Source organism: Boleophthalmus pectinirostris, unplaced genomic scaffold (genome assembly GCF_026225935.1).
Source record: "Boleophthalmus pectinirostris isolate CB_2022bp ecotype Guang Dong unplaced genomic scaffold, ASM2622593v1 HiC_scaffold_9, whole genome shotgun sequence".
In the NCBI taxonomy this organism is placed as follows: Eukaryota; Metazoa; Chordata; class Actinopteri; order Gobiiformes; family Gobiidae; genus Boleophthalmus; species Boleophthalmus pectinirostris.
The window spans coordinates 16,560,354-16,704,532 of NW_026571541.1; the positions used below are offsets into that span (position 1 = coordinate 16,560,354).

Below are 144,179 nucleotides of genomic sequence, written 5' to 3' on the forward strand. Positions count from 1 at the left end.
GTTGTTGTTGTTTTTGTTTGTTTTTTTCTTTTTAAGGTTACCTAACTAAGGTTATAAAAATCAAAATACACAAGCAGCATTTTCTGACTGATGAGTATGGAGTGAAAATTAAAAATTCCCTCTGTTTAACCCATTTGGCTCTGTACTTTTAGCAGACCACGTGAGATTATTTAATTTTTTTTTTGAAGTAGGACTTTTTAAAAGTGTATCAATGACCAATTTTGAAGACTTTTTTTTTAGAGCTAGGGACAATAATATTCATTTGATGTCAGTTATTAGAAGTAAATTTAGCAGCTTAAATCTGGTAATGTACACATGACATTACATGAGGCTGGTCATCAGTGGCCTAGTTTCATGTGTTTGACCACTTGCCTTGTACAAGCTCAATTCTCTCTATTCATATCTTTAGCAAACTGAGTATATGACCTGATGAATGGAACCACATGAGCAGCCTGAGCTCCACATGCATCAGTACTCTTCTGTTCTTGGACTTTTCTTTTCTCTTGGTGACTGAGATTGGTCCAAGAGCTGCACTTTTGGAGATGCTCCGACCCAGCTGTTTAGTCAGCACAAAATGTCCTTTGTCATAGCAGCTTAATCTCATGCACCTGCCCATTTTCCAGCAATTTGGAGAGAAAATGTTTACTTGCTGCCTAATATATTCCACCCACTAACAGGTGTCAACATGAAGAAAGAATCTGTTATTTGTAGCACAAATCAATCGTCCGTACTTAGAGTAATGTATTGTTATAGTGTGAATTCAGATTTTTCCAAATCTATACATTTCCAATATCTCTCATCTATTCTGAGAAACCCAGTTAGGTGAGGGCTTCATCATTAATACATGGTGATGCTCAAACAACCCTGCTCCAGAGGCACAGATGCAGCCTCGGGCATTTGTTCTCAAAGACAACTCTATGAACTTTTGACAGACAGTGGTTCAAACCAGGATATTATGAAGCAAAGCATTTATCCTGTGCTCATATATTGGCAGTATTCAGTATGTGTTTCCTCACTGTGTCTGCTCCACTCATAAGTATGACATGTTTTGGAAATCACCCAGAGGAGACAAATCCATAGAGTATCTAGACTAGAGCTTGCCTCTGGTTCTCAGTTTGAAACATATAAGTTGGCTCTGTGCTGTGTGAGTTGGCCTATTTCTTTCATTAAACAATAATAATAAACGCATACTGCAAAACACTACCACAGTATTTTAGGACCAAAGAGAATTTTGTTAAAATCAAATTATGACATTCAATTAAAGTATTGAAGATTAAGCACTCTTTTGGTCTACTTTGTACTTTGCAATACAAACTTACCTTTATTCAAATGGTATGGATAACAAAACAATCAAATAACCACTGCCTAAACAGCAGTGCCTATCACAATGATCAAACTGAAGAACCCTGTCCTGTGATCCATTTTAAATGATCAAATTGTAAAAAATTAAGTAATTAGACAGAAAAGGTAAAATCACCATAGTTTTACACTGGCCCAGTTGTCCAATTTTAATTATGAAGAAAAGTAATTTTTACTCCATCAGAAAAATCATCCAGTCCTCATCAGTTACAACACTGGCACAAAATGCAAAACATAAAATGGGGGAAAAGTGAAGACACACTGGGTTGTAGCTCCAACAGTTAGTCAATTAGTGAGACACAGCACAGTGCCCACAGAGCAGCAGATGAAAGCCGAGCTGAAATATTCTCTTTTCCTTTGCTGTGTTTTGTTCCTTGTTAGTGAGCTAGATGTCATTACCCAGCACCCCCTGCTCCCTGTCAGGCCTTCTGGCCTTCAGCGTCCATGGGGAGAGCTGAAATTAGAGCTTAAAGACATCTTTACCCTGTCTTTGACTTCACTGTCAGCAGATGTAGACCTCAGGATCGTACAGTGCAGTCCTCACTGGGGAATCAGAGTCATATAAATATGACTACCAGAATAACATTTTATATTCTACATTGCATACATTACAGATACAAGAATATTAGTAAAAAAAAAAAAAAAAGGTACAAGAACAAAAATGCAAAACAAATAACAAATCAAGAGCAAGACAGTAGTTCTATGTCTTCGTCACAAAGTTGACTATCATGAAACAAATGATTGCCATGATCTAAAAAGTGACCAGGAGCCTTTTCATATAGTTACATATGCATTTTTCTGCTCTGAAAATGATGGGAATTCATGTACCATCTGATCTGGGGTATCAGAAACAAAGCATAGAACAAAACATCTTGTGAGAATGTATAGATTTTATATATGTGCAAGGACACAGTAATCCACCAGTGTCCCCTGCTCTAATTGCTCATGAGCAGTGCTTGATTATCTTGACTTTGTTCTTGCCTTTGTGTCTCCATTCACACAGTCACAGCTGGCAGGGCATTGAGATTGACATTGTTCTTGTGTATAGAGCATCATGTTCATAATTATATCATTAGATTGCAGTAAGATAAATAATTTAGCGGGAATAATGAGTATCTCCACACAGCTCCTACTGGGCCACCACAGGAGGCATTTCCTGCTACTGGCATCATTACCCAGAATGCATCTTGTTCATAATTTAATATACTCTGATGTAAATCTTGTGACTAATCAACAGATAGTGAGATCATGCTGATATTGCTTAATATTTGACAAGCAAAACGAACAGCTTTGTATTGTGCAGAATGTTGAATGAGGATATGAATGATATGCATGATGCCATTCTCTGCAACTTATTCCCATACAGCGGTCGTCAGGTGGACTCTCAATCCCCCTGTGTGCTTTTCAAGGCACAGTTTCTCTACAAGCCCCCACAGGAAAAACTCTCTCTCTGTCCACGTATGAAGTCAGCAGCGATGGGCTCCGAATCTCCCCCAACAATGGCAAGAAGGTACTAATTTTTTTTCTCCCCTAATGTGGTACTATAGAGCATTCATTTATGTTTTATTATTAATAGTAATGGTATTTTATACAATAAATCTGAGCTGTAGGTGCATTTGTTCATATTAAATACAATGTTGCTATACCAAAACAGTGCATTTTTTATTATTGGAATATAACTGGTAATAATCTTCCATTGCTTATTTATAATCCTCTGTATCATTTTAAATTCTTTTATTCTTTGACTTTGTAGGTTGAAGTTTACCGCTCTAAGTCAGTAGGCCATGAACCGAGCGCAGATGACCCATCCTCGGGTGGACAAACAGTAGATGTGAATGTGAGCAATGTGGGCATGGCTCTGGACATTGGCATGGGCATTGGGGCAGCAGTAGGTGATACCAATGTGAAGATCCACCTGGAAGTTCTGGAGATCTGTGACAACGAAGAAGCTTTGGACAGTGTCTCCATCATCTCCAACATTAGCCAGTCCTCCACACACGCCCGTTCTCCTTCACTGCGTTATTCGAGGAGAGAAAACCGCTTTGTGTCATGTGACCTGGGAGAAACAGCGTCCTATTCGTTGCTCATCCCCAGCGCGGTGAACACAGAGGCGGATGGCATCAACATCACCATTCCAGACACTGTGGAGGCACATCGGCAAAACAGCAGGCGCCAAATACAAGAAAATACAGGCTATCATGAAGAGATACAGCTGCTGAATGAGGCCTATAGAAAGCAAACTGGGGAAGATGACCAGTGATATATGGAAGAGAAGAAAAAACAAGCTACATTCCAATATTAACAGTATTGTATAAGCTGTTTCTTAAGTTAAGACTGTTACCTATGTTGGTCTACCATTTTTCTTCCCCGAATAATCCCCTGGGGTTAGATATAGTTTTGTAAATGCAGATTAAAGTAATTCAAAAAAATATTTTAAGGTTATTAAGGAATTAGGTTGTGATGTACTGTAAATCTGTCTTAGTGAGAGAAGCCAGACAGAAACTGAATATAGAATTGGTGAAATGGTTCGGCTTCAAATCAACAGCAAATTTCAATTTTTTGTTCTTTTGCCTTTGTCTTCATAAATTGATACAATAGGTATGTACAAAATTGCTAAAAAAAAAAATCTGTCCTTTCATAAGCACTAAAATAACTGAAGAATGTAAAGCAAAGAAAAAATAATATGGAAGAACAGTATTATTGTGAAGCATCTGTATTCTGACTAGGCTTGTGCTTGTCTGTCAATGTATAATAGATAGAGGGTTAGGGGAGGGGCTGAGGTGGTCACATGTCTGATATGATAGTGTCGACGTCATCAGTGACTCAGAAGTAGAGGGAGGGGTCAGCTGACCTGCGCATCTGACTCATCTCTGCTGTGTGTGTGTGTGTGTGTGTGTGTGTGTGCATGTTGTGTGCAATGCATTTTACTCCCTAAAGTAGAGGAGAGGTGTGTTGGCTGTATAAGTGCACTGAATAATAATGTCCCGTTTGTTAGACTGTGCTGTTTACTTCTTTTAAATGAGAGTATTATGTTTCTCCCTCCTGCTGTGTTCACTTTGTTACAAATGTAATGTGGCTGCTTTAAAATAACAGACAGCTCCCTATCAGGACTCATGATAATGCTGCTAAGTGCATAGGAGAGGGTGCCAGCTATTATGAAAATGCTTCATGCTTAAATGAAAACAATTTGCATATATTTTACTCCAGCAGGTAGAAATGAATGTACTTTTTTAGCCACTTTGAGGATCAATTCTGCTCAATTCACTGAGCCACCTGGGTCATCGCCTGGTCTGCTGCATACATTAAACAGGAATAAACCTGTCCATTAGTTGTATTGTATATTTTAGTGCCATGGGCTTTCAATGGACAATGAATGTCCAGTGTTTCTTCTACATGGATGACTAGTATGACATCATTATTTACAGTATTTGCACTATTTCACAAATGTGTGCTTTGCAAATCAGCAATAACAAGATATGTGCTTCTAACCAATTTGTGTATCTTTCCAGCTTCTTCCACGATGACATTTTAACTTGTTTGCTTTTCAACGCCATCCGTATTATGTGAAATGTGTTTGTAGAGCATATGATTGAGCTTTAGACAGCATTTAATCAGCTGTAACATGCTCAGTAAGACTGTGATCATTAAATTTTTGTATCAGAAAAATGTTTCTTAATGAGTCTGCGCATTTAGTATCCAGCACACCTGCAAATGTAAGGTGATTCATGTGGGATTTGACTCTCAATGAGCACAAATCATTTTAGCCTCCAACAGAGCCAACAGTCTAGTGTTACACAAAGATTCCTCAGACCAGCCTAACACAGTGGAAGTAATCAAATCATTCTGCCTCTTCCGTCTTATAAATTATAGGGCATGTATGCTGCTGAAGATAAATATGTTTTGCTTGCCTATGTTGGCAAGGGAAACACACTGACTGATAAAGCTTTACTATACCTATACTAAAATGTTTAGTTTTGTTTTAGGCCTATTGTTATTTATTTATTGTGTTTTGTTTATGCTCCTTGCACTTTGGCAAGCAGAGAACCTGAGGTGTAGGGGAGGGGAGTTAAACACAGTTGGATGTTTTAAGCTAGTGCAGACTACATTCATTTTTAATGAACTTCAACTTATTTTCTGTTTTTTAGAAGTATTTCTGTTAGAGATTATTATTATTATTTTGGTGTGATTCCAGCTCCCACAGATGAATGCTGTCCTTGGGCAAGACACTTAACCCACCTTGCCCCCAGTGTCTGCGTACACTGGTGTGCGAATGTGTGAATGGGTGAATGGGTGAATGGTTCCTTGAAGGTGGAAAAGCGCTATAGAAAAATGTGACCATTTACCATTTATTTATTTATTTATTTATTTATTTATTTATTTATTTATTTATTTATTGCAACAGCAGAATGTATTCTACAAATCTAATTCAAATCTAATTTTAAGACAAATGACAGACTTGTAACACAGGCCAACCAATAAAGCCTGAAGGTACCTCGTCGTGCCGTGTAGTCAGCCAATCACAACATGAATCACAGAACTACAGTTGTCACAGAGATATGACGTCAGAAATTGTGCGACATGCCGGTGGACGTTAAATTAACCAAGCTAAGAGCTTTCCTTCTGTAGTTGCCTTGTATTTTATAAATTTAACACTCACCTAGGAGACATAATCAGATATTGGTTGTGTTATTGGTAAGTACATTTAGGAGGGTGAAACGATAGTGCTTATTTTCGGACGGATTTGCTAATAAACGAGATTGTGAACGCTCATGATGAACAGTTAGCCACAGCGTATTGTCAACATAGCAGACAGAGCCAAATTGACACGCCGGTATGAGTTATGGGTATGGTGGAGGTGGGAGAAGAGGCAGGAGAGGTGGAGGACGCGGCTACAGAGACGGCAGCAGAGAAAGATGGGACCGTGGAGGTGGGAGCGCAGCCAGAGGACACAGCTCCGACCAGGACCAGGAGCGAGGGGGCAGAGGAGGTGGTCAACGGGACCGTCCACCCCCTCACCTGAAGGGCAGGGAGATCGGCCTGTGGTACGCCAGATACGGAGCTGTGAGGAGGAAACAGGCTGACCGCAGATCGGTATGTTCAAGACACACGTGTAATGTTCAAGACTCATTACACTTTTATGTGTAATGAGTGACTGTGTGTGTGTGTCTGCAGCGGGCAGTGGTCCAGATGGATGAGGCCAGGGAGCAGCACATCACTAGACTGCTTGACTCTGTCCAAAGTGATCAGCCTGAACCAGAAAGACTCAACAGAGCTTCTACCTCAGACAGCAGCCACTTCTCTGGTCAGTCTGGACACTGGTAAGTTGTGGAGTATCCTACTTTTACAATAGGGCTGAGCCATATCATATCTCTTATCAAATATTTGTTTGTTTTTGGGGCAATATGAAATACTAATATTAGCATACACACTGCAACTACCACCAGAGCCTAGAGCAGCCTGCACACTGCAGATGCTGTAAACATTTGATAGAGAATGGATTTGTGGATTAGAAGCAGAACTTTTAACTTATGAAGATAACTTTAAAAGGAACAAGTTAACCCTAATAGGGTAAAAGGTACGATTCTGAAGCACATACATTTTTCCCATATCACCCTGTTCTTTTTAGGTATAACGTAATTGTTGCAACTGACTTAAAGCAAATTAATCAGTTTGCTTTTATGACTGAGTACAGTGAACAACTTAAACATTCCTTGTGATAGAACTTCTTGGATTTGCTTTCCATGATTGTTGTTTTTCTAGTGAATTTACAAAGTTTGGAGTTAGCATCCTTTTTAGATTTTGAGATTAGATTTATATGAAGTATTTAGATTGATTAGATTATTACTAGATCACTTTTTGCTGAATGTTGTCAGGTAACAGGATTGATGTATCTGTTTTTCAGCTACTTTGATGGTGAAATGCCTGAGGAAAAGAAACACTCTTTTTTAAAACACAGAAAATCCGATGAAGATGATGAGTGTCTTGAAGATCAAAAAACACAAGCGCAGTCTCAGTGGTAACTACAAAAATAAAATAATAATAAATACTCAGATAACTTTAGTTGTCATATTCATTTATTTTTTTTAGTTCCTTTAAGGTTAAGGATGAGCCTCCCGATGCTTGGGATGAAGAGGAAGTGCAGAAAACAGATACTGAGAGATGGACTGACAAAGATGCAGAGTTTTTACTTCAGGAAATAGCCAAAGACAGCTCTTTGGACATTTTTTTAAAACAAGATCTTCAAACCAAGCGATCAGATCCAAAGTACAAAGAAATGCTGGTAAATAATACATACTATGTAACAACGTGTACAATTAGTTGAATATTTATGAATACCCATATCTTTTTTAATTTAGAATTTTAGAGAAAAGCTCCCAGCATTCAGTAAAAAAGAGGTAAGGTTAATTTATAAAAGTATTTACAGTCAAACCAACACCAGTGTGCATGACCTGTCAAAGATGTGTTTAATCGTTCCCTTTATTCATAAAATGTATCAATTCTTACGTTTCCTTTTACCTGCTCCTGTTTTATACTTTTTAATTAATCCTTTCCAGGAGCTTGTAGATCTAATCAACTCTCACCATGTTCTGGTGGTGAGTGGTGAGACTGGCTGTGGAAAGACCACTCAGGTCACACAGTTCATCCTGGATGATCTTATTGACCAAGGCGTGGGCTCAACCTGCAGAGTGGTGTGCACTCAGCCTAGGCGAATCAGTGCCATTTCTGTAAGGATTCTGAACACAGTTTCAGACATAAAAAGTCCACACACTGTACAGCTGACCCACTTTTCTCTTGTTGCTTGTTTGGCTCAGGTGGCTGAACGTGTAGCAGCTGAGAGGGCAGAAAGTGTTGGAAATGGGAATTCTTGTGGCTATCAAATCCGTCTTCAGAGGTGAGCCTTTTTTTTTTTTTTTTTTTTTTTTTTAATATTGCCATATACTTAGAACAAGCCTAGTCTGAGAAATTGGAGAGGGTTGTCTCAGAAAGAACATTTAGCTTGAAGTGGTGGTCTGAAGTATTAGCATCAGTCCATATAAATTACAATCCTTCGTACTAAATTAAAATTCACAGACTGAACTGCACAGTAATAAAGGTTGTAAAAACATATAAATCACATACAAAATGGTAACTTACTTTATATTCTAGTTTTAATTGTTCGCTGTTATGGCTTACTGAAACAACTGTTTTATCTTTCTGTACCTCTTCTCCAGCCGGTTGCCACGGAGACAAGGCTCTATCCTGTACTGTACAACAGGCATTATTCTTCAGTGGCTCCGCTCAGACCCGTGAGTTCTCTGTTATATCCTTATTTCCTCAAGCTTATCACATTCCCTCTTGGCAATTCTCCCTGTGTCTTAGTTCCAGCTGCCCCGCCCCTTAGCCCCCATGTGTCTGGCCCAGGTCTACCGTCAGGGGGAGAAGCTTCGTAATAGCTTTTCTGTCTTGCACAGAGAAGCGCAAAGACACACAAGCTTTTGTTGATTCACTGAGGGCTTTCTTTTTGCAAACCATTGAGACTTATGGTGCCAGCTTGTCCATGTCTATCGTGCCTTATCTGAATTGGGTTCCCTTTAGACAATCACTCAAAGACCAGTAGCAGACTGTCAAATCTGGTTCACCTCTTTCAATAAAAGCATGTTTGCATAGCTGCAATGTCCAAAGTAAGTTACTTTGGACTGCGTAATTTTCTGTTGAAGTACAGTACAGTTCTGTTGATTTTCATGTTCAGTAATTGAAATTGAGAGGGAGAAATAAATTATATAAGGCCATGTAAGTAATGCAGGATAATTTTCAATTAGGGCATTGGACAAGGCATAAAATATGGATCTTGTTCCTCTTTTTAATTTCTGTCCTTTTCTTTCTCTTCTTTCAGCTTATTGTCAACTATAAGTCACCTTGTATTGGACGAGATTCATGAAAGAAACCTTCAGTCGGATGTTTTATTAGTCATTGTCAAGAACCTTCTCACAATCAGACATGATCTAAAAGTAATTCTCATGAGCGCAACTTTAAATGCTGAAAAGTTCTCAAAATATTTTGGTACAAACTGATTCTTTTTGTAAAAGGTTTATCAAGCTTTTTATAGCTTTTTATTTTATTGTTTGCTTTTTTTTCCTAGGTAATTGCCCAATGATACATATTCCTGGTTTGACTTTCCCTGTTGAAGAATTTTTACTTGAAGACGTTTTGGAGATGACTCGGTAAATTGTCATTTGCTGAGTATTCACTTCTTCTTTTTAGATGTATTGTCAATAACGTATCTTGAATTTGTCAGATATCAACCACGTAATCAGGATCGTCGTTCCTCTTGGAAGCGGGGCTTTTGGCAAGGACGTAACTGTCCACCAGAGAAAAAGGAGAAAGAGGCTGAATATAGAGAGAGCTGGCCTTGTTACGCACGTACCTTACAGGGCAGGTGAGTTGGGGGAGCAGCTGTAATGGGGCTGGTTTTGTGAAGGCAATGTTATAAACAAAATGTATGCTCTCCAATTTGTCCTGAAGAGAGCTTACCTTTGAGTTTATTTCAGTGAAAAATATATCAAGGTTTTGTATGCCCAACTCTGCACATCCATTATTTATTAGGTTAAAGCTTCATGAATTTTGATTACAAAGAATAACAGCACATTTAGTATAAGGAGAAATACTAGCTCCATTTGTCGTAAAGATCAAAGAATAAAAGCATCACACAACCTTCTATCAAATTATGTTGACTTTATATTTTTATAATGTTGCTATAAATTAGAGATATCGGTTGGCTGATATATATTGGGCTGATATTTGGACTTTTTAACATATCTGCCTTAAATCTCTAGCATAGGTCTGCTATTTCATTTTGGTCAATCTCCTACCAAAAAAAAAAAACACACGAGGTTTTATATGGACACTTTAATATGAAGAGACAACTGCACAAAACATGACTACATCTCTCTCTCTGTCTGGGGGAGTTTGGTGTAAATTTAAATTACATCATGGCAGAGCTTATCGGATATTGTGTGCTTTGTATTCGTATCAAAGTCAAAGCCGATTGTTTAGAACAAACCCATATCAATCACTCTCTAGTATAAATCATACGGAATACTCTCAACTTTCTTTTTGAAGGCACCTGAAGCTCTTCTTATAGCACATCATTCTCTTGCCTGAAATTTGACTAATAATCTGTTTATCTGTAGTGTGTAATTAAAAAGTTGAAAACATCTCCTTAAATACCCATGAAACAAGTATTTTACCTCTTTTCTTCTCCTTTGTTGTCTTTCCTGTCAAACAGAGATTTACATTTGTCTTTTTTTGTCTGACAAATAAGATGAAGGATTCAGACTTCTTTTCTTGTACCTTCTTTAACTTAAACCCTTATTGTGCGCAGATACGCTGACAGCACCATTGAATCTCTAGAGAAACTGGACAATGATGACAAGATTGACTTGGAGCTGATCCTGGCCTTGATACGTCACATTGTAAACAAAGATGAAGTAAGTTTTAGGTTCCTTTTTAATATGAAAAACTAATTATATGTAGCACATCTACATATTGTGCATTGTGCATTGTTCATTAACATGTTTTATCATAAAAATGAAAAGATGTTAAACATGACTTTGCGAATGTATGATACTTTTCTCACTGGAGCAGAGGGAACAGAAACGGCCTCCACAAACAGAGCTAGTTCACAGAAAATGACACTGATCTTTTATACTAATGACTGCATTTATGGTTGACTTAACATCTAACTTGAAGGTAAAGTTTCTGATACATTGGTCACTCACAGTTTGTTTGTTTGAGAGTTTGTGAAAAGAGGGAGACAAAATGGATTATAAGAAGGGCATTGAATGAGGAATGACTAACAGAGAAAGACAGAATAATTATCCCAGCTCTTAAAATGTGGTTTCTCCATCAGTCACAGCAGCGTGAGCGGGCCACGCGGCTGATTCGCGGTGGCATGGTCAAACAGGCGCGAAGGAGCTGTCTGATGTGGCGCGGCAGGGTTGTGAACTGAGGACGCACAGCGTCTGCTCGGGCTTCCACTGTCATGATTGGTTAATTATGTTGCTAAGTCTGTGATTAGACACCTAGGGGGCTGACATGCAGGCTTTAATGAACGCCTGCTGGGCCCTTTGCGTGTGTGTGGGCATGTGTGTGCTAAACACTGTCATTATCCTGCATGCACGCTGTAACTGTTTTGTGTGAAGTAATCAGTGTTTTTCAGTATTTTGATGTTCTGTCATTTCTCTTTAAAATCCTATGTACTTGGCAGTCTATGTGGTGTGTCTTATCACCACAGTTACAGCGTACAGTAACTCATGTATTGCACTGCAGCCCATTGTGTCTTGAAAGCTGTTAATATAATTACCTTTAATTAAAAGGCAAGGGGATTCTGAGGGCCCACAACTTCACTTTCTGTTCTACAGCTCTCCTCCTTCCACTCAGGAAACTGCTCTATTCTCAGTGTAATGTTTAAATATAAATTAAATCTTAATTAAAGATGCTAATTTGTGATTTGGGAACTAAAAAGTGTCTGCTACCAAATGAATAAATTCCATTTAGTTACTGATGTCAATGATATGATAATATGAAATGAAAATATATTATTACACTATTGACTAAATAATTGTTTATCTCCATGTTAATGCAATCTTGTATTGTTTCAAAGATTTTTAAGGGCTTGGAAAAAAGAAGTCAAAAAACCTGAACTGCAAAGCCATTAGTGCACTTTCTTGCTCATGATGAAAGATAAAATGTAAAAAACCCACCTCTGATTTTATATACAGTGCAGTGTGGCTTCATATAAATGTTTGCTGGACAGACAGTTACATTAAAAAATGCTGTTTATGTGTATAATTCCAAAGCTCTGTTTTTCACCAACTGTAAAATGTGACTAATTGGTTTCTAGATTGATCACGCATTGTGTGTTATGTATTGTCCTTGGGTTAATTCAGTTTTTAATGTGTTAATGTGTTAAATCTGTGTGTTGAGACAATGTCAGAATGATCCTGGCTCTGAATATAGAGGTTATATGGGCTCAGGCTGTGCTCCTGAGAGAACAAGGCCACCTCCATTCATTTGCAGCTGTGGCTGTGCTTAATGGCTTTTTACTGCCTGGGGATTTGTTTGTTGTTTCATCTATGCTGCCTTAGCGCCTGTCTCTTTCTTAATGATCTCTCTCTTTTCTAGGAAGGAGCGATTTTAGTTTTTCTTCCTGGGTGGGATAATATCAGCACTCTACATGACCTGCTGATGGCCCAGCAGATGTTTCGATCAGGTAAGACTAAGAGGAGCACAGAATTTGAAGAAGTTTTTTGGCGTGACAGTTGTTATTACTGCTTTGTAGTATCAAAAAATGTGTTTGGGTTTTTTGGGGTTTTTTTTTTTCTTTTCATTTTTATTCAAAATTAAGATTGTTATTTTAGTCACATCTTAATTCTTTAATGATTTTTATTCTTCTGATATAATGAACAACCCAGACATACTGGCTTATAAAATACTAAACACAAATGTAACCAAATATGTTCCCTCTGTTTTAAGATTGTTTCATTATCATCCCTCTACACTCCCTTATGCCCACCGTCAATCAGACGCAGGTGAATATTCTTCTCTCTCTGCTTTTGTGTGACCAGGTCTGTCTGTCCTATTGTGAGTCTGTGCTCATCTCTTCCTCTGCACAGGTCTTTAAGAAGCCTCCTCCTGGTGTCAGAAAGATTGTCATAGCCACCAATATTGCTGAAACAAGGTATGATCTTGGCTGTTCTTTTTTATTTTCTTAGTTTTCATTTCTTTTTACATTGGGAAAATATGTTTTATTCACAGTGTGGCAAAAGGCTTTAGTCATTTTCTAAACAGAATATATTCAATGTCATTAGCATATTTTTGTTCGATTGCTTATGAGTGCCATCTTGGCAGTTGGATGAGGCCTTCTTTTGACAGCCAATTTGTTAAGCTTATACAGACCGAGCCAATCAAGAAAGCACTTGCACTTAAATCTCAGAAATATTGACAAAAATGTCATGAGGGCAATTCTCAAAGTAACTATGTGTGTCTTCTTTGATCTTTTTCATCACATTTTACTCACTCTTTCCCAGCATCACCATAGATGATGTTGTCTATGTGATAGATGGAGGCAAAATTAAGGAGACCAACTTTGACACTGAAAACAACATTAGCACAATGGCCGCCGAGTGGGTCAGTCTGGCAAATGCCAAACAACGAAAAGGTCGTGCTGGAAGGTGCGTTTCTTCAACATTTTTAGCTTTCTGTGCTAGAAATAGTTGATGTTTGTGGAATTAAATATTCATTCAGAACTACAGTATATTATAAATAATGTATATGCTAACATTTATTTGACCTGCAGATTTTTCTAACTTCATTCTTCCAACATATTTCTTATTTTAAAATAAACTGCAGCATTACATTTATGCAGAAGTGTACATTTTGTCAGTTTTTTTATATTTATTCAACAAATGCAAATAATTGTGACATATTATTTTGACACTGACAGACTCATCACTGCAATGTTTGTTTGTGCCTCTGGGGATGCCTTTTCTAATCTGGAGGAAGTATTTCATCTTTGCATCTCTGTCTCCTTCGGTCGCTCACACCTACTCATCTCTAAACGCTTAGAAAGTGTCACAGGTCGTTACCGCTCTGACACCACATGTCTGCTCTGTCAGGGACTTCTGACGTCAAAGCAAAGACAGTTAGCAAGCCTGCCTTACTAAGTGCTGTTTCATCTTTAGTTTGTTAAAGCATACTTTTAAACACAACCCAAATGCCAGATGACGGTTCTGTAACTTTCTATACAGAGTGCAACCAGGAAAGTGCTATCATCTGTACAATGGTCTCCGGGCCAGCCTTCTGGATGCCTATCAGCTACCTGAAATCATGAGGACGCCTCTTGAGGAGCTCTGCCTGCAGATCAAGGTTTGAAACAAATGTGGAAAACGGCTAGCAGGGGGAGACAAATGGCAGTGAGTTGCAGGGAGCTGAGCTGAGGACGAGATCACAGAATGAGCTTGTTGAGTGCAGAGGTAGAAAATGAAGGACTATGGGGAATGCATTTTTTGTCCTCTTCTTGAATATTTTATTTCATGCCCTCAGCCCGCCACTTGAGCTCTTCCTACATAATCAATCCTCTGCTACATTTGACTTTCCATTTGAATATACAGTATATTGTTTATTATTTAAAATCCCCCCTAGCCATTCAGGCCTATTTCTTAGGCTCTTGTGCTAATGGAACATAAGTTCAGGCCTCTGGGATTAGTGTTTGCTCTCTCTGGTCTCATAGGATTTTACTGTACATGCTTTCTTATGTAGTGCTGAATTTAGTGAATAGAAAAGATTTGATGTGGATAGAGCATAGCATGGCCAGTTCAAGATACCGATATGTGCTCTACCCAAATGCGGGCGACAATCAGTGATAACACACTGGCTAGTACACGGGCTAACATTTTTTTTGATTTTCTAGATATTGAAGCTTGGTTCCATTGCCAGATTTCTACAGAAATCCCTAGACCCTCCATCTGAAAAAGCTGTGACTCTTGCTATCAAGAACCTTACGGACCTGGTAAGAAAATTATGTTGTCCACATACTGGAATAACTAACTAACATTATTCTTTTTTATTAGAAAATAATTAGAGATACAGTTATAATAGAGATTATTTTTATAAGAGCCTTTACATTTTTGATACAATACCTTTTTATCTTAGAATGCCCTGGACCATTCTGAAAACCTGACAGCACTGGGCATCCATCTGGCTCGTCTTCCTGTTGAGCCACACATTGGCAAACTCATTCTGTTTGGAGCTTTGCTGGGCTGCCTCGACCCCATACTCACCATCGCTGCATCCCTTAGTTTCAAAGACCCTTTCTTTATCCCTTTGGTGAGCTCACACACACAACAATGACACCAGACAGTGCTTTAATCTACCAGCTTTTTCTGATTTTTTTTTTTTTTTTACTGGCACATGTCAGGGCAAAGAGAAAATGGCAGACATGAGAAGAAAGACCCTGTCCAGAAACTCTAAAAGTGATCATCTCACTATTGTCAATGCCTTTAAGGTGAGAAAACGACTGCCAATGCTCCCCTGACAAACTAAATCGTCTGTAATAACCATTCATTGATTTTCCTTTTTTCCAGGGCTGGGAAGAAGCCAAGCGGCGAGGTGCAAGGTATGAGCGGGAGTTCTGCTGGGATAATTTTCTCTCTGCCAATACGCTTCAGGTGAGACGAGCCTATTTGCACCTAAATTCACAAAATCTTTTCCAACTCTTATTCAAAACTTATTTTAGACTTTTGAAAGTGTAAAATTTTATGCAGTTGTATGCTATTTTTCAGATGCTTCACAATATGAAGGGTCAGTTTGCAGAGCACCTAATGCATGCTGGGTTTGTAAGCAGCAAAGATCCTAAAGATCCCAAATCCAATGTCAATTCAGGTGGATAACTTTATATTTTTTACTGATGGTGCATTTTACAACAGAGAAAAAATGTTTTATTTATAATTCTACTTTTGTACTGACCTTTTCAGGCAATGATAAGTTAATCAAAGCAGTGATTGTTGCTGGTCTCTACCCAAAAGTGGCAAAGATTAGACCTTGTCACAGCAAGAAAAGACCGTAAGTGCAGTGATCCATACACAAAAATGTGGTCCAATGGATTGTAAAATGAGCTCCAAAAGTTCATGTTTGTAGACTTAAAATGTGAGCCTTTCTTTCGATTAGTGCAGGCATCACAGAAGCACCTTGAGGCGGTTGCACAGACTAGGAACAGTCTAAAAAATTTATAGCTGCAACCTGGAGACCGTCTCAGATAACTGGCACTTTTAATTCTTCATCTGCATTTCATCCTTTGATTTCTTTTGAATTTTAAACGTTAAGAATTTTCTTCTCTCTTTTTATTCAGTGGTAAGAGTTACGTATTCTAATGATACTTGTGAATGCCCTTGGTTAAAATTGTTTACCTGGAAAGATGAGATTTATATGAAATATAAATGAGCTTATGAAATGTAATTAAACTTCTGTCTATTGTTTATGTGATAAGAAGTAAGAAAGACATAAAACTGATTCTGTAGACTGATTTTTATGTTTGCAGTATGTAATGTATTGGTGGTTTTCAGATTCTAGAAAGTGATTGTGTCATTCTTCCAGATGGGGGCAAGAACCAGTTTTTCCTATTAATTACACTATACTTTGCCACAAAATATCGCAAATGTACTTTCCCAGATATGGAACCTGATCATTTCTATTACTGACTAGACCCAAGACCATATATATAAACAATATTAATTTTATCCGCCCCCCATCTGTATTAAATAATATTGGCCTAAAGAATGCTTTGATGTCAACTCATCAGTTCTTGAGTAACAATGGTTTTGAAATTGATTTGCTAGGTAAATATCCAGTAAAGTGAATATTAAGAAATAATAAATAAAAATCTGCTTATATTCCACAGGGTTAAAGTGTACACGCATGCAGATGGGAAAGTTTGCATCCACCCAAAGTCTGTGAATGCTGAGGAGACAGAATTCAACTACCACTGGCTCATTTATCACCTGAAGATGAGGACCAGCAGTGTGAGTAGACAGATAGTACCTGTATGTTTCAGTTTCTGGAGTTTCATGGGTCTAGTCCATGTGGCTCTGTGTGTCTGTTTAAAAGTCTCTGAAAGCGCCTCATTGTTATTGAGAAGAACGGTCAGCGAGTAAAGGTTGGCCTGCACACCAGCTTTACACTGAATGAATATTAGATTAAAACAGCCTTTCAAGTCCATCTCAAAGGCTCTTATGCATCAAAGTGTGCAGACACATTGTGTGGGGGGTCACTGCAGGCCCATCCTCTTCCTCTTTTAGCTCTCCTTCCACACATGCACCTGTCTGTGTGTGCACTGTGCTTCTTTGTAAATGTTACCATTCCACACAAAAACACTCCTTTAATGTCCTGCCTGATGCCTCACTGTGCTTTGTTTCCATCTGTAACTACAGGAAATGTAACTTGTTTTTAACAGTATTTATAGATTAACCTCATACATGTGGAGTAATTGGTAAAGTAAACACAGCTTATATTTCGATAATGGTTAAGACCATACATCATTGTACAGTATATATTTTGGTGAGATTAGATTCATTTAAAAAGGAAAAGGAAATGCTTGCATATGAAATGAAAATAGGCATCTGAAAGACCATTCTGTCTCAATAAACTATGGCTCTTAATGAAAAGGGTTTTGAGGAAGTTTGATTTTGAATCAAGGTTTTACTAATTAACTTAAGCTTAAAAGTATAAATTTGTCAAGAGTGATTCTTGTACAGATAACATGACAAACTGGTGAGTGCCACCATCAGGGCACCATGACATTTGTGAGTGAAGCCCAAACCCACCCCATTACTGCAGACTCTAATGGAACACTTAGGCCCAAACCACATTGGAGCTGTCGCCACATCCTGTCATAATGATGCTGTCTGTGTTTGCCCTCTGGTGGGGTTGTTGATGGTGGGAGAAACTTGTTTTTACCTATCTTTAGATTTTCCTGTATGACTGTACCGAGGTGTCTCCCTTCTCACTCCTGTTTTTTGGAGGTGACATTACAATACAAAAGGATGGAGACCAAGAAACCATTGCTGTTGATGAGTGGATTATTTTTAGATCACCAGCACGCATCGCTCATCTTGTCAAGGTAATTTTACGGCATTATTTTTCAAATATATGATAAAATAAGATAAGTATTAGATCTATATATTATAAGAAAGTAAAGGCCTTTTAAAGTTTGAATAACCTTGTGTTAGATGGACTCACAATTTAGCTCGGGTGTATTTGTCTCTTTCAGAGTCTGAAGAAAGAACTGGACTCACTATTGGAGGAGAAAATCCGTAATCCTGCTCCAGTAGACTGGCAAAATCGTCAGTCTAAAGACTGTGCTGTCATCACTGCCATTATAGACCTGATCACGACCCAGGACAATCCCACAGGAGGCACGGGGTTTTACAGCAGAGCGGAGGAGTCTGGCCCCAGAGGACAACACCTTTACTTCAATGATGATGACGACGATGATGACTAGAAGTGATAACACTGTCTTTATGTTTTAGAGTTGAAAATGACAGATCTCGGCTTCTGGCTGGAAATTACACAAACTGTTTCTCGTATCATATTTTGGGTGTGACCAAGGAAGCAATATAAATGTACTTTTTTTTTTTACACACACCTCAATACTGACGATGTTTGCTCATGCATTTGGCATGGATTGTTTTCCCTTTGTATGCATCAGTGTTTGATACACACTAAAATATGGGGTGAAACCAACTGAAATCACCTAAAATAACCAGTGTAAATACTTGTTACATTAATCAATCATCAGATTAATCTCAGACTAAGCAAAACATGAGCACCTGTTCTTCAGTGGTGATACAAACACTACATTGAGAGCAGCAGTTTTGGATATGCATTTAACCCCTTCCATCTAAAGTCAGTCATTATGAAACTGTCTTTAAAACTCCCTCCAGCTTTTCTAGTTTTCGTCCAAAGAGGAAATGTACACTTATCACGCATGTGTATTCCACCCACTAGTGCCAACATGAAAATCTGTCATTCACATTCCCTGCCAATGATCACATGTTTATTAATGATTAACGCATACTCAGGAGCCTTCAACCTTCTATCCAAACTGCCTCTAGGCATATTATGTCCCTGTTCTTTACATGTGCTTTAGGGTTTGTAGATAAGAATCATCTTAGATTCACCATTGAAAACCACCAGAGACCACAAGAAATTTTTTTTTATTTTTTTTTTATTGTAGCAGCTGATTATTAAAATATATGGAGTTGACTACACATCTTGCATATAAAGTTTTGTTTAAAAATACATACATGTAGCAATACAGATTCCTATACATATTTACATGCACATAGGTTATTTACACAACATATACACATGGGTTAATTCATGCAAAGTATATTTCCCTGAGTGAAACAGTCTCTGGAGTAAGATGTCCGACCTCAGATTCCTTTATGAGATGTCCGTGGAATAATGGCTTTGATCGATGGTGCTATCACAAAAGTCTGACCACACCATTAATTTCCCTTTAGCCACTAAAAAGATGAGTCACCTGCTGGACAGTAACTTCAAAAACAGGGCTGGGCTGGCTCACTCCTCTGTCACCACCAGCACAAAGTCATTTCATCTCTCTCCAAAAACATTGCAAATAAAACACTCCTCGGCCTCATATTAAGGCCCTGATATTGGACAGACATTTCTGTGTCTTCCTTAACACCTTTTGTTTTGTTATTGTTTCTATCTCTACTAGTGCCAGCAAAGTTTCTTTACTTGCCCACGCATTACAGAGGAGCTGCCAGTCCAAATTCTATTGATCTGTTTTGCTAGATTTATGGAATAAACAAAATTGTCTTGTTTTTATGAAGCCGGTTCCCCATTACCACACTCAGCTAAATTCTCGAAAATAAAAATCTGACAAATCTTAGACTGCCACTTGTTAAAAGGTGTGGAAGCTGTGACTTTGTTGGTGGGTGTGAAGTTATTTCACTTGCAGATAAATAATGAATTTGGCAAAGCCTGCTGTCAGCTCCTGCTACCCACACAAACAGCTACCCTTAATTAAGGGAAACCTCTGCCTACTTGTTCAGCCTTTAATTTACGCCTGTTTAGAGAAAATTTGCTTTATTTTTCTTCTAAAACAGCACTCCTTAAGCTTCAGCCTTGGACCTTTGGCCTGGTTAACTTGGTTCTGAGACTGCTGTCTTGGTAGCGATTACTTAAAGGGCTGAAAGGGAAAGTTGTTTTACATCCTCTTCCTTTCACACATTGGTCTCCAGCCCCTGTAAGCGGTCCATCCTCTGCATGTTTCGCTCAATGGTAGCCTGGCATGTGATTGGCTGGGTGCATTCCATGAGGAACCACCCCCTCTCCCCATCACGCAAGCGCTCCCCCTCATACCAGCCTAAACGAAAGAAATATCACGTGAACATGTGTTTCTCCAGTTTCAGTGTTTGATGCAAAGAGTCATCTGTTCTTAACATGAAATGTGCTGCTATGATGTTGCTATGATCAAAGACATGGAAAAGGTTACAGGGTTTATAGCTTCACATTAGTTCGGACACATACAAGAGTAATGAGGGGCATAAACATCTATAATGAGAATGTGTGGGAAACAGAGAATCCTATTTCAAAGTTAAGGAGATGTGGGCTTACCATCTACTGTCTGTGAGATCAGAACCACATCTGCCACCTGCAGGGGCAACTCATCAGGCTGCTTAGCTGTGTACGTCCTGATTACCTCCACTTGCATAGCATCTGTAAAATACATGATAATAAAGATAAGAATGATGTTGGGTGGCATTAACATACCCTTTTATGAGGAGACACTGCAGCCAGAAAAACTAATACATTAAAGATTTTTTTTCGGGATCAGTTTACTCTCCTAACATGTATGATTTAACATGCAAATAAATTGTCCAATATACAAATCTATTATCGGTACTTTTACTTAATGAAGTTGCCAGCCCCATAAATATCAATTAATTGAAAAAACTTGCAACTCTCTCTATGTGTTTGGGTTTTTTTTTTTTTTGTCTTTCCAATTCACCTGCAGTTTGTCAGTTGTTTCACCTTAAGCCAGCTGCCACTAGAGGGCGCACTCTGCTCGGAAAAGATGCGATTCTTGTGCCGCGCACATGTAACTTACTTCTATCAAGGCTCTTCTTGTTGACACTCTGTCCCAAGGCACTGATCCAGCGAGCACGTTCATTCCTAAACACAGACAGAGTTTGCTAAGCTATCCTATTAAGCTGTATTATGTGCACATTTGACAGTTTTTGCTGACAAAGAGTTTAAGCAGGTTTTATTGATGCATTAAAAAGCACATAAGAAGGCAACAGCACATTGATAATTTACTGAGGATACCCCTTGCTAAGTGAAATGGAGGACTTTGTTTGCTCTAGTTGTACTAGTGAATGGTTTTATGTCTATGCATGATGGTGTTACTCCTCAGTATAAAGTGCCAATTTTCTACCCTGTCTAAAGCAATGTAAAATCCTTAACAGCAAGTAAAACAAAATCGCATCACATTTTAATAAATAATAGACTTTCAATAGACTTTCAAAGGGAATATTCAGGCTTTAGAAATCTAAGAAGCTCTTTGGACAGAATGTATAATTTGGCCTCCACTCCCTCTTTCTGCTCCTGTCAGAGAACACAGGTGCATTTTCAGCACAAAGACTAATTCTCTGGAGAGGACAGACCTGCCTGTTTCTCCTCTGCTCTCTGTATTTCATGAGAAAGAAGGGGGCGGAGTCACACAGGTCAGATTCCAGGAAGCCTCAGCTCCTGTTTCACCTGCTCTGTCCTCCCCACAGAGAGTGAGAGAGAGAGCAGATCCATGGCCACAGGAAATGAAAATGAAAGGATCTGGCCCATAGGCAGCATCTCAGTGACTCAAAGGTTTGGTACTCTTGTGTCATTAGCGTCAACCCCCTATTCAGACCAAATTTGCCCTGTGAGTCACTCTTTTAAGGATTTCTTATTGTTCAAGCGCTATTCACATTAAATAAGGTGTAAAATTTTGGGTCAATGTTATTAGTACTCATTTCAGGAAATGGCAGGTTCCAAAATATATTCTTTGAAAAACATTTCTATAAAGCATAACCTTGTCTGTAACTGAAGTTTCTAATGGATAAATAAAGATGTTTTGGTTTATTTGATTGAAGATATGTATATAAGTGTAGTACACTAGCATTCACTAAATGATAGCATATACAAGTGTGTGCTTTTTCCATACACTGACAGAATGACTTCAAAACAGTTCGTGTGAAGCAGTCTGATGTGTTCTGTGTGGTTAATGTGTATCTAACATATGCAGTGATCCATGGGAAGAACAGCTGTGTGCTGAAGCTGTAGACAGCTGCAGTCATATGTGTCTGTCCATATAGACAGGCTCTCTCAGGCAGCTGCATATGTATGTACAGTACTACAGTCGTCCTTGTGACTGTCAAACAGCTGAAGCGCCTCTGTCAGAGCTGGGGCTCACAGATGAACAAAAGCACACCCAAAGAACCACAAGTGTTAGGAAGACACTTAATGGTTATCAGTGGAATGTCAGCCACATACCACTCAGAGTTCAATCAAGTCAAACAGGGCTCATCCCAGTTGTGGCTCTATTGGACATACTGCTGTGTAGTGGTTGGAAAGTGGGAACAGTCATTTTAAAATTGCAATCATTTGATCCAACATACATACAGACTTCTGTGGCAATAGCTGCCCAACAGCAGACAGACAGAGGTGCGACTTCTGACCACTACCAAACATACATGGAGATCAGTGAACACCTTTAGCTGACCTTTGAACTTTCAGCCTTCAGTTTAATGGGCAACACACCTTTGTCTTATATCTCAACTTTTCATAGATGCTTTGCTGCCAGATCAAATTGATAGTAATTATTTTGGAACGCCAACGCCTGAGCTGCAGTTTATGCTTATATGTACACAAATGTTGGATACTTTCAGTTCATTACATCTTTTAGCAGTATTTTACACAGTGTCCCATCCTGTTTTTGAATAGTGCTTTATAGAATGGGCAGCAGGTGCCCGTCCACTTCTTCATCACATGCCCTTTATTATGTTAAATCTCCTTTGGCATTGGAGCATTTCTTCAAAAGAGCGAGAATGTCAAGCATCATAAATCCCTGCTCTGGTTTCTTATTTCACATCTGAGTAGTGGAGGGGCCTCGTTGTGCTGTGAAACCTCTTCCACCAGGAAAGATAAAGCGTGTTGACAGTGTATTTCTGACCAGGCTTCCTCTGCCAACCCCAAATCACCACCAGACCACTGTTTTTCGGTCTCATCTCTCACTTCTCCTGCCTTCCTGCTCTCCTCTATCACTTTGTTTACTCAACCCGAAAGCACTCCCATGTTTTTCTTATGCACATTACACTTCCAGAAAATATCCCTAGTGCTTCAACATTCAGACGTTTTCCATCAATAACACTCATATTCTAGTGAAAGTACAGACAGAGAAAAGACCAAAATAATCACTTAACCAAATCCAGACAGTCATATGAAGCCGAAGCAAGTACATTTTCACTGTTATGTAACTAGTGCAGACTTTGTTTTGCAGCGAACTTCTGTGGCCGCTCTGTTCCACTAATAGAGGAGGCCTATTCAGTGATGGTCCGACATGGTCATACTAAACAAAGGGTGAGGAAAGGAAGAGGACATGGAGTTACAATGGAGGAGAGTCAAAAGCAGAGACAGTGTCTGAGAGGCAACACACATGTCTTTGTGCAATCTCGGATCCAGCTGCCCGTTCAGATTCTTTAACTATGTCATCATCAGAACTACAAATCCCTTTTAACTGGAACTATGTAAATACAGGGGAAGCTTACTTATGGTGTATAGTGACTTTTTTTTTTTTTCAATTTGATGTCAAGTTGACATTCTTCTATTGAGTGTTTAATTCTTTGAGATACCTAGCACAGCAGTGGGCAGATGTTGCAGAAATGTTATTTAGAAAATATGTACAATTTGAATATCAAGTATGTTATTCACATTTTTTAAATGCTGCAAAAATGTAAAGAAATAAAAAAGGTATGTTGCAAATTTCCAAATAAAGTGTAGAATGTGATAATTTTACAGTCACTTCACATTTGTCTGATACTTGAACATTAAATGGCAAATGGTCCCATTTTTTATACAGTGCTTTTTCAGCTTTAAGGCACCCACACACTTTTACATCAAGGAACCACTCACCCATTCACGCACACATTCATATACCAGTGCACACAGAGACTAGGGGTGAGGTGGGTTGTGTCTTGTCCAAGGACACAATGACAGCATTCATTTGTGGGAGCTGAAATCGCACCACCAACCTGTGGGCCAGTGGACAAATGCACTACCAACTGAGCTACTGACATTAATACATATATTAACACACTTCTATTGTATTGACATAATATTCTAATAAAATATAATCAAATATATTTTGAAGTGTGACTAAAATACAGACCCACCCACACTCAGTATGTATGGAATTTCCCACAGAGCTGCTTTTTGCTCATGTGAAGAGAATATAATGCGTAGTGCACATGGCATGTAGAGTGGAGCCGAGCACTGTAGGACTTTTTCATGACTGGATTATTTCTGTGAACTGTTCCAGTGTGGTCCTCTATCCCTCTCAGGGGCCAGCACTATGAGCTGCTGCATTGAAAAAAATGTGAATATGTAATATATGTTTCAACAGAAGTTGCATTCTTTGTTTTTTGGAAGCGGACGGGTTGTAAATTAAAAATGAATTAATTAGTATTTTCAGATGTTCTAGGAAATGTTAGGCAATTTGTTTTTTACATTGATCCTAAATGGAATCTGAAATTTTTATTTTTTTCCAACAAAAAGTGAACTATGTCAGTCTCAAGTCTAGATGTATGATGAGGGCTGTGTCAGAAAGGGCATCTGGCCGATAACCTTTTATGGTGACCCCACAAGAAAAAGTTGAAGAGAAATGATTAGTCTTTTTCATGAACCATGCCTTTCTCTTTAGGCATGTTTCAGGTTACAGTATAAATCCAGGGTGGACCTATAGTACCTCCCTGTTTTAGTGCGTTTGACACTTTGAGTACCCTCAAAGCATTTCATACATAGTATGAATGGCCTGGGTACAGCACGCTCCTTCCCTGTGTGTCATGTTAGATTAAGCCTCTGAGGATGAACTGAACTGGAAAAAGAGGAAGTTGTTCTGCGATGATCAAAAACAAAGTGCTGCCAAAAACACAAGCCACTGTCAAAAACTGAGACAGGGGAGCGTGAACCAGGAGGGGCACAGAGTTAACAGGCACTGCTAACATGGGGGAGGGAGTGTCGTGGGAAACTGCCTACTTTTCAATGGGCCACTGCTGCTAGGATACCACGAGAACAATGCTTAGCAACCACTATAACAATGGACAGTAGCCAAAACCCCTCTCCGCGGCTCACTTAATGCTACAGTACCCTCTCTATTACATGGGTGCCAATGGGGCCCACAGCCACACTATCAAAGGAGGAGACATGGGGCTTTCAATACAGACACAGTCAAAAGTGTGTTGGGCCAATATGGGAAGAGCCCTACAGAATACAAGAGTCAGAGCACAGTGGACGGGGGAAACTCATACAAACTACTACTACAGGATCAAGTCAAGGGCAAGCAAATAGTAAGGGCTTTTGCCTTTATGAATTAAACGTATGGCAGATGGAAGGTTAAAGTTGAGGTAACAAAATAACGTTGATACATAAAATGTTACTTTTGTTGTATCCTAGTTTCCCTTATTTCCATATTTCTAAAAGAACAAATCTGATATACTAAACTTAGTGCTCACAAACTGCAAAGGGATTTACTGTTATGCCATGCCTGAGTTTGTATTAAGATAGAAGGAAAAAGACACAAAACATATCCTACGATGCATTCCATCACAGTTTTTACAATGTCTTTTCAGGGTCGCTTTACAAGAATATCTCTGTGCAAAAATGAAGAAAAGCTCGCTCTCCAAAACCCCAAAATGCCAAACGGTCTGTGCATATGGTCTGAAATGTTTGTTCTCGGCAAATATATTGAGAAAACAAAGGTTTAAGTGGGGGTTACAAAATCCACTCTGTCTAAGCAGCTTGTGCCAATCGCTACTTTATGAGATTTGAACTTGGAAAAGCAATTCTCTATCTACATTGTATCTTTTCAAACAGATGAAAAAGAAAGGCAATAACTAAAAGTAAGTAGTTTGCAATGCTCGCTATTCAAAGCTTCAGTGAGTAGACACAAAGGAACCAATTATTTTAAGAGCGGAAGATGCACGACAAAGACAATTACCGCTGCTGACAAGAAAATATTTTAAAATCAAATGAACAAATAAACTATTTGGATAATTAATATTTTGCAATGTTACATGGGGAGTTGGTGTAAATAACAACTAGTGAGAACCATGGAGTAACTAAATATTCCTGTGAACTGCACTTTACCACAAAAGCGAGTTAAAAGTATTATTTTACTTTAAGAATACTGCAAACAAGGAGAATGGGTAGTGAATGGATGAAAATCAGGTCAAGGCAAAGAAAAGACATTCTTCAAACCCCCAAGTAAACTCTAACCTAGACATAGGACGATCATGATTATCATGGCTAAAATAATTGCGATTAAAGATCACATCACGATAACTATTAAAGTTGCTCACAGTCTAAAAAGTTACATATTAATAATTATAATTTTAATATTACAAATAAGTTCCATATTTAAACAGCTGTTATAATATTGTACTTTGTTCTAAGTGAAAACAATAATGATCTAGGAGAAAACATCATGGCTAACAAGCTTTTTTCATCACATTCCAGTGATAAAATGTTTTTATTATTATTATCTTTGTTGGTGATTATCACAATTATATAAAATGTCCCATGAACAATTATTGCTTACCTTTTTTACCATAATAAATGATATTATTGTTTATTGTCCCATCCCTATCCTAACCTAAATAAGTATTCATATTATGTGCATACTTACAGAGAGTCTGTGCCAAGGATCATGAGAACCTTCTCCCCTGAGTGGTTGCTCCTGAAGTTGAGTTTGAATAGGTGGTTGGTGCCCTGTTTGGAGCTGAGCATGCTGGTGGTACTTCGGACTGGAGACAGGCTCACGTCCTCTGGCAGACAGGAACCCACCCAGATCTCATCTCTCAAAGCGTAGTCAATGACAGTGTAGCTCTCCTCGCTGGAAGACAAACAGACAGATTAGGCTGTGGACAGATGCAGTAAACCACAGACAAGACATGTATTAACATTGTTGGCGCTGATGAGTAACAAAATTTGAAAAACAGACTATTATGTAATACAGTAGTTGACAGTTGCCTTATGTGACTTGTATTTGTTTGGTCGTTTGTTTTTCAGTATTAATACTTGTTCAAATAAGTCTCTAGTTTTGATACAAATTTTTGTATCAATGCTACATCAATCCTAGTTCTAACAGCGGTTCTCAACTGCTGTGATGATGATCAATTTCTTTCATGTTATTATCCATTTTGATGTTATTATCAATTTTTTATAGAACCAAAGTTAGATTAACATATTATTACAATCCACCTGCTGGCATTTAGGATACTGGTCCCTCTGGACCAATATTGCCCCCCTTTGCAAACTATAAAATAATCCTCTGTACCTTGGCTTTGATCAAAATACAAGATATGGCCTCTGCTCATTGGTTGCAATTTTTTCCTGCAAGCCTAGCATACTTGTACACCTTTGTCTGTTGTCTATGTTACTGTAATAGAGTTTCATATCACGGATCTTTCAGTACAAAAATACTGCATTCACTCTGAGTTGCATGAATTACACGCAGTTCATGAAAAACATCTGGAGCTGGTTGTGAAACGTGGGACCACTGAAGCAGGAAAAAACGTGTGTGTTTTTATAGCATTCAAAAGAACAGGAGCTTGGCCTCAGCCCACATGGGTTTTATCAAGCCAGAGATATATCGACAGACAGCGCAAGGCTACTGGACACACTAGGTTCAGTACATTACATGTCCAAGCTCCACACACAAATGCAGACATACAAAGGAAGGAGTTAAACAAACAGTTGTGAGTGGTGGATTTGTCTGAGGTGTCATGACTGAGCAGACATACCCCATTTACGTTTGGCAGCTTTTCAACAAGGTTCAAATGTTAGCAGTGAGCCCTGATTGTGCTTAAATCCATCAAGTAAAAACATTAAAGAAAAGAGGTACAAGACACTCAAAACTATATTTTAAGTGAGTTGAGAGATGTATTGATTGTGAAAACTGTTTTTAAAGGGGCAATTTTACTAACTAATACAAAAAAAGTAAATTCTGTGACAAAACAGGATGCATATTAAAACTGTTACATAACTTTCTTAGTTTAGTCTTACCTGGAGTAGCCACAGTCATATTATGTATAGGGTTTAACCATAGCAAAATAGGAATCTCAAAATATAAAGACCTTCAAAAACTATTTAAAGGCAGTTGACTGATCTGAAGATTGAGATAAGCGTTTAGGTGAATGAAGGCAGAAGACTTGGAGCGTAGAAGATCTAAGATTATAAGTCAGCCCTACAGGTAAAATACCTCCAATACCATTTACATGACACTATGAGAGAAAGAGGTGGGGGTGGGTGCTTATAGGGTGATTTACGTTAACTTGGGTACTGTGTCATGCAGGAGTGGAAGAAGTACTGCACATTGCCTTGACCCCACAAACATTTTTAAAAAGTATTGAGTATAAAATTAACAAGAAAGTACAGTGAATATTAGACACTCCGCAGTCCGCACCCTAAATGTTTTATAATAATAACAATACAAAAAAACTATTCTTGGTAAAAATGTGTAAAATACTTAAACAAAAACCTGTCTGTAACTGTCTAACCATGTTCCAGGAATGAAAAGCACGAGTCTGTTAGAGATAGCGTAGGCATCTAACAGACGTCATCACCGTCACCCAGGTTACTGTCAATTGGTTCAACCTGTTCCTCAACATGCACTTCAAACAACCAGCTCATGACTGGGTATCTATGCCTTTTATAATACCAACCAAAGGAAGCAAATTAATAGTTAGGGCTGCGTACTTGAATTAAGATCAAATCATTTTGAACGTCAATGGTTAACGGTCACATTTTAATATTTTCCACCTTCAAGGTACTCAAAGCACTTTTACATCAAGAAACCACTCACCCATTCACACACACGTTCATCACTGTACACAGACACTGGGGGGAATTAAGTACCTTACCCAAGTAAGTACCTTACCCAAGTAAGTACCTTGCCCAAGGACACAATGACCGCATTCATCTGCAATCACACCGCCAACCTGTGGGTCAATGGATCTGACCGCTCAACCAATGATTTTTATGTCGATCGGATCAACTAACTGACCTATTGTAGCCAATGATGTTCTTGGGTCTTTTTTTAATACAGAGGTCTACGGCCAATAGTCTGTCAGTAACAACATATGTTTTGGACCAGAGTTCCTTCTGGAGGAAGGAATTTAGTGTTAAATGGCAGTGATTAAAAGTCTGTCTTGTTTATGTTCAGAAAATCAAATTGAAAAGACTGCTCAATATGAACAAAAAAACATCACATATTGCTTGGCCCTACTGTGGGCCTTACTTCTTTACCATAGAACAGAACTAAACTTGGTTATCCAGGAAGAATTTGATATTTCGATCGTGACCAGGATCCCAGAGGAGAAGGCGGGATGTGGGGGGATATGGAGTGTGAGAGAGGAGCCAGCTGTAGTGGACTTACTGTTATGTAAGTGTTCCTGTAACAGTGAACAAGCAGCTCAGCACTTCTGTCTGCATCATGACAAAACACACAAACCAAAACTATAGATGAAAATAATTATAACAAATTCATTTCTTATCATTGACATGAAAAATGTCATTGAATTCCTCCCCTTCTTAACCAAATAATGTAATATGTAATTTGTACAACAACAGAATAATCATTAACTACATCCACATACTGATACTGGACCTGAAACTGGGCACAAGATTTAATCTCAAGGTCCGCTGATTTATATAACCAAAGTTTATCATTTTTTTATTCATCATTCATTAAATCAACCCAGTACAAATATTTCAACTCCCTAGCTACATACAAGCGTTTCATGGGCCAGTACTCACATAAACCATTAAACCACAGCGAAGGGGAGAGGGCTATTGTAGAGTGATGTCTACATTGGGCTTGTGACTGACCACTGTCCAGCCCTGGGGTTTTGTTTCATTTGTGGAATTGCAGCATTTTGGAGTAGCATGCCACTGTCACATGAGCAGCACAAACTAATATTATAACAGCTTTTCCGATTGGACAGCACATAATAATAACTCCAAAGAACTCCCTTTTTGCCAGATCACAACAGCACACACACGTACACATGACTAAAGTCCAGGCTGGTCTAGATCAAATTCCAAGAAAAAAAGCACATGGAATGTTTTTAATGTTTCTGTGGAATTTTGAGTGTAAAGGCAAAGGGGAAAAAATCAATCCCAGGCACAGATCAGGGTGAGCGAGACTCTGGACATGGTTAGATGGGAACCATGTGACTTATATAAAATGTCAGAGATACACAGATGTTTTTTTTTTCTTTTTTTTTTTTTTTTTTTCAATTTAATATACCTTTGACTGTTTAAGGTATTAAGCACATGACACGGGATTGGATTATACCAGTTAATGAGAATGTACCATAGGTTTACTAAAGCAGATGCACACACTAATACATCTAGTCAACATAATTTAATTTCAAAACCTTAAATGTTGCCTCTCTTCTCCAGGATATTGGCTGTAGGAACTTCTAATATATTCCACCAACAAGCATGTGTATATATATATATATATATATATATATATATATATATATATATATATATATATAAATTCACCTCACATTGAGGTGAGGTCATGCTTGGTTGCTATATTATGCTCTAATAGCTCTAATGACCTTTTTGGCAATTACTTAATAATTGCAAAATAATACAAATTCATATAACCACCGTTTTCTTTTTTTTCTTTTTAGTTACATCCTTTTTTCAGCCCATGATAACAATTTTCCACAACAGGTTAAGACATGAAGCTTGTATGGAAAATCTCACACTGATCTTTGGGTCACAGGCTCACACCTCATCCAGACCAGGTTTCAGGCTAGACTTTCACTACCTGCATGTCCTAACAGGTAAGATATGTACAACAGAACAAGAGGAGCATAATAAAGCAGGCCTCACCTCTTCTTCTTGGTGACGATTAGGACATCATTAAACAGGAAGAAGTAGACCTGTTGCCGTGATGTCCGTTTAAGAAAGATACCGCTGTCTTCTACAAATGCAGTCAGCTCTCCTCTTTTTACCATCCATCTTGAGGACGAGACCAGGGGAAAGGGCTGGAGAAAAAAAAGACTATTAATATTATTACTTAAATGTAAGAAATTACATATATACATATTACAACAAAGCTGAAATAAAAATAGAAAATGATTCTGTCAGAAAAAATATCACAACTTTAAAACTGGCAGGCTTATTTTATGATGATGATGATAATCTCTTATGGATCTTCTTTGCATTCTGTTATTTGGAGAACTTAACAATGGCTTTTGACAATAATAACAGGAAACAAAATATAATCAAATATATTTTATCAAGAGTTTAAAAATGTGCTAAAATGTCAATACTCATCTTTATTGTGAAATGAAATTAATAAAATATCTGTAAAATGTTCAGCATTTCAGTAATTTTCTTAATACTGTGTTCTATTGTGCAGAAAATATGTGAATTATGACATTTGTAAGCCAATAAATTTCTTTTTTAAACACAAAGTCCTAACTTTTTGGGATTGTACATCGTTATTACCATAAATTTTCCAGCTTAATCAAAACGCCAAAACTCAACAACAATCCATTTTGCAACAGCTGTGGATGCAACAAGTGGATATTACAAGACATCTGTGGATTGCAATCGTTCCAGCAGCTTGTTCCCACACTGGAGCAGCCAAGAGTTATGGTTACAGACACCAGCCCAGTGACAGCACATAGCACAACTGAGTTCAGTAAGGTTTATGGGGTCATTCAGTGTGCATTCAGTGTGGAGTTATCCAGGGGCGTACCTTAATTTTGAACTCTAGTTGAGAGTTGATGGTGTACATCATCTCCGTTCTCTCCATGGTGCGAGCTCCTTCATTACACTTCCTCACCACCTGAAACATGCCCAAAAACCAGGATGCTGACAAAATCACTGATAATCAAAATTCTAGCAATGACAAAAAACACTATGTTAAAACTAGTATATACTAATATATACTTATATTATATCCACTATAAAACTGTATTAAAAGTTGATATTCTGTTTATATTTAAAGAGAGAGCGAGAGATATTTTATTGATCCTGTGAGAAATTCAAGTTGTTCACTGCACCGTTTTTATCAGCTTTTGATCTTTATTTTAGTATTTAATAAATATAATATTGTATTTTCAAACTCTCTTTTGAAATTGCACTTTATTTTGCACTATTGTAAATTGAGTCTAAATCTGTGCAATAAAAAATACATATTTGAAACTATTCCTTACAAAAAATTTACCTTCAGGGACATAGTTACTGACCTTGCTAACAGCTTGCAAAGCCTTTTTACATTCCTCATACTGCGCTGAATCTTTAGGTGTCTTGTGGCAAATAGTCTGCAAAACAAGAAATAAGGAAAATATGGTCAGTACCACATAAAGCTATTATATTTTACTATTACACATTTAGGACAATGCATGTTAGCCCTTACTCACCCCACTATCAAGGGTGAGATAAACATTTGGGCTGTGGGAACAATCGACGTGAAACTAAACATTCTCATGGTCCTCGAGTTTGTGAGTGTCCACACATAAGCCTCACAGTCTCCAGAGAGAGATAGTGTCGAAGGGGGGAGGCTGGGTCAGTGGACAGGGGACACGAGGGGAGGAGGGGAAAGAATCAGAGTGTAGTTGTGCCAAAGCAAGCACAGAAAGAGTGGTGTGAAATGTGATTGGAACAGTAGTAGGCAATGAAGTTGGGTCAGACATGTGTCCAAAAGGTTAGGGAGTTAAAAGGCAGAACAGTGTGGTCCAGTAGAGTTGAGGTTGTTCAAACACAGTTGCATAAGAGCCAGTGGTATGAGGTGAATGCACTGACATCCATGAGGAGGGGCAGTCGGGTGATCCTCTGCATGGGAAGAATCAGGAAGGAGATCATAGGGAGGTTTCTGCAGTCTGGGTCGCTCTCGATCCTGGTCAGCACCTCCTTAAAAGCCGGATTCTTCGACCTGTAGTAGTACAAGTGGATCTGATTATTTACAAATGTTTACATAGGCCACACATCATTTATATACTTTTTATTGTTTGGTTTTGTGTAATTTGTAAACAAGTGCATATAGTAAGTAATAATATATATTAGCATCAAGGGGTATGAATTCATGGGGTTACAATTTGAATGAGAACAGATTTTTTTATTCAGAACAATTAAGGTTGCAACAATTAAGATCTTTTATAGCCAGTGTGCCAAATGATCCTAAACACATCCTTTAGTTTGGCCACGTAAGACCATACTAGGAAGGGTGAATTCATACAACATAAATGCATGAGAACATCAGTACACTTCAGGATCTTGATTCTTGCCATCATTCTTTTTTTTTTTTTTTTAAATCACACTATTTAATGAGAGTAATTGTCTAATTTGTGATAATTTGCCAAAAAATATGCTCCTTTGTAACAGATATATGAGAATAAGCCTGGCCTGCAAATTAAAATATCAACTTATCGTACAATGTATGAGAGCTGGGACTTTTTGGTCAATATTTATAGTTTTGCTTTTGTTTTTTATGTAAGAGAAGTAAGATTTGAGCTCTAAAGTGGAGAATAAATAACTTGGCTAATTATAGGCTTATTTTCCTGTTTACTTGTTGTAGTCTATTTAAAATGGGTTTACTAGAATTATCCTGTTTTGTGTCAGTGGCATAAAGCAGTTTCAATATTCTCATTTATCGCAATATTTCTCTACTTTAAAATGTGTTAGCGTGACAGCCCTATATGAGATGATCCTTTGAATGGATTAGATGTAAGGTTGGGTTAATATTACTCACACAAGCCTCTGTAGAGTCCGCTGCTGGTACACCTCATTGGAGCAGTAGGTGATATACGGATCGAAGTTGGACTCAGCGTGTTTACAGACAATATCACTGATGTCATGGATGACTATACTCTGCTGATGTCTTTCTTCCAGCTCACTGAAAAATCTAACAAATCATAAACTATCATGAGTGTGATTATAGCAATAAAATGAGTCAAAGCCACTGAAAGTTGTGTCACAATCACCAGTGAAACATAGGAATAGGAACAGACACAAAGTCAGGAAATCAGGAAGCTTCGCTAACACATTTCAACATCCCAAAGGAAGACGTCCACATAGTTTAAAAATAGACACCCACAACATAGTGTCTTTTCCTCTTCCTGTACACCACCAGATGGAAGCTTTAACAGCAGACCAAATGGCTTGCTTCAATAAATGTAGTCTGTGCACCAAATGACAAACAGGAAATTGTCAAACACACCCTGAACATTGAACTTCGACTGCTTTGTGATCCTATATAAAAGCCACTTTTCATGAAAAAAGAAAAATGTATTATGACAGAAGCTAACCTCACCCCATGTGACCTCTCCTTTGCAAAACATGAATGTATAGGAGAAGACAAAATACTCTTCGTTTGACCCTTAACCTGTGTTTTCCAAAGGGAGATCAAAAGGTCAAGGATGTTCAGGTTCAGCTGTTGAGGAAGAAACAGCAACTACTAATAGAAAACCTAGGTTTTAAAGCTGCTTGGTTAAAAAGCAGATGTAAAAATAGATTTAAATCCACATGAAAAACATACAGTGATATAAATGACATGAAGTATATGTGCTTTCTGGCTTAGTTTCACTGATACTATTTTATATTGTAAGCCATTGGCCAGAGGCCAGAAGTCAGAAGTACAGCTGCATACAAAACAATTCACCATCAAGCACATAGTAGGTCATACGCCCTTCTGATACTATCCACAATACAGTAGAGCACCAGGGTAATTACCACTGATAGTACAACCAGTACTACAGCCTATTTCAAATATTAATGAAGCAAATTCCCTGTGTTCTGCAAATGTGGCATTCACTAAAAGATCAAATCAACTAAAACATTAATCTGAAGATAATTATCGGCATTGATGACATTCTTCAAACTTGATTCAAAGTTCACCATTTATCCAGGCCTGGGACTGATTAAATTTATTCTTGTCTGCATGTACTATTCTAGTAGTACTATACTAAGGTGTTAATAATGACAGTTGCTTACTTTTTACTGGCTTCGCAGACGTCTGTTATATTGGAGAAGAGGTGGTGGTGCTCAGTCTTGGTCATGGCCTCACTCAGCTCTGTGGAGTTCTTGAACATTCGGATCAGGACCTCCAGACTGTGGAGGTATGAATGCTCAGAGGAGATCACTTCAAAGATGGCCTGGGCAAAAACAAAACAGCAGGAAGAATTAGACATTATTCAACACAGTTTAGTTTTGCTGGTAGTTTTTCAATTGCTGCCAACAGCAAAGACAGAAGTTAATTGCCATTTAACACATCTTATCTGCCTATGAATAGTATAGCAACAGTTTTTCCCATAAATTCCAGAAAATTAAGTGAGTAAAAAAAAATTTCATCTGAAGAATTTAATCTCATACAATTTGGTCTCTGGAGTATAAATACTGCATATTGTCTATATATATAATGTTAAAGAAGTCCTTTTTTCCAGTACAGTTACTTTGAAATAATAATACAGTGGACAAAAAAGCGTGCTTTTTTTGTCAATATTTAGTCCATATTGTCTCTTTTAGAAGTTTAGTCACCATAGTCTCCTCTATTAAAGGTCCTATATTGTGTGTGAGCTTTAAGTCGTGTTGAAATATTGTAATCTCAAAAACATACCTGGAGCTGGGTTTTGTTTCTTTCACACACATACATCTAAAAAGCTCAAAATGCTCTCTTCCACCTTGTGATGTCATGACGTTAACAGCTATCATTTAGCTCTCTTTTAGTTCAGTTTAGGGATTGGGGTGATGACAATATCCAAATGATTCTAGTGAAGATGTATGGAGTTTAAAAACACAATGGAGCACTTCCTGTATTACCATGACATCACAAGGTGGAAGAGAATGTTTTCTGTTAGAGAGAAGAACTCAGCCTAAATATGCAGGTATGTTTTAGACGAGGAAACAACATTATAACATAGATCAGAAAAAGCATAATATGGGCCTTTTAATGGGAGACACTGTGTTTTCTATTTGTTTTAAGACTTCCGTAGGCAGGGTTTTACCTACCTTTTGGACAAAGAACACACCAACCTGTGGCTGACTTACTTACCATGACAACACACTGTCAATAACAGATTTGTACAGACATTACTTAACATTGTACACGTCAGCGTACTCATGAATCTCTCAGTAACTCTATTAGACTTCCATTTACAGAACTTATAGCAAGGTTTATATGTCTACCCTCCTTTGAGACTGAACAATGTTTTGCTTTAAAATCTGTTCAGACCTTCTTAAATGGTTATTTTACTGGGCTAGTGAACATAATAGCCACCAAAAGAACGCTAATTCTTTGTTTAAATGCCTTGGACTGAAGGTGACCCCACCTAATGTAAGATATTATTTCTACCTCTTGTCTCTTACGTTCCTCTTGAGTTAAGCGTTCAGACAGGCCACTTTTCTTCACCTAAATCGAAACAGAAACACAGAGTCAATTCACGTTTATTTTGATTTGGAAACCTTGGCGGACTTTTTGGGGTCAGGAGTTCTTGCATTTATAGTAAAGGGGTGTGCACATGTCTGACTGCCAGTTGTCTCCACGCACAATGAAAGAAAGCACTCTGCATTCCTCTCGACTCAAGACCCATTATAACGCTTCTGAAAAACAAGCACTAAATAATTTGCTGAATAATTACGGCTTTGAATTTGGGAACAAGCTGTGCCAATATCGCTCTGCTAAGTCACTAAGGAGCCAGTACAAACAGAAATTAAATACTTTGAATGCCCTGTTCTTAATTTAGGGTGTTTTTCTGGTGGGCTGATGGTTGAAGCTGTAGTACTTGGCAAAGAGCTCTCCTTTAATGCTTCTAGTGCTATCACGATATTAATATTTCCAATTTCGGTACTAATTATTAGGCTTGACACTCTTTTTTTGATACCACAATAATATAAAAACACTCCTTTATAAACTATTTTCAGCAAAAACAATAGTATTTTCTTTAACATTACCATGTGGTCTTACAGTAGTTTTTAGAAAGAAACCTAAAATCCTAAAATTGAAAACTGTTCAGTAAAAATTCAAATTTGTTCAGTTTTTTATCAATACCTGTTCCAATGAGTATCTTGTTTCAATACTAGTTTTAGCATTGATTAATGTGCAGTACTTTTGGCATCCCTGAATGTTACAAACTCAGTGCATTTTATTTTGAAAATTTTGAAAGTTCTATCTTTCGAGGAGAAAACCTGCTGGACATCCAATCTATCATGAGGATACCACTCAGCAAACACTCACTGCAAATAAGCAGCAAACCAAACAGCTCTTGCAGTCTGTAAACATCTCCCTTATTTACCTCACCACTATCGGGTTAGCTATATATCTATGCCATCTCCTCTGAACTTTATTCTTCCTTGTAATTGTAGGGTGAAGTTCTGATACTATCAACTTTACTATTATAAGATGGTTTAAAAGAAGACACAAAACATATCAGATGCTAAACTGAAAGCAGCATGTGATGTCGTGCTATGTGACAGGGGCAGGGCACAGTGTTAAAGGACCTGTCAGTAAAGTAAAGACATACATCGGAACCTGCTCCTCTGGTTTGGTTTATTATGTAATAGACTTGTCAGATTAGAGATGTAAAAACTGAACTAAACATAGACTGAATGAGGACCAGACCAAAACAGAACAAGGACTAAAACAGGTCTAAGTTGACAGAAGATTTTTTAGAAACATTTTCATCTTTGCACTGTTTCTCCTTTGGACCTCTTTATGATTTGTATTACTACATTTCTATATTTTATTTTTACATGTACATATACATATATAAGTATGTCTTATCTGACAACAGCCTCTTGCTATTTTTGCAAATTATTTAGAATTTATTTTAACCATATATATTTTTGATCTTTGTTATAATAATATATTGTGATGTTATTATAATTTCCCTTGTGGATCTATAAAGTTTGTCTAAGTCTAAGTCTAAGTGATCCCTTTATATTCATTGATGATTTTTTGCACTAAGCTCATAGACTGATGGGATTCAAAAATACTCGCAAATCATGTATTGTATATTAACTCAATCTGTAAATGTATGAATCTTTTTGTCTTCAATCTCTCTCTTTCCCTTTACAAAATTATGTCATGCTGAATGCTTAAAGTCTTTCTGGAGGCTACATTCTGAGCATAGTTTGTGTGTTGGCACTATTCCCAGGAGCTCTCCAAGACTTCCTGTAGGCCTGCCTGCCTCCGTGCCCAACACACTCCTAGACTTCAGACTCCCTCCATATAACTCCCTGATGAACAGCGAGAGGGGCAGAGACTATGGGGAGGATGGGTATGCAGTGTACTATGACTAAACTGGATACAGCAGCATTCCATGGATCCATAGCATTCCAGTGTATAGTGGGTATACAGTAGTGTGTGTTTAGTGGTGGTGAAACCATCTATCTATTCCTAAGTGTGTGGGTGGGTATTTATTGCACTGTAGGGATTCAAGTCAGTAAACACACTTGATTCATCAGGACTTACTACCGTTATTAGAACAATTTGGTTCCCATGACGCAAATATTGTATTATTACAGAAACGTAATGGTTTAAAGTTCAGAGTTAAAATTAGGCCAGTCACAATAACAAGTACTGAAGAGCAATACGTTGCTGAAGTAAATATAGATAATTAACGATAATATTGACATCATAAAACAGAATAATCCCCAAAAAGTATTCTAAATGTACAAAATTGTGAAACAATAGCAATAAAATAAATAGCAGAATACAACACTTACATAGTTAATTTGTGTCTATAATGAGTCCTAGAAGTTCAGAATTCAACCTTTTACAGCTCAAATTATTGTGGCACAGAAAAATAACCAATTTTTTTTCCAGTAGTGCAACAAAAAAGTACCCATGAAAAAGTACGACCCCCAAAAAGTATTGTTCCATCTGTCTTGTATTGAACGATAAGTCCACACAGTATTTATCGTGACAGGCCTAGTTAAAATAAGTTTAGGTTAGGGTTAAGGGTTAGATTAAGGTTAAGCATATAGCATTAAGGTTATGTTAAGGTTATGATTAGTCTAGAGGAAATGAATGCCAGTCAATGTAAAGTCCCAAAACAGATGTAAACCCAACATGTGCGTGTGTGTTATGTCTGACCACACTGAGCTGGCTCCAGGAGGTGCGCAGGGGCTTGTACTGCACCACGATGTTGTTGTCAGGTTCGGGCTCTCTGGAATCAGCATCCTCATCAGAATCATTATGCAAGGCCTTTTCCTGGTAGTTCTGGTACAACTCCTCCTCTGAAATTTGCATTTTTGACATTCAGTACAGAACTGAAATAGTCATTGTCAAGGTAAATGGTCATAAATAATAAATGATGAGTTTCTTAATAGAAAATACACAATATTTTGGTCCTTGGTAAGAACATCTGCTCAATCTCAGTGTTTTCAAAACTTTGCCACAATATTGCAAAATGAAATTGCAACAAGATTGTGCCCACATGAAGGAAATTATCTCATGAAATTAAGTGCTGGTGATTTGCATCTTTTGAGAAACAGTAGTTAAAAAGCTGTGCTACCTTTACAGCAAAAATCTAAACTAAAATAACTCATTGTGAACAGAATCAGATAATTTATGTATTACAAATTAAGGGAAAATGTCTCATCTTGTGAGATTAGTGTCCCTACCATGCAATATAAATATGGGTTTCTCACCTTCACTATCAAATGTTCGCTGGCTGGTCAGTACATTCTTCTTCTCCGGGCTTATCTACAAAAGCATAACAGCCCTTCATTTACATATTGTACATTTAATGAGAATCACCGTAGGACTGTAACAAACCTTAATTTTTCCTTTGCTTGGTGGTTTTGCTGTCCCAGGGCTGGATGGTTTCATTGTTTTGGGACTTGCAAGTGCAAGAAGTTTTGGAGTACTAGGAGATTTTGGACTAGTTGGGCTTGCATTGGTATTGCTTGTTGGACTAGTTGGTGAAGCTGTCTTCTCCCTATTTAGTCCTTTGATGACAGCTTGTGACAGTTGTAAACCTTTAGCTTCCAGAGAGATCCCATCCACCTCATCCACTCCACTGACCACTGCCTTTCTGTAGGAGGTACTCCTCAGGCCTCTCCTCAGAGTTCCCGGGCTATCTCCATCCTCCTCTTCCTGTCTCTGCGCCCCTGTTGAAAAATAAGCTCCTGTTTCTACCATGCTCAGAGCTTTTGTCGACCGCTTGGTGTGGTCCAGCCCCAGCAGAGCGGCTAACCCTTGGCCTTGGGTCCCGGCAGGAGAGGCCCCTTTGCTTTGTCGCACTTCACACGCCAAACCTTTGGGGATAAGCTGCTGGGTGCCCATCTTCCGAGCGGCCGGGCTGTTGGTGCTGAGGACAATGGGTGGCGGAGGAGAGATGGACGGAGAGGTAGAGGAAGATGAGGAATGACGTGATTCAGAGACAGAGCATTTGCTTTGTGTCCTGTCTGGTGAGGAAGAGCGTGGGGTTGGGGGGTCCGAGGAGTTGAGAGAGGACAGAGATGGGATGCTGGATGTGGAGCTATGGGACGGGGTGGGGGTACGACAAAGCGGAGAGGAGTTTGATGATGAAGATGACAGTTCATGATAGCTGTTACCATTTGGAGTTTGTGGGGGAGGGACAGAAGAGTGAATGTCAGATGTACTTAATGTATCTTTTTGTGAGTTCAGTTGTCCGGATAGCCTCTTCTTTTCAGGCCATACCGTCATACCATTATTATATTTCCCTTTGTTAGATTCCCCATTACAAATCCTATTATCCAGGGAGGCAGATCTATTATCCTCAGATCTAAATTTCGGAAGTGAGAAGCGTCCATTGGAAAAGTGCCCGATGCTGATGCTACGAACAACGCGGTTCTTTTTGGCAGGTTTGTTGAGCACATGCTTGAGCACTGTTGTGGTGGGAGTGGGTGTCGCCAGTATCCTTTCATCAGGTTGGCTCAAAGTAAAAGAGCACTTGTCCTCCACAGGGAAGTCCGTCGTCATGACCCCGTTGATGTGATAGCTGACTGGTCGCGGTTTAGTGTTTCGTGAGATTTGGGGACTTCGGCAGTTATCTGAGCGCCTTCTCCACAAAGGGGTAATGTTGTTGTTAGATAAGTCCACATCATTGCCAAAATCCATGTTCCTTCAGATGTTGTGTCCTCTTCACTTTATTAAGTCCTGCACATAAACACAAAAAGGAAATTCAGGTCACAAGAACTTTAGTGGTGAATCTTATCAGTCAGTGTTTACTGATTAACTTGATGAAACTTGATGACAGCAGCTACAGCAAGAGCGCAAACAAGTGCTCAAAACAATAGAAAGACTGGTTATTATTAATTCTATTGTAACTGCTCATTGATGTAAAATGACCCAATTACAAGTAAACTGTCACCAATATGTACGCAACACGTAATAATGGAAAGAATTTAGAGATGTTTTCATACTTTATTTGGGTGTTTAAACTATAACTTAGCGCACAAGAAAGGAAATAAAATAAGTAAACTTGAAGCCTACCTCTATTCAGTGGGTTTTCCACACAGCGCTGCCATTGTTTGGTGGCATAAAGGTGACATAAAGATGACTTGAGTTTATCGTTAAAATCCAGACAGACCGAAATTCAGGGTGCGCGAAGTGGAACGCGTCTGGTGCGCTTTGGCTCAAGAGAGAAGAAACCTCTTTGACATAAACAGGAGGAGGAGAAAAGAGGAGGGAAGAGCCAGCCGGGCCACAGCAGAGCGCAGTGGTTCACACGAGGAATTCACCTGTCAGACAACAGACGTGCCTGCATCGAGGAGTTAGGGAGTGGAAACACAAATCACGTGGGAAAAAAGTGGTAAGGTTAACTTAAAGTTGGTAAACTGTAACATTCAAGTCAACTGGGCTACCAATTTTCGAAATGTTTGTAAGGCTGAAACTTTTTGTGGCTACTTTAATAGTAGTAGTGTAACAATATACAACATCAATATAAGTAGACAAACTTTGAATATTATGCCTACCTCAGTTTACGTGGCAGATCCTGAGAAAGAGATACACAAGAGGGTCTGACTCGCCTGGCTGTAGCGCAAAACTTTTTTCCTTGGCATTTCATTTATCCAGGTTCTCTGTGGCGCCACCTTGTGTTCAAGAGGCAAATATAAAATATAAAACGTTTGAAATATAAATTGGACTATAAATAATATCTAAAATAATAATCTTCTTCCATAAGTGTCTGTTGGTTTGTTTAAAATCTAATTAGATGCCCAGATTCATAATGTTTCACAAAGCTAATAAACTGTGGTGAAATAACTGTGGTTTATTCATATGAGTCGGAAAAACACTATTGTGAAAGATAGTTGTTTTCCAATTACATAATAAACAGTTAGGCATGGCCCTATTGACTGTGGTAAAGAATAGATTAGTCACACATACACACCAAACATGTTTGCCCCTTGGATTTATTAAGGTTTGGCCTCTTATAAAGGTTTCGAGCAATGTTTTGTATATTGCGCCCCCAAGTGTTTCACAAATGTCAGTGAAATATGGATTTAAAAGCCTTAAATTGCAGTTGGAATTATGCAATCAATTATGTGGCTTTTTGTCACTGGCAATTATTATGGTGTTTTTGTAAAATGAACCATTAGAAAGAACCTGCAATGAAGTGAATCAGCCTAAGGACAAACACACCTTTGATCCAGAATAAAATAAAACGTAGGCTTATTTCAGCAAACGCTACACTAAGCCTCTCTGCCTCCCTCTTGTGACAGGTTTCGGAGTGATTGGGCAGAAAGTTTAACCTTGCGCAGTGATTCAGAGTGACACATACCAATTTGGCGTGAGCCAGGTTAGAGAAAGTTCATTTACAGTGAAATTATTGCTATATGCGTGATGTAGGCCTGTGATTGTGTGTGTGTTTTCCCTCTTTATATATAATACAGAAATATATAGTCAAAGGCTTAAGGAGAGAACATGGACTATATAATAAAAGGCAAGTGTCAAGGCTGACACATTCCATAATCACAGTGTAAAACCTAACAAAATTAAACTAAAGGTTGTTGCAGAAAACCTGGTTAAATCTATGCATTTTTGTGTTTTCCTAAATCCATTTCCACTGAGCACATTGCCCCGATATAAAATCTGTTTTAATCAATATATCAAAATAAGGCATGCAGAAATCATTTGCACTCAGACTCTGGTGCCATTTTTACAAGAGCCCTCGACACTAGCCTTTCCTTATCAAAATGTTTATCTCCCCAATGACTCAGAGCTTATTGTAGTCAGCAGTAATGTTAACTGTACAGAATCCTGGTCCCCCCCTCCCCTCTCTCTCTCAGTCTCACCACCACCCACACATCTCACCATCTACAGAGAATAAAACAGAAAATCTCCACTAGATGGGATCACAAATTGCAGTCTACAGAAGACATATCAGACCAGAAATGTGGGCTTCTCAAACTCCCCATGTAAACTGTGAGGGTATGACTTTTGTTTGATGCTTTAATCCCTCAGGCCTGTTAAATGTATGTCATCAAATACATATGGAGCAACAAAGGTGGCATCTGTCACATATAGTTGAACCTGTGCTAATCACCATGGTTACGAGTCGTCTGTGCTGATTGGCTGACAAAACTGCAGTGACCCATGAGTGACTCCCCTTGTGGGCCTCATTGGATCATTGCCGCAGGACGATGGTGTTTATTGTGTGACAGATTTGCATAGAGTTTATGCATGATATTTATTTGCAGTGGATTTATTTTGTATTAAAGGTGTACTATGTAACTTTTCTGGTGGATGGTTTCCTTGAAGATGTACGTGTAATCCCTCAATTCTTCAGGTAGGATCTATAGAAAAATTATTGAATATTTATTTTGCTATCTCTCCATGGAGATGTTATTGATTTGCCTGGAATGTTCCTCAGTATGGCATTTAACTTATCCATCTGTGACATGCAGGCCAATGTGCAAGTCAGATCTGTAGAGATGTGAACCCACTCAGAATGCATGTTTTTCAAGGTTTTAGCCCCCTGTAATTGAATTAATGAGAAATGGCTGTTTAATGCAGTCACATATCAGACAGTGTAAAGGCAAGGATTTCACAATGTTACTACTACTTGATAATCATGAACAATCGTAAAATGGTGATGTTTCTTCTGCCTATAACTGCAACATTACTGCTTCAGTTGTGATACTGGCAACAAGTGCAGTTTGTGGGGAGGTGAATCTACTAAAAAGCTGTAGGTGAAATTCCTGAAAAGATATTTATGGTTATAGGGAGGAAATGGGGATACTTATGTAATAGCATTTTGAAATGAGCTGAAAAGGGTAATCTTCTTGTGTTTTTGTGTTTGTCAAACGCCCCCACCATTTCCTCCAGGGCTCCTGACTCATTCTGATCCAGTTTGTCGTCAGTGCCCCCTCTCCAATCAACTGCACCCACAAACACCACAAATGAGTGCTTAGCCAGGCCCTCCATTCAGTGAAAGTGAAATGTGTGACTGAACATGCACACACATTATGCCTATCCAAAACCAGCCTATTCTGTTGGGCGCCTGTGGGAATTTCCCCTTGTATTTTGTTGTTTGTTCATTGTCAGCTCTTTGTGTGTAGATGTGAATGTGTCTAAAACAATGACAAAATAAGCTCTCAAATGAAACATAACTGTAGCATGACACAATGAGTTGAACTCCAGAATTTCAGATAAAACCACTTTTTTAACCAAATTGGACTGTTCAAACTTAGCCTTTTCCTTGAGTGGTTGCCACAGAGTCTGCCTCCCAGTGTGCAGTGATTTGCATATTAACACTGGCTTCGCCTTTTCACTCAGAAATGGCATTAAAGGAGTGAGAGGAGATACATTAGTAGTGCACTATGTAACTTTTTGACTGGGGCTCCATCACTTTCTTGTTTCTGTGGATATGTCATTGATCTGTCTGGAATGTTCCACATGACAATTGCACAGCTCTACCTTACATTTATTAAATTACAAGTGGTTTATATCTTAAAAATACCTAGTGAGGTTACCTCTCCACAGATCTGACCAAAAAAAGTTACACAATGCAGCTTTAATGTAACCTCAAAGCTAAGATCCCAACTTTATGGCCTTTGCAAATCCTGTGGTTTAAAGCATAACTGACTTTTATGCCGTCAGATCATTGTGCCTTATCTCTAGTCAGTTAAACAGTCTTATTATGAACCTAGAACATGCTCACACATGTCAGGAAACTGTTTAGGCAAGCCATAAGATGTTTGCAATTTTGTATATAAACAGATTGGGTGGATCGTTAGGGCTATGTGAATTCATGTATTCATGCTGGGCTTCATGACTTTTTAAGTCTGTCATTGTGTAATACTCAACACTGACTATTTGGATGAATGAGAGACTGTAAAATTAAACTTTATTGTCACAAAGATCTAAAGATTTTCCCTGTTTGTCTATGTCTATTCTACTCTTGACATGGCTGTGTTGAGACATATTTGCACCATGTTATCATTAATTAGGAATAAATGCTAACCCCTGGAGACTCCTCTAACTACAACACTGGTCCCAGGGCTCTTCATTCACACACAATAGGCACACAACTTACCCTATGGTGCAGGACTGAGTCATTTAACGACTCTCCCATGACACATTAGAAATAAAGCTTCCATTTAGAGTGACAACCTTAAATTATCACATTTAAAGATACTGGATAGGGTCCTGTAAGGCACTTTATTGAGAAATTGTAATGACAGATACTTTCATGTATTACACAAAAAGAGTGCACAATAGTGTATCTGCATTCAGAAAGTTAGTTATCATGCAATTTAAAAAAAAAAAAAAATGTGTTTGTTTGTTTCAAATCATCTCCATCATTATTGATATCTATTTTTTATTATTTGGCATGGTGTATGAATTTATAGTCAGACTTAAAATATATTTTGTATATATATTGTATGTATATTGACTTCTCCTGTTTGTGAAACCCCTCACTAAATCTCTATTTCAGTCAGACATACACTGACATTGGTTGTCACTCAAACATGCTCTGGGACAGATCACTGTCTGTCTCCCCACCCACACTTCACAGCCTGCCATAAATCCACCTTTCTCTCTGTAAAACAAATCTCAGTGAGTGACAGCTTATGCTCAGCACTGTCAAACCTGTATTCTCTCTTACATTTCTATATATTTATCAACAAACTATATATATGTATTTTTTTTTAGCTTATTTCAAGCTGTTTTGCCACATATGCATCCTCTGAATGTGAATTAGTGCAAACAACATCTGCAGCAGTGACATTATCAAACCCAGCTCAGCACAGAATGTAACAAAGTGGAAATATTGCTAGCTCTACAATTGGGATTGTGTGGGGGAATCCTGTGGGACCAGAGTCAATGAGATGTTATGAAGAGGCACCATACTGGAAAAGCCATTCACCATAGCCTGATTTAAGCCATAACATGACCTCACTATGACACTGCACGAGCACAGAACACATAGAGCAGGTAGTTCAGACAGTGACCCAATCCTCTGCAGCATGACATCATCCACATGGTGTGCAAAAAGGCCAATTCATCAAGCCAAAACTGCTCTTGCAGTGTGAGTCAGTGTAGACTCTGTAATGAGAAAAAACATTTCTAAATGGGGAAGATGTAAAAATATTTTTAAATATTCATCTTGGTACTATTTTGGTCATTTTAAATGATGACTTTTCAAGGGGACACGTTATGTAAAATTACTTTTATGAGTGTTTAACCATATATTTTTCCTCTTGGCCAATATAACTTTCAGTCAATTAATTTATGTTTATGTAGTCCTGTATTTTCTTGCATTACAATTGCAATACGCGGGGTTATAATTGCTCCATAGTCATTACACTCAAGAATAAAAATCACATAAACATCTACTAATTGCTGCAGCAGAATGCCGCTGTGAGGAGGTGGGCTTCTCACTTCTGCAGTTTTGTAGAGTAAGTTTATTGAGCTGTTTCTTTTATTAAGCCATTTATTATTTTAGTTTACAGGAACTTAATGTAAAAATAATGAATCCATGTACTTATACTTTATGACTAAATACCTGAAAAAAGATTATATATCTTCTTTACAGTTGTATTTACAGTTTTGCAAGTATGGCTTCACTTTCCATACTTTCAGTTCATTGTGCCTGGTATGAGCCCGTATCAGCCCCACTGAATGTGCTGCATAATCTATGATACAAGATCCATGTAAAGGCTCACACATCAGACACCTACACAACAATAAGAGTGAGATAAGCATCTACTTAAATAGATTCTCAATGTCATTATTTTTGTAACTCACTTTTTCTCTCCAATACAAGACGCAATAAAACGCCAGAGGGTTCGGAGCAGTCTATTTTCTGAGCTCCCACACACGGTGAGTCAGCCTGGATACTGTGCTAACCCCTCCTGTTGGTGCCTGTAAAGAGATGCACAGTGAGAGAAAGCTGTGCTGCCAGACGGGCTGTAGGACAATGACCCCTGCCTATTAATGCACTCTTATGATGGCACCACCAGCTGAGTTATACACAGTTATATACTTACATAAAAGCAGTCACTGGACTCATGGGGCGCACTGTTACCGGTCAAGTGCAAGTCGTGATCAGTCATAAACCCTATGTATCTAGGTGGGCTGAGGCTATGTGGAAATACAGGCAAGTAGAGGTAAGGCAAAGTGATCTATGAGAGTTAAAGGTACATTATGTAACTTTTTTGCTGCTTGTCCGCATGGAGATGTTTTAGAGCTAATATTCAACTAAAGGTCTTTTTATTGCTCAAAAATATGTACTCAGACCCCTAACTTGGCCTGGTGGCATGGGGTCACGGTATAATATTTATTGCGATATCGTGGGAAAGCTTACAGTATGGTGGGGAGGCTCACGATTAGGGATGTAAAGATATCCAAATCTCTCAGTACTTTCTCTCTCAGATATTTTCATGATATACATCTCACGGTCAAGATTTTAAAGTCCTTAGAACAGTTATTTCTTCATGTAGTCTGCACTGAAATGGAGCAAAAGTTCATGGTCTATGTAGTTTCCACTGTCTTTTTTTTTTTTAGCTATTGCTGCACCATAAGTGTTAAATTAAGCAAAGAGACTTGTAATTCGATTCAAGAACTTTGATGATACAATATCACGATATTTTGGTTACTGTTAAATCCCTACCAGTAAAGCAGTAAAACATCTCCTTGGAGACAAGCAGGTTGTATTCCCTCCACCAGTTAGTTAGTAAGTTAGTACCACTACATAACATGGGCAAACCAACTGACCTAACAAATTATGCATGTATGAGTTACAGTTTTCAGAATCAAACGTACTGTAGTAATAGTGTGTACTTTCAGACACAGTTTATAGTTTGCTGCCTTCCCATAATGAGCTTAATAATAAATAATAAATGTAGAGTCTGAATGAATACAGACACACAGATGTGATTTATGTGCCTCGGTCCATCTGACAGACCTCCATTCACCAGGACACAATGGCGCTTGGCAGTACAGTGGCGCTACTGTCCCCGGTGGCCAAGTGGCAGAATGCATACACTGACCTGCTGCTTGACCTTACAGTGAGGCTTCTCTGTGTGCTCCTACTGAGGTGGGGGTGACCCTTAGTCCACACAGCACAAGTGTCTTAGTCAGTGTGGTATAGAAGAGGCGTTCACTCTGGGAGAATTTGGGAAACAGTTTGTCAGCGTTTTGATAGGAGGAGAGCACACGCATTCAAATGAGCCCGAATCTGCAGTGGGTTTAGGATTTTTGCTTGCGTCAGAAAGAATTAGGCAAAATCAGTATGAACCATTCAAAAATCTGGACCAAACCAAGTCAGGGCTAAATCAGGTTAGAATACTAAACAAACTGCACCCCAAACCAGAGTAAAACAGATTTTAATTTGAACTACATTGTCTCTAGAATAACTAAAAATCACAGCTTAAAACAACTAAACCATTTTTTTTTTTTTCCTTGACAACGTCTACAATGCAATCTGCCTGCAAGCTGTGCAACCCAACCCTATCTTATCAAGTGCAGGCACAGACACATACTGCAGCAGTGTGGTGTGTGTGTGAGCCCCGGGAGACACGCCAATGAATTCACTTCACAAGAATGCACAGCTGAGTCGGCCTCTTTTACATCAAAACACACTTCTGATAAAAGATTTTCTACTTGTTTGTTCAGACTTTTGAATACTACATCTAACGAAATAATCTACAGGTGGGAGATATAGGTCTACTCTAAATCTAAAGTAGTACTCTTATTGCTAAATGATGAGATTATTATTAAAAGCTACACTATGGAACTTTTTTCTGGAGGGCATTTCGACAGTACCACCTGTTTGTCACCACAGACATCTTTATCGTATAGCTGTTTTTATTGCCTGTAAATACCTTGATGAACATGAATTATTATTGTGAGTGGGGCCGCATCGCCACAGATCTGACTAGTTTGCCTGACTAATTTGGCTTGCATGGTGGCGTCACTTTCTTGTCTCCATGGAGATCGACATGTTTAATGCCAGGGATGTAACAGTATTAGCGGTACGATATTTATTGCAGTATTTTGAAGAGGCTGATGCAATTGTAGATAGGACACTTTTTTGCTTTTAAAATACCTTGACAAGATTTTGGTGTGAATTATTATCGTCATAATCCCAAGAATTCAAGTAAAAAACATTTCTCTTCATGTTGTCTGCACTGAAATGAATTATGGGATATGTAGTTTCCTATGGTTATAAGTTGTTTCTATTATAAAACCATGCATTTAAGCGAAGGATATATTGTGACAGCCCACGATATTATTGTGAAACTTTTGACTGTGCAATATCATGATATTTCAGTTATTGTTACATCCCTATTTAATGCCATACTGTGGAACATTTCAGGAAAAAGCTTTAACATTTCCATGGAGATAAGGAGGTGGTGTATACCCCCACTAGAAATATTATAGAACACCTTTAAATACAGTATATCTGAGCATTTAACCGCTAATTCTTTTGTCCCGTTCTTTCTCATGTTTTGTCAGTGCAACAGTTAAGAGCATCCCTCTCTCCCTCCTGTCCCAACTCAAATACTCGCTCTTTACCGCCTACAGTTTGTCTGGAAATAGACAAATAAGCAGTGGGGAGTCTGAGCCACATCCACAGTGGTCCACCTTAGGAAACAGCTCTGCTATTTGCCAAACATTATCTTATTTATCAGCAATTTGTTCTCACTTTTGCTGTTCTACACATGCTGGTAAGAATCTGTCACAGTGTACAAATATATGTAATATTAGACAAAATGTTACACAATGAAATTCATCCTTGAGGAATTTTTCTTTGACACATTAGCTGAAAAAACACAATACACAATTTCTTCACAACAAAGAGGAGCAAATAGAATCATCAAAATAGTAGAAAAAATGGCTAAATAAGTAAAAATGTAGCAACCAATCGATGTTCAATCTGTACTGGCTGGTGTCAGATAGTCAATAGTCATATTATTACCAATTGTAGACTAAGTAGCAAAAGAAAGAATTCTGAATTTCTAATGTGGTAGTATTATAGCAGAACATTGTCGACTAGGTTTTTCCTTCTAAGTTAACATGCAAACAATTAGTCAATAACTTAATAAGCTGATAATTAAATATTGTATTGTTCTTTGCTGACCGATATCATGCTGAGTTGCCATACCCTTAGGCTAACCAAAAAGGCTACCCCAACTTCACCAACACCATCTTTAGTGAACATGATATTTGTGAATCCTAGCCCCTCACTCTTTATCTTTGGTGTGTTTCAAAAGCACAGTGCAAGTAAGATGAGTGTCTGCATATAGGCCTATAGCTTTGTAGTTGTAGTATTACATTACAGAGCAAATGATAGTGATAAATCATAGGCAGGTTTGAGCCGGTGCTTAATAGCTACAAATCAGAACAAAATTATATAGTGTACGGGGATGGAGAAACAACAGACGAGTGCAGACAGTGCCAATTAAACGCTGGTTAAAGTGTGTGGTTGTCATGGCGACGGGTCTACATAGTTGCAACCTCTGAAATTCAGTTTGATATAAAATGCTTTTGTCCCTCGCTCTCCCATCTGCAGGTTTTCTCCTTAACCTTCTACTTGAACACAACAGCACTAAGAGAGCAGATTGCAATAACCCTGGTTTTGGTCTGACTCTGCTCATTTGTCCCCCAGCTGTACCCTGATGCATGTTAGCGCTGGGCGAACAGCAGACGCAGTGGCACTGGATGTAGTGGGGGAGGACGGAGAAAGGGTCTTTGATATGGGGCAGTTCAAGGTTTGTATTTGTGTGACAGGCACCATGTCTTATTGTTTAACCCAGTGTAGGTAAAGTGTTTGAGCTGTCTCATCCTTGACAGCCAGATTCAGCTCAGAGGAAGTACGGAGGACTATTGGAGATAAGGATGTATGATAATCATGTTTTTGAACTTGTCAGATGGCCTGTGTGAATATTTGCTCTAAATCTGTTCTAAATCTACATATTTACAATAGAATATACAATACTGTACTTATTCAAGCAGCTTGTTCCTTCACAAACACAGCCCTAATGCAATTTTTATCCAGGCTTGGATCAGCACAGTGAGAAATATGGACTACTATACCTTACATTTTAAAGGGCTTGTATTTTATTTATTTTATTTATTTCTGATAAAACGTTGTTTATTCATCAAAAACATACCTGAAATTGTGTTTTGTTTCATTTTCACATAGTTAACACACAAACCCTGTATATTCAGGCAAAGTTTTTCTCTCAAACTAAAAACACCTTGTGATGTTATGTGGTGATTCAGGAAGTGCTCCACTGTGTTTTTAAACTTCATACACCTTCACTAGAATCATTTGGATAAATTCATCCCTGGAATTACCACTTTCTACTAAAGACAAGGTAAAAGGTAGCTGTTGAAAACCAACCCTACATGACATGAAAGATGGAACAGAGCATTTTGAGCTTTGGAGATGTAGATAAACTAATAATAAAGGGTTACTCAGACATATGTGAATGAAATAAAACACAACTCCAGGCATGTTTTTGATGAGGTAACAACATTTAAACATGGCTTTAAGCTCACAAGAATCAATTTTGTGTAATATAAGATAATATCGGTACAACTTTCCAAATCCAATGTATCACTGCAATGTCATGTCAGTTTATGTTGCTGTTGTAAAATTTTGAGTTACACTTTAAACAAAGGCAATATTGATTTTTGTGTGGAATGCATTCAGTCAAGAAATGAGCCAGGAACAAAGATTCATGATCCCTGGCAGCACATTATTAAAAAAGAAAGAAAGAACAACACAGAGGTTAGTTTTAGTGGTACACCCTGTGCTGTGAAGGTGCAGCCATTGATCTGTGTGTACTGGTAATAATACTGTATATGAGCTGGGGAATTGGTTTATAAAATATGAGTGATAGACCATTAGATTGGAGTAATCATTTCAGATCTTCTCTCAGATCTCATATCAACAAAATACAAAACCTGGGGCTACAATCATACCCTGCACCAGTGCCTGCATCAGTTACTTTGTATTATTGACATGGTGTGAGTGATGTGCAGTCTATCAAGGTACGACCAAGTCCATCCCACAAAAGCAGAGACCATAAGAGGGAAGAAGCTTTCTCACCGTAACATGTTAACTGTGAACTAGATAGCTTTTAGACAGAGAATAATAAGGTATTATTTATGTATTGGGTGACACTTTAGGGACCACATATTAATCACTAACTAAGTGGTCATTTGTATGGGAATTTTTGTATTTAGCATTATGCTAATTAGCTGTTACTTAACTATTAGTTGGTAATTATCAAACAATGAAATACACTGATTTCAGTGTAGGTATAAAAATATCTATTGTAATCTCCACTACTTTAATTTGAAGAAAATAGTTAAAAGCTAAGATGAAAGCAAGCATTTATTATGCTTTTTACTATTAGCTATCTATTAATATGTAATATATGTATACTTAACTGTTACCATGTATTGGAAAAAAACAAAATCATTTACCTTCTGACTACTAGAGTTGTATATATCCTGTAATAATATATATACAGTATACTGTAAACATACCATGTACAATAAAGCATTGTGTGACTTGTGGTTTGTATGTGGGAGAGCTCAGGCCCTCCGGTGGCTGTGGAGCTCTGGACTGTGCAATGACCATATGATGCAGACAAGTAGAGGCAGGCAGGTGGAGACCAATGAGTACAGGGAATGAGGGACAAGCTCTGAGAATGACAGATGAACTGGAGACAGGCCTGTTGGGTTCCACTGTTCCACAACAACATACGCTGAGGTACAGACTAATTACAAGCTCTCTCCCCATTCGTGATGCATGAGGCACGGCTAATTGTGCGGAGCGAGGGTCTGCTGTCTCCGCTGTCTTTGCTTGTGGGATTTATCTTTGCCCAGCAGGCAACAGTGCACCATATGGTCCACAAAGGAAATATTTCTCAAACAACACAAACAAAGAGATCTTGGCTCATATGAGGACGCAGACAGGAGATGTAACATCTGAGGTATTGAGACACAGAGGGGAGTGTACCTGCCTGACTTAAATGTATGCATTCTTGGAGTTTCTACAATGAGTTTATTGTTTAGTATAACATATATTATGTACTATTTCCAAAATACAAATTTCCAAGTGTAACATTGTCACAGTTTCTAATGTTCTTGACTTATATCCTTTATGTTGACAAAGCACATGTGTGGCAAGTTTGCTGTACCTATCTATAATCTCATTTATTACTGTGTAATTCTTAAAAACAAAAAACAAACATTTCAATTCAACAAGCTTTATTCAAGGTTGTCTTCTTTCTGTTATAAGCAACATTTTAATGACTTTTCCTGTTCAAAAGATTATCATTCTGAAACTCATGGATTGTGCAATGTTTTCTGAGAAAAAGTGTTAAAAGTTGGCAGCTAAAGTTTAAATCTGAACCTATTAACACTAAAATTAGAGTGTTTGTCAGACTTAAAGGAGATGTTTTCTGAGTTTGTCAGTGAAAGTGATTTACCATAGCTGAACCAAAATGTGCTAAAAATAATAACGCATTGTGATTTTTGTTTCTTTGAAACAGGAAGTTAGAGCAGCTGAAAAAATGGTAGGTTGCCCCTGGAGTTTCCCTCAAACAGCAGGCCTCAGAGGGGGGCTGGCCGTAGGTCTGTTAAGCCCCCTGTGCCCATATGGTGTGGAGGTTTACACCCTGAGAGGGAAGAAGACCTCGAGGCTAGACCCAAGCTCCAGAGAGTGAATACAAGCAGTTTGATAGAAGCATTCAAATAGACTGTGTTATCTCACAAATGTTTTATGAATGGTGGAATCAATGGAAATGTTTATGTTGAATATGGAGTTTGTGCTGGAATGTGTGTGCATGTGTGTGTAACTGAGTAGCAGTAATGAGCCCATGTCATATGATCTGAGGCGCTGTGTCACTAATGGCATTAGCCTAAATTGGAGACCCGCAGCGTCGCCTCCCTTCTGGTGTCATCCCAGTTTATTCCACTTTTCCATCATCTCAAGTCTGGCCTTTACAAGGATTATTATGGGTCTCACAATTGTTAACAGTGATTTGTTGTTTCTTTAGGAGGATTTGTAACACATTTGGTTCAGTATTCTTGTAGGTCAATGGAATTATTGTGAGATGGATATATTTATCCATAATAAAATAAACAATATGACAATTTTAGCAGATAGTAGGCTTACAATTGATTAGAATCCAACTGGCCATCCAAAATGCCTCACCTATCCTGCAACCTTAGCTCCTTCTTTGGCCTAGACAGATTTCACAAAAGATAAACTTATTTTGATTTCAAGAGGACCAGAGAGAGAAATGACACAGATGCCCACAGATTCATACTGCAACAGGAAGTCTTAACTTGGACACACCCATCCTTCCTGTCATCATTATGCACCATTCAGTCTCATCACATGACCATGTGACCCTGTGACACACATCATGGTTAACACCACTATGCCTTCTAAACAATTATGTGTGCTGTTTGTATTCCACAGAATAGGTGGTGTTTCATTGGAACACAATGTGTGGAATCACACATAAATGAGGCACATGCAGGTGCTGTGTGATACGGGACACCAGAGTGAAAGACTCCACGGTGAGAGGAGGTTAAATGCTGTTTTCTAAAAAATGTTCCTTACAGCCTTTAGCCTGCCCTGTAAGCACTGATTCACCAGAATATCTGGATTCCCCAACCCTTTTGCCCTTTGGACAGCCCTTATAGCTCAGGCAGCATAATGCATACTGGCACTACCGGTTGACCTTAAATAGAGGGAGTGGATGTTTATTTGATGAGTAAATACATGAATGAACCAGATTTGTGTGTGTGTGTTTCAGTATTCCATGAGAGAATATGGGTCAGTAGAGACACTGGAGAATCCCAGTGTCATACAAGACTTCCTCTTCCATAGCTCTGCAGGATATGAGCAATATCCTCAGACATATGCTAAACCTGCATTCCCAAAGCACTGGTCCACATACAGATCATATCTATAGAGCATAAACTTAACATGACCACAACATGTGTTCAGTGAGCCCGGACAAAGAACACTATCAGTGATGAACATATTTCAGAATGTTTCAATTTGACCTGAGTCATACAGTCACATTTTTTATGAGTCATGTTATAAATATTGTTTCCTTTGTGAACTGGCTCATTTCCGGTCGCAGTACTACTGGTGTGTGAGAATGATACTTTGGCATTCAGGGTTAGGTACCAGCATCATAACGGAGATCTAAGAAAAGTATGAATAGTGCACATTTGAGTGACTAAAATTGAGCAATACAGTAGTGGTGTTTGAGTCAAAAGGTCAATAATATTTGAACACACAACGTTGTAGTCAATATGAGAACAAATACAAAGTAGTATAGTAGTAGTAGTAGTTCTATAATTATAATACAACATGCATAAAACGTAGGCCTTTCTATTCCAGAAAATAGCAGCACTGTAAAATATGTGCTAGGAGAAAAACTGACACATGTCTCTTTCTTTCCATGGAAACAGCAGAAAATAGAAGTAATCCCAATGGGAGAAAGGTGTGACAGGAGATAAGAACATGTAGTCAATAGTGATGGTGCGAGGCCAGGGAACCTCAGGAGAAGAGGAAGGGAAAAGATGATCCAATAGAAGTATAGATGGGGATTGCAAATGGGGGAGGAAGGTCGTGGATGTCATGGCTGGTTATAGTCAGAATGTTAAAGTGAATGCGGTGACAAGAAGATAACGCCAAGGGGTGAAGGGATGCAGTCGTATGACCTGCAGATCAAGGCCCCAAAGGAGGGCACAACCACTCACTGCTGTATCAAGACCACATCTGAAAAAGAATGTGATTGGACAATGTGTCAGAAGGTTATATAAGAAAGTGTTGATGTGTTCTCACATAGAACTAAGCCAGAGTACAGTATTAGAAATCAAATGGTTAGAAATATTTTTAATATTAGTATAACATAAAATAATGACAGCACCACTTGGACAGGCAATATGTATACTAATTTAAATTTAACACGGTGTGTGGAATTATCTGCAAGCTGAAACACTGAGGCACCTGAGCCAAGAAATTTGATGATTATCATAATACATTTTTGGAGTACATTTAGGACATAGGAAATTGTATTTATAACACATTCACAATAGGTATTGGCATATATTAGGGCTGCAACTAACCTATTCTATAGTCGACTAGTCACGAATCTTGTCAACTTGTGAAACAGTTATTTAGTTGATGCTTTTTAAATATCTTTTACCAATTTAAAGACAAAAATATGATTTCTGAAGGCTATGAGATAGAGAATGTTTATGAATTAAATTAAGTTTCCGCCATTTTGACATTTTAATGCTGCTGTCTTTGTTATAAAACATCTCTGTTTTATGTGTTTTTGAGTCTTTATAGTCCAGATAATGATGAACAATTATTAAAATAGTAAAACAAAGTAGTAGTCAAATTTATTCTGATTAATCATTGCAACCCTAATATATGTTGGTATTCAGCAGAAGCAGCATGAAGTAACTGGTGCTTTGATATTAGGGTGAGCTTGTCTTTTTAGACCACACCCAGGTCTGACAGCTTCATAATAAAGCATGCCATAGAGCAGCAGCAGCTCTGACTCACCCAGCACCCATGTTAATAAAGGTCTGGATACCTGTTGAATTAGCCCACTTATTCAAGCAGCTTAAGGCATTAATCTTTGACTTCATAATATTACATTGCTCTGCACAGCCCATGACCTGATTTCTCTCCTCATAATTTAATCACTGATTGTAATAAAGCTCAATTACAAATTGTGTCCTTGAGCAATTCTGATCCATAGTACAACCAAGAAACTAAAGCTTTGGCCCTTAGCGGCGGGTCTTGTCTGTCAGGCTTATATGGCCTACTTTCTGTATCATGGTAAGGCTCAGAGCAAAGATAGACAACTGTGTGAGGATTTTCTAAAGATGGCAACAAAAGTTCAATCTGGTCCTCTGATTTCTGGAGTTACTACATTATTAAAATGGCATGTAAACAGTTATTCTTTCATGTGATGTGAGTTCTTTCTGACTGATCTCACCTGTACAGATTTTGACAAGGAAGATTATGCAGAAAATTGTAGATTTCAAAAACTGTCCTTGGTTTATTTTCCAAATACATTTACTCTAGAAACCCACTGATTAACTGACCCATGTCATCACATGTTTTTGATGATCAGACTGTGCACGCAACACACATCAAAAACAGATCTAATAACTGGGTTATCTGATTATTCTAATTTTCAGATTTTTACTGGAAATAAGACACAAGAATGTAATTTTAGGATATGCATGGGGTTAGAGATGTCCTTAGTCCAAGGGGTTTCACCGGGCATCATGCTCTCCTGTATGGCTCTATTGCAGCATTTAGACATGTCCAGACATTACAGTGCAGGGAATGGTCGGAATGGAAGGAATCTTGGGGCATTCCCAGCTCAGCAGCAGCTTTGTGAAAGCCACTCCTCAATTTATTTACCAGCTAAAGCAGCACCAATGAAAGCTAATGTCAATAATTTGCTTTAGATATAACAAGATGTTTTCAATATTAGATTATTAAAACTTGACAATACAACTGAACTTTTGTTCATCTCAGTGTTGTGACTGCAATTTGCATCATTACACTGCGTGTGAAAATTTTGTAAAGCAATTTTGTAAAAAAATATATATATATTTTATCCATCTACCGGACTACATTTTGTTCTTGCTGACACATTACAATGGGTTGGTTAGCATGTCATCAGTTACTTTTGAGAACATTGATTATGATGCATCTACCAGTTTTGTTTAGTTTTTTTTTACACAAATACAAAGTGTTTCCTATCTTGCTGTGCACATGCATAATACTCACAGGTATAAATAACTTGGCCATGTTGTTATATCATAGTGTTAGTTTTGGTGTTGGAATGCACGTGGAATCTAAACTACATGGTGTAAAGGGGCTTAACTGAGGTGCATGTATACAATTGAGTGAAAAAGACGGAAAAACAAAGCTTATTCAGCCTGCAAAGGGCCAAACAAACATGGAACCACTGGTTGTTATGGCGACGTCCACCTCAAAAGACAACGACAACAAAACGTAAATAAGAACCAATCAATGCTGTGTGGGAATTTCACACACATGCCAGTAGTAGAAAGGAGTCAAATAAGGTAAAGAAAATGAAAAATGGTGGATGCATTAGAATAGACTGCTTACAAACAGTTTTCTGGATTGGCCTAGAAGAATCAGAAACCACTCTTTTGAATATAGCCGAGCCACTAAAATAGCATGATGACGCTAGAGAGAAGAGAAGCCTGTAATTCACTGAGGAGCCTATATAGTGATTAAGTCCATGTAAAAAAAAAATGCAAACGCACCACCCCCTCTCTCTGGCTCCTTGCACCACTTCCTGTGACAACAACTGCTTCCAAATGCAAGTCACATCTGTACAGTCTTGTAAAGTCGTATCTAATGTTTTACACAAATGAGAATTCTATGTCTAAATTAGGACCCAAGCTTAATGAGGCCAAACACAATCAGGGATGTATACAGTATACTTCTGAATAAGAAACCTGATCAAACACACTGACACCTCTCTCTATTACTGTCATCAGTGCAACAATGACTGAACTGACACTGCCACAGGTCACAAGGCCACCCACAGCCGCCATACCACTACCCAACCCCCCTCATCCATAGAAACCGCATCACATGACCATCTCCCATGACCCACCATCACTGTCAGGCTACACTATCTGTAAATTTAACATACCTCTTTGGAAACTTTTACTGACTTTATTCACTAAAAACAAATGGTCATGTTGAAAAGGAATTACGGTACTTGAATTTGTGCTGAGGTGGTGAAAAAGTGTGAGGAAATGAAACTTTCACCTTCTTGCTCTGAGGAAAGATAGATTAAAGAAACAGGAACTCAGCAGAGCCCCTTCCTTTCCAAAGGGCAAATTCTTCAGCTATCAGATGTTTATACCGGGGCAAGAGATGGAGGTAGTGCAATACCTCCACTCCGGGGTACATTTACAGTATGGAGCATAACTGTAAAGGAGCTCTACCTCTCAGTCACCTTCAGCTCAATCCTATCTCTACAGAGGTTTCCTCAGTCAAAAACAGTTAGAGGGACCCAACCTGTTTTTGCAAGTATGCCAGTAAAGATACAGAAGACTAAAAACAGTAAAATAGTTGACACTATATTGATTAAGTAGCTATAGTGAAAGCAGTATTGTCAAAACTATTACATTTCAACATGAAAGATCATCTCTTTAAAAGTCCTATATTCCACATAATTTACTCCTGGAATTCTGTTTTGTTTCATTCACCCATGTTTGAGTAACCTTTTATTATTAGTCTATGTCTTAAAAGCTCAAAATGCTTCGTTCCACCTTGTGATGACATTTAGTGGTAGTTTTCAACTTAACAGCTACCTTTTACCTTAACTTCAGTAGATTGGCAATTTCATGCTAGTGAAGGGGGTATGATGTTTAAAAACACTGTACTGCCAAATGGCATCACAAGGTAGAACAGAGCATTTTGTGAGAGAAGAACTCATCCTAAATATTTGGATTTGTGTGTTAAACATTTGAATGGAACAAAGCACAACACCAGGTATGTTGTGACGAGGAAACAACATCCTACCATAGATCAGAAAATAGCATAATATGGGCCCATTAAGTAACAATATCAGCTTAAGTAAAATGTTAAAAAAATATAGTGAAAAAATGAACAGAGTCCTACTGCACCAACAACTGCATAGCTATAAACAACAAACTCAACTAACAGATTAACAGAAACAAATAATGAAGGCTCCTAAACACACAGTTGCACTATAGTCTATATGCCTGTATTTGTTTACTTGAGTCCCCTGAAGTCAAACTGCAGTGGAACGGCCCAACAGACCATAGTAATGCCTAAAGGTAAACAGTAGACCGAGTTAGCCCTGCTCTTTCATACTGACTGCTCCACATTACACCTATACACCCACTCAGTGTGCACTCAGGACTGGAACTCCAAGACACCCACACAGCCAATAGAGACATGAATCTGCAAAGCCTAGCATCATTTTAGAACCATTATGAAATGTAAATACAATCACCTATTCAAACAGATTTTTAGAAACAATGCCATTTTAAAAATTGTATTCAAAGAGGTCAGGCTTGAATACAAACCGTGTTTCCTACACCACTATCATAGTGAGATGCTAAATGTTTAAAAATCTAAAAGAATGACAGAAATGTTTTGGTGACCAATATAGCACACATGATTTTGGGAGTTTTAATTGGCTATTAAAATCAATTTTGTGTCTCTGTCACTTGAAAAACTGCACCTAAAAAATAAACTGTAATCTTTACCTAGGTGACAAGTGGTTGAACACACATTTGTCCTGAATGTTTACCTGATTTGATAAATATTTTATTTACTAACAAGTAAAAGGTAAACAAAACACAGAATCTGGTTTCTTTTGTTAAAAATGCAATTTGTATTAAAAGTCTAGTCTTTAAAACAGACAGCCCCATAATTCAATGGCAGCTCTGAAATAAAATCTTACAATCTGGTTAATTGTGTCAACATTACATCATCATCATCATCATCATCATCACATTTCTGGTTGAAAAAACTAAATCAAACAAAACAAAGAATTCCTTTGATTTTAGGCTGGTCTGGAAGTGAAGCGGTTTGGTGCTATAATAGGTCTCCAGTACCTGTGCATCTAAAATAGATATTTGTTCTTACAATAAACAGACAACGCAAATGAGCACCTGACCATTGTAAAACATACAGAAAACCACAGATTCCAGAACAATTAAGCCTATGGTGGCTTGATGACGTTTGAGTTAGTGGATTGCCAAGTCAAGGGTTCTTTTGGTGACAGGTTGGCACTAGATTCGAAACAGCTGATTTGTTTTGGGAAGGCACTGGACACAAGGGCCATTGGGTCCTCGTGTCATGTCAGTTAAGGTCCTCTCACGCACTGTAGAAGTGATGAAGGAAAAAGTGGCACTCGTCAATACTCAACCAGTAGTTAAGTGTCTTTTTGACTTTGGGAAAGAGAAGGGCTCATTTTGGAGTATTTTGCAAAGCATTGCTTTTTCTGGGTATAGTTGACTAGTTTGTTCATTCTTTTACCCTATTGTGCAGTTAATTAACAAAATAAACTCTTTGACTCTTATACACAAATATCCATGAGTGTCTATAAATGTGGCTCTTCTTAATTATTCCCATAAAAACGGCTTAGATCCATTTGCAAGAACAGTTGGCTTGAAGAAACTGCAGCTGAAACACTGGCTTCGCTGACATCACTTGTGGACACTGATCGTGCAGATATTACAAGCCAGCAGGATTCCTCCCTCTTCAGCAGCCCCTCCTCCTCTCCCCGTCCCCCTGTGGCATTCCTGTGTTCATTTTCCTCAAAGGCCAGGGCGAGACGCACAGAAGAGCTCAACAGTACACACTTGGTGCAAGACACTGTCACAAACACAAAACAAAAACAGAAAGTGTTATAAATGATCAGAACTACAGAAAATAGTGCTTTCAAAATTTGTATTCCTCTTTTTCTGTTCATGCTTTATATTTTGCCATATTTTTTCTATTTTTACTGTTATTATTCATTGTTTTATGTTGCACCATGTAGTCAAGGCACATTCCTAGTTTGTAAATTTTGTTAACTGACAATGGCAATAAACCTTACTCTGAGCTGAGTTTATCTAGGTCAAATAGCTTAAGAGGAATTCCCCTAACAACTTGTCCAGCAACTTTATGCCAGCATACAACTAAACGTGCCATAATCTAAAACTCAAACCCTTAGCTAGCTCTTCCAGTTCCCCAAATGAGTCAGTGAATGACTTCCCCAAAGTGTTAGCCAAACAATAGCTACAAAGCCTGCTACTGTTAACTTAACACTGAGCTTACAGGAACAAAAAGGGACTAAGAAGTACTGAACTCAAGTAGAATGCAAAACGGGGTGCGCCTTAGTAGTTTGGAAAGCAAACACCCCATGGCATGCGTAATAAAGCACTGAGTGTGTCTTAAACTTACCATTGCAATTTTAACCAACACTTCATGGTTGCCCTTGCTCTTAGAGAATGACACAAGAAGAACAACACTGATCGTCGCCATTTGGTGTTGAAGCATAGTTCATCTGTCGCACAATTTCAGCGAATAGTTCATCTACAGAGGTCTTGTTTTTGGCTGAAGTTTCCATGAACGGGCAATTCCAGTCGTCCGCCAGTGCCTTCCCCTCACCGGACGACACCTCCCTCTCCCCCTCTAGGTCCACTTTGTTTCCAACCAGGATCATGGGCACCCTCTCGTACCTTTTCACGCGTATTATCTGATCCCGCATCGGTTTGATATCCTGAAAGCTCTGTTGATTGACCAAGCTGTAAACCAAAATGAATCCCTGGCCGTTTTTAATGTACAAGTCCCGCATAGATGCGAATTGCTCGGTCCCTGCCGTGTCCAGGATCTCCAGCACAGAGGGAGAAGAGTCCACCTCAATCTCTTTCCTATAGAAATCCTCTATCGTGGGGTCGTACTTCTCGATGAAAGAACCGGTCACAAACTGGACGGTGAGCGCGGATTTGCCGACTCCCCCCGAGCCAAGAACCACGACTTTGTACTCCCTCATGGTTCAAAACAGTTACCCAAACCCAGTCCTGCTTCCTCTCCGCTGCAAGCCCCGCTAGCCGCCCAGCTGGCTCTCCCGTTCACTGTTGCGCTTCAGCCCGCACTTTTAACAAGCTCCGGTCGGCGAACCTGGGGCGTGGTCGTCCGGTATCGAAGTTTACGGGATGATCACCGTGTTTGGAGCCGCATTCAGCCTCTGTTTTGTGGCATGTTGGGTCCGCTTCGATAGCTCAGCTGGTTCTTGGAGCAGCTTCCCCCGTTTTCGTTCAAGTAGCCACCGTGCGCTCCCTGTTCTCTGAGCCGAAGTCAAGCGGAAACGAGAAACAACGTGCACTTCCCCTTTCAAAATAAAAGCGACTTTATTTTGGCTTTTATAAAATGTGTACTAAAGGACAAATTAGCATAGACAATTTGTATCCACACTCTGTGCCACCAACTGCATTACTCTGATCCCCTGGTCTGCTTTAAGCAGTAGAGTTAGCGTGTCGTGACAGCCTTTTTTCATTACACACTTCCCAGACTTCCGTTTTACGCGCATTAAGTTCAAATAACTTGCAGCCGCTCAAAAATACACGGAGCGTTTCCTGCCCACACTCTCCACGCAGCCTACGTCTCACGTCACGCCATAAATACTGCCGTGCGTTGGCTTGTTAAAGGCGCAGTGCAGCTTCTTTCGTACAGTCAGTCTGAGAGCCACTCAGAGCTGCCACACCTTAAGTTTCGACATCTCTGATCCTTGGCTTACTACAGCTTGAGTCACTCTGACACACTAGGAAGTCATGTGGTAATATATTGCTTAACACAGATAGTTTGTTGATAATGCTTACTTAGACTATCTGAATGCAGTATCAGTATCTTGCACTTTACAACAGGCTATGACAATAAAGTAGGCCTTCAAAATAATTTAGATTAAACAACACAATGTTTTTATTATTTTAGTTTACTGATATGAGTTGAAGTGCAGCAAAAAGAGCTGTGTAATATACCCTTGTGTGAACTAGATAGAAAACAGTAGGCCTATCATAAAAAGCAAGTGCCTATTGCTTACATCAATCAGTCATTTAATTGTGTTGAGTTTGTTTGTTTGTTTATTTGTTTGTTTTTGGCCACAGTAAGATACAATCGTAACCATCCCCAGTTTTGTAGCTAGTCCAAAATGCTTTTTTGAGCAAAAGTTGCATACACATGATAGCCTATTGTTTTTCCTTTCTGTCAATGAACTTTATACACTGTCATTCAAGATAGCATAAATTATGGTGTCAGAACCTCTTCCCTGTGTGTATATTGTGAAATTGCCATTGCTTGAAATCAATAACTTTCAGCAGTGGCTTGAGATGATTGAAACCATGCAGTTGTGACCTCACCACCTCCAGGGATGACTTAGTATTTCTGCTTGATCAATACATTTTTAATTCATCCACACATCACCAGCTAGCAACTCAGGCTTACATGGTCAGAGGGCCATTACAATGTATCCCAATGTATGACATATCCCCTTTGAAATGAGACTCTTTACACCTCACTTGTAAAGGCATCGGCACATTCAGCTTGATGCTAAATGCTTTGAAGCAACGTGTAAAGTTGGTTTGAGGTGAGAGTGGCTGAGGTATGTGGATTGTCATGTGGGCCTTTTTACAAGTGCCCCAGAGCCAGCCCCTCCCCAAATCCCATTAGAGCAACAACAGGCTGCTTCACCACTGCACTCTCCGTAGGGAGTCATAGTAATGCGATGCAGGGCCTTGTAATGATGCGGATTGTCAAATGTGTGAGAAGGATCACTCTAAAGCAGCAACCAGTCTGTCATGTCAGGAAACACAGAGGTCACTGCTACCACTTCAGTGATAATTAGCTACTTGTCCTCATGGGTCAGTTTATGTCAGGGCTCACATAAAATTAGCACTGGATTCACTTACACACTACTGGTGCTAATTGAATACTATTAAAATCAGCCAGAAGAAATAAAGTTGTCTTGATATTTTTGCTACTTATTTTGAGTTTAGTATTACCATTTATATATTTGCTCTTTGTTCTCATATTTATAGTGATGTATTTAGTGTTCAAATAGTTTCCCTGTGGATCAATAAAGTTTGTCCTAAGTCTAAGTCATAGGGTGCTGATTAACTAACTGGTGACTATGATAACTTTATATTATATTGTTAATATGCTGACATGTAATTAATGATCCAGTAAGATCTGATTGTGGTTTTATCTTACTTATGACTTTATTCTTTTTCTGTCAAAATGGCACTAATGTTAATATATTAATAACTTTGCCTTGGATGTATAGCTCCTTTCACAATACTCTCAAGTTACTTTATAATGTTTTATTCATTCATTCCACATTCCCAGAGACTGCCCTGTAGACTGTCAGAAGTGAGCCTGCCAATCTGCACCATCAATATAGCTGTCTATAACTAATCACTCATGCACATATTACATTCATACAAGCAAGGTAATGTTTCTGGCCCAAAGACACAACAACAGTATGCACTGATCCCTAAGATGGCATCTTTTGCATTAATGATAAAGTGTAGATGTAGACCCATTTTAATAGTTACCTCAATGACAGGACAATATTACAAAACTGGATTATACGCATATTGTTGTTTACTCAATAACTGACACTTGAAGGAGCAGACTTATACCCAAGTTAAGTATTATTTTTGTGGTGTTTATTCCACTAAAATAACAAACACCAATACTTGCTCAATGAAATGAACTGAACTGAAAACTTTAAATTAAAAGTTAAAGTTGTTCTTGTAGATCTCCCAAGAGTTTGGTGTAGCTTGGTATAACTCTTAATACCACTTGTGTCTCATATCAAACACAGCATGCTCCAATTAGGTCACCTTAAATATCTTAAGGCCTGTCCCAGAGCAATCCCTTTAGAACAATAAGAAGAGCTGAGAGTGTAAATCACACTGGGGCTGCCATGAGAGCAACATCAGACTAGTGAAGAAGTCTGGAAACACTGACTAATTAATGCTGCTGATATCTGTAACCTTGTGATTATACAGGCAGACACACCTCTCTCAAACAACATTTAGTAGGTCTGGAGTTCACTTCTTTTAAATCTTTTGCTGATGTGTGCATTATAACATTAATAGCTTGTCTTACTGAACTTTGGGGATAGAGGAGAAAGAAAGTTCTTTCAAAATTATGTACTAAGCTAAAGGTTATATGAGTGTATTTATTTTTACTGGAGTTTTAAGATGTAGCTAAAAAACTTCAACAGCCTTTACATTTTCATAGTCTAGCACCCTTTATGTTGGAAATTGCATTAGAAAAAATTTCTATGACAACTGAAATACTCTCTGTTCTTCCTATAAAATGTTCATGATTTTTTTTTTCTAAATATTTAGCAAAAATATTCAACTAAATTTCAACAAATAGATGTATCATTAGTTTTATATATTATTTTATTGTTGTATTGCACTTGAGTTTTTTGTCCACCAGAGGGCAGTCTGCTTTCATCCCAGTTGTCAGACGGCGGCATACAGTCTGTGGTCGATGAGGACATTTAGAAGGCAGAGACTTTCATTGAGGTGAGAGAAGCTACTTTCTGTGGTATTTTACACTGCAGTAGCAGAAATGAGAATAGACAGTCGAAATGATACCACACACTTTGTTTATTTGTGCAACTTAACAACACAGGATACAGCAACAGATCACACTAAAATAGGGAATTATTTATTTGACCAACAACAGCAGTGTATTGTTAATTAGACAATAGGCAACAATACATTCTTGTTCCACGTTAAATAATGAACAATGTACAACAGTTTGAATACAAATGATAGACTCTCTGCTGCTGACATAGCGACAGAGCTCGACAATAGTCACAAATGAATGAAAACTGTTCAGTACACTTGTTAGATCAGTCCAAATGCTAAAATCCAAATCCGGAGAGAAAGGGAGCCACAGGGAGGACACTCGGTCTTTCATGGAGCCCACAAAGCAGCCTTTCATGTGTGGAATCTGGCCCATATTAATAATACATACAGCACTGTACGGCCGACTGCAGGGGTTAAAGGTCGAGGCGGGTGTCACACAGAGACGCCTGACATTCTCACTTCCTCTGTGTGCAGCTGAGGAGAAAAGCATCCTCCTCCAGCAGATGTGCGCCTTAAAATATAAAGTCTGATCACGTTAAACAATAGTGTGTGTACCTGGGCTGGGTGTTCAGTTTGAATTATCTTTATGTAAATACTAGTGATGGGTTGAATGAATGCACAAAAGTGAGGGGACTGGTATCTCCCCTATCTATTTATATTACGCATTATTAAGTCTTGTGAGCTTTAAGTCATGTTATACTGTTGTTACCTCATCATAAACATTTCTAGATTAGTTTTTTGTTTCATTCACATATGTTTGAGTAATCCTTTATATTAATCTGTATATCTCTAAAGCTCAAAATGCTCTGTTCCACCTTGTGATGTCATGAATCGGTAGTTTTCAAGTTAACAGCTACATTTTACCTTTAGTTCAGAAGAGATTATCCATTCAAGGGCTGAAAGAATCCAAATGATTTTAGTGAAAGTGTGCGGAGTTTAAAACACAGTGGGGCACTTCCTGTATTACCACATGACATCACAAGATGGAACAGAGAGTTTTCTGTTTGAGAGAAGAACTCAGCCTAAATATACGGTGTTTGTGTGTTAAACATGTTGAATGAAACAAAACACACCTCTAGGTATAACAAATAAGAAAACAGAGTAATATGGGCCCTTTAAATATAGAGTAATAACCCTAACCCTCCATGTGTTCATGAGTACATCTGTGTTTTCAGTTTGAGAGAAGAACTTAGCCTGAATATGCAGGATTTGTGCGTTAAACAACACAACTCCATGTTTTTGATGAGAAAGCAACATTATAATCGAGATCAGAAAATATTATATAATGGTCCCTTTAACTTTGAGTGTATGTTGATTCAGTAAGTGTGTAAGGATTTGCATATGTATGGGGCAAGATAATTGGTTTGTTCCATTAAGGTATCTATACTTTTATTATTTGTATATTTTGTTTTTTCATTTCAAAGTTTTGCTCTTAAAAAGCAGTATTTGTGTATGAAGATTATTTCGGTGACAATTTTGTCGCAGTTAAAAAGTCCACTGTAATTTTCTTTTCTGAGTCATTATAAATAATTCATGTAGCGAGCAGTGATTTGGATATTGTTGTGGGAAAATGTCCAATTCTCTTCACAAGGCAGTCCTTCTTGTTGTGGATAGTTTGTGACCACCTGTGGATGAATTCACAAATAAGAAGTGCACAAAATGGAAAACACGTATGCCACTGTTTTGGGGCACCATGACAATTGTCAATCTGACTGACACTGCAGAGTGTGAAATTAAATATTCCCCCTAGAGCTTCATTTGACAAATAGAAGATTTGGAGCTGCAGTTTAGGGACAGGTATCTATCAGGCAGACTTGAGACTGTTCACTTGACTGCACTGATGACCAGCCAGGCCTGACCCCCGTCACATTTCTAATTATAGAAGAGAATCCAGGGCGGAGGATCAGCTTTCGGACACCCACTGACAGAAAGACACTGCACTTGTGGCATTGACCACAGTAATTGACAAATCAGAATAATCGAAATGTTTTTGAGACGGTTGTTCTGGTAACACATTTGACCTTTTTAAAGTACACCCAGAGCACTTGGAGAGCCATTTGAGTGTCACTGTATAAGGGACAAAAGGAGTGCTATCTCAATAGTAATTGTGGCAATAGAGGAAATATTAATGTGACTAATGCTAGTTTAAAGGTGCATTGTGTAACTTTTCTAGCAGAGGGCTTGCCACTTTCTTGTTTCTATGTAGATGTCATTGCTCTGTCTGGAATGTTCCACAGTATGACATTAAACACTTCTACCTTACATTTATTCAATTATGATTGGTTTTATAACTCAAAAAGACATAGAAAAACAGGTATTCAGAGCAGGTATTCCACAGATCTGACTTGTAACTTGGTCTGGTTTGGTCTCCAAGAAGACAGAAAGGTTTAATACCATACTGTGAAGTGAGAAACATTTCAGACAAGGCAAAAAAATTTCCATGGGGAAAAGCATTTTACAGAGTCTCCACCAGAAAAGTTTCACAGTGCAACCTTTAAGTACCATAGTTGCATTAGGTTTTACTCATTAATATGCATTACTGTAAGGATAAGTCGTAAGTACACAATGCCTTTACTTAACTTAAGTTTTGTAGACATGAGAACATAATCTTGAAGTATAACAGCACAGTAAGTATGTATATACATGTTGTTCACATATAGGCAAAGGGCCACATGGTGGGACATAGTGACTGCACCTGCACACCCTGAATGCGCCGGTGTGTCTAGTCCTTGGTGGATTTGTCTGTGTGCGTGGCCATTTTTCACCTCCTTTAACCCACACCATTAATCATGTGCAGACATTTGGTGACTGCCCCACACTGGTGCTGGCACAGGTATAGCCCTCACACACACATGCACATACACACACATGCACACACACCTATTCAGGATAAATAGGGTCTCCAGCCAAGCAGAACACGATAATAGAATCTAAACAAGGCTGCAAGACCAGAGGAGGGGGTGTAATCATAAAAGAAGTGAAGGCCCATAATATATGGTCAAGAAGAAAAGGTCAGGTGTATAGAGGTACTGTAGCATAATATGCATTCAAGATTATGTCTTATGTAGACCACAAATCTGAAAGCAGGCCCTCTACTACCTTACATTTACAGTGTAATGTAATTGTGCCACTTGGACATCATGGTATAGAGCCTAAGGGAAGAGCAGAGCAGCCTGAAATCAGAGTTGCTTGGAGTGTTTTTTTTTTTTTTTTATTGTCATCCGGTGTTTATTATAACACTAATACCACTGTTTATGCAGGTGTCAATACAGGAAGTAAGTCCAAATATGGCTTAAGGTCTTGTCATGCAGCAGTGAAAAGAGACATAAAAAGGCTATACACTGTGTCTAATACATTACATGTCACTAACTTGTAGCAATTTTAACTGAGAGCCAGGCATTTGTCACTAGGGCATCCATAAAATTATAAGGTTTTGCTGAAGGCACGCACACTAAATATGCTTTAAAAAAAAAAAAAAAAAAAGAAAAAAAACACACACAAAATTTTAAATCAACTTTCTTTTCTCTTCTGCTTTTCCAAGAAGCCAGTTCTCTAAGTTTATGACAAATCATTAAACTAAACCAACAGAAGTAAAGCAAGCACGTAGGAGAGTCATCTGTTATGTGTGCACTTATGGAACTAGCTAGAAAAACACTTGTGCCTCATTTACCATTGCAACAGTTCCTTGTACCATGATGTTTTTGTCCAATCATAGTTTAAAATTGTTTAAAACTCTATAATATATACCTTTATTATAGTAATTACATCTGTGGAAGCTAAATCACATTTTCAAAGGTAAAATAATATGACAATTAACAGCAACTGTCAGCCCAGACGAGATCTGCTATCATAGAGCTGGCACAGACACATTCTAACAGCAGCAGGCCTGGTTAATTAGATTTTCAAGTCTGAAAAGAAGTGCTGGAATGATTTAACTTCTGTACAGTTTTATAACATTCATGTATCTGCTATAGGACCATTGAACTTTGGACCTCTCAGGGCTGGCTCTGCTCCTATAGATCACACTGACATGAAAGGCTAAATCTAAAGCTATGGGTCAGGTTCTCACCACAGGCCATAAAGCAGGAATGTGCATCGACCTGTGTGTTGTCAGGTATGGTATTCTCATGCACAATCTGCTCTCACTCTAAACATTTACCTGTAGCAGTCATTTATATGACCCAGCTTATCTCGTCAGAAATCCTGTTTGGACATAAACCAGACACTTTTCACTAATTCACAAATGAGCTGGAAAATATACACTGAGTTAAATTTACTCATGACCACATGGAGGGTTAACACATTACAGTATACTTAAACAGCCCATATTATACTCTATTTTCTTGTTGGTTATAATGTTTCCTCATCACAAACATACCTGGAGGTGTGTTTTGTTTTATTCACACATGGTTAACACATAAACACTATATATTTAGGCTGAATTCTTCTCTCAAACAGAAAACTCTCTGCTCCACGTTGTGAAGTCATGTGGTAATACAGAAAGTGCTCCACTGTGTTTTTAAACTCAACCGTCACTAGAATCATTTGAATAATTTCAGTCCTGGAATTGTTCATCTTTACTGAACAAATGGTAAAAGGTAGTTGTTTGCCTGAAAATTGCCACTTCGTGACATAACAAGATGGAGCAGAGCCTTTTTGAGCCTTGGAGCTGTAGACAGGCTAATAAAGGGTTACTCCAACATGTGTGAATGAAACAAAACACAACTCTAGCTATGTTTTATAACATTATAAAATGGCTTAAAGCTCACAAGGGTCAATGTTGTGTAATATAGGACCTTAAAGCAGTCCAACTAGTTTTGCATTTGATTCCATTCACTTTTACACATGAACACATGATGAAATGGCAGCCTTATATTAGAGGTGACTATTAACCTGCTTTGTAGATCATTATTACGTGACCATAAATGATAATGATAATAAATCTGCATGTTAAAACTGTGAAAACCCAGTTACACAGATTGGAACATGCAGTACTTTAAACTTTGTTCTGATTCATCATTCCCAGTATAGAACAGGGCAGCAGACTGACTGGTTGCCAGATAATAAAAGCCTCGGACATTGCGAAACTGTATTGCTCATCGGTCTCTTAAGTTCTCCTATCGACCTATGGACCAGCTATGGGTTAAATGCATTAAGAATTATCAAGTCTAATACTCCTTGTACTTCTTATGTATTCTGGTTATGTTTTTATTGTATGTTTGCTCACTGCAGGTGTGGTCCAATTCATACCAGCATATCCTTCCATTCACCACCTAATGTCTTTGTTTTTATCTATCAATCCTCTTTTTTTATACAGGTTTTTTATATTACTATATTTTCCAGAAGCACAGTGGAACAGCCTCCCTGTCCTGCCTTATCTTGTCCCCTGTCCACAGCGGGCTACTGCTCATAACACTTATCACACACTGGTTTGTCTGTCACCTTATCTGGAGAAAGGAAACCATACTGTATGTCTTTATGTAATGTATGGGGCATATGTATTGAGCTGGTTATATGTGATAAAGTGGTATAGGGAATTATCATGGAACCACTAATAAATCAAAAGTCAATGCCCTGTATGATAGAAGTGCTGCATCATTTGGATTTAAGTACATTTAAGTGGTACTTGGAGAAAGCTGTTAGAGTAAATAGTATAAGTTGTATTGGCAGTTGGGGTTGTGTTCTGCAATATTTAGCCTATAGTTTGAAAAGTGTGCAGCTGCAATAATAAAGCATAAAAAATACACTAATGGTAGAAGCCTAGTGGTTGCCATGGTCTAGTCCTGCATGAGTCCAGCTTTACTTACAGACTCAGTTTTGTCCCAAATTTGGCAGTGGTGTGTGTCTGCTAGTGTGAATGCACCCTTTCACCTTGACAGTGGCTATAGCTAATGCACTCAGTTAACTAACATTAGAGATTGTGCTGTAATTGTGTGTAATACATGAAAAAATGTTATTCTCCCTTGTCTCATGTCTCATGCAATATTGTAATGTTACATGATGACATAACAATTTTTCAATATTTGGTATAGGCCTAGAGCTTAGTAGCCAGGCTGGTGACACCTAATGCCTCCGCTCAATTTAATTTCTCTCCAGCGACTAGTTCAGGAATATACACTTGACGGTTTGCAAGAACTCCAGAAGTGCAAGTCCAGGCACCAGCCAATCAGCAAAGAGCCATGTATTCTACGTTAGCAACGATTCCCAAGATCGAGGATTTAAATCTGGAACAAAGAGAATGTTTGGTGAATTTTATCAAGAGGAAAGACGTTATTGCCCTTCTTCCTACGAGATTTGGGAAAAGCTTAATATACCAGTTAGCCCCGTTAGCGGGGCATTACATACGTCATGACCAAATAGCAGTGATTGGTTAAATAACAAAAAGTACTCAGTCGAGTACTACCGTCGAGCAAATGAATCCTAATGCTGCGAGGTCAGATGGCTTCCATGAAGTGAAACTGGCTAATGAATCAGGCTAAGATCTTAGTGCACAGGTTCTCAAAATGGAGGACTCTATAGAAAAGAATGGTGAGATGCCTTATTCTTCCTCATTTACAATAGCATAGTAGATTATTGATTTTAAAAATTCAAAAGCACTATGACATTAAGAGACAGGTGATTTTTTGCAGCTAGCCCTGGAGGGAAAAGTCAATAGGGAATTGGCACAGATGTTCAATTTCAGGAGTATCTATACAGTAGCGATAGCATCTCCCATTTCCTCCTCATTTGTTATCAAGCGAGCCCAGTGTTTGGTAATAACAGTGTAGCGGCGCGCCTGGCAGCCCCATGAAAGCCAGCTCATTCTCAGAGGGCAGCGCCACAGGCAGTCGGCCGAGAGTAAATATATTTCCCTTCAGACCTTTCGAGCTATGATTCAAATAGCCTCAACTGTCAAAAGCCACCATGGATCTGTTTGCAATTACTATGTGTCAAAACACCAGCATACTTCTGCGCTCTTTGTTTAGATATGCTAAGTGGAATGAAAACAGCCAGTTTTTTGGAAATCTTCTTCACATTGCAGCTAGATAGCTGTCAAGTTCAAATGAAATTCAGTTGACGAACATGTAAATTCAAGCCAGAGTTGACTGACAGGTTTGCTCATTCTCTCATAATGGATTCACAGTTTCTAAGTCTATTAAAAGATGTAATACAAATTTACATACCAAGCACAATTTCACATACAGTACTTATCTAACTGGTGAGGATATGGTTATATAAAGCTAAAGATGATGTGCTGATTATTTCTGCCTTGTTGTGTCGTCAGTTGCTCCACTCTGAAGTGTTGGACGTGGATGAACTTGTTTGAAATGGGCATGCATCAACAGCCTGAATCTTGTTAAGGGCTTAACTGTGTGTAAAATGTAAGCCTTATCGGTATCTTCCAGATGCAAATCTTCTATTACTTTACTGTGAGGCTGTGAATTGTTGAAAAACTAATACAAAAAATGGTTAGAATTTCAGACATAACATGAATACTCAGGTGCTAAATAATGTGGCTTGAGTTCAGTCTCTCAAAGATAAAGCTTATATAGACATTCTAAATAATATATTCAGAATATATATAAGATAAAATGTAAACATAGAGTGAAAGCTGCCATCCACCCCGTCATAAAAAGTATTTACATTTTATTATTCACAAGATTTACAGTGACTGAAATAATGCAATGCATGCATTCTTAATAAAAAACAAAACTCACTGAAAGAAATACATTTCTATATAAGCAGTGAGATTGTACCACAAGATACAGCTCTGTATCACTAGTATTATCTTTTCTATCTTATCATAGTGTATCTTTACTGTATTGCTTCAGGCCTACCCCTGAGGAGAGAGCCCAATACTATTACTGAACAAAATGTTTTCACAAGATGTTTGCTTCAAACAGCTGGATATTGTGACTTGATGTAGTACAGATACTTGCATGCACAAATACACTTGACAGCTGTTTAGCCAGCAAGACGCACTAGAGTAAAGGTCATTAAGAAAAACACACATTTCGATGTTTGGATTTGTGCATATATGGACCAGATACAACCACATTGCCTCATCTTGTGATTTTATTCTTCCTGTCACGAGTTCATGCCAGAGCCCTCTCTTGGATACTGGGTCTTTAGTGCGGTGAGTAGGGGAGCCCTGTTGTGATAGATGTGGTGGTGGGCTCCCACTGTAAATTCACAGGCACAAAGCAACACAGTTAAAAAACTGTGATGGGAAGAATTCAGAGAAACCAAAAAACAACTCCATCTAACACACATATGTTTGTTCACTTCAACTGCCCATGTATGCCTTTGAAGCAGTCCTCATGAGAGTCCTCAATATGAGAGAGCCTAGGCTCAAAGAGACAGAAGAAATTCTCCTATGTATGTACTACCAGTGGTATCATAAATACCACACAAATATACTTAATGTAGTTAATAATTTATAGCTGAACTTTGAACTTTTTTTTTTTTTTACAGATGCCTTAATATACCTAAATGTGTGTGTACAAAATGATTACTGCTATTTGCGCTGAAATCACTATTGCATCACAGAGTACTACAAAAACAACTACTGTCAATACAACTAGTGCAAATACTAAAATGGTTGACAGCAGCTTTTACTATACTACTACTATCCACTTTGCTAACATTTAAAGAAATGTTCCAAATAAGTTGATAACTAAATCTTCTAAATGTGCTCAGAGTATCTGGCTAATTCCTGCATCACAGACATCAGACCTAAGAAAGAAAGAGGTGAAAGGTTCCTGGGAAACAAAAGAGTGAACTGGGGAGAGAGAGGGAGGGGCTAAGGGAGGGAGGAGACTCTGGCACGCATACAGATTTTGTGCAAGTTGAGATCTGACACTAAGTCAAATCCACTTATGCTAGGTGGCTAATTCTTGTGAACTACATTCAATCCTCTATCCTAAATGAAAACAGCACAGATAGTGACACAAAACAAATAGTGCACCCAGCTACAACTTCCACCCACTCAGCGAAGGCCTTGGCTCTGAGCTATTGGCCCGGATCACTTTTGCAGTTTGCAGCTCAGAGCCAAGAAATCAAAGGCGTTAGTATTCAGCAGGTCCAGTGAGGATGAAGAGGTTTGGTTGTATTTCCTGTGCCCACTCTAATGCACAGCCCTGGGTTACTGGCACTGCTGTCTGCTTCAATAAGGCTCTGTCATTGTAACAGACACAAAGAGTTTCATATGAGAAGCCAAAGGAGAGGTGGCACTCTTTTTCAGCTTCTTTGTACGCTTCAACTTCCTCCCGGCTACTACGAAATGGAATCAATGTGAGGAGAAGGCAGGGCAGCCGAGGTTAAGCGTTTTGCTGTTTACATATAAAAATTTATTGACAAAGAATACTAGTGGTCAAAGATACTACTATGTACACACAATTCATTTTCATCCATTTTAACATTTCTGTACATAGTTACATACTGATCAGGCATAACATTAAATGCATCTGCCTTTAATACTGGTACTTAGGCCTGTCACAATAATGCATTTTAAAGTACGATGATAATAGTGCTGACGATAATCAATAATACTGAAACTGACATCAAGCTAAAGCAGATTTATCCCTCCAAAAATATTCTAAATGTACAATATTGTTTAAAAACAAACATTAGCTGCAATAAAGAATGAAACACAAATTAGTTTGTATTTATAAAAAGTTCAAGCGCTCCAATTGTATGGTACTGCAAAGAAAATAACCAAAAAATCCACTATAAATTCTGAGCCCCAAAAAATAGTGTTCCAGCTTTGATATACTGAACGTTTCGTCGATATAGTAATTATCGTGATAAGTCTGCTGCTTGTGTTCAAATTGATTTACTGTTTTTAAATGCAAACTGTGATGCTTTGTGTATTTACTGACACTTTTCAATCAGAGCCAGCTATACTTTCTGTTCCTCCTGAGAATTATTGATAGAATGACTGAACACAACGAAAGAGCTGCAGTTTTGAGGATGACGCAGTTATCTAGAGTCATCACACAAGGGCTCTAGTCGGCCTAAAAAGATAATTTCCCTGTTCATAAATCAACTAAAGACAGAAATGAAATATTCTTTTACTTCCAATTTCCTCCCTCATGATAAAAGGTGCATTAATGAAAATAATCTGTCATAATCCTAATGTTTTGCCTGATCAGATCAAACACACATCGAGCACCTACACATTATTGACAACAATATACAAAGAGCTGCACAATATCTATCAAAAATGACATTATTTTGACTTCTGTCCACATAATACTAACAGTGCAGTAGTTATTTGAGGTATCTCTTAAAAATACAGTGTGTCTTCATCAGTATGTGGATGTAGGTGATTGTCTCTCTAAATTACACATTTCACACTGTAGTTAGTGATTTACGTGACAACATCTGATCATGCAATTAAAGGTACTGGTTAGCGACTTCAGAACAAGGTTTTCTGTACAACATCTTCAAAACATCCATCACACGATCAAACGCACAATACTGCAAGTAATGTAATCTTCTTAAATTTGCAAGGAAAAGTTAAGATAAATAGAATACAGAAGCAGGGCTTGGCATCAACATTTAAGCTTTCACTAGCACTAGCCACCTAAGTTTCATTTTGAGGACAAGCTTAAGACTGCTATGCTAACAGTAACTTAATGACAGAATTAAGCCACTATGGATCTTTTGACACAAAATTCACACAAAATCATATAATTTGATTGTTCCAGAAGTCTATTTGCAAGTATATAAAAAGGCCTTTACTTAGAGTTTTCTCATATAAACAAACATATACAAATGACAATGTTTATGATCAAATTTGTGGTGGCATTTTGTAATTATATGCACTATTGATCTACCACCAAAAACTGTACTTTATATATTTGCTATATAGCTTAAAGCATCAACAGCAACTGACTAAACAAAATCCTGCAGCAAGCAATGAGCAAAGTTGTTTATGTCAAGCCCTGATGGTAACAGTACATTTTCTAATCCCAAAGAAGTCAGTAAATACAAGCAAGAAGGTGCCCACTCAGTCCTTATGTTAGTGCATTACAGGGGCTGCACTTCATACGCAGCTTCAGTGCATTCACTTTGTCCCAGAGGCCATCACAGTGTCACCGCCTCCGCCACAGCGCCTCATCTGATCTGTGTAATAACTATTGATCAAGTGTCAGTGCTGTGTCCAAGAAAAGGTGCTCTCCGTTCAAAAATCAGTCTCTGGCAAAAACAGAATTCCTCCATTATGACTCGTCATTTAGGTCTATTAACACTTGTTGGAACAGATGGAAGAGGGTGATTCTTTTTGTACATTTGTACATTTTATACAGTAGCTTACGATAAGATCAGCACAACTGAGTCCCGAAGCCTTCACATGTGGGTGCACAACAGCAGTTAATCCAAAAATGGTCATTATTTATCTGACCTTTTTGTTTTCTTGACATTCAAGGAACATCTTAAGGTGGTCTTCCAAGACCATCCTTTCAAAAAGCCACCCCTTCTGTGTCTGTCACATTTAAGACTGTAATTTAAAATATCTGTACATTTTTAGGGTTTCATTGATAAAGAGTCATTAGAATGGACTGATGCATTGTACTAGATTGTTTACAGGTTTACTGTATTTGTGATTATTATGTGATATCAATCAATCAATAATGGAAAATTATTTGGTTCCAGACAACACTTTATAATTTAACCAGGGTTGGGACCTCTTATAATTCTTGTAACACATACATTCATGCACCCTTATCAAATTTTCTGTGAATGAATTATATGAATAAATGCACAACTACTGAAACAAAAATTATATCTGGGTATTTTTGGAGATGGCCGTGGAATAACACCTTGAAAGATGTTTCAGGAATGGTAGCTGTAAGAAAATCTGTCCATCAGTGTCTCTAAAGTTTGCGTTCTCCATTCTCCACGTATTCTGCTAAGCTGTGCAGCGCAGTATCGTCACTCCTGGACTGAAGTACATGGTCCCCTTTCCTGGAGGGTTTTTTAGTAGCACGCGACAACTTCCTTCTGAACGTATCTCCAGCCAGGAAGTACAATATAGGATCCACACAGCTGTTGAGACTAGCCAGACCACGTGTCACCTGGTAAGTGGCATACACGCGGTTATTGAACTCGCACATATCAGGGCTTTGGAAGAAGAGCCTGGCCCTCATGTTGAGATTCTTCATCACATGGAACGGCAGATAGGACACAGCAAACACAGCCAGAACGATGATGACGAGGTGGATAGATTTCTGTCGGAGCGGAGCGTTGTTCATATCATTGCAGATTAAGGCCTTTACAATCATGCCATAGCAGCAGAAGATTATTATAAAGGGGATGACGAAGCCAAACACAGTCAAAGTCATGCTGTAGATAAAGTAACCAGACAGCTCATCCTCAGTGGTGGTGTCATAACAAGTGGTAGCATTGCGTTTTAAGCCTGTTCTGGAGTAATATAGAATGGGGGATATGGCTAAAATCACTACTACCCAAACTAATGCACTAGTTATGACAGCATTTTTCTTCTTTAATCGACCTAAAGACTTGAGAGGATGCACCACGCCAGTGTACCTATGCACGCTGATGCAGGTGAGGAAAAGAATGCTTCCGTATAGATTTACATGGAATATAAAGCGTTGCAGTCTACACAGCACATCCCCAAATATCCAGTCAGTTTTATTGAAGTAGTAGAATATGAGGAAAGGTAAGGAGAGGACATAACAGAAGTCTGCCAGAGCTAGGTTGAACATGTAGACTGAGATGCTGCTCCAAGGTCTCATGTGACACACAAACATCCATATGGCTAAGCTGTTGCCAACCAGCCCTGTGATGAAGACCATGATGTAAACGGTGGGCAGGTAGTAGAACTGGAAGCCCGTTTTGGTGAGCGAACATCCTCCCCTGCTGTGGTTTTGCAGCTCCGTCACGTTTAAGAGCGAGGTCAAGTTCAGGTCCGCGCTCATGGCGTCAGGGGCACGGGCACGTCCTCTTACTGTGTGACACATAACAATAAACTAATGATTACTCCGCTCTTCACACTAGTTTCGCTTTAACCAACAGTGCGCCTGGATTGGAAACGAGTGTCACGGTTATGTCATGCAGTCAAGTCTACACATGCACAGACACGACTTTTAAACTTTATTTTCTAGATCCTAAAACATACCTACAGTAGCCTGTTTACACACAAGGGGTGAGAAGTAGTTACGTGGTGACAGCAATGGTTACTCACCGCTGAAGTGTTGTATTCCACATTCCTAAAACGCACTCCATGCAGGGGCGTCAAGAGCACTCGCTTTTCTCACAGTGTAAAGTTAAAGTGTGGGTAATAGTCTCAAAGTTCCGTCGCTTCCCTGTTGCGCTGCGTGTGTAAATGTTTGGTCGCTGCTTGGCTTTCTCTCAGCAGTGGGAGACGCGGTGTGGACAGCTGCAGACTCCAGCGCGAACAGGGAGAGCGCGCGCACAGAGCAGTGGAGAGGGAGGCGCGCTACACTGCTGCTGTCTTTCCAGTCGCTACCTCCTCCTCTGGTCCCTTATCTCCGCTCATCGGGCACGGGACACGGAGCGTACAGGCACCTGTCGATGTAGTGCCTCACAAACTGACTAACTGGTTCAACCTGACGGAGTTTAGGCTTGGAGCTATTTGGTGACATCAGTGCGCATTTACTTCACTGTATTATTACGCAAACGTGCGTTGTGTGATTTTATCGTTTATTTAAGTAATATTTACAAGACATTTTTTATGCATCTTCAATGTGAAAGTCTGACGTTGTGAAATATCAAAAAGCATAATTGATCTTAATTTAAAAAGAAAAAAAAATTGGGTAGATGCAAATAATCAAAAAGAAAAGCCTAAAATGTTACTTTTAATTACATTTTATGTGGATAGCCCTATCAGTGCAATACTACAACAGTGGACACAGGGATTTCACAAGGGGAGATATGATCACTGGTCAAACAAATAAACAATCCAACCATTAAATGAGGAAATAAATACATTTCAGACTCTCTGTCTCCAAAACTCTCACACACAAAAAAAAAAAAAAAATCAAAATCAAAATCACAACAGCGCAAAGAGAAACCTCATTGACTGCATGGTAGCCTATAATGAAATGAATCATTGCCTAAGTAAAATACTTATGCGCTATACAATAACTTTTTTTTTTTTTTTTTTTTTATTACACTTTAGAAACATTTGAATCCGTTTTACTGATAAAGTGGATGACTGTATCTGATTCAGTATTGCATTTAAGTGGTCTGCCTTTCACCCCACAAGTACAAAGAGCTTTATTCAGTCTGATTTGATGGTGAAAAAGATGTTCAGAGTGCATCTTTGTTCCGCTGGCTCTGTAGCTTCAGAACGACCTGAGTCAGGTGATTTGCCCACAGCCTAAATGGCTGAATGAAACTTTCCATGTAAATTATCATGTTGACATTCTCATCTCATCTTGTATGGGCAAAGCCTGAGTTGCCAATTGTTGAAATGCTAGCAGGGCAATGAGGAGAGCGAAATTCAATATTTTATGGCTGGAGGTATCAACAGAATGCTGACAAGAAATTCATTTATTCTCATTTAAATTGGAAGTGGGCAGGAACGTCTCTCACCAGAGATATGTCACAGTAATGGCCGTGTCATCTTCATTCACACTTATTCATTATGACTGCCAATCATAAGGAAAAATCCAATATTACATTAAAAAATGAAGACTTTGTTCTGGTCAGTAATAAATGACTATCTTCTTTAAAGTGCTCAATTTTAAAAGAGGAACGGTGTGGACATAAACAAGGACGCAGACAGACACAGAGGCAGGATGGAGAATATCGTGGAGACTGGGCTCAGATAGAGTGAGCAAAAGGTTAAGTTAATTACACTGTGAAGCCAAGCCTTTTTGAAGGAGCCACCACAGTTTGGACCGAGGCTGTAGCAATAATCTAATGGACAGTATTAACATGACAGGGGACGAATGGCTGCCATAATACTGTTGGTGTATATGATGTAATGGACGAGGATATTGGGTGAATAGGCTGTTTTGTCTTTGAATTTCGTAAAGCAAGTCCCTTCAAACTATTTTGTTTGTTTTGAACCATTTGTAGCAATCTGCCAGCAAAAATGAGTACAGCTACTGGGTTACACGCCAAGGTCTCAGAGCCTGGGCAAATAAAGGACTGTATTTGGAAGTGAATCAACATAAATCCGAAAGACACACAATACTGTTGGTGGGAAATGTGTAACAGAAAAAACAAGTGTTAAATGGAGCCTTTAATCAGTTTTCATTATAGCAGCCAGAAAGGTTATATGTTTTTGTCCCTGTTCTTTTATTGCTTTGATAAAATAACATATAAGGTAAATAAAAAAACAACTGTGAATCCCGCTCACTAAATTTTAGATTGTAAATATCAATAGGACCACAAGGACTGAGTTAAGCAAATTATTACTTCAACACTTCAAACTTTTTTGACATTTGAACTGGGCTAATAACTTTTACATATGTGTAGGTTGAACGCACAGCTTTTGCTTTTCTAAATTACTGGACCCACTAAAGATGTACTGAACTGTAAACATTCATGACCAAAGCAAACCTTAAGGCACTCGCTATTTTCCATTTGCCAAGGCCTTGATTGTATGGTTCTGACCTCCATTTTCTGCTTCAGAGACAAGACAGGGACATGCTGTGACTTATTGGCCATGCATGGAGAAATTTGAACTTGCTAAATTATGCATTTTAACGTTAGGTAAGGGACTTTGTGTTGAAAATGAAAAGGCAACATCATAACAGCAGTACATTTTTGAAGAACGTGTGGGTGTGTGGGTGACAGTAGCTCACGAGTGTTCTGAAGGTTGGAGCTTCGAATCCCACTCTCGACATAAACATATGGTTGAACGATCAGAGCCACTGACCCACAGGTTGGAGGTGTGACCCCAGCTCCCATAGATGAATCCTGTTGTTGTGTCCTTGGGTAAGACACTTCACCCACCTTGAATATGTGTGTGAATGGGTGAGTGGTTCCTTGATGTAAAGCGCTTGAAGGTGGAAAAGCACTATATGAATGCGTGACCATTGACCATTCTGTTGACATCCCATGAAAAATTGGCTTGAAAATATGACAATTTTGGAAGGAGATCATAAACATGCTTTAAATTTATATTGTTGCTTTACGTGAGCCATTCATTTTACACCAAAAGAAGAAAAAGCGACCTACAACACACTTTTTACACATTGTCCCAACTTCTTCCGATTTTTTTTTATTTACTGTATATATATATTTTTTGTTCTTGCTGACCTCTGGACTTATGAGTGAGGTATTAGTCAGGGCTGCTACTGCTAAAAGATGAGTTGTTGTGTACAAGTCTTGCAGTTGCAGGTGTGACTTCAGATAAGAACAGGACTGAAATGGCCTGCCCCCAGTGCTAAGTCCCGACAGTCACAGCTCCGAGTCACAGCTTGTGAGTCACGACTCCTCTGCACAGCTCCAGACTGTGATGTGGGGCTGTGTGTTTGCAGATTACAAGTGCTAATTTCCACTGATTTGCCTCCGCTTTAAGTTCCAGGTGGCATCAGAGTGATACTGGCTTCAAAACCTGAAATAAAGAGCTTAATAGACTTTTTAAGCCTTGTTTGTTCACAGTAACTATAAATTCAAAAGAAACAGTTTCTTTGGGGTACATTTTTCAAAAAAAAAAAAACTTGGCTTACTTGAGTTATAGTTGAGTTTTAGTTATAAGTGCACTAGCAGTAATCGATGCCAGTCCTTTTACTCATCCATCAATTCCTCTGAGGTTAGAGGTAGTGGTCGGTCACAGTGCATCACTAGATGTTAAGCCAAGGTCTGATCAGGAGAAGACTGGCCTATTTTGGATGTATTATTACCATTTTTATTTTTGCTCTTTGTTATTATATTGTGATGTGTGTGTCCAAATAATTTTCCATGTGGATGAATAAAGTTTAAGTCTCTAAATCCCAAAAGAAAGCCCATCCAGATACCAAGAGAACGTGTACACTACAAACAGAAAAGCCCCACTGTGACTTCTTGCTGTGAGGTCAGAGTGCTAAACTCTCAGTCATACGGTTGTAATAGTACAGTAGTATAATTGTAGTAGTAAGGCTGGAACTGAAAGTAGCAGTGACAGGTGCTAGCTGTGGCTGTTATATGAAAATATAAGGGAAGTGACCCAGACTGACACTAACAATACAACTTACTAATAATACTTTTCACTTGTTTTCAGTGCCATTTAAAATTCTCCCATTATCAAGTGTATTCTGCCAAAAACCTCTCTTTGGGATGCCCTTATATTTCTCCTCACGTCTTGCGTTTAATCACAATGACAAGGTGAAAGCATGCAGCAGGATATTCCATTTGTCTGAGAGTGCACCATTTCTTTACATGTCACTTGGCTGGTTCCTCCGACAACCCAATCACCGCTGGAGCCCTGAGAGCCAAATACATTTCCTGTTTCATTCTCATTAACTGTAGCGTATGTGGAAGCTAACAGCGGAGTGTCTATTTGGCTCATTAGTAAGCACTGATTTGAAGAATGTACTGGAATAATATAGTCTTCATTCCTGTTCTTTTTAATGTGTGCCTTTTGTGATTTTTTTTTTTTTTTTTTTTTTTGCTTTTAAGTCTCTCGATGTGTTATACCTCTTTGTTTTTGTCTGGTTCATCCATTGGTTTGTGTCTTTTTAGTCACATGGCACAGCGGTCCACACACACAATATAGAGATGAGCATCTTGTTAGGTCTGATCTCTCTTATCAGCAGTCCAACAGACAGCTGCGGAAATAATTATTCTCTCTCTTTTTCCATAGCACTGTATTACTGCAACATTTGCCGTTCCTCTTCTGTACTGGACCATTTATCGCTGTGTTTCAGGTGCACATTATGACCTATTCTCTTACTATAGTGAATCCAGTTTTAGCCATAGAGTGAAATTGGTTTCTCCATTGGTTTATACATGTATTGTCTCCCACTGACAGCCCGTCAACATTGTTATTATTGGTTTATTTGATGTGGAGCGTGCAGGAACATACATGGTGAACATACATAATATACTGTACATGTAAACACGCTGGGTTGTAGCTATGGGCTAATCTGTTGTTTCACATTGGCTCTCACAAACACACTCTCATTCGTACACACCGGTGTTCATGGACACTGGACACGACAACAGTATGCAGTGCAATCATTGCTGACCCACTGTGGCAGCTACTATTCCCAGCAGCGGTCTCCCATCCAGTTGCTGCCGATCGGATGAGATTGGACATTCTCTTTTTTTTCACACAATGATTTTCAAGTTGGAACAAATTTCTGAGGAATCGAGGACAGGAGGAGGCAAGGAATGAGAATTGAGTTTTGGCTATGTAATATCTCAGCATTTCTTGGCATTTTTTCCCTATCATGTCACTCACTATCGGGCTATCTGTACAAAATGACACCAGATCATTTACTTGTCTCATCCCTATTGAGAAGGGCACTTTTTAAAACCATCAGATCAATGGAACTGAATGTCACCAAGCCTTTCTGTCCAGCAGCGTGAAGGTCAGTGTGTGTCCAGGTAAATGCCACACTAATGCAGTTTCCTCACCTCTGACCAGTCCCTCCCCACACACATTTGGGCTCCTGATGGAACAGTGTATTTGGAGGGATTTGAAAGTTTATGAATGATTTGTCTATTTTTGTATGAAATCGGTAGGCAATTAGCTTAACTTTGGACAGTGGGAGGAAGACTTGCACCAAAAGAATACGTAAAATTCATCCAAATAGATTGAGTGTTGCCTGATCTGATAGAGTAAAGCCACAGCCTACCAGCTAACAGTTACCACTCCACCATGCACTCAATATCCCTAGAGAGTCTTAATGAGATCCATATGAACATCAACAAAACCGCAGCCCTGTTGAAAATGTACGTGTTGCGCATAGAAGGTTAAATAAGAGAATAATAAAATTTAAACTGTGCAACTTTTACACAGAGTAAGGTTTAGTAGAGTTGTGGCTTGTAAATTCCCAGGGAAATACTGTGGCACAGATAAAATGCAGTGTGCGGTCGAAACGTGGTTGCTTTGATCAGCTAAAGCTTTTACCAGTTTTGGCTCTAAACCTGCTATCCTACGCCAAATGTTCTTAAAAGAGATGCTAACCAGAGAAGTACTGAAGGCCATGACTCTGACAAACGTTTAGAGATTGACTGGTCCTGATGCAGTAACACAATTCTCTGTTTGGACTCAAGACTGGTCTCCTCTCCTCTTTGAGTGGTGCTGCTATAGCAGCCAGAGCATGTTTATGTTACAGATAAGACTGTCGAAGTAAGTGCCATTTGCAATACAAACAATGCAATCTGAACAGAATTGTCTTATTTACCATGTGTTGACACAAGAACATCATTTGTGTGGGAATCTGACGCTGGTGAGGCGTGCAGAACAGATAGACTTATAAGGAGGAGCTGCTTGTCTAATAACAGCCTGCAGAGCCTGTCTTCATCACTCTTTGGCCCATGGCTCCAAACACAGCTGCTCACATGCACAGGCTCTGGAGAGCAAACTGCAGGCTAATGGCCCACATCAGCTATTTGTGTGGAGCACTGTTTAGTGCAGGAGAGTTACGTACGCACTTATCATCAGATCAGGACAGCACAGTGACTGATCATGTTTCACCATAGGTTTAGTATAGTATAAATATGAAATACTGCTTTGTGAAGAAAACATTTCTTCACAAGAATGTTCATTGGGATCATAGACTGTATAAAGAAGTGGACTAAGTGAGTGTGACGTCACCCATAGCGGGGCACATTTGGAATAGGGCTGGGCAATATGGCCAAAAAATAAAATATGATTTATTTTTTGTGCATACTGTGTCACAGGAACCACTGGTCCTACAAAAAGGGGAAGCTCTTATAAAGTGGATAAAATTCCAATGAAATGATCTAACTTCCTGGAGGCTGATTTACAAGAACAATTTCTCATGAAACAGCTAGTATACCTGAAACAACAAAAACAGCATCGAAATAGTGTTTTGCCAAAGTTGATTTGGTGAAGAAATTCTGTGAATCAGTCATTAATAAACAGGAACAATGAATTTATCACCAAATTCCAACTCCAGATCCCACTAGCAGAATATACATAATCTACAATGCCATACTGAATGGAATTTTACAGCTAATGAAAGACTCAATTTAATTGCCAAAAACAAAAAAATAAAAATAAAATTTGTATGGTAGAGATTGATATAACCATGAATATATGTCACAGTAAATATATCCAGAATCTTATACAGCTGTCAAATTGACACACAGCCAAATCTTACTGGAATTCATACTGGAATGTAGATAAAAGGGCGTGGTTGGTTGTTGAGAAGATGTGCATCAGCACCAGCACAAGATCCATTACAACATATACCCAGATAAGAAAACTCAACAATTTAACATAGACTATAAGTGTGACTTTTGTCAGACGGAGACAGAAACCATCATTCACCTAGTTTATCTGTAAAAAACCTCTGGGTACACCCACAAGACCTCATCCATAACAAAACTGGACACAGGAAAATTTTTCACAACCCCTCCATACCTCAGGACCTTTCCCTTTTGGTGCAGACTATCATTATGTTGCAACCACTTTACAAACAAAGTAAACTAATATTCCACAACTATTAAAACATAACTATTAAAAAAGCTGAGAAATAATATGACCTGGCTGTTAAAAACTTAGAATATCCTGCATTAAATCCTAAACCAGTATTAACCAGTAATTAAATTAGTAGTAAAATGGTTTAATCGCCACCTCCATAGAAAAATTCAATACTTTCCACTGAAATTTATCGATACTCTTACTTTTATTTCTGTTTATACTGTTTTAGAATTTAATGTGTAAAAAACACATTTCTTGTTTGCTCTATAATTTTTATCACAAGGGAGACACCTGTAATAGATAAGTACTAGATAGATATATTTAATGTCATACCATGGAACATTCCAGGAAAAGCAATAACATGGAAACAAGCAGGTGATGGACCCTCCACCAGAAAAGTTGCATAGTGCACCTTTATATGCGAACTTAAGTGTAACTAAGTATAATGAACTTAATTACAGTATATTTGTGGTGCATGAAACAGGAACAAGACTATACACAGACTATGAATGACAAAGTACTATTCACACGACTTAATTTTACATTCACAAATTACTGCCCAGGACAAAGATTAGCGTGTGGTTTAAATTAAGACCTGCTGCTAAAACCAAAAGAAAGGCTTTTTCAGATTAGGAGCTCAGAGGAGAAAATGGCACAGAAGACAGAGAAGCACTGACTGATATGAGAAGTGAAAGGAAGCAACAGTGTGTTACATCTGGGCTAAAGGGGTGCGCCAAGAACGAACAATCCAGCCTTTCTTATTATTGGAGGCTAAGAAATGGACAGGAAGGCAGCAGTGCACCATGGGAGTTCTAAGGCATTTAATTGAACATGAAAAGGACTTGGATGTGAGCCTAGAAGTCTTTTTTAAACACAGAAAGATACAGTGAGAGTTGAACGAAACAGAACAGCAGACTATGACTAACTTAATAACTAAATGGGGCGTCTGTGATTGGGTGAGAATTATGTGCAAAGATAAAATGAAACGGCGCCAACCAAAGCCACATGGCAGGTGTAAAAGTGGTGATGAATTGGACACAGAAGAGAGAGCCAGTTATGCTGCCGGACTTGAGAGGATTCCAAGCCATTGGTTAATGTGGACCAAACATGAAAAAGAGGGGGAAACTCACCAAAACAATACTCTGACTTCATCACACTCAACAATTGTTCCACATTTACAGGTTGTGTGCAATGGTGGAAAGTAACAAAGTAAAAGTACTGTAGTAGAGTACTGTACTTAAGTATACATATTTTAGGTATTTGAACTTTAATTAAGTACATTTTAAAGTGGATACTTTTTACTTTTACTTCACTACATTTGAGAGCAGGCATTTGTACTTTGTACTCCATTATATTTTTTAACAGGACTGAAAAGTAAAAGTATTTTTTAACATACAGAAAAAACTAAAATGTGGCTGTTTGCTGCAGGTGTTCCAATCAGTGGGAGTAGGTAGAGGGTGCTCTTGGTAAAAGCTTTTTAACTAAGCCCTGATGAAGACCAGTTTGGTCAAAACATGCTGGCTTTGGCCATTTAAATAAAGGCTTTTTAACTATATTTTTTGCCTGGAGTGCCTGGAGTCCGTTGTGTTTTATTTTTTTCATAGTTTGAGACTTGCTGAAAAGGCTGAGGGGGTTATTTTTACGATCGATTTGGTTTCTGTTGAACAAAATTCAGCACAGAACAGTATCAAAATCACAGCATTTCAAGTTTTATTGGCTCTCAAAAACTGCTCAAAATACTTTTAATTTTTACTCTTTAAGTACATTTTTAAACAGGTACATGACTAGGGCGTTCTGTTGTTGGGTCCTTGGGCAAGAAACCCGGTGTTGGAATAAATTACACTTTGGTTTATTATTCTATTATTCAGTGAAAATTCTATGTGGTCTTTTAACATGTTTCAAAAAAAAATAAAAAATTCATCTGCAAAACTAGATTCCACATAGACAATTTGTCTGCCATGAGAAAAAAAAGTGGAAAGAAAAGTCAACATCTGCTGGCCCTTTTGCTCTTGGGATCTCGTGCATTTTCAAAGTTTGTATGTTGAGGAATTCTACTTTGTTCGTTGGACATGTCCTAGACTTGCTGAAAAAATGTCAACAAATTATTTTCTATAATTTGTGTTTTAACTGGAGTGTGCCTCCTTCTTCCACCACAAATTTGCCTTCCCTTCTCAGGTCCCATTAAACCACAACAGATATGGCACCTTTTTACTTGCAAAGCTTCACATTAGATAGTGCTATGGTCTGGTGGGCACAATTTTCCTAACCTAATAAGGCTATGGGAAAGTCGGTGCAATTTCCGTGACCAAATAGTTTCCTCATTATTGCTTGATTGAATGAGTTTAGCACACACACACAGATAAAAGTTTCTGCATTTAAATGGCTATTTTACATAGACGTAATACAGCTGTTGGTGTATAAAATAAATGGATTGGGATTTGGCAGCTAGCTTTAACACGCAGACACTGAAGGTCACTTTGAAGAGAGGAGCTCAGGCTGGGCAACAGGAAATAGCAACCAAATTACAGTGAAATTTGTCCAAAACAGAACAAATCTGCTCACATGTCTGACACTAGATACTTATTGTGTCTTTATATATATATATATATATATATATATATATATATATATATATATATATATATATATATATATATATATATATATATATATATATATATATATATATATATATATATATATATATGTATATATATGGTATTTTAGTCAGGAACATCATGACAATGTGCAGGGGACTTTAATCGAGATTGAGATTAGTTTATTAACTGTCAATGACATGGTTGGGTCTTTATAATCGACAGGTGCAGATCTGAAGATGTATGCTAATTCTGAAGTAAAATCGACAGTTAGCAGTGAGCAAACCCTGTTATTATTCAAAGTGCCGACAGCAGCTCCAGGCTACCTAAAACACTACAGCAAAAGCAGGTGTGAATATATTTAAAGCTGCATTGTGTAACTTTTCTGATAGAGGGTCCATCAAATACTTTTCTTCAAGGAGATGGAGGTTGCTTTGTCTGGGATATTTCACAGTATGGCATTAAACTTGTCTATCTTCATGAAGACCAAACCAGACCAAGTTACAGTTTAGATCTCTGGAGATGTAACCCCACTCACAGTCAGAATCAATGATTTTCTAGATATTTTTGAGCTGTAAAACCACCTGTAATTCAATAAATGTAAAGTAGAGCTGTTTAATGTCATACTGTGGAACATTCATGGAAGAGCGATGACATATCCATTGAACCAAGTATGTGACGGACCCCCAAAAAAAAAGTTACATATTGCACCTTTAATCAATTTTTTGGAGTTGTGACGCTTCTCCACAGTGGGATGAAACTTTGTCATGTTGTTTTATGTTGTTTTATATTCTTTTAAGTTAAGTTAAAAATAGACATAGAGAAAAATACACCAAAATGAAAATTGAAAACTGCAATCTTAAGAGAAGCATAATCCGATTTTCTGTATTGAAATTCTGGACTCTGCTGCTTGTATGAATAATTTTGAGTTGTACAAGGTGGATTGAAGATAAGAGCTCATGTACTTTTTATTATTGAACATTGTTTAAATGATAACATGACTTATTTTAATGATTCAAACAGGTATATGATTTGAAAGGAGAAGGAACTATATGTAGCTCTTATTAGAATGGTCATTAAGCTGGACCTAGGCTGCCAGTACCTTAATGGACCCATATTACACCATTTTCAGATCTGTGTTTTAATGTTTTTCTCTCAAAACAGTAACACTCTGTACCACCTTGTGATGTCATGTCATACAGGAAGTGCTCCACTGTGTTTTTAAACTCCATACACCCACTGTTGGAGCCATGCGTCACCAGTAGAGGGCGCTGTGTGGTAGGCTACATCAGGGAGGACCCCTCCTGTGCTCCACAGGTGCTGCAATCTGGTGAAGCACACAGTTTGTTGACCGCCATGCTTGGCGTCTTTGTATGATTTTAGATTATTTTTATACAATAATGAATTTTGGCCAATTAAGAAATAATAAAGACTATTTTTATATTAAAACTGGATTTGCTTACTTAGACACCAGAGACAAGACAGCGCGTCACTTATTTTCTCCAGACCTGCAACTCTCAGCGGTAGGATTTGACCACAACACCCACATTAGAATCATTTGGATCATTTAAACACTGAAATTGGCTATCTCTATTAAACAAAAGGCTGATAACTTGAAAATTACAGCTTCATGGCCTCACAAGGTGAAATAGAGCACTTTGAGCTCTGGAGATGTAGACAGACTAATAATAACGGATTACTGGCATTACTTTTAAAATAAGGTTCCTTAGTAAAAATATATAAGGCTATAATAATTCCTAGTCATTCATTCATAAGTACTTAAAAAGCATTTAGTGTCATTTGGAGATGCTTTATAATGCTAATTTTATTTATTTATTTATTTATTTATTGACAAGAGAGATGCATTGTACCAGGTTGTAGCATCAGTGCTAATTTCCACCTGTAGTCCCTGGGCTGAGATTCATTGATTGATTGTATTTAACTGACCTTAACTATCAGCTGTTCTTGGAGACCTATGTAGCATGTTTTGGGTTATGTCATAGGCCATTAACAACAGAACACATGTGAGCATTAATAAGCTGCGCATTATACTATTATCAACAAACCAAGCGATTCATGGGTTAGGGTTAGGGTTAGGGTTAGGGGTTGTATTCAAACATGCTTCATTTGAGTATAACAGAAGGCAGGTTAATAAATAAATTTATAAAGGCTTATCACTATAAAGTTTATAAAGTAGTGTTCCAGTTCCCTAATCTCAAGTATGGACTGCTTTTGTAACCATGAATAATCATACTATAAAAATGTACCTTTTTATTTTAAGTTAGACCTCGACAAACAAGCTTGTTAATAAGTCACACAGAGTACTTTTGTAACAGATTGTAGACGCATTAAAGCCATATCTAGAGATTCGGAAATCGTAAAAGGCAAGTATAGTACACAAGAATGGGCATGCCAGTGACTGGCTTTGTGATGCTGGATCACATCTATACTTTTTACTTGACTGGTCCATTCGTGTGCGGATGTGGAACTTTGAAATGGAGGGGAAAGGTGAAGAGGAAGCCAGAGCTCTTCTGAATTTGGTAAGATATTCAATCCTCTGTGAAGTCTTTAAGTCCAGTACTGTTACAGTCCTGGGCTCTAATGCAGACTGTTCTCTTTGTTGTTGACTTGGGATGTTATGAACCAGCTCAAAATGAACGATGCTGTGTTTGAAGCGAGGCGCCTCCTTATGTCTCCTGAAAATCCCTGAGAACCTTCTGTAGGTCACATACACTGTTCCTTTTTTGCCTGGCTCAGGGGCTTTCAGACTCTTTGTCTAAGCAGAGAGAGGACTGTCCCTGCCTGCTCCTGCCAAAGGGCATGGTACCGGCGTTGGTCCCAAAGGTCTTCCACAGCGTGTGGCAGTTGCCGACTGATGCAGATTTGTTCAGTATGCCATCATCTTAGCTCAGCAGGCTATTGGACTGACCCAATGTGTCCTGGATAGTGTCACTGAAGATCTGGAAAACATGATCCAGAAAGTGCACTTTTGTGAATGGTTCTGAAGATTCTGAAGAGGATTGGAATCCTTCTGCCTCAACCTGCTGGAGGCCATCACTAACCTCACTATAGAAGAGATCTTCCCTCTTTTCCCTCCTTGAACCACAAGACCCCAGAGCAGCCACGGAATCTGCTGCCTCTGCTCTTCCTCCTCCTGAGGAAATCAGTCAAGAAGCTTTGGAGGTAGACTGTAGTCTCACAGAGACTGTAGCCTCCCCTGAAGTGCTATGTGACCCACAGCCTGTGGAGCTCACCCATTGTGCACCTGCCAAGACCCCTGCTCTTCAGGAGACACAATATCCTGAGGAGGACAGTCCAAATCTTGAGGAGGAGACCCCAGATCTCCAGGAGATCAAAGAACTTGAGGACATCCCAGATCTCGAGGAGATCCCAGGTACTGAGGAGATCCCAGATCTTGAGGAGATCCCTGGACTTAAGGAGATCCCAGAACTTGAGGAGATCCCAGATCTTGAGGAGATCCCAGGTCTTCAGGATATCCTAGATCTTGAGGAGATTCTTGGACTTGAGGAGATCTCAGGACTCGAGACCCTCCCAGGAATCGAGACCCTCCCGGGATCAAGTAAATACCTGGACTCAAGACCCTTCCAGGACTCGAGCAAATACCAGGACTCGAGGCCCTTCCAGGACTTGATCAGATCCCTGCTCTAGAGAAGCTCACATGCTAGTAGAGCGCTCCAAAAAAAGAAATAAAATTGTTAAATAGCTTGTGCAGCGTTTTGATGTGATGTGTCATGTTATATACAAAATATATTATTATGGTTTTAAATTACTAGTATTTCTTCTGCAAAAGTGGGGAAGATATCTGTACTTTTCTCTCAACGTAACAAAATGATGTAACAAAAGTTATATTTTTAGGCTTGTTCCAATGTTGTGACACCTTGACCATTCAGAATCAAATATTCATCATGGCACCCTGCGCTGTCCTTTCATTTTTACGGATAACAATTCAGAGTGATACACATTTCAATCTGGCATGAGCCAGGTGAAAGTTCTCTAGAAATCTTTTGAACATAGGTTTCAGTGAGGCTATAATATTGTTCATAACAAAAGGTGATGAGGACTTGGACTGATCCAGCCAATTATAAGTCTAAAAGATGGACAAATGTGGACTGTAAAATATAATCAAAATGACTAGCATTGAGATTAGAAACTGTAATTCTGAGCAGCTCAGACATGTAACAAATCACAAGCAACACTTTGGAGTCTAACAATGACAGGGTACTGCCTGTTCTGTCGCCCTGATGTCATCGTCATGCAGTGTGAAGCGGAGTTAGCACCTCTGATTTCCCAGCAGCCACTTAGAGATGCCAATCCAAACTGACATTACAGCACAGAGGTGTGTACTGACCAATGGCTCATGGGCAGTATGTAAAAGAACTCTGAAATAACTAGCTTTGGTAAGGTGTACTAGCAGTGAGTAGTTAGTTACAAATATTTCTTACTTCAGAGGTGTAGTTGGATCCTGAAAATGTGTGAATTGAGATGGGTAAGGTAATAGTGATTTAATGCTCAAGGTCATTCATTTGACCATCAGCTGCCCAACAAAGAAAAGAAAACACACAGAGAGACACAAATGCACACTAATGTTGGCTTTCCATGCTTCTTGGGGACATTACATTGACATACAGCCATATCCTAGAGACAGATCCCAACATTTAAGCATAGTTACAACTTCCCTAACCTTAATGTAACCCTTTGGTTAACCTATTTTAACCAATAACCGTGATGTTGATCTAATAATAAAGGAGTTATGTCATGGGGACCTCATTTTTGTCCTTATAATGGAGGTCCACATAAATTTTGTATGATCCATGCACACACACGTACATGTAAACACACACACGCACACCCACACACCCACACGCACACACACACAAACAGAATAGGAATGTGCCACAAGATCTCAGAAGATTAAAATACCACTATGCCAAGATTACTGTTCCCCGAGAGTGATAATAATCAAATAATAGTGATATTAGTCATAGTGAAAATAATCCTTAACTCTTGATAATAAGCACATAGGATCAAAACGTTTTATGTCTAAATCTTGTTATTTCTTGTTTAAATAGACAAAATATTACATCTTGTACCGCCTCATGGGATTTCTGTCTCGTCACACCCTCCACATCAGCCAGCCTATGCTCTGTCTGCTCTTTAGACACATGTTGAGCATACTGATACACATGGCCTAACGTGCACTTTTTTTGTGTCGTGTGGATCGTTTATCTTTGAGCACTTAAGGATGCCCTTCCCTTCTCATCACCGCTTGTCTCAAGGTGATTCTGCTCTGGATACGTCTTTACTCACCACATCGTGCACACATGTCACAGAGATGAGGTTTTGCCTCTGCACAGCTGCTCCATACAACACAGTTTCTCTGCAGACTTTTTCCTCTGGGCTCTTGTGCACTTTGGAATCTCCCTCTGTCTCTTCCCTCTGATCTGATTTTCATGCCTTTATCTGTCTGCAAACAGCTCCTCTGTAGTAAAAAAAAATCATTTGGGAAAATTATTTCACAATTGTCTCACCATATAATTTTGCACCACACCGCCATTTGGTCCAGCGCACAGACATGATTTTAGTTTGCATGTTTCCTGAGAGACACATCATGGCAGTGTCAGTGTAATGTATACTGCCCAAGGAGGGGCATAAAGTGGTGCCTTTTAGGGCTGTGGCTGTGCATCATTCACTAACTTCATTAACACTAATGGAATGTTAATGGGATGCTTTGTTCCAAGTGGTAAACAGCACTGAACGTTGTGGTGCCTTTGACAATAGGTTGCATTCAGGCTACATCATACCATAAAATGCCTATGTTTAAAATTAAAAAAGCTAACAGGTCAGAATTGTGTAGAATTAGCTGTTTGAATTATCAGACTGCAGATTTGTTGACTTGGTTTATGGTTAATATCTCTGTAATTACTGGGTCTACTCACATGAAACAAAAGTAAGTCAGTGTATGTTTTTTGCTCAGCATAAATACGTAAATAAAAGTGATTTTTTGTTCACTTTGGCTTCAAAAAGGGGTGTCAGCACTAAATGTGATTGTCAGTTAAAAAGGAAATACAATCAATATGACAAGTTTAAGGAGCCAGTTCCAAACAAATAATGATATGGTTAAAATGATGACAGTTAACGATAAACTATGTTATTAGGTTCTTTTTTTCAGACCTAGAGTGTTATTTCATACCTGACAGTTTCGACTGCTCACTAGCGTCTTCCTCAGAGTGGTCTCGTGATGTTGCTGTGACGTGTCCAGTCAGCTGATTTAAACAGGTTTTGGCGCTGTCTTCCTACCGGTGGAGGCAGGACGACAGCGCCATCTGCAGTCCGACTTCCTCAGGACAGCATCCCAGGTGTGTGAAAGTAAAAAAGCACCCTCGTCCCGGTTTACAGTCCTGTGGGCACGTTTCCTTATTTCGATTGCTTCTTTAATCCAGCGGCGATGTTTGTTTTCCTCTGTCCCAATGATGTTTGCTCCATCCCAATCCATAACGTGGTTCTCTCTTTTGCAATGGTCAGAAATGGCCGATTTGAGTTGTTCCTGTTCTGCTTTGTGTTTTGTTGCTCGTGTGCACGCTTTCGCTGTTTCCTTCTCGCATTCTGTTCTATGTTCCTTTTTTCGTGTACTGAACGCCCTCCGTTTCCCCGATGTATGTTTTTATTGTAGGACATGCAGGGTATTTCGTATATTACATTACATTCATGCTGTCCTGAGGAAGTCGGACTGCAGATGGCGCTGTCGTCCTGCCTCCACCGGTAGGAAGACAGCGCCAAAACCTGTTTAAATCAGCTGACTGGACACGTCACAGCAACATCACGTGACCACTCTGAGGAAGACGCTAGTGAGCAGTTGAAACTGTCAGGTATGAAATAACACTCTAGGTCTGAAAAAAAGAACCTAATAACATAGAATATTGGAAGACCAAATGAATCTCATTGGACTGTTAACGATAAACTGTTTAGTGCTGATAAAGGTCAGTCAACACCTGAAGTGGACACGTCATAACTAGTCCACCAGAAAACTATAAATAAATTAACTAGCAATCTAATCAATATTATGGATGTATAAGATGAGCATGACTTGAGGTAAATTGAGACATATGGGTGTGGTGGGTTACCTCCCTTCTTACAGAGAGAGAAGTCTTCAGCTCTGCTCCTTCTTCACCACACCAGACTGATACATGGACCACATCACTACAGACAATGCATTGATCCACCTGTCAGCTCTACAGCCGGGAGGGGGTGGGAGGAGGTGGTGAGGCCACCCTCTCCCAGAGCAGCACCCTGGCCTCAGGTTTGGAGTAGCTGATTCTAATCCCACCTGCTTCACACTTGACTGCAGACCAGATGGTCTGACCAAACAAACATCACATTTTTATAGATTCTATTTGAGACGGAAGAGATTGTCCACTACAGAGCAGATTGCAGGCTGCAATGTCGAAGTTCATTAAAGAGTTATGACACTAAGAAGATTAGTTCTGGTGTCTTATAAAAGATGTCTTATCACCCCATAAACCAAATGGCCAATCCCAAATACAACACAAACACTGCTGATGCATGTAAATGGATGATTTTCCATTCCATATGATCAATAATTTTTCCAGGAACAATGTGATGAGTCGAACTTGCTGCTTTACTCCATCAGCAGCACTTACTGCAGGCTGGGGCGCTAACACATGAAAATCCACTTCCTGTAATCACAAACATAACCACACTCACTTTTAAGGCAATGAGAAAGAGCACTCCAAAGGGTGCTCAGGAGATACTTTAGTGATTCAGCTCTCAGCACTAAAGGCATTTTCAAACAAGCTATTGAAACATGCTCTATCACAATTACATTTGTAATCATCAAGGTCTAACGTCTGTCGATGCAAAACTCCAAATAGATTGAGAAATCCTTGAACATGATTATTTAGCCGGGGTTCATTGATTTAATCTGCAAATCCTATAGCAAATCCTTATAATAAAACATGTAGTAAACCATGAAATACTCAATAAAGGGATCTTAATGGTGCACTATTGATATTGATTGGTCTAGAATGTTCCACAGTATGATGTAAAATTTACAAATATCTTGAATTTATATTTTATTGCTAAAAATGTGTAAGACTAAACAAGGTTGCCTCTCCAAAGATCTGATCTGTAACTCTGCCTGGTGGCGTGCTCGGCCTGTGGTACTTGCTTGACTGCTTGATCCTCCATCAGATGACAGTAGGGGAATGTGCACCTGTAACATTGTACACTTCCAGCCAATTTATTCATTTATTTGTGTGGTGGAGTTTTGTTGTTGTTAACATTACAACATATAGTAAAAATGATCCACCATGGTCTATATTTTTCTTACTTGCACAGGAAAGCAGGGAGCAAATTACAATATGAGTGAATTTACTGTAAAACCACTAAGTACTTTAAAAGAAGCAATTTTGATTGGTGAGTAGGCTATATGCAGGCTCAGGATGAAGGCCATTTGAGACGATATACCGCTTATTGACTCAGCATCTCTCTCTCTGTCTCTCTCTCTCTCATTATTGCTTTTATATCATAAAATGGGCAATACACTTCAACAGCTTATCAAGTATGCCTCTAATTTGTATGCCCGCTAGCCATATCTCATACACACAAATAGAAGTCTCAAGTCCAAAATTGGATTTCTCTGCACTGCAATCATCCTTCGAGAAGTCACTCATTAAACGGCGTTTGTTATGTATTAATGGACGCTTATGGCTGAGCGCTCACCACACGGTCATTGTGCAAATAAAAGACTTAACAATAACCCCATCTTTGATATTCTGGGCTTGGTCTAATTGCATCAAAGTGATATTGATAACACATTTTGGTTTTCTTGTCTTCTTGTCCACCGAAGCCTTTGAAAAGTGAAAAAGACTGGATCAGTACCGCTTCATTACGTCTCCACAGGACCCAATCTGCCACCAGAGCCTCGAGACATGAAAGTAGAAGAACAAAGTTAAGATTCCATAAAAACAGATGGATCCAAAAAAATAAAATAAAATAAAAAAATAAATAAATCCGATTATAAAACAAAACTAAACTGTTGCTATCTCATGTAATGTTTTCAACTAAGCAGTGAGAAAATAATTAAGGCGAGGAGCATCCTGGGTAATCTCACTTGTAAACATGGCGATTTTAAACCGAGCAACATTCTAGCTAACTACAGTCGAGAGATAATTGTTTGAAAGTCATTTGACATATAGAATTAAAATTTAAGTCAGAACTAAAATTACATTTCTGCTCAAGTCGCTCTGTTGTTTACTGGCAATCAGGCCCACTTTGGAACGGAAAAAGAGTCTATATTGTTATATATTGGTGCCCTCTGGTGGTTGTAATGTGAACACACTACCTTAAAATGGGTAAATATTTGTCTGGCTTTGTGACATTACACTATTTACCAACTGTGTACCATCATCATAAAACATACATAATTTTGGCATTTATAAACAGATTGGCACCTTTTTTAAAGTTAGTCATGAATATCTAAGTAAAGTAAAGTAAAAAAAAAAAAAAAAAGTTGCATTTGTATTGTATTGTCTATGCTTTGTAATAGTATATTTACTGTATAATAATGTGATTATTCATCTAGTCAATTCCAAAATAGCTAAAATGATCAAACAAAACAATGGCCACAATTGTTTTTAAAAAATGAAACATACCCTCAAGTAATTTCAGATCAATTAGATTTTTTTTATTATATTTTTCATCATTACAGCAAGAATTAAATATAGCAGCACAGGCCCAGTGTGAAAATGTGTCAAGGACATTAGTCTGAAGAAAGCACATATTATCCAGACATCAGCCCCACCTCTGTCCCCAGCTCTCGGACATTTCCTCCCATGAGTGTAAGTAGTATGGCTTTAGACTGTAGCGCTCGGCAGGTCAAGTTTCTACAGGTGCTTTTTCAATAGGAGGTGGCTGCCGTGACACATCTTCCAGGGGCCTGGCACAGTAAAACAAGCAGAAACAAACTGCAGCAAGACAGAATACATCATCTTAGCACTATAAGCTGAGAAAACAACCGACAAAGAAAAAAGGAAATCAAAACTTCAGTTCACATCATATCATAAAGGTAAGCATGCGTGCTTGTAGGAGATGAGGGTCTGGAGAGATGGCAGAGATGGCTTTCAAACCAGTGGCCAAACTACTAAACAGAATTTGAGTTTTACATTTTTACCTGTGCGGGATGTTGACAGAAAATATATGATTCAGTCTGGTCAGATTCATCTACTAAAAGCACAGCTTACAAACAGAAAGAACATACTATAGCTATGGTTCTTGTGTTGCATGGATTTCAACTCTCCAAGAAGTGAGACCTTAGTGAGTATATTCTCAGATGTCTTTTTTAAATAAACCACTATTCTATTTTATTTTCATATACATATTTTTATTCCATTACATTGATAGGATATTGTATAGTGTAAATACATCTTTCTGTGTAACATGTTTTCTTATTCAATAGTACTGTGTGGTGATCTTAAACGGTATATGTATCTGCTTCAACATGCATTCCCCTCTGAGAAAAGTAAAGACAGGACGTGTTGTGATTGGTCGGGCCTGGGGGCGTGGTCCTACAGACAGACCCAGGCAGGCCCTTACGCTCCGGAAAGGTTACCTGGCAAACTACAAGCTGCTGACAAAAAAGAAGAGCAACACTTGGCCTTTTCACAAAGGGATCAGGAGTGTCAACTCAGTGCCCTTTGATGCAAGCATTTTTGTTCAGCCTTTAAGGTTTTTTTTGTTATCCTAGCAAAATTTCTTGTCATTATAGACAGAATTTTTTATTCAAAATAAGATCTCAATATACATGATTCTCTCTTTTTTTGACTATGTACAGAAGTGCAAAAAAGTCACCCTTCATCAGCTCTCTCTCCTGCAGAGTCTGCCCCACCCGTTTGCATCAGCCCTTACAGACTGCACTCTACAACCCCAAAAGTGATCAAATATGCAGCTTGTTTTCCAACATGGCCCAATTTCCAGGGAGAGTAAAAATATTGAAACAATACTTACTATCTGAAATGGATACAGTAGAAAATAACATTTTACTCTAAACATCTAAGAATTACATTTTTATAATATTATTTTTTTCATATATGACTAGTTACAAACCTTACAATCATTAAAATATGACTCAGTTGGCAACTGTTGCCTCAGTGACAACATAGCCTCTTTGCTCTAGTATTCATCACTGTTAGATACTTATATAAAACATCTTTGTTCAAGGAACACAAAAGACTGAGAAATGAACAATATGCATACAGCTCAACAATATGCATAACATACAAAATACTGAGTCTACAATCATACTAAAATGAAGTACATGGAATTTCAGGAAACTGTGCATGAGAACACACAATACGCACTACCTTATATTCATTGTAAGAGATAAATAGATAAGGCAAACACACAACAACTCCAAACAAAATATCAAAATATCATTCAAATAAAACACTAAAGAAGAAGTTGAGAATTGAACAAAAAGTGACATTACATAGTGCTCTGTTATTATGGCGTGGGTTAGGCAACTGGATGGTTCAAGATGGCATGTTGCATTGTGCTGACTTGATGGTACATTCTAAGGCTTTGGATGGGTTTTACAATCGTCTTTTGATTCTTGCCACATTCCCTGTACTATCCACTGATTGAGTATGCCTGAAGAACACCCAGAACACAAAACAAATAGTCCTAGAGATCTATCCTAACCACCTATGCCACCACATTGTCTTCAAATCCACCAATATACCTATATATATATCTCTATTAACAGTGACACAATAAGACTTTGGCTGACTATCGGAAAACAGTTTTCAGGTTTAAACAAATATTATTAAATATACACTAGATTTCATCTAGCTCAGATAATATTACCAAACAAACAATAAACTCACATAACATTAGTTGCATCATGTCACAGCAGTTTGGACAAAACACTTTCTCTCGTGATAACTTCCACACTTTTGATTTAAAGTTAATACACTATCTATTTGAGGACTAATTCATCCATCTCTGTTAAAATATAAGTAAAACTCAAGTCTGGAATAAATTTATATTTGCATGAGGACAATAAACAAAGTGAGCGGTTTTAGGAATCCAATTAACAATTATGAAACTGAGATCCAAAGAGATCTAGCCTTTATATGACCATATCTGTATAAGAGGAGGTCTGAATTAAAGGGAAAAGTTGAACACTTTGCATGACCACTGTATGTTATTGGTGTGTTGGAGATGTATGGCACTGTACAGGGCCGACCTGTAAGCTTAAAGACATGTGCTTCAGAGATAGAAGGTAGGCTACAAAGGTTTAAAGACACCTCACACACATTCAGAAACACATTTCCTCTGAGTGCACTTCCCTTATTACTGTTTAAGAAACTAAAGTCCTAACAAAATTGCTATTGTGCATGCATATGTGGTTCAGTCATATTATTCAGCATTTCTATCTCAACTCAAATACAAGGTGCACCTTCGTGTAAACAAATGGACACATTTAGGTCAAAGACCAACCAACAACCAAAAGAGTCACACAAATTAAGATGATTCTCTGTCTATGAATGTAACAATCACATCCTTCACAGGACGCCACCCATGTACCTCTTAGTGACATTCAGAGTGTGTCTGGTGAATAAAGGTAAGAGCCTCTACAGAGGACAGTCCATGATGTCAATGAAGTTTCACTTAGTACTACCACTGTGTATCAAATACACATGAAACAGTCCCAGAAAACCTCGACTCCTATGGCGACATGCAGATCCACACCAAACGGACACCGGTTGGCTTAAGTGTTGTCTTTGTTACAGGCATTGAGTGTGACAGCTAATCTTCGACTCCACACCAGCACACTCCAGTTCCATCTGCAAACATTTGAAAAATACATTCACTAGTTATATTATGAAACATATATCCATATAAAGACTTAAATGTGAGTGTGATGTAGACATATAAAGTCATTTCATGCAGTGCCACAGTGCTGTGTTGGAGTGTGTGTGCGCTTTTGGGAGACATGGTCCAAGTGTGAAAAGCGGCGCAGTACATACTGTTCTGATCCTCCTACATCTGGGTCACATATTTGTGACTAGTCAGATGGTCTGCAGATATTATTGGAATCTGATTGGAGTGAAAAGAAGGAGAAGGAAAGAGAGAAAACAAGAACAAAGAAAAACAGACAATGTGAAATAGGGATAGATCAATTCAGATGTACTTATCTTCAAATAACTGACAAGGCATGATATTATGACAACCCAGAATCAACAGTTAATACAAATCAAATTTTAATAGACTTTATTTTGTAATAAAATCTTTGCGAAGAAAATTTACACTTGCTGATTAACTTCATCCACCTGTAAAAGAGGAGGAAAACATCTCAGCTGTCATAAAGTCTTGCCTGGTCACTATAAAATGTTTGCCTAAAATATTAAAGTAGCGCATGCATTTTTCACTGATGAGAAACAAAATGAAAAGAACAAAAAAAAAATTAATTGCCAAAGACAAGGCCGCAGATCAAAGTACGAAGAGAGAGGAGGCAGGAGAGGCAAACCTGATTGGCTGTTGCAGTTGCAAAGGGAACACTTGTGGCAGATGTGGTGGCTGCAGACACAGTGGCTGGAGTAGCACCGTGCATCAGGGGAACTTGGAGGAAAGACCACAGAGGAGACTTAAAGCTTTCAATGACCACACTTCATCTCATGCCTGCCTAGAGGATACTAATAAACATGAGAATATCAGCTGAAAATAATATATGATATATAAGAAGAAATATACAAACAAGACAATGTACCACTTAGGCCTGTCACAATAATTAGTATATCAACTTATTGTTCAATAAATTACAGATAAACAGTTCAATATGGACAAATTTTTTTTGACATTGTGTTTCATTGCACTATCTATATTCAAGGAGCACACTGTACTTTTCTGGTGGAGAGTCTGCCTCTGCTGGTCTCTATAGAGAGGTTAGAACATTGCCTTTTCCACAGCGTAGCTTTAAACGTTAAACCCATTATCAATTATGGGCCAATAACCAATTATAGGAAACCCACTCGCAGAAAGAAGACACATTTTTCAATTTGACTTCTTTATTAGCATTTTAACACCTATAATTGTATGATAGATACATTAATGCCTTATTGTGGAGAAGACAAAGCAAGAACATCTTCATGGAAAGTTGCCAAGTGAGCCTGAATTTGACCAAACTTCCTTTGTGGCCAAACCTCCATGTCAAAGCCTGATCTCATCAGAAGCTAAACAAGGCCAGGCCTGGTTAGCACTTGCAGTGGGAGACCACTGGTAATACCTGGTACCACAGTGGCACTGTTGTGTCCTTAGGAAAAACACTTGGGCACAGATTGACAGAGCCACACTTCCGTCAGTCTGCTTCAGGGCAGCTGTGGCTAAAATAGTAGCTTACTACCACCGAGTATGAAGTGAATGAATAATGCACGGAATTGTAAACTCTGAGCGTCTGGAAAAGTGCTATATAAGACTAATGCATTAATTTGCTGTTCTTTCAATATTGTTCTTCAGAGTTACAGTATCAGTGGCTTTAAATCACATTATTATATTATTATTATTGTGACAGACCTTGTCCAAAGCATTGTCTTCTTGTTACGTATTGAATAATTGAGGTTATTTCAAATCCTCATGTTTATATGGGACACCAAGCCAGACATTGTAACGAGGTGCTTTGAAGGTTAGTGGCTCAAAGAAGGCATATATTTAAAACTGCAACAAGCATTAGGTGACAGACAATTGTGGCAAGGTAATATCACCACAATAATAATTGAATTTGCACTTAGCGGTTATAGACTTGGATGTCGCATGGAAATACTTTTCAAGGTCACTGTGTGAATGTGGAAGTGCTCACTATTGTAGTGGGCTGAATGAAAAGAGGATAAGGAAAGCTGGCACCTACCAACACTTGTTGCAGGTGTCATGCACAATATCGAGCCTGTCCATCATGCATTGCAACAGGAAGTGAATTGGGAAGAGAAAAAAGGGGGGAAAACAAATTAGTCTCACCAACAAAACAAAAACGCATTGAACACAAATTGGACATGCTTTGAAAAAAATAAGTATTGTGCTGCCTTCCCTATCACAATTACAATGTTTAAGTTGTGTAAATAAAAATGTTTTTATTTATTGTGTTAAAATTTAAATATAATAATATACAAAATGTTATGTCATCTGTAATGACCTTTTTACTGACCTACTTCCTGTAACATATTTTTATTAACTTCATCATCAAGTTCTCTCTTCACCTCTACTTTACAGTTTAACACTATTTCTTCTCTTAAGTCATAGGGTAACACAGGTCTGGTCCCATTTGCTTGTCAGCTGGTCTTTACACTTTGCCAGTGTTCAGTGACCTGCTTTCAAAATGTTCAGTGTGAGTTTCTTTGACCTGACAAATGCAGTGTGAGTGTCCAGATCTGTCACTGGAGGGAATCGATGGCAGGCTATTCTTAGTGTGTCAGATGAGAATATGGGACAGTGTAAGATGACTATGCAGCCGCCAGAAACTTCAAGTTCAAATAGGCCAAATATGTGAGAGAAAATGTGCAGATTTTAGAGTTTGGCAAATGTGAGTTTATAGGAAAATATGGAGAATATAAGATAGATTTTATGGAAAAATCTGCATTTTATAAGATAATTTTATTAAATTTAAGAGATGTTTTCAGGATTCCCTGAATATTTTACTTGAAAAACAAGTAAACCTTTTAAAGAAAATGTAGATATTGTATCCTGATGAGTCAGGGCTGCTATTTGCAAACTCTCCCACAGAGGGCACTATACCACACCTTAGATCTTACTCTGAAAATTGATGGTTGAGTGGACACATAAAAATACTTTAATTACTTTTATGGAAATGTAAGGAATTGATTTGAATGAAGAAACCCCGGAGGCTGATAAATCACAAACCTACCCTGCTTTAAATTGTTTATAATGTGCAATACTTTGTCAATAAGTCTGTACTGTTTCTAAATCACTGGCTCCTAAGGCTAAATAGTCTTCCAGGAGTGTGTGCACTCAATGACATCACATACAACATGCAGTGTAATTTCAATTAACAAACAAAATAAAATACATTTGTGAAAACATATGTTCAGGTACAGGCAATAAATGATGGAAAAAAAGGACGCCCCTGGTCCTTACCTGATGGGATGAATGCAGCCTGCTGCTGAAACTGCATGTTGGCCAGGGCCTGTTGGTACTGGAACACACCAGCATTGAACATAGTGGTGGCACCATTGGCTTTTTCAAGTGCAGGTCTCTTTGGTAAAGGAGGCAAAACAGGAGGGAGCCCCTGAGGAGGGGAGAGACATCCATCGGTAGTGCCAGAGATGTTCAGGAGAGAGAGGGGAGAGGAGACATTTGTTAGCCTTAGATTCCTTTGATTACAGTTGAAAAAAACAACAGCAAGCAAGCAGTGGCTACTCTATGCTATGTTGTACTTGATATTTTGACAGCTTAGACAAAGTATCATTTAACAATTCTCAGACTACCACATTAAGGCTATCATATCATTTCCAATTGTTATAAGAACATTTTTGTATATTGTAGTGTTGGTGAGACAGAGTGATGTAGTTAGGGTAAGCTGCAACATTTTACAGTCCAACATGCAACATGAGAAGATCATGCAAACAGCACTAAAATGGAAACAATGCTACTTACACGCCACTGTGAGGCTACACCTGAGGTCATGAACTGATAACTGAGTTGTATTATTGTATTATGGCCAATAGCTTTTACTGCTGTTTGTTATACAGAACTATTTATTTGCTGCCAATCAGTTCACAACCCCTCAGTCCACCTCAGCTCTCTCAATCTACAAGTATCGGCTCTGTAAACATGCCAAGCCAAAAGGTGAAAGGTCAAAGTACCAGGTCTAGAGTTGCGTCGAGGGGTCGCTTCGGTGATTTGACAGCCGACTGACTCTTAATTAGCAGGCAGCGAGCACATGATGGCAATGGGCCAATGGGGTTCAAGCGCAATAACATAAACCAGCAAGCGGAGAGGTGCACCATGGGACAGCAGTGCAGTGTGGGTTGGTGAGGAAAAAACAAACAAAAAAGAAACAAATAAAAAAACAAATCATTGGAATGCAATATACAACAATAACAGGCATGCACATTTGAGGCTGTAGGTCTACTGAAGGGAAGGTTTATAGTATAAGTTGACAGTATGAATATGATGATAAAATATTGAAGCGGAAAAGAATTTGTTGTGATTTTAGTCCGTGCATACAAATAGGTTTGACAGAGTCTAATGCAAAGGTGAAGCTTGACAATGGTTCATTTGATATCATTATGGCTCCAATTTAGCTTCCTGTAATGATTTAAGCCTGATTCATCTGTAAAGGTTAAATGAAATCAATGTCCCTAATGCTCCTGCTCAGAATAACAGTAGTTTAATGTCATCTTTATTGTGGTGTCTAGAGTGGTTACAACATGAAGAATCTATGGTTTATGTGTGATTACAACAATGTGAAGAATCTATGGTTTATCTGTATTAGTGAAAAAACTCATTTGTTTACAGTAAAAAGTCAATAGACCTATTGATTATGAACTAGTCAAATGCTAACAAAGCACCAGCACAAAGTCATAAAAAAGGGAAGCATCACACACCAGCCTTATCATTACAGCATGCGGCTCTGACAGTGAAAGCCCGTCAATACATCTGGATTTATAATCTAAGAGCTAATAGAAGCTGTATAGCAGATATTACTGATTGTGCTGAAGAAATTGTAAAAATTTACTCTTAAAAAGTTAAAATATTCGACAGTGTAAAACGTTAATTCCAAATAGACCATGAAACCCGCTTAATAAAACAGCTGGAGAGTGTCTTGCATCTAATAATGGTAATTGTCAACATTTCAGCAGTTCAGTGATTTGGTATAAAATGCATAATAAGTGTTTGTTAGTGTAAATGAGTGTGGAGGACATTCTGCATAATTCTGTATTGGCAATCACTGCATGCACTAGGAACATTTCCAATTACTGTTATTGTTTGCAAATACTCTACTCATTAATGCAACTTTTATGATGTAATATACAATATGTCTAGTGAATAAAGTTTTACAGAATGTATATATACTTGTTTTAAGATTAAATAATACCCATAAGTCCTACATTTGACACTCTGGCAGTTTCATATACCCACCATGGCAGCAGCAGCTGCAGCCTGGTTGACTTGGTGCTGGGCGGCTTTGATCTTGGCCTGCAGGTGAGCCGGAGGGTGGAAGTACTTGCACTTCTCCCTGGAGCAGCGGCCCTTAATGTAGTCCATACACACAGTGACCGTGTTGTCATTGGTGTCTATCATGGTGCTGTCTGCTGGGTGAGCGAAGCGACAGTCATTCTCTCCCCGCGTACAGTTCCCCCGCTGGTACTCCCGACACACCTGAAGTACACAGTGAAAAAACAATACAATAAATCTTGCAAACTTCACCAAGCTGTAAAACGTACAATATCCGGTCCCATCTGATGAAGCCTATCAATCAGAAGTTAATGCCAGGCTGATCCATTAGACGTGATGGATAAGCTGAACACAATGTAGCCAGGGTTTACATTCACATCAATCACACAACAGTTGGCCATTATTCAAATGGGCTGTGTTGAGCTGTCCTACCCGCACAAGCCAGAAGGGGGCAGTGTATGTGTAAACAGGACATAATTGCTTGAGACTGAGAGTGAAGGTGCAGTAAAACTCATGGGAAATATAGGGCTGGTTATCCTCAGGAGATGCCGGGGCACACAAAACTGCTGCCACACAAACACACAAACTACACAAATAAATTACCACAATATATATTTTCCCTTAATTAAATTTTGACACTTACAAGCAATGACTTTAAGGTGTTGTCGACGAATAGGGCTGAATATGAATTACATCTACTGCTACCTTGACTAAATGAAATCTCATGTTGTTCTGTATTGATCCATCCGTTACTTTGACTAGACAAGCCATTTACCCAATGCCTGTTTACCAGTCTTCCTGTCTGCATGCATAAAGAATTTGATTTGTAGTGGAGCGGCTGCCAGGCAAAAGGCCACCAGCGCTGTTATCTACAAACTAACCCAGCCCTGTCTCCTGTCATGACGTCTCATCATCCACAATCACCGGTCTCTAGGATGGAAGATTCACTGTCTGACTTTTACAACCCCTATCAACATTCATATCTGAGGACTAAGGCTGCGCAGCATGAGAAAAACATGATATGCAATAAGTCAACATTGCAAAAACAATACAACATTCAAAAGTTGCTATTTATTTTCAACACTGCTGAGTTGTTGAGTAAACTGTACAAAAATGTGATAAAAATGTATTTAACATTGCACTGGGACAGAAACATATGAATTTAATAGAAAAAATCTTTTCATCGAAGGAGTATGATTTGCATTAATATTGCATATATTCAGTTCACATAAACTGTAAAATGTGACAATGCAATAATAACTTATAAAATGTAAAATACATTATCAACAATGTGCCACTGTTACACTGTTATAATATAGTAGAAAACATAATAATGAAAATAGAGAATCGAGCCTTGTTGTCAGGCAGATGTCGGAGAGGCGGGCGGGTGAGAGAGGGAGAGAAAGAGAGAGAGAGAGAGAGAGAGAGAGAGAAAATACAAGAGTGTCTGATGAGTAAAGGATAGAGATGAGATCAGGCAGACAGAGGGAGAGAGTCTGTGGGGAGTGTGAGTAGCTGGGACAGAACGAAACACGAGGGGAGGGCAAATGGAAGCAAATTGGTGCTCCTTGCGGCAGGTGCGTGGACCAGTGGTTAATCATGCATCAGACAGACAGCTAAACAAGTGAAAGTGCTTAGCTGGACAAACAGATAAGCCCGTTAATCATATTTCGGTCCCCATGGTAACTGTCCCTTGTGGCCGTGTGCATCTCCATGGTTTCAGGTAAGCAACATATGACTTTACACAAGGTAGAAAAAAACTACTGCAGTATGGCTGTATCTCAGTTCAGACACAAAGTAAAAAGTGTGAGAAAAATGGTGTTCTAAAATAGGAGTTTTCTCAGCCCCAGGAAATAAATAATCTGTTATATACGGTATCTACTAGTTGGTATGTCTGCTGCTCCATAGAATTTCAGCTATGTTTTTCTTGAGTGGCATGCTATAAACTTGTCTCTTTTAAGTGGTTTCTTAGTTGGATTTGATACGGTATCTGTCAAAGTTGTTGTATTTGGCCAGTGAATACCATATGTTCAGTATTCCTATAGAACTGCCTGTATTGTATATGCAATTGTATATATATATATATATATATATATATATATATATATATATATATATATATATATATATATATATATATATATATATATATATATATATATATATATATATTTATTTATTTATTTATTTATATATGTTTTAAGACATTGGTCATTTCAATGCATTTTCTATATACACTATTCTACTATATTCTACTATACACTATAATTGTCACCCAGTTCTTATCAGGTGTTTTTATCTATTATGAGCTTATCCAAATAGTCATGTTTTCAAATCCTGTCACCATACATTCCAATATTTCTCTAAATGCCCTATCTACTTTGTTATTATCATCTATTTCTGTCCTTCCGCTGCCCTGCCCAAGATGGCCACATTAGGTCTCCAGATTGATTTCCTATCTCCCCTGCCGTCTCTTTTTCCTGTCATTGACCTGTTCCCTGACTCGGCATGTTGTTGTCCACTTGTTTATCGTACCAGAGACTTCCTAAGTCTCACCTCTATAATTTATCTCAGCACTGCCTAACTTTACATTTAATACCTAACCTTGCTAACTCTCTCTAACTGCTCGCCCGCTGTCTAACGATTTCCGCATTATTTGCTTGCAACAGTTTCCCGGGTGGGGCTGCATAATGGATGAGATTGACTTACTGCCCAATTAATGATTTTCTGAACACGGCTAGTGGACCGCAGCGCTCGTCCTGTTTCACATGACTGATCGCTTTCATGGAAGAATAAAGATTTTTCAGAAAATTACAAATTGATAGAGTATAACACACAAGCTCGTGGCGAATAATGTCATCTCTCGTGTGTTGATGCAACGCAGCATTGACAACACAAGTGTTTGCATGAGATACTCTCATTACTGTCTGTTCCTCTTTGCTTAAGCCCCAGTAATGACTGTATTATGGTAATGGGATGTAGTTACTGTAACAGAAAGAGTGTGTGGATACATAATTAAAGTCACACATACTGTCGAGACAAGCTTCGCAAACTCATGCTTTTAATATTCAAGTAGGCACGCCACACTTTTCAAAGCTTATCTCTTTGCACAGACGCTGTTATTGCATACTTGGGAATTTTGTTAATCTAGTCTCTAATCTACGACTGATATTAAAGTGACAAAATGTTTATGCTAATTCCTAGACTGAGTAAAGAGCAGTGCTGTGTGTGTCTCACCTCTAGTCTATCTGTCCTCATGAGTTTCTGAGCAGCAGCAGCAGCGGCAGCGGGCACGGGGACACTGGGGTTGCTGGTGACCAGGACAGGAGCACTGGGCAGGATGTCAGCGGGCATCAGACCGGGCGACACTGGACCCAGGTACGGGTTAAATGCGGCGGCCGCGGCTGCAGCAGCGTTGGCGTTGGTGGCAAGGCTGGGTGTGACTGAGAACATGGGCTGTGGGCACAAGCAGGTGGAAAGGGTCACTAACATGTTTTCACTTTGATAACACTTTATACTATAATTTAATTAGCCTTAATAAAGCATGAACAAAGATGAACTAATAGACAAGGATTCAGTCTTATTAACTACTTAATTAATGCCCTGAAGCCTAACTAATATCTTATTTAGGTAGTTAGTAGCTAATGTTTTTTCACACTTTCTTAACAAAGTATGAGCTAATTTTGAAGTATTTGAAGCCTTTGACCTTGCTTTACAAACGGTCAGTTCATGTGTTTATTATAAAGTGGTGCCTTCACTTGTTATTCAATAGCTTTAAAAATGACATTTGAATTTGGTGTGTGTTTTGGTTCAAATATTTTGTTTCTGAAATTGAGGTTTGAAGGGTCTATGGCTGTAAATACCCAGACTATTGAGGTGCAGTGTAATCATATATGGCATAAAATATCAAAGATTTACTCATTTTAAAGTACAAACGTCAGATCATAATTAGTCGCTGTATATATGAAGTCTTCTTTGTCTTTTATTCGCTGTGGCTAGAGCTGTATGATCTCTGTACTCAGCATGGGGTGTCACCTTCTCCACATGCAGTTCACATACAATCCCGCATTTCACACACCGGAGATCACAGGAGAAATGAGAGAGTGAGGAAGTCAAGCTGTGTGTGCTGCGTATGGCCTGAACTATGCACTGCACTGGCACAATACTCCCATAAACTGCATCGAGAATGAAAGAAAAAACTATTCTCTTTTTTCCGAAGCTAAGGAGTGAGCTCGCTGATGTAGCACACTCTTAAGTTTTCCCTTACACGTTCCTGACCTCAGCACTGGTCTGGGGGTAGTCTCTTGGGTCACTGCCAATAGGACACAGTGAGTAATAGAGCAGCCAGGGCTGGACAGATCCACTCTTCCTAAAATCTTTTGGAAAATTGTGGAGAAATGTCAAAAAGGCTTTTCCGTCTAGTAGTCGCCTATGGACCTATCACAAAGACCTATAGAAAAAAATATGCTAAAGGTGCTCATGTATCAGTTTACAATATTCAGAGCAGGAGGATTAGATGGAACAGGCATGAGGTCATTGAAGAGACTGGGCTTAAAGAAAGGAATGATGTCATATGCTAAGACATGGAAAGTGGTATTACAGATCTTCACAAAGAAATGTGATACTGGGCTACATGGTACAGTCAGTGTGGGTCAGTATCTAATTTGGTTATCTTCAAGAGTAATAGCATTATGTCAAAAACATTTTTTATCAAAAAACTAAGTGTCTTCTTTTCTTTCAGCACAACATTACATAAGCCACATATGAACTAGAGGTCAGTTTGACTGTGTGGTTATTAGATTGTTTTCACATAGAAAACTTCTAACTTTTCTTCATTTATTATTAAGAAATATGCCCTGGTCTTGCAGGTTGCGAAGATGCCTGCACAAGCAACTTAAAGTGTTCTGGGAGAGGGTCTATCATCTGCGTGTCTCGGAGATATGTTATTGCTTTCTCTATAATGTTCCACAGTCTGATGTACATTTAATCATCTTACATGTAGTTAATCATATCAAAATATTTTTGGTGGTGGCCCCAGCTTATCCCAGTGGAGATTATATGTTGTATACCATTGTGTGGAACATTCCTGGCAAAACAATAACTATTCATGGAGAAAAGAAAGTTTGGGGGCTTCCATAAGAAAACTACATAATGTACCTGTAATTCTCAAAGTACATAAAATTATGACCAGAAATAGAACCATGGTAAATGGTCACATTTTTCTATAGCGCTTTTCCACCTTCAAGGCACTCAAAGTGCTTTACAACAAGGAACCACTTACCCATTCACACACCAGTGTATGCAGACACTGTGGGCAAGGTGGGTTAAGTGTCTTGCCCAAGGACACAACAACAGCATTCATCTGTGGGAGCTGGAATCACACCAGCCAACCTGTGGGTCAGTGGGTCTGACCACTCAACCTGTGATGTTTATGTTGAGAGCTGGATTCAAACCACCAACCTTTAGATCAGTGGGCAAATGCTCTACCAACTGAGCTACTGCCGCCCATGTCTCATTATTTTGCTAAACAAATAATATGTTCATGTATATAGTGTTCACAAACATTTGAAGAAAATGCCTCACGATAAAGAACAAAACCTGAATATTTATGGCCTTAAACAGTTTGCGTGAGACATATCTTTAGTGGATACTCATACAGACTTCCATCTTCTTTTAGTTCAGTGAAATCACCCTTGAGCCATTTGCCCAAACATGGAGCCACACTCTTTTAGAAGTGTGGCACAGCTGGAATGTCCGCAGCCTGTTGACTTTATGGTTATATTTCACCATTCGTCTTTGTACCCAGTCTCTGCATAAAGAAGTGCACTGATTTAACACTGATGAAGATTTTTTATTGTATATGTAAGTGCTGAAGCTAACAGACATTATAACTCCAGCTGGCTTATTTTCTTCCTGACCTGAGATATGTAGTTATAGCTACTTTAAGTTATAGACAGCTATAATATTCCAGGATGTGTCCACCCTTCGCAAAGTGTGAAATGAAAGCACTCCCCTATACACATGATAGGACAGCAGAAAACGTGGGAGAGTGGCAGATAAAAAGTAGTGAACAGGGCAGGAAGCTAAGCTAACACTCAAGAGACAGATAGAGGAAGAGATCTCAGCTCCAATAGTTCCTGGAAGTGTCCTCTTCTGGACTTAGCCCGTGTTTGGTTCACACTCCTGTTGTCTTGACTCTCTTTGTAGTGAGTCTGAAGCGAGCTCCTGTCTCCCACTCTTTACCTGCCTGTCGTTGCTCTGTCCATTCATCCTCCCTCCTCCTTCGCCTGCCTCTTTCTTCTTGGGCTTCGTCCTTCTCTGTCACCTGATTTTCTGTTCCTGCAGCAGCATAAACAGAGTGAGGGCTTGGCGGTCCCAGGGAGATCTATTGCTTCTCTAAATCCTTTCATGGTTCTTTCTTCTCAATGGGCTTTTCCACTGAAGCCCTTTTGCAGCAGGAAAGGGTGATAAGCCATCAGCTGACCATGTATGAGCACGTGTGGGTGTCCAAGCATGAAACATCTTTAACTCTTTTGAATAGGCACAGACAAATTCACTCTCAGGCAGTCACTTTAGCATAAAAGAGCAAAGGAGAAGACAGCAGCATCTCCCCAGGCCTGACTGACAGCGCTCATTGATTGTGAAAGGGATCATGGTCGCCACAGGATGATGCACTTGAATGGGCTGCCTGGAGCTGAGGATCTAGGATAGGATATTTTGTTTTAAATGTTAATTGCGATAGGAATGGTCGTCATTTTTTCATCATTGTGAAACCCGTGGAGATGAGATTTGTTGTTATGATACTAACATTGTTAAATCAGTGGTTCCCAACATGTTTAGTCTTGAGTGCCCTCTAAGTGTTGTCTCACACACTATATATACAGAATATACACACAATATACACCTATTTCCCGTGTTTCCTTAGTAATGATTAATCTGTTTACTAGTTTATTGCCCATTATGACTATTGCATTTGAGGTTTATTTACGGTTTATTTTACCAATGCCAAAATTGTTATGCAAAAATGTATATAAATATATAAATGAAATATGCTACAAAGAACATTTTATATTCAAATTCTGTTCAATTCCACATTACTCTAATCCATAATATCCCCTGGCAAGCGGTCTCTGTTCCCCTGGTTGGAAAACACTGTTTTAAATTGCCAGGCAATTTGTCGTCCTATATGACAATGCTAATATTTATCCATTATAATTGATATGATATGAAGTGTGCAGTCTATTCTGTCATTTGGCATTGTGTTATTGAATATGTCCAATCTTGACAGAGTCGTGTTTGCTCCTAAGATTGATTTTAATGACCATATGCCAAGAAACCTCATTTAAAGCAGGACAGCCAAACTTTTACATATTAGCATTACAAGCAATCCAGTCAGGTTTATAATGGTCTAGTGTGTAAGGAATGTGGAAAGACTCATGGTAATTTATGTAGCTGTATCTCACTTCATCCCCATCCCTCTCTGTCTGTCAGCACCATGTTTACCCAAATCTTTCATCACAACAGTGAATTCATAACAAAATAACAAAGTATGAAAATTTGACTTTCAATTAAAAGAATAAGGCTGGTCACATATAATGTATTAATTATCCAGCAAGGTTTATAAATTTAGCGCTTGAAAAGAGCAGTCTGGAAAATGACTCAAAGTGGGTCAAACTAAAAATATGACTTTCCTTAATTGACCATATTATCCTTAAAAGCTTTTATCGCAGTAATTCTGTGCCCCCTGTGACCCTGGTTTGAGTGCTGGTGCTGCCTGCGTGGACAGTGAGCTCGGCGAGTGCTCTCACCACTGGCTGGAGCTGTGTGCCCGGCATCATGGCATTGGCCAGCTGCATTTGCTGGGCCAGCATCGCCATGTTTTTCTGTTGGATGAGATTGTTCCTTCCATTGATTTCCAGCTGTGTCTTTAGATGCGGTGGAGGGTGCAGGTACTTGCAGTTCTCTCGGGAACACCGGCCCTGATGGAGAAACAGAAAACAGGCACAATAGGCTCAGGTGAATTGAGATGTACAACACAGCCAGTAGAAAATTAGATCTGTTCTTTTTAAATCAAGGCCTAATGTAAAGATGTAATGAGCCTTGACTCAAGCTGATGTCCTTCAATTTGGCAAGGGCCGACCTATAGCTCTTACATGTGTGCCTGTCACTGCACTCACTTCACAGTAAAGAAGACTGATCAGTTACTCTAATCTTTCCATTAGCAAACTCAGGCTATCACATTATTTATCATATATATTAGTATGTTTTTAGGCTCAGGATTTCACATCTTTCTCTCAGCGGTTTCACATTTTTCTCTCAGCAATTCCAATTTTACCTGTTGTCATCTGTGCTCCAAACAACCCTCTCTAACTACCTGAAACTTAAGCATATTTTTAATGAATACCAATGAAGATATTAAGGTAAAGCAATCACAAGAAATGCATTTTATAGTACCCATTTTAAATCTCATCTCTTCATAATACTGGTGCTTAAGTTTGGACGTCTTAAAAAGGAAGTTATGGGGACCCTTAGTGACTCTCTCTCACATTGGAAATCACTGCCATAATTAATGCGACACTAATGCTAAGAACATTTATTTTAGAACTCAACTGCAAAGGCTTCTCTCATCCATCTAAATTCTTCAACATCTTCCTCTATCACTTAAAGGCCGGCGTTTTACAAGACCCACTAAATCACCTTCGATTTACTCCCGGGTTGAGACAAATGTGTAAGGTGTCGATTTTTACACAATGGAGCAGGTCGTGAAGCTGATGCCAAATCCATACATGATTGGAGCCATTCTTGAATATAAACATACAAACATTATGACAGTTGGGCTCAATATTCTGCTGGTGTCCACAGACTGAGCAGCGTGTGTGCGTGCGTGTGTGTACTTATGTGTGTGTGTGTGTGTGTGTGTGTGCCTGTGTGCGTGTGATTATATCCATCCAGCAGTCAGCAGCCCAAAGGGAGAAGGAGGGGAGGTAATTTACACTCTCATAATGCCTGCTCCACTGAACACTCCCCCGGATAGGTGTAATATCTCTTCCTTTCTTTTTTCCTTTTGTCTCAATCCCTATACATCCCAAGCTCCATGCTGATATTTGCACTGCTCAACTAGAATACAGAGTAGTAGTGGCAGGCACAGAGGTACCGCTGCTATGATCTCTGTAGCTTAACATTGGTTGTGTGTGTGTGTGTGTTGATGTACAAGTGAGGCACGCATGCAAGAACTAGACTTTCAAATGTCCTGCTTTTGCATTTTTAACCAAATCCCATCCTCTAGCCTCATCTTTTAGCGTTTTCAATCAAATATTTTTTTTCCATAGAGACAACTGAAGGCATACAAGCTCTCATGGGGAATTAAAGGTTGGCTGTCATGCTCTGTGCTTTTCTCAGTGCGATTACCTACCAGCCTCTGTGCCCCATTATGACACCTGCTTTCACAGCCTAACACATCCCCTCTTCCTCCCCTCGCGCTCCCTCGCTCTGTGTTATCTTTTCATCTCTCCCGTTTATTTCCTAGAGCGGACTCAGTTCTGCCTGGCTACAGCGGGGAAGCCACTTTTGCATTGGACGGCGCAAGAATGTCAAGGATTCTGGCAGCATTTTGATTGGCTGAGAGGTTCCTGCTGCTTAGAGAGACAGTGCTATACCCGGTCTGCCCATTGGCCTACAGACACACACACACACAGACGCACACATTCATACACACATACACATGTTAGCTGTGCTGCTGTAGCGTGGCTCTTCCCAGTGTGGTGTGCACTATTGATCAGCACTAATTGGTTAATGTCTCTTGATTTTCAGGGCACATTCCCTCCGGGTGACTAGTCGCTAACGTGTCTGCTTCAACTGTGTGTGTCTGATTAAATGTAGCAATACAGAGTCATTACAAGACAACACAGGCAGTTTTAAATGTACATTTGCATAAAAGGCTAGACTAGCTAATGGCGGTTTATGTACACATGTAGAAAAAGGAAGGTACAAGTGATTCAATTCATTTGGCCACCTGCACGTCTCCTTCAGCTCTCAGCGCGCTCCTGAGGGGGAAATCTCGTGATAGTCCAGCTCTGTGTTAAATGCTAAATGCTTTTTTCACCTGTGATTAACTAACTTAATCTGTTTACTAATTAAGCTGGGGTTAATACATTGGGCTTTAAAGATCATCTGCATGGAAACTTCTGCTCTCTACATTTGGAAGATTTGTAGCAGCAGACAATAAATCAATACTGAGGCTCTATGTTCTACAGATGAATCTCTGGAACTGCAGAAGGAACATTTAAATGAAACCTGCAGAAATACTGACTAGAAAACTTTCTTCCTCAAAAGGTGAAAAGGTGATATTATTTTAATCAAGCTTTAACAATGAGATGATTTAAACTCAATTTATGTATATGATTATGCCATGCATATGTTGTCAGTCACACCCATAAATAAATGTTGAAATGATAAAATAGAAACTACTGCCAAAAGAACATGTAGAATATTTGTGTTTAGTTTGCTTCATGACAAGGATGTAAAAACACACTATAGCAAGTGTCCAAAATATCTGTATGTAAGTAAGTAAGTAAGAAAACAATATGATTTAAATATTAAATTAAGGTAAATCAGAATAGCTTTACAAAATGACATCAGTGCATTCAATCTTTTCTTAGAAAGGCCACCCTCCTCCCTGCTGTCATATGAACCATAGCCACATTATCAGCTGAACTTGTGCTGGTGAGACACAATAAGTCTACCATATTTACTACAATAAACTGTTTTCATAGCTGAAGGATTTTAGAGTCAGATCATACATTCCTCTGCAAAGCGTAAGCAGATGTGAACATTTACCCTGCGCTCTATTGTCTATTCTCAGGAAAAACTCTCTAAATGGTGCCATTGTTACATTTGTATTACCAGTACATAAACTCCAGCTGTTGAGATTTGTTCATAGGTCAAAAGTGTAGTTTGAGTTCTCATGTTATTTCTTTCAACTTAAAGGTGCACTGTTTAACTTTTCCAGTGGTGGCTTGTCTCCATGGAGATGTTATTGTTTTGTCTGGATTGTCCCGGTGTGGGATTAAACACATTCATCTTGCATTTATTCAATAACATGGATTTTTATTGACCTAAAAACTAGCATTCTTACAGTGTGTGGGCTCGCCTCTCCACAGATCTGACATGCAACTTGGCCCTGTGTTGTCACCTGCTGTTTCCACGGAGATAAATAAGTATAATGTCATGCTGTGGAATATTCAAGTCAATATCACCATGAAGAGAAGCAGGTGACAGGCTCTCAACCAGAAAAGTTACAAAGTGCACTTTTAATGGACACATGATTACTGATACTTATTTTTAAATGGTACATTTTTATTTGATTAATACTGATGTTAAAATCACTTTATTCTTAGCCTCTCTGTTGTCTTTCTTTTGATTTCATTAAGTGCAGTTGTATGTATTTCATTACATGCTTTCTGTCTTTGAAGGCTGCAGAGAATAAAAAAATGTTTCACAACTTAAAATACAGAGAACAGGCACGTTTCTTTATAGATTTTCTGTTTGGAGCGAGTAAGCCGAGGAATAACACAAAACCATATTTCTGTTCAGCTCCTCTTGCCTTCTGTACACAAGGGTTATTTCCTTTTTCTTCAACTAGTGCTGTGTGGAGTTTTATGATTTATATAAACTAAAGGAATACATGAAAGTTTGGTAGTCTGACCTCAATGGAACTGCAACTTCTACTTCACCATTTCTGCTTATAGTGAATTTCATAGTGCTGCTTTCAGGTTTAGACACAAAGCCAAGTACGGCCCTGAAGAGTTTAAACCCACATGAATTCAAGCCTCATCACTTCAAACAAATACTTTTCTTTATTTTTGCAGATCCACTGTCTGGTACACATATGTTATAATGCCACAATATCATCAAATATCATCAAGAATGTAGCTGTATTATTGTGAAATGTGAGTTATTTATGCTTTTTTAAATTCTTTCTCTCATCTTTGTTTTTGCTTTATTTTAGTGATGTTAGCTTAAAATTAAAATAATTTATATTGTTATTAACAAATTTTGTGAGAGAAAGCAATTTTAACCAAAATTGAGAATCAATCTTTTGTAGCTGTCAATGATATGCTTGGGTGTTTTTAATCATCCAAAGTTCAGACTTTGGATGAAGAAATTAGACTTTTTTTTTTTTTTTTTTTTTTTTTTTTTTTACAATTACTGAAAGACAAAATAAAAACCGAAATGAAAATTGTTTGATTTTCTTTTGGCACATCGCCAAGCCCCACTAACATTTCTACATAATCGTTTTGTACCATGCACTGAACACAGTAACATACTGATATGTCCCTTGTTGCATGCATTCACACAAATCAGTACTTTGAATATCAGTCAATAGAAACATTTAGAGCCTTTAGAGACATTAGAACTGTCACCACCTTGTTTGTTGAGTTTCTCTGATTTCCTGTCAGTCTTTTTTGGCTTGTTACTTGGTGAGAATTCCACTCACGGACTCACACCTCAGACAAAACAAGAGGAGAGAAATGTAGACGGTAAGTGCGAGCGAGCCAGACAGATGTGGAATGTGCTTTAGCTATTAATATTAATCAAAGCATTCTGTGCATGAGATTTGAGCAGTGTCTTGCTGGCAGATATTGTCATCCTCCGAGACTGGGCGCGGAGCAGTGCTTTCCATTGAGCCTGGGTTGTACATGCTCACTTCTGTTAATCACTCATTGATTTGAAATGATCTTTTAATCTTGCTGTCCAGAATGATTCATTTCAATTTAACCCTGTGTAATCTTATCCTCTCCTTTCCAGAGTCCATGGATTATTTGTGTAGCAACTGTCACTCTTTGGGCCGGAAACAACCAACCTCTGTGCATTCTTAATTCACCTTCAATGATACGGCTCTTCCTCGCGACAAGCATCAATCAGGAAAGCGCAGTGAGCACCGTGGTGGTGAGGAGAATGAACAAGTATAGTGGTGTTTCTGCCAAAGACCAAAATACAAATTCTTAAGTATAGATGCTGTTAACCAAAAGTTCCTGTGAGGAAGTTATGACATCATTCAAAGCACAAAGAATGGTCTGTGTTTGGACTGCGTGAGCTGCCAGGCTGGCCACTAACAAATCCTTACACATTAGTTTAACTTATCATGGGTAATGTTGTCCAGATGGTAACCTCTAGCAAAAAACAAATAAATATATTTTCCTTTTAAACCAGGACAAAACAAGGCCTCAAGTACTGTTATAGGTGCATTACGTAACTTTTCTCGTGGAGGGTCTGCCAGCTGCTTGTCTCCATAAAGATGTTATTGCTTTGCCTTGTACTGTATGTTCCATAGTATGGCATTAAAATTATCTATGCCCATGATGACAAGCAGAGGTTCTGTGGAGAGGTGATCCCGCTCACTGTAAGAATGCAGGTGTTTAAAAGTATTTCTGAGTAATAAAACATGAATGCTGAATAAATGCTAAATTAATGCCAGGCAAAGCAATATAATCTCCATGGAAACAAGTACGTTACACAAGCAATTTACGTAGTGCTTCTTTAAAGGACCCACATCACTCTATGTTCTAATCGATTATAATGCTGTTTCCTCATCACAAACATACATGGAGTTCTGTTTTGTTTCATTCACATTCACCCTGCATATTTAGCCTGACTTCTTCTCTCATACAGAAAACACTCTGTTCCACCTTGTGATGTCATGCGGTAATACCATAGACCGTATATATGGATGGACGCGCTAGCCGTGGCGTTCCAAACAGGAAGGCGGGGGCTCTTCCGGCTCCTTCTGACCCTGGCTTACATTTACTTACATTGGGATCTTGTCACCCCTCTCTCTGTAACTGCTGCTGTTAGCCTTGTCATTTTGGTCTTAAAATGTTCGTATTAACACGCTCTATGTGATCTTGAATTTACACTATTTTGTCCCTAAATCACGATATGAACATAAATAACAGACAAATCAGATGCCTTCATTCCCCAAGGTCACTCCCGCTAGCATTACCATTGATTCACAGCTACTGCGTTTCGTTGCTTAGTAAGCTCCCTTCCCACTTTCCGGTGAGAAAGGTGGGCACAATTAACCACCTCAGTCATGATTGGCTCTTGTGGTTGCTATGATACTGTCGGATTTCCAAATACGGAGCCTGGCTGCAGATTCGGTCCTGTAGCCGTCACCATTGGGAGTTTCATTTGAGTGGAGCTGAATGCTGTGGGTGACGTCACACTCACTTAGTCCACTTCTTTTATACAGTCTATGGTTAATACAGAAAGTGCTCCACTGTGTTTTTAAGATCCATACATCTTCACTAGAATCATTTGGATAATTTCTACCTTGGAATTTCCAAGGTAGGAATTACTACTGAACTAAATGTAAAAGGTAGTTGTTAACTTGAAAACTATCCTTTCATAACATCACAAGGTGGAACAGAGCATTTGAAGAATTGGAGATGTAGACAGACTAATGATAAAGAGTTACTCAAACATGTGAATGAAACAAAACACAACTTCAGGTATGGTTTTGATGAGGTAACACCATTATAACATGACTTAAAGCTTATATGACTTTTAGGAACTAACAAATAGAAGATCCTGAGCTACAAAGCACTGCAGGTACCACTAGCCAAAGCTAATGCTGCAAGACTACATCAGTCCAATTAAGTCTTTCCAATCAACTAGTGAATCTAGAACAGCACTGATGCGTTAGTATAATAGCCTGGATCAGTTAATGACCTTAAAATCTCATTTGAGAGTGGGCACAGGGATAAGCCGCTGAGACAAAGGCAAAGATAGATTTGTGGACACAAGATTGAGCTAAAGATAGAGAGAGGTGACACAACAGCAGCAGTTTAAATGGGAATTTGGATGAACCACCAGAAACGTTCTTAGAAAAACACTGCTCAGAACGGCATAACCACTCCACGCCATGAAAGAGTTTGTGGAAAGCTTTTAGCCACAGTGCTCAATTAGACAGAACGACAATTACTGCCCCCAAAAACACCACTCAGCCAGGCAATGCTTCACATGTTTTGGGTGGGGGTACATAATCGTTAGCACAGGATGGTAATGATGGGGCAAAGTCATTAGCCCTCATAATGACAGTACTCCAGTCAGCTGGTCCCTGTTTGTCACACTGCACCATTGTATTTGGACAGAATACATACACATGTCAAAGGGTTGTCAACATAACATATTACAAATTCTTATTCTATTCTGCAGTGACCTTTTGACCTCTAAAAGAAAAGGTCGGAAGTTCAAATGCCCTCTAATTAGTCAGTGTGGTTCTTGTGCATCTCTTGTTGAATGTTGGAGCCCAAAGCCCTCTCTATTCACTATTTCCAAATAACATGCATATTTTATTCAGAAGTGCAATTCCAGAATCCACTTGTAGCTCTGAGCATGTTTTGGTATCACATAATCCCTTAGCTAACTGAGCTTTCACCTAAAAGCAACAGACGGTAAAACAAATATCAAGTTCTGAAAGACAGACATACATAGAATTGGCAAAAATATGGGATTAGGATGGGTCCATTACAGAGGTAGTTTATGTAGCCAGTATGCTCCTTTGCTACTATGATAAACACAAGTCAATTGCCCATAACTTCTCACAATAAGTGGAAAATGAAAAGTACATCTGAACAGAAACAATGATTCATAGAGTAGTTAAAAAGAAGCGGTCATCAAATAAGATAGGCCTTGTGTGGTGTTTGCAGGATAGGTGGCCAACATTGTCAAGAGTCCTGTAATAGCGGCACACGCCTAAGTCTAATTAGCTTTGTTCTCATTAAGTCTACAACAGACAGTGTTGTAGACTCACGCACAAACACACATTAACCAACATTCATATCCACACAGCACTCTGCCATGGCCCCCGAGAGCTGGCCCTTTATTTCTCTTTCAATTAACCCTCTTCCTCCTGTATCTGTCCTGTCTATTCTCTGGCTTCATCTTTCCTTCACATTAAACCCAAAAGTGTGCCCTATTCAGAATCTCCAGTCTAATTCAGTTTTATCTCCATTTAGCGAGCTGGGAGGGAGGCCCCATTAAAATGCCTTTAATGGAAGACCAAGCAGACAGGATTCAGCCGCGTTTAGGCCTAATTTCACACACATCATTCAGAGGAATATATGAGCCTTCATGGCAGCTGCTAGGGACAGACTTCTTCATCATCCTAAAACTGATGCAATAGTAGATTTAGTCTGAAACCTGAAAGAATGCAAAAATGGTTATTAAAATGATTTGGGAAATTATGTTGAAATTATGTTGTATGTATGTATGTTATTTTGTAGGCCATCGAAAAATATATACAAAACAAGGACAGGAAATTTGAAAATTCTAAAAAACAGATGCCCCAATGTCATAATTTTACACAATACACACTGTAATAAACTATAAAATTACACATCATGTGTATATGCTGTAGACCTACATTATCTTTTTACTAAAGTAAGTCATGACTTCTTAAAGTCACAGCTGCTGTTAGGAGAATCACCACGGTAGTGGATGAAATATTCTGAAGTCTCAGTTAGAAGATGAAAGCTGCAGGTCTCCTGCATAGAAATATTTCTTTACATCCACAAACAGCAAAGGCAAAATGTAGATGAATGAGAAGCATATCCCCTGCTCGAGTTTGTTAGGGGCGAAAATAGAGCAGGTGAGTAACAACATGAGACCATGCAGAGCCACTGGCCTTTTTCAAATGAAGTTATTGTCACATCTAATCTGACTTGATTGTGTAGTACTGACACAACCGCCCATTACTTATTAGCTAATAAGCAAAACTCACTTTGTTCTGCCTTGTGGACCAGTGCTGAGAAGGTGGCAGATATAGAATAAGAAGATACAGACAAACCAAACAGCTAAAAAAGTGAGTTTTGGCATTGTCCAAATTGACAACTTTATACACAGTAAATGTTGATGAGGAACAGTGGAGTTCATCTCTCTGGAAGCACTGGAGTGTCAAACATGTCCTTGAGAAGAAACAAAAGATGTTTACTGTTGACAAGTTTCAGCACAGCCGTGACACTTTTGTGCTCTGAAGTTCACTGTTGGCAACAAGCAGTGAGTGTGTTGTCAAAACGGCATGAGCGGACACGAACTACTTATTGAGACACTGTGGCATGAGGAAATCAAAAGTATTGAATCAACACCCCCGTAGTCCCCCTAAAGGATTTTTGCCTCTTTTTCTTAGGATACCTTATCTCATCTAAAATGTTCAAATGACAATCATAGTGTTCAAAATAAGTCTACAGTTTAAAGAAATCTCTATACTGGTTACTCTCCACTAAAAGAGTTAGATGGATGTTGAAAAGAAACCATGTCCTGAGGTGCCCATATTGTGAATGAGTCTGCATATATGACAAACATATACTAGTACTGCAGTCGTCCTCTGCTCTTCGTGCCGTGTGTTTGGCTCTGGCTGCGACCGCTCGTGTCATTGCCTCCAGGTTAAAGCAGATAAGAGAGGATTAGCATTCATTACTTCATACAGAGAGGATACCCACCACCATGAGCACACACGCACAATGATGTTCAGACATGCTCAAGGCACACAACACAATGTCTGTAACTGAATCCAACAAGATTATGGCAAATAGAATTATGGGAAATCTCTCTATTTGGTGCATTCAAGGAAAAAGCACTGCAGAAATCAAAACGCTACTGTCAAGAGAAGATTCAAAAATGGTACTCTACTTTGCAGTATTACTAATGTAAAAAGCGTTAGGGGCTATCGCCTCAAATCTGACTCTTACTTAGCCTTGTGGAGGGACTCCTCCTGCCTGTCTCCATAGAAATGTTGTTCTTTTGACTATAATATTCCACAGTATGGCATAAAATTTATAGATCTCCAAAGAGAATGTTCTGAAGTACTGCTTTAACTTGATGTTCACAGTTGTAACATATAGTAAGTGGTGAAAAAGTATTCCAGGAATTGTTTTTAAAATGGGGCTGGTCAATATATGAAATATGAATCACTGTTTTCTCTCATATTGATCAATGGATTTTAGATTAAATTGTATTTTGCATTACTGAAAACAAATGAAAATAGCTTTGAATATTAAAGACCGACTGAAACATTGAATCTTGATCTTGATTAAAAGTTGATTAATAGCAGAGCCTTAGTGAAGGTTGATCATGAGCTGTGTAATGTGAAATGTAACAGTTTCAAATAAGTGACAAAAGCAGAGGACAGCATCCTGAACACGCACTATAAACTATATGAGTAATAGAGGCAGACAGACTCATTTGTGGACGTGTTTTGTTTGTGAGATAAAATGCAGACAAAAGGACAGAAGGCCCTGTGTCTTAATTCAATTCGGCGCTGTGACACAGACACGCTGCGTGAAGTGGGTGAAGAGGGGCCGCCCACCCCTCCCTGCCCACGGTGACAGTGCAGGGGCCCATCACCCCTCCCTGCTCACGTAGCACCTTCCGGCTGCACACTCATCCACATCGATCCACATTGATCAAAGTCGGCTTGTACCACTTCAGCAAAGTGCAGGGGAACGAGGCGCGCACTGATCACCTTCACTAAGCTCTGACAACAGCCCCAGTGTCTGAGCTGGAGGAGAGCTGGAGAATAATTATACTTCTGTGTCACTTCATTCATATTTTCTTCTGTGCTTTGAATACAAGACCAGTAGTACTCCTACATAATACCCCAAATTACACACACACTCACAAAAAAATCATAGCCATACTTAACATAAGGAGCTAATGTCAAACTCAATTTTGATACTACGGAAAAAGCTCATTGCGGATTTTCATACCACCGTGACAATAAAACACACTCATAAATAAAGACATTTTCAGCACAAGTAGTTTTTCTAACAGTTATAATAGTTATCATCCTAATACTTTTCTGGATGGTCCAAATGTGTACTAATTGTGTGATATGATAAGTAATGATCCTTGTCCAAGTCAGTTAAAAGATTTAGTACTGACTACCTAGATATCCATTTTTTGACACCCCTAAACTTAAATAGGTTTGACGGGTTCTCTGAAACATTATCTCATAGTACTAAATAAAGATAATTAGGCCCTGTTTACACAAGAACGCTTGCGTGTAAAAACGACTAAATATTTTATCGGAAGTGCCTTTCGTTTAGACAGTAACAGCATTTTTGGGACTTAAAAAAGCAAAAATCTGAAACCACCCTCCAGAGTGGAAAAGTTGAATACGCTCCGCCGTAGCGTTTCTGTCTACACTGCCCAAGACGCAAAACTCTGGTCAGATCTGCTCATGTCGTGTACACATTTATGTCACATACATACAATGCACAGAAGCAAACTGTCGGATGGCACGCATACCCAATCAAATTCCACACACTTTTGCGTCACCGTATGCAAGCAGATTTCCTCCTGAAAACGCTTGCCTAAACGCAGAATAAAAAGTGAAGACGCGACACCACTTTTGCATCTTCTGTTCAGACCGTCATCTTATAAATGTAGCCTTAGAATAAAGAGAGGGCTAGACTAAAACACAACCAGTGCAGATCAAGACCAAAACCAGAAGTTTCACAGGTATGAACAGTATAGGATAGAAATGGCATAAAAGATGTAGTCCTCGTACCACATTTTGAGAAGCACTGGACCTGCCATCCGTCCGGGGGCATAACAGGTGTGTAGAGAGACAGAGGCCGTGTTGTCAGGCCAGTCTCAACACAACACTATGGCTCTATGGCTCTCCTGATGGCTGCCTCTGATACAGCTGTAATCCAGTTAAAGCCTTTTGAAGAATCACAATGTCCGACAGCTAGCCCTGCGACATGCGCCATAACAATAAAGGGATATTACGGGCATTCTTCAACCTCGCCTGCTCACTTCTCTATTATTACTTTGCTCTGTATCCAGTCACCATCAAACCACTCTTTCTATCTGTCCATCACTGTCTGCAGCTACACCATTTGATGTCCGGGCACCCATTCATCACTTTTCAACTCTCTTTTTCACAGCTACGCAATCTAGCAAAATGCTTTTACTTCTACTGTAATATGCTTGTTGAAACTACCTCTCCACCTCCTACCTCTTTGCAGCCAGCACCTTTACACCTCATATTTAATGACACAATTGAGAACCAAAGAGAGGCTTGGTGGGGTCATTTTGTTGCTCCCTTTCAAGTTTTTTTTTTTCCCTTTTTTTTCTGCAAGACCTGCCGGTTTCTAAATAGGAAGACGTAAAGTAAGTAAAACGCCGGAAAAGCAATTCTTTAGAATGAAAGAAGAAGCCACAGCGAAAAACATCCGCTCTGTAATGGTGCTGAGGGATCGATATTGCATGGAGACAAAGTGCTGCTAAACAGTGTGGTTTCTGTTAATTAGCGCTTCTCTAATGATGTCTTTCTACCGTGCCCTCCTCCTACTCGTGCACTTTAACGCTGGACCACCATTTTCTTTTTTTTTCAGGAGTTTTATTGCAGATCGTAGCCAGTAAAGCTAATTTTCAGTGGCTTGTTGTCCTTAATACACAGTAAAGAACACAATCTCGTTTGTTTACATCGAATTCTTGTTTACATGATTTGAACTAAGTTCATATTTATAGTTAATATCAAATGGTGTGTTTATTAAGATGAATAAAAGAAAGACAGAACAGACAGAATACTCAAAGATAAAAGCTGCATAGAAGTGCACTAATATGAAAGCAGAGACTACATATACAAAGAAGTACAAGTAAACATCTTCATAAGAAAAAAATTATTAAAATGTCCAATCACTTCATATAATCCTAATGAAAAAAATTGGCAATAAAGGTGCACTATGTAACTTTTTGGCTGGGGGTCTGTCACGTGCTTGTTTCTATGGATATGTCATTGCTGTGCCTGGAATGTTCCATAGTTTGACATTAAACAGCTCTACCTTACATTTATTAAATTACATGTAGTTTTATAGCTCAAAAATACCTCTAAAAACAGGCATTCTGACTGTGAGCGAGGTTGTCTCTCCACAAATCTAACCCGTAATGATCTGGCTGGTCTCCATGACGATAGAAAGGTTTAATACCATACTGTGAAACATTTCAGACAACGCAATAACATCTCTACCAGAAAAGTTACACAATGCACCTTAAGAAAAAATGTGGTCCACTAAGATCAACACCACTGAGCAATTAATCGACTAAAGTACTAAAAGCAAACAGCCCTCAGCCACACAACAATGTCCCCATAACATTGACAATAAGAATGTCCCTGTACTTCAATCGCGTCCCTTGTGCCATAGAACACAGAAAACAAAGCCAAAGGTGAGATCCACAAGTTCTGTTGATAATATCCTGTGTTTGTAGCTGATGGCTCTCCAGCATAAGATTTAATGAAGCTTTCATCCAGCTTTGATTATTTTCTAATTAAAGGAGTGAATGATGAGGGCGATGAGTAAATTCATGAATATGTGTTTACAACTGCCGGGGAAAATAAAACAACTGCACCCACTGAAGTCTAGTGCAGGCGAGGCTGCTGCTCCCCAGGGAACATAGCTCATTTGCCAACTGCATTTTGGGCATAAACTAATTACAAATCACACATTATGGGACTCAAATCAAATTAGTCTTCTCTTGTTAAATATTTATATATCAGGTGAAACAACATTTGAGTTTCAGTTGTCAGGATTTAACAAGCTACAATTTTTTCGTTGTAGCCAATCTGAAAGAGAAGGCATGCCTTTGTGCATGTGAGTGAGTGTTCAAAGAGTACATATTTCAATTTCATTTCAAGTCTCATTTTCCATAGACTATATGCACGGTTGTATAACTCAAGGTCTTTGGATAACCTTGACAACATGTATACTCATCATAGATCTATCATCGGAATAGAACTTCTTGTTCACTTGAAAAGTTTGACCTTATCTTGCAGTATTAAGAGAGAGTAATTGCACATGCGAGCAGATCATCCAACAAAGTGGAAACAATAAAGGCCATAACAAAAGTAAATGGATTTCTTTTATGGTGTAAAAACTGAAAACCCCATACAAAGAGATCAAAAGTGTGTACAAAAGTCTTTCCAGGACAATGTTTTTCGTTTAATTTTCCTTGTTGTTTCATTCGGATTTGATAGCCGCTGCGCAGAGACTCCCATGACAGTGCACAGACCAATCGCATTCACACATACCCAAACCCCAACTCTTCACAACGCTTCAATACCATTAACCAGCCTCTACAGCCACTCTGACCTGATTACAGCCTACTCGAAGTGAATACCAAACTACTTTAAGATGAGAAACTGTGGGCAAGTTAAAAAATGGCTTGTGTGTTTCTTATTCAAGGTTGAAAGAGAGTAAGGGATATTTCTTTAAAAGTCAGTCTGCAGTGGCCCAAACTTCAGAGATCAGATGAAGATGGGAGGGCCGGTGACAGATCGTGAAAGAGGAGGTGAAAATAAAAAATAGAAAGAGTTACGATGGTGCCAAATGACAAAAGTAGGAGAACAAGCTGGCAGACGAGTGGTCGCCCTGCAGTGAATTAATGTTCTCTGTCTGCCTTCCATTCAATTTATATCTTCACCTCCCTGGTCTACTGCCTATTTTTATGTGTTTGGCTTTCTAGGCTTGTGCAGTTGAAACATGTAAAGAAAAGCATGACAATGTTGAGGATGTTTCTATATAAATCAAACAAAGTTCTGAAATCTCTCATCAAAAGTTAAGGAATATTATGGTATTAACTGATCACATAATTGTAAAAGTGTTAGGAGTGTCATGGTGTTAATTTTCATTGAATTAATTTTCTGTTCTTGACCCGGTTTTATTTTGTATTTCTCTAGCCGTGTGTTTTGACTTCCTGTTGTATTAATTGTTTGCCCTGCCCTAATGTGTCTCACCTGTGTTTCACTCATGTGTGTGCATATATACCCTGTGTTCTCCTTTGCCCTTTGTGGGTTCATTGTCATTATGACTCTCATGTCTGTTTTGGATTTTGTGTTTGTTCATTAAACAACTTTGGAAATGCAGTTTTGCATTTTGGGTCCTACTTCTGCTTCACAATATGACATTAAACATCTCTACATTACATTTACTCAATTAAATGTGGTTTTATAGCTCAAAATTTCCTTGAAAAACAGGCAGTGTGACTGTGAAATACTGCCATACTGTGAAACATTCCCAAGTTTCCCAACATCTTTGGGAAACTTGAGAAAAGCATTTGACAGAAACTGCACCACAAAAGTTACACAATGCACCTTTAAATATCACATTTTAAACCTATTGAAAGCAAGTAGGTGGTAGCTGCTGCAGTACAAAAGACCAGGCAGCAGTAAAAGTAGAAGTGATTAGATAGTCTTGACACTACGGCAGAAGCAGAAGGAGCTACAATAGCGGTGGGACATGGCCACACAGTGGGCGAGATGCAGATATTACCTCCACTCTGCCAAAACATTCACAGCCTCTGGCCTCAGACAAAATCACACTCCAGTGCAATGAAATGCCCCAGCCTGGGACAGACACACAATCATGCAACTGTAGAATGAAGGAAAATTGTTTAGCCAGACACTGCAGGGGAATAAAAAATCTTAAATTTACAGATTTTCAATTTGACTGTTCCTCTTTAGTACTTAAAAGTAAGGCAATAATTTAATCAATCATGCTTTTTGTGTGTAAAATGGCAAAGACTACACATATTTAGTGCATATACATACATCTGGAAAATGCATAGCAGCAGTTACATATATTATACATACATACTCTTGCTTTTTGTTGACATATTAAAAATACAAAGGGATCATATTTAGTGTTTAAGCAAACTAGATTTTGCTAAAATTGGTAAAATTTCAATTTCCCTCACTTTTGGATAAATCAGGCTTAGAATTAAATATCAACAAATTCCGTCATTCATCAAAATCTTGTTAAGTACAAGATTGGAAAAAGGCTTAAGAAAATGAAACAAAATGGCCTTCAAAGTTATGTTCAGTATAATAAAAATGCAGTTTTAAGGTGAGGCAGTGTTTTCAACCAAATCTCTTTTAGTGGAAAGTTGATTCATTCCTGTCAACTAAACTTCAGCTTCACTGATACCACCTGTAGAAGGAATAATATGAAACGATACTTCATGTTTTGGAAAATGAGGTGTGCGTTTGTTAATGTTTGTTTGTATAACGATGTCCAGAGGAGGAAGACGGTGACCAGTGTGAGGCATGTGGCTATTTCGGTAGATTGCCCTTGTGTGTGTTTGGCCTGATGTGGTTGTGTCATGTCTGCGTGCTGACACAGCCTGTTTAAAGGGGGAGTGTTGTGTGTGTTTGTGTGTGCATGTGAGTGTGTTTATGTGCTGTATGTGTCCGTGTGTGTCTGTGTGTGCTCCTGCGTGTGTATTTATGTATGTGTGTGTGCTGCTGCTGAGGCTGCACTACCACAGATGGATGGATGGTGGCCCCTCTCAGAACAGAAAGACGTTTAGAGGAGACGTTTCAAGGGAGGACCTGCCTGTAAAATGAGCCAGACAAAGTTATTAGCTGCTGGCTGTGAGGAGTGCTCCATGCCAGCGTGCTAATAAAAGATCCTATGCATGATGTTGGTGCAGGCCAGAATATGTGGAAATCAGATATCAGCGAATATCCTGCTTATTTAGGCCCAGAATACAGGTTTAAATATACCCTGCAGTGGCGGAGATGCATTGAAACATTAACAATATTGTTGTTTCGGGATACACAAAATGAGAAAAATGATACTGATATCTGAAAACTATTAAAAGTCTGCAAAAAGAACAAATTAAAACTACCTTCCAGAGAAGAGTATAAGATATTTTAGCACTGTTATGGTCAATTTTACAGCCCATTCACAACTGCACAGTTCTTGAACCTCTCCTCTCTTTCCAAAGATGTTACAGCCGATTTCTGATGAGGATATTCATTTTTGCCAATATCGCCTACCTCTACCCTCCAGACTGGCTGTAATAAACTGGCAAAACTATCCAAAAAATGGTACATATATAACACCAACTTGTTCAGTATGTTTTTATTGCAACCCATATATCGTGTTTTTGAAATAAGCTACAAGTAAATAAGCCTGCAAAGGTACATGTCAGTATATTGTGTAACACTATTGTCAGTGGTTACATGCTTTTAACCTCATGCAGCAGGTCACACGACAGTTATCACACGTCCATTAGATCTGTGTCAAACATGATTCTTGTACGAGCTCAGGTCAGCTATTGTCAACTGTTGACCCTTTTACTAGTTGGAAGAGTTTCTCCCTGATAATGAGACGAAAAGCCATTTAAAGGGAAAAAGATAAGACTCAGTATGTGTGAAATGGAAATACAAACGTCTGGGCTGGCGGTTAGGGAGGAGCAGAGACAGATTAACAGAGGTAATGAGAGGAGAGGATGAGAGCGGGGAGCATGACAGCAGAATACAGATACAGAGGAGATTAACACTGCTGGAGAAGGTTTCCCTTTCAAAGAGTTCTTATCCAGAGCAGCATCCCTCTGTGAACGGCACACTGACACACACACACATGCTCCGCTGGATGCTTTATCACTAAACATATTCCTTATACCCAGATCTTATTCAGTTTTTAATCATGTCTATTCACTGGCTTTATGTAATATATTCAAAATGATTGTATTAGGTCCTCAAAACTTAAAGGGCCCATATTATGCTATTTATAATACTGTTACTCATCAAAAACATACCTGGAAGTGAAAACACCCTGTTCCACCTTGTGGTATCATGTGGCATTTCCATTCTCTGCTGAACTAAACTTAAAAGGTATCTGCTAATTTCGAAATCACTACATGGCATCACAAGGTGGAACAGAGCATTCTGAGCTTTGAAGATGTAGACCAACATAGAATGCGGGATTACTCAAACATATGTAAATGAAACAAACTTCTCCAGATGTTTTTTGATGATGTAACAACATAATAACCTGACTTAAAGCTCACAAGAATCAATTTTGCGTAATTTAGGACCTTTAAACTGTTAAACAAAGCTCATCCTAACATTGAATATTTTAATACAGACACAATTTCAGTGACAATGATGATACTGTAACTGATTCTGTCTCTGCATCAGCCCTGCAACTTGCCACAGGGCGTATTTTATCTAATGTTCAAAGTAAAGCTTAAAGTGCCTATGTAAATCTTTATATTACTTTATCTTTGAAAAGATGGGAGGGCAGATTATTTCTATTCTCATATTTATTCATAAAGTCAAATGTTACTGGGCCTAGAGGTGCAAATTAGATATTCAAAATCATTAATCATGTAGTTTTTAATTTAAGTCCGGGCTGTCATTTTAGAGCCAGCAGGGAAAGACAAGCACTTAATTTGACTGTGCACAATAATGCCAAATGCAAATAAAATACCTCTGTAGTGAACGCCCTTAAATGCTCTGTTTTACATGTTCTAAAGCAGTAATTTTAGTCGTATAAAGGGCAATTGCTCCTGTGCTGTGAGGTTTTTAAGAGGTTATATTACAAGCAATTCAGTAAAGTAAACTACATGCGATTTTCCAGATAAAGTCCCTCCAGAGATTTGAATGATTGTACATTATGAGGTGGAGTTCTGGCTGCGACAAGCTCTCATAAAATTTAATGAAAAACTGTGCACAGCAGCTTCTAATACCACAGAAGGTGTACTGCTTTCATGCATTACTCAGCTAATGTATGTATATTTATATTCTCAAAACATCACAAAGAAAAAAGACACACATTTAAAAGAAAAAAAACTCTCTAAACTTGACATAAGCAGTATGAGACTGAATAAGGTTTGATGTTTCCTTTTGGGTGGTTCCAAAATAATAAAATAAAACATTGATAATCTATTGGCATTATTCTGCCCCACTCACTTTTGTCACGACATGCTCAGTCCTTCTAAACAGGGATCCCGTTCACTTTGAGAAAAGCTTTGTAACTTAAAGGTGCACTGTGTAACTTGTCTGCTGGAGGGTTTGTCACCTGCTTGTGTCCATGGAAATGAGCCTAGATTCTAGGCTCTAGAATGTTTCACAATATGGCCATAAATGTATAAATCTCCTTGGAGACTGGCAAGCCAAATTATAGGTTAGATTTGTGGAGAGGCAATACCACTCAAAGTGAGAAATTTTTGTATATATTTTTTAAAGATATTTTTGAGGAGCAAATTAGCCAGGCTGGCGCCACCTAGTCCCTCTGCTCAATTTCAATTCTCTCCAGGTCAAGAACTAGGTCAGGAATTAAAATACACTAGATGGTTTGCAAAAACCCTGGAAGTGCAAGTTCAGGCACCAGCCAATCAGCGAAGAGCCATACATTCTGTGTCATCAACGATTCCCAAGATCAAGTATTTAAAGTCGGAATTTGGGAAAAGCTCAATATACCAGTTAGCCCCGTTAGCGGCACATTACACACGTGACTACCAAATAGCAGAGACTAGTTAAATCATAAAAAGTACCCGCATACCTCTAAGCAAACAAATTCTAACACTGTGAGGTCAAGCAGTTTCTATGAAGTGAAACCGGCTGATGAATCAGGCTAGCAGTAAATACCATCTGTAGTTGAATAAACGCAAGACCAGAGAGTTTAATACCATACTATGGACAATTTAAACCAACGCTTTAACATCTATATGGAGACAAACAGGTTGCGGAACCCCTCAGAGCCTCAGAGTTACTCAGAGCTCCTTTAAATATGACCTAAAGTAAGTTCATTTGTGTAAAATGTTCAATGTTCATATGCACCAACAAGTCATCACTGCACTAATACTCTGAGGGGGCTTTAAGATGTCTTTATAGTCCATATTGAAATTAAGCCCATGCAAAATAATACAAAAATGATGCTGGTGTGCAGGGCCACTTCCGGAATAAGATGAATAAGACACTTTATTCACATTTTTAACTGTGAACTATGGCCTTTGACCCATGTTTTTAAACTTTAACTTTCCCTACAATCAGTCATTTTCATCGCATACTGTCAAAATCATGCAGTGGACACCAGGATTTACTCTCAAAATGTGTAAGTCTTGTGCTGTAGCTGTCCCTTTAACCTTTTGACCACTAAGTTAAACAAATTTCATTGACTTAAATAACCCCAGATTTACTTTGTGCTCACTAAAAAGAGAAAGTCTCCAGCTGCTAATAGCCAACAGCCCTCTAAATGTGAGGGTCAGGAAAAGCTGTGCTCCTCTTTCCTGTCTAATTATAGAGCTACAGCTTCAGACAAGTCGTCATCCCTAAATGACTAAATTGGTTGTTTGGTTTTGGTGCTGAAAAAATAGTATGCAATTTATGACCTACAGTATGTTTGCGAAGTTGAAAAGCTGTGGGAAAAATGTCAAGCTATTTTCTTTGGAAGGTTGTCTGAGATCTTAAGCAAATCAACACAAGAGAGGAAGAAGTACTCAAAACGTATCCGCTTATAGCAGTAGCATACCACGTAAATGGTAAATAGTCACATTATACAGCACTTCTTTCATTCATCTTTTGGTTTAGTAGACCAATGCTTTAATCACTGTTTTCTGAATCCAACATTTTATGGGTTATATTATATACAACAGATCAAGTGTCATTTAGGTCTATCATGATAATTATTAATAAGATAAGAGCTGAGATGTAGAGAGTAGAATAAATAATTTCTATTGCTAATTATTGGTTCATTCTGCTATTTATTTGTAGCAGCTTATGCCTTTTGATGACAGAGTATATTTAAATATGCTTTACTAAGATTATCCTGCTTTGTATCTGTGGCACAAAGTAGTTTCAGTATTATCGTTTATCACAATATTTCTCTGCAGCTATATCGTGCTTCAAAATTTGTTATTGTGGCAAGCCAAGTATCATTTAAATTTTCTCTGACTGCCTGTTTTCATTGTTGCTGGAATTGTCCACAATATATTGCTGGGGAAAAAATGAATGCAAAATATCGTACAAAGCAAGGCATCGTAATACAAATTCACAAACATAAACAAGAGGCAGCCATATCCTATGAATACAACAAAGGCTCCATGTCCATCCATTTTACCAAACAGAAATTCAAAAAAGCCAGGCAGCTGCTGTGACAAATTGTTCTGGGGAAGGATTCAGCATGTGGCAACACCCTCCCAGCTCCTCTCCTCCCCACATCCACCTGTCCGTCCTCTCCTCTCCCTTTGCCCTCTCTCCCCGAGCCTCGCTGTGTGTTACGAATTCATCCACGGATAAAGCTGATCTATCATTCTGTCACGGAGGCAGGGGAGGGAGGTAGACTGTGGAATGCCCTGGCACAGAGCAGGGATGGGCTACGCTTCCATGCACATCCCCCCAAACCTCCCCAAAGCTCCATGACCTCCGCAATGCTCAAGTGCCCGCTCAATCCTCACTCACCTGGCTGTACCTGCCTGTAAGCTCTGTGCCTGAGCAGCTCAGAGCGGAGAATAACACGCACCGAAGCTTTAACCGGGGATCCCAGCAGCAGCAGCAGTTGTGATTTGGCTTGGCTTGACTGACTTTCGCCCAATGCTCTATACTTACAATGAATAACACCAGACCTGCCAATCAGATAGGGGACAAATTGCAGGACATGTGCGCAACAGCAGACAGTGGAGTCAATAGGGCCAGCCTTTGGGCCCACTTGAGCCAAAACAACCAGATTTACTGCACTGATATGTCTGTATCCAACACATTCCAGCCGCTGGAACAAAAACACAGGGAGCTCAAATGTGGCTCCAAGAGTTGAGCAATATGTCAAAGTATATGCCAAGTCCTGCTCACCACACATAGCATTACTCAAAAACATATAAAAAACACACATACATTTTTGTCCCATATGTCTGGGCACGCATAGTTGACCCACTAAACTCGGAATATAATATAACTTGGTGTCTGATCCATTTGTTTGCTCATCTTTTTGCAGTTTAAACAGGACAAAGTGCAGCATTATGCAATTTTCTTGTGTCGACTTGGACAATTTCTAGCGCCAAGATCTTCAAAAGTCTTTTAAGTGTATTCATCCTGATAATTTTGCTAAGCCTCAATCACATGCACATTCTTGTCTCAATGAATGTGCCTAGTGTGAGTCTACCTAATTAATGAGGAAAAGCAAACCATGCCTATAAAACATTCTGGTTTTACAAAGCCAAAGCTTGTGCTACATTCTATTTAATATGTACACATCATTTTTTGCCTGGCTGGCGGCTGGGCTTCCTTATTTCTATTGGCTGAGTAGGAGCGCGCCACAGCTTGCAGCAGTATTGAACTTTGGCTGCTATTGTGATCACTGGGCTGTGGTCAGCGCTGTGGTGTGTGCGCTTTGCCCAACGCGAGCCATTCAAAACGATCGGTTTCACAGCATTGCGGTGCTGTTGTCACTTTGTGTGTGGAAACCTTTTACGGCTTATTTAAGTTTCTCAGAGCTACACCGGGAGAGAGCGAACAAATATTTTAACTTCAAATATCCAGATCCAGACCTGAATTTATTGTTGTAGTTAGACGTGATTGTTGTGGTAACAAATTTTGAAGTGTGATATATTGCTGAAGTAAATATATATGATAAATGATAATACTGAAACTAATTAATGCCACTTGCAAAGTAACCCAAGAACAGATTTAAACCACAAAAACTATTCTAAATGTACAATATTGTAAAAAAAAAAAAAAAAAAAAACTAGAGCTGCAATAAATAAACAGCAGAATTAAACACTTTAGTACTTAGTCTGCATCTATAATGAGTCATAGAAGTTACTAATTAAAAGTTTTATGGCTTAAATCATAACGTATAGTCAAAAAAATGCACACAAAAAAATCCCAGTAGTGCAAAGAAAATGCACTCCTAATAAATACTGACCCCCAATAAATATTCTTCCTGCTTTCATATACGGAACAATAAGCTGATATAGTAATTATCATGACAGGCCTAGTGACCACCAGAAGTGGATATTGTTGCCTGAAATGTTCAACAGTATTGTACAGTAGCTTGCCTCTATAGAGATCTGATCTGTAACTTGACCTGATTGTACCTGATAGTCTCCATCGAGAAAAATATGTTTAGTGCCATATTGTGCATGAAATATTCTTGGGAAAGTGACAGCATTGTGGAGACAAGCTGGTGGCCTACACTCCTCCAGAAAAGTTACACATTACATCTTTAGCTTATAAATGTTTGATGACTTCTTTTGAATATTACAAGTTTTATGTCCAGTTCAGTATATTTCCATGTCTTCCCTGCTGTTTGATGCTCCTTCCCCTTTGCTCTTATAGACAGAGGAGCTGCTTGGTGGGAGTGTGTTGTCTTGGTGCCAGGGCAGAAATAGACAGTAAATTACAGGGTCGTCTTAGAGCACCCCGCTGTGCTGCATGACCTCAAAATAACACACACGCACACACACATACAGGCTCCAATACAAATGTGACATCCATGCACTGCCCTACTTCTCTGGCCTGTTGATGTGGCGATCACACAGAAAGTTTGGCCCCTCAGTTTGGGTCTCAAGTAAAGGCTCAATAATAGAAGCAATACCAAAAGAAAATTGAATTCTGTCAACAGGACAAAAGTTTGAATATAAGAGTGAATATATTTTGCCCCTCATCCAAAAAGATTCTTCAATTCTGACAAGGTTAAATCACTGCCTTAAATATGAGTCCCGATGGAGGAGCTAACTAAACTGAAGATACCTAGTTTTTTTACAGAAATAAATATCTGATATTAGTTAAGTCCATTAAACTACCCTGAGGAGTGAACTGTCACCTCAGTCATATTGTGACTTTCGTGCCCCTAATGAGTCATTTTGTTCCTATTCGCATATCCTAACTTGTGTCCATTTAACAGATTTACATTTTCTTCTGCTATGGACCCTAACTGGACAAAAGAGGGATTACATAAACAACAGATGTGATAGTCATTTTAAGTTCAACTGAGCTCATCCAGGCACACACACACGCCAATGATCCCAAAACTATTTATACAGAAATGTTTTCAACTCCTTGCCATGGTTTCCAGTTACTATCACACATAACAGCCATTCTTGGTGATCCACAGTTGTGTAACAAAACCAGCTATTGCGCCTAAGCCCGTGACAGTGAACCACTTGAAAGAGATGTCATTTCAAACAATGGCTGTCAGTGCAGCGTGTAGTGAGCAGAAAAAGACATGCTGAATGAGAGTCACAGGTGCGTGTCAGGCTCACCTTGAGGGAGTCAAAGCAGGCGATGACTCGGCCGTTCTCCACTTGACAGCTTTTGGCCGGGTGAGCGAACTTGCACTCGCTGTCCGGCCGTGAACACGTCCCTCTCTGGAACTCCCGACAGACCTCCAACGTCAGCCATTTTGTGTCCCTGATGGGTGTCACGTTCACCGCCATTTTGGAGCAGGCAGGCCGGGTCGATTAGGAGTAAGAGATATTTGTGTGTATGCTTCGAAAGACACTGGGACAAGTGAGATGGGATAAGGAAATGACATGGGCTGGTTTTTAAGATGGTGTAGTCCCTGGTGTGCGACTGGAGTGAAGCCGGTTAGGCCTCTGGCTCACCTACCACCTGTGGCCCATGCTAGGTGTGTACTGGAAGTGAGTGCCCGTCACCCTGGGCCTAAGCCGGGGACAGCCACAGGGTTAGCTTAGCAGCCTCAGTGTCTATTTCCTTAACTTGTATGAGCAGCACACAAAGTTTCTTTACAGCCAAAGCACAATTGTCAGATGAAATGAATGGCAAAAGATGTTATCGATTACACTGATCCATGATGAAAAGATTTAGAGAAAAGAGGGTCAGGGAGGCTGGACACTGAAGAGAAGTTGTTCCTCTCACAGGAGCTAATAAAAGCCTTTCGTATTAGGCTGTGTGCTGAGGGAGGAGTGCTAGTTTCCACAGACGAGGGCTGAGTGGCGTAGATGGAGAGCAGGATGGCTGACAGATTGGTAGAATACTGTCTCAGCGGCTGAAGCTGGCAGTCCGGGTTCTCCTGGTTTGGCCGGAGATTGGGTCCAGACACTCGCAGGCACAGAGGCAGGGGCGGCTTCAGGAGGGCCACACCGCCGGGGGCTCAGCCAAACAAAGGCACTTCTCTCTGTGAAAAAAAAAAGCATGAACAGTGTTAGTGGAGCACATGCCAAAATACACATTTGAATGTGTAGACAGAGTTCCATCAGACTGTCTTTTTCATTCATTCTCCTCCCAAACATCCTCCTCCTCCCTCCCCACTGCGGCCCTCACACAGACTGCCAGTATCTCAGCTGGAAAATCAAATCAAACACAATATCGCTAACAGTAGAGCTCGCGCTCTCAGCCGTGGACAATTTATTTAAGGGGAAGACAGTGAGGAAAAAGAGAGATCAAGGGACAGGGAAAAAGACCTCATCTGGAGAATCACATGATACAGTATTGTAGAAACAGCTGTATACACGGTACAAGGTTTTAATAAGGTGTGAAACAGGCAGTTATCTACAATAAATACAATGGTCCATTGTTCATTAATGGTTCATTTTTAAAAATACATGCAAAAATTATCAAGAAGTTGATGAGGTTAAAAGTATGGGTTTCCCTTCTCTATACTTAGATAACATAATGAATTTTGTTAATCTAAAGCCTAAATGAGCAAGTGTTTTAGAGTATCGATCAATGATCCATCAGGCCTGGCGAAATGGTAAGTGGCTGATCAGTTTGCTGTTAGTCTGGCGTCACTTGGCAGGTGGCCAGGTGAGACAAGACACAGATCAGACCATCACTCAATCACTGCCCAGGGAGAGGCAGCCAGGCGCAGCTCCTGTCAACCCCTCCTCCCTCTGCTCATTCTACAGCTGTATTAGGTTCTACATCACAAATACCTACACAAATGTGAACATATATTAAGTGTACAGAAAAAAGTTATAAGATACTTTGTTCAAGGGCACATAACAAGACTGAAATGAATATGAATACAGTAACAATGATGTTTTTACTTTACATTTTACACTGTGTGTCACCTTTAGAATTGCTGTTTGGAAAAAGCCTGGGCATTCAACGAAGAAATGAGCCATGAAGAGAAGGTGAGACGGCACAAGAAAGAGGTAAAAATAGTGCTTTGGTCAAACAGTGATTGCTTCTGTGTCATGCTCCTGCTCCCATTTGGCCCAGTCACATCTGTGTGCACTACTTTCACACATCCAACATGATATTCTGGGTAGACCATATGTGTAAAACAACATGCCAAAGAGGCCACAGTCTCTAACAGTCTTCTTCACGGAGGTCATCCTTTTTACTGTGTACATTGACAGCTGACAAATTTTTTCCTTATATTCTTATGTATTCTCAATATAAAGGTATTGTGCTCATTTAATAATAGAAACCATTGGAACTCATATTGGCAATACAACTTGGTATACAACTGCATACAAACTTTTAAAAATACTCCATTTTATGCAAGTGGTAGCAGTGGCAAAGTTTCTACATTTAATGGGTTCTAGAAACGTGAGTTACATTTTGCTGAAACAACTGCAATTGTTGTCAAGAAAAAAAGAAAATGCAGAGTTTTAAAAATTCCAGAAGTTCAGAGCTTTGGAGGAATATAGTATATAAATAAAGGAGTCATCAATAAGCATCTTAGCATGTGTGAATAATGTATGTGGCCATTTCCCGTTGCCAGGGGCTGGAGATATTATTACACCATCCGATCAACTCGCCAAGGTAATAAGTAGGAGAGGAAAAAAGGCCTGGCACATTAGGAGCCCCCCAATTCACAACCCCCACACATCATACACACATATATACACAAAGAAGAAAGACGGTGTAGTTAAATGTCTCACTACATGTAACAGCAGCTGTGTAACCAGGGTTCAAGTAACTCCTCGTTTAAAATAAGCCACATGAGAGAGTGCTAATGTGTCAGCTAAAACAGGCACTTGTTTGCAGTCTGGATTAGCTCATGCTCAGTGGAACCTTACAGGGATTGGAAAAGTACCTGCAATAACAAGACTACCACAACATAAACGTGATGATGGCAATGTATAGTTAAAGGCACATGCTTTCTGCATACTTTCTGACAGTTGAATGAGGTAAAACTAATAAGTCATAATAACTGAAATTGAAAGCAATCATTTGTGCGTTTGTTTCTGTATTTCCTTTCATTCAAATGTGTTTTATTACAAATCTGGTAAGTCTGTGAACAAGATTCTGTGTTAGTCAAGCATCTTTCATTATCAAAAGTCTGATTTAAAAATCAGTTCTGGTTCATTTATGACCTAATTTTGGAGCATGGAGCTTGCACACAAAACACTTGGGAAATCTGTGAAATTTTGAAAATGGTCAAATGTATAACTGTATATACAAACTGCATAGCCTATGTGTTAAGAGGCAATATGGCAAAATTTTCTTAATGCAATGACTACAAAAAGGCAGTGTGAGAGGATTTCAGTTATCAGCAACACCTTGGGGAAACCCGATCAGTAGTGTTTAAGTTTGTGCACCAGTTCAAAGATCACACTATAGGCAATGACCTTTAAGAGAAAATAAAGTGAAAATGCAGAGAAAGAGGAAGAGAGAAGAGTCAGTAACACAAGAGGTGAAAGGGCGCTAACTGCTGCAGCAAAAAGCAGATGTCTGGAAGCCTCATATTACACTGCATCAATGGCTGACCAGGATATCAGTGATGACCTGGACTGCCCTAGTCACCGCCAGCAGCAGCAAGAGGGAAACTGTGGTACACAAATACAACCGTGAAGAGGTGGTGACAAAAAAGTGGAAGACACTGGAGGAAGACTGATAGCAGGTTAGCAAGGGTAATTAGCAGCTGAGTAGTTGAGAGACAGGGTTAGGTGAGACTGTGGTAGAACTGTCAGGTATTAAGATAAAGAGTGAAAAGCTAGATTTAGTTTCCATTTAAAAGTGTGGATCGTGCTCCAATTCACCCTGTCAGAAGAACAAATTTTAAGTGTAACAATCCTGCAGAAAATAAACAATAACTGATCATATTTAAACTGCTTAAAGATTATTCCATTAAACCTTCACAGTAGGGCATTAAACATATCTTGCATATATTCAAATATAGATAATTTTATTGCTTTATTTTTTAATTCACTGAAA

The 144,179-nt window shown here is 38.8% G+C and overlaps 6 protein-coding genes across 18 annotated transcripts in view; 2 read left to right on the forward strand and 4 right to left on the reverse strand.

The window, feature by feature from the left end:
* LOC110163705 (probable G-protein coupled receptor 149) overlaps positions 1-3,619 on the forward strand; it is a 7,023-nt gene extending 3,404 nt beyond the window's left edge. The window contains exons 4-5 of the mRNA XM_020928716.1: positions 2,726-2,869; positions 3,113-3,619. Of these exons, the coding sequence (XP_020784375.1) occupies positions 2,726-2,869; positions 3,113-3,619 (651 nt within the window). The remainder of the gene's footprint in view (positions 1-2,725; positions 2,870-3,112) is intronic.
* A 2,285-nt stretch (positions 3,620-5,904) lies between these two features.
* dhx36 (DEAH (Asp-Glu-Ala-His) box polypeptide 36) lies at positions 5,905-20,275 on the forward strand. The gene is made up of 26 exons (XM_055166859.1): positions 5,905-6,450; positions 6,532-6,677; positions 7,262-7,375; positions 7,447-7,639; positions 7,716-7,754; positions 7,914-8,084; positions 8,172-8,251; positions 8,571-8,645; positions 9,233-9,399; positions 9,479-9,560; positions 9,635-9,775; positions 10,721-10,826; positions 12,523-12,610; positions 12,874-12,929; positions 13,014-13,078; positions 13,428-13,571; positions 14,148-14,265; positions 14,810-14,908; positions 15,052-15,225; positions 15,317-15,403; positions 15,483-15,566; positions 15,681-15,780; positions 15,873-15,960; positions 16,796-16,916; positions 17,861-18,013; positions 18,164-20,275. Exons 1-26 carry the CDS (start codon positions 6,193-6,195, stop codon positions 18,392-18,394), a joined length of 3,180 nt encoding a protein of 1,059 aa, XP_055022834.1. The 5' UTR covers positions 5,905-6,192; the 3' UTR covers positions 18,395-20,275.
* Positions 20,145-42,476, reverse strand: LOC110163550 (rho guanine nucleotide exchange factor 26). 2 transcript variants are annotated; one of them, XM_055166860.1, is made up of 16 exons: positions 42,145-42,476; positions 41,663-41,930; positions 39,980-41,326; positions 39,853-39,907; positions 39,296-39,438; positions 36,554-36,610; positions 35,197-35,357; positions 33,956-34,108; positions 33,010-33,139; positions 32,454-32,528; positions 31,961-32,050; positions 31,087-31,241; positions 26,861-27,067; positions 21,032-21,096; positions 20,539-20,640; positions 20,145-20,287 (listed from the first exon to the last, which is right to left on the reverse strand). In XM_055166860.1, exons 3-16 carry the CDS (start codon positions 41,285-41,287, stop codon positions 20,145-20,147), a joined length of 2,844 nt encoding a protein of 947 aa, XP_055022835.1. In that variant the 5' UTR covers positions 41,288-41,326; positions 41,663-41,930; positions 42,145-42,476. The 2 variants fall into 2 exon arrangements, with proteins under 2 accessions (XP_055022835.1, XP_055022836.1); XM_055166861.1 differs by lacking the exon at positions 42,145-42,476 and having other exon boundaries at positions 41,663-41,988.
* Positions 42,477-61,012: 18,536 nt separating this feature from the next.
* LOC110163535 (ras-related protein Rap-2b) lies at positions 61,013-63,840 on the reverse strand. The gene is made up of 2 exons (XM_020928498.2): positions 62,658-63,840; positions 61,013-62,087 (listed from the first exon to the last, which is right to left on the reverse strand). Exon 1 carries the CDS (start codon positions 63,247-63,249, stop codon positions 62,698-62,700), a length of 552 nt encoding a protein of 183 aa, XP_020784157.1. The 5' UTR covers positions 63,250-63,840; the 3' UTR covers positions 61,013-62,087; positions 62,658-62,697.
* Positions 63,841-77,553: 13,713 nt separating this feature from the next.
* Positions 77,554-80,328, reverse strand: p2ry1 (purinergic receptor P2Y1). Its single transcript, XM_020928619.2, has 2 exons — positions 80,052-80,328; positions 77,554-79,814 (listed from the first exon to the last, which is right to left on the reverse strand). Exon 2 carries the CDS (start codon positions 79,783-79,785, stop codon positions 78,721-78,723), a length of 1,065 nt encoding a protein of 354 aa, XP_020784278.1. The 5' UTR covers positions 79,786-79,814; positions 80,052-80,328; the 3' UTR covers positions 77,554-78,720.
* Positions 80,329-99,759: 19,431 nt separating this feature from the next.
* The window catches only part of LOC110163557 (muscleblind-like protein 1), a 56,440-nt gene continuing 12,020 nt past the window's right edge, over positions 99,760-144,179 (reverse strand). For 2 of the 12 annotated variants that reach the window (XM_055166980.1, XM_055166981.1), the window contains exons 2-9: positions 140,315-141,189; positions 116,071-116,241; positions 111,500-111,718; positions 108,227-108,466; positions 106,948-107,001; positions 106,220-106,370; positions 104,979-105,014; positions 102,928-103,696 (exon numbers count right to left, since the gene is read on the reverse strand). In XM_055166980.1, coding sequence (XP_055022955.1) covers positions 103,542-103,696; positions 104,979-105,014; positions 106,220-106,370; positions 106,948-107,001; positions 108,227-108,466; positions 111,500-111,718; positions 116,071-116,241; positions 140,315-140,488 — 1,200 coding nt within the window. In that variant the 5' untranslated portion in view covers positions 140,489-141,189 and the 3' untranslated portion in view covers positions 102,928-103,541. The other 10 variants (XM_055166984.1, XM_055166990.1, XM_055166988.1 and 7 more) reach the window with 10 other exon arrangements.

What these genes read in the sequence shown, in the direction of transcription:
- dhx36 (XM_055166859.1), top strand. Translation starts at nt 6,193, where the DNA reads ATGAGTTATGGGTATGGTGGAGGTGGGAGAAGAGGCAGGAGAGGTGGA. An exon ending in TCTGGTCAGTCTGGACACTG is followed by an intron (nt 6,678 to 7,261) that starts GTAAGTTGTGGA and finishes TCTGTTTTTCAG; the next exon opens with CTACTTTGATGGTGAAATGC. An exon ending in TCAAGAACCTTACGGACCTG is followed by an intron (nt 14,909 to 15,051) that starts GTAAGAAAATTA and finishes TTTTTATCTTAG; the next exon opens with AATGCCCTGGACCATTCTGA.
- LOC110163550 (XM_055166860.1), bottom strand. Translation starts at nt 41,287, where the DNA reads ATGGATTTTGGCAATGATGTGGACTTATCTAACAACAACATTACCCCT. An exon ending in GCGAACATTTGATAGTGAAG is followed by an intron (nt 39,439 to 39,852) that starts GTGAGAAACCCA and finishes TGCAAATTTCAG; the next exon opens with AGGAGGAGTTGTACCAGAAC. An exon ending in GTCTGCGAAGCCAGTAAAAA is followed by an intron (nt 34,109 to 35,196) that starts GTAAGCAACTGT and finishes ATGATTTGTTAG; the next exon opens with ATTTTTCAGTGAGCTGGAAG.
- LOC110163535 (XM_020928498.2), bottom strand. Translation starts at nt 63,249, where the DNA reads ATGAGGGAGTACAAAGTCGTGGTTCTTGGCTCGGGGGGAGTCGGCAAA.
- p2ry1 (XM_020928619.2), bottom strand. Translation starts at nt 79,785, where the DNA reads ATGAGCGCGGACCTGAACTTGACCTCGCTCTTAAACGTGACGGAGCTG.